Source organism: Artibeus jamaicensis, unplaced genomic scaffold (assembly GCF_021234435.1).
Source record: "Artibeus jamaicensis isolate MK-2021 breed Jamaican fruit bat unplaced genomic scaffold, CSHL_Jam_final contig_464, whole genome shotgun sequence".
Lineage (NCBI taxonomy): Eukaryota > Metazoa > Chordata > Mammalia > Chiroptera > Phyllostomidae > Artibeus > Artibeus jamaicensis.
In genome coordinates this window covers 680,119-802,014 of record NW_026521842.1, presented here as the reverse complement: position 1 = coordinate 802,014, position 121,896 = coordinate 680,119, and the positions used below count along the sequence as shown (strand labels likewise).

Sequence of the window (121,896 nt, the reverse complement as noted above, 5' to 3'; positions counted from 1 at the left end):
GCCCCCGTTCAGTTGGGAAGCCCCCTGCCCTCTGCCCAATCCTGGGCTGGCTGCCAAGCTGGGTGTGAAGCAGACCAGGCTGCTGTGTCTACTGGATTCAGAGCCCCAGGCTGCACCTCTGAGTTCTCTTGGGCTGGCAACCACAGAGTCCTTGGTTGGGGCCCTTTGTCCTCCGCACCCTCTCTGCAAACTCTATCAAACAAGTCTCTCCTGGCCCCCCACCTTGCTTGGCCAGAAAGGGAGGGGGTTGAGGGTCTCAGCTCTTTTCCCAGGACCCCTCAGCTCCAGGGGCTTCCAGATAGTCTGAGGAGGGTGGACTGGAAGCCGGGAGCCGATCTGAGGACTGGGTGCCGACCCAGAAACTCTGTGCGCATGTCGCGGCATGCTGCGTGGTGTGTATCCCTTCTGCTCCTGTGTTTGTCTGGGTCCCCTGGCCAACCTCAGCTGAAAAAACCTAGGGATGGAACAGCACCATGCCAGGTGCTGGACCCAGAACTGTGTGCAGGCTGAAATCTCCTCTGCTCCCCTCTGGTGGGGCCTCTTGGCAGGTCCCGGCCCAAAAATCCTAGGGAGGGAGCTTTCTGCGTGCTGAATGTTGGCCTAGGCACTGTCAGGCACTCACCCGGACACACTGTGCATCCCGGTGACTAGACCCCCAAATTGTGCTCAGGCTGAAATCCCTTCCACACCTCTTTGCCTGGGCCACTTGGCCGGCCCAGATGAAAAACCCCAGGGAGGGAGCTGTCTGGGCGCTGAACCCTGTCCCAGGCGCCGTTGGGCTCTCACCACTGGGCGCTGGTTCCCCAACCATGTGCTGGAGATCCCCGCTGTTTCTGTTTGCTCCATCCCCGAGACTACTGTACCGCTGCTGTCTCCCTACCATCTGGTTCCTCTGTGACTGTGGAGGTTTTTGGTCCCTTATTTTCATATATGCTTGGCAACTGCTGGCTTGCTGGTTTCTCCTCCTCCGATCGGACAGATTTCTCTCCCTTTTGTACTAGGAACTTGTATCTTCTCCGTCCTACTCCATCGCCATCTTCTCTGGTTGTTTTTTGTTTTTAAATTTGTTGTTGTCGGACTTCCGCCAAGATGGAGGTATAGGTGGATGTGCCGTGCCTTCTCACACAACCAAGTTTAGGGACAACTAAATATGAGCATCAGAAAACACAACCAGAACACGGAAAATTGAACTTTTCGGAAGTCCGGTAACAACAAATTCTTCAGCCCGACCGGTAAGGGGCCAAACCGGCGTCTCATGAGGGGTTGCACAGGACTCTGGTCGGATGGACCCAGGCGCGGAATCCAGACGCGAGAATCCAGACGCACGGGTTCCAAACCCAGGATTGGACCTAGTGAGCCACCGAGCAACCCACCGGGTGAGCGACTGCTGAGGAGATGGTGGGGAGGCGGTGCTGCGTGTTGACTGCGGTTGCCTATCTGTGGGCGAGCGGACAGGTGAGGGAGTGGGCGCTTGGACTGGGCCCGGCGGTCCCAGTGGCTTGCGGCAGTAGAGGGCGCCGCCATATCCCCGCTCTGACCACGCCCCCACATACAGCGTCACAACCCAGCGACCTGGGAGTCCAAGGCGCCGCTTCTCACATTTAAAGGGCCAGAACAGACCAAAAATGTCGCAGGAAGACCTCAAAGCCCCAGAGATAAATCTAAGCGACGAAGAAATAGCAAAACTCTCAGACGTACAGTTTAAAACACTGGTCATCAGGTTCCTAACAGATCTGGTTGATTATAGCCACAAATTAGAGAAACATATGAAGGCTAAACTAAGGGAAATGAATGGAATTCCACAGAAAACCCATAGAGATGAAAAGGAAACTGGGACTCAAATCAATGAAGTGGCCCAGAAGAAAGCAAATAATGGCCAAACAGAAAAGAGTCAAGGAGCAAGAATTCAAAGAAATGAGGAGAGTCTTAGGAACCTCCAGGACATCTTTAAACGCTCCAATATCCGAATTATAGAGGTACCAGAAGGGGGAAAGACACAACCACCAGTGGAAAAATTATTTGAACAAATAATAAAAGAAAATTTCCCCAATCTGGCAAAGGAAATAGACTTCCAAGAAATCCAAGAAGCCCAGAGAGTACCAAAAAAGTTGGACTCAAGAAGAAACACACCAAGGCATATCATAATTACATTAGCCAAAATTAAAATGAAGGAGAGAATCCTAGAAGCAGTAAGAGCTAAGGGGACAATCACCTACAAAGGAGTCCCCATCAGACTGTCAGCAGATTTCTCAAAAGAGACCTTACAGGCAAGAAGGGGCTGGAAAGAAATATTCCAAGTCATGAAATCTAAAGACCTACAACCAAGATTGCTCTATCCAGCAAAACTTTCATTTAGAATGGAAGGACAGATAAGGTGCTTCTCAGATAAGATCAAATTCAAGGAGTTCATCATCACCAAGCCCTTATTATATGAAATGTTAAAGGGACTTATCTAAGAAAAAGAAGTTAAAGAAACATGAACAGTGAAAGAACAACAAGCTCACAGTTATTAACAACCACACCTAAAACGAAAGCAAACTAAAAGAACAGCTAGATCAGGAGTGGAAACATAGAAATGAAGATCTCAAGGAGGGTTAGCAACAGGGGAGTGGGAGGAGGAGATGGGGGAGAAGGTACAGAAAATAAGTAGCATAGACAGTAGATAGAAAATAGATGGGGGGGCAAGAATAGCATGGGAAATATAGAACCTAAAGGACTTGGGACACATGGACATAAACTAAAGGGGGGGGTAATGGTGGGGATGGGGGGCAGGGGTGGAGGGGAATGAAGGGGGGAATAGAACAACTGTAACAGCATAATCAATTTTAAAAAATAAATTAAAAAAAAAAGAAAATAAATAAATTTGTTGTTGTCCTTCTTTTGGTTAGGCATGGAGGCACAGTGTGTCTACCTACACCTGCCTCTTGGCTGGAAATGGTTGTTTATTGATTTTAGATTGGTTGTTTTTTTCCTTTTGGTTGTGTGAGGAAGCAAAGGGCTTCTACCTATGCTTCCATCTTGGCCAGAACTCTTTGTTATTTTTAAAATATGAACCCTAGTGAAAATTATACAAAAACATATACTCAGAAAAGTGTCACTCCTCCTATCCTTAGGACTAAAATTCCCTGTATATTTGGGTCTATTTATAGACTGTTGTAATCCACTGGTCTTTTTATGCATGAGTGTTATATCATTTTGATTACCAGGACCTGTTAGTATTTTCAAATACCTGGTAGGTCTAGCATTCCTTTGTGGCTTTTTTTTTTCCAGTGTTAGCCTGGCTATTATTGTGTAAAACCTGTATTGTCCCCACTATGGATGAAATAACTGACTGAATTGTTCCCCTCCAGTAATTTTTCCTTCCAACCATCTTAGCTCTTATCAGTATCTGACATTTTCTTAGTTAGGTACTCACTGGTTGTCTGCTCTCCAGATGCTCCTGGAGATTGGGGATTTTAATATTCACTAGCATATTGTTGAAGGCTAGAGTATCTGTGGCACACTGTAGGTATGCATTATGCATAAGTCCTTTGTACACATTTCTTTCATTAGCTATTCTGATGGGTATATAATGTTATCTATTTTATTGATAATTAATGAACTTGTGCAGCTTTTGACATCTCTTTTGGCCATCTGAATATCCCTTTTAAAAATGGCTATTTGAGATTTTTCTGAATTTCCTATTTGGTTGTCATTTATTGATCTGTAGGTATTGTGGGTAAGTCCTTGGTCAAATATATACATATATATTGTGGATATATTTTCCCACTCTGTGGCTTGGCTTTCCACCTTTTAAATGGTATTTTAAAGTATTTTATTTGTTTTTAGACAGAAGGGAAAGGACAGAGAGAGGGAGAGAAACATTGATGCATGGGTTGCCTCTCACACACCCCCAACCTGGAACCTGAATTGATCTTCTAGTTTGTGGGATGATGGTCAACCCACTTCATCACACCAGTCAAGGCTTAAATGGGGTCTTTTGATGAAAATATATTTTTCCATTTAATATAGTAAAACACCATTTTCCCCCTTATGGTTGGTGCTTTTAGTTCTGTTTAAGAAGTCATTGCTCCTTTCAGGCTAGAAAGATAGTCTGTTTTCTTTTAAAGCCTATATCTTTTATACTTTGATCACTAACATATCTGGAATTTGAGTGTCATGTCAGGTAAGAGCCAAGATTCATTTGTCAATATGCACATGCAACTGACTCAGTGCTAATTATTGAAAAGACCACCATTTTCCAACAACACTGAAGAAGACCTTTTGTCATGAGTCTAATGACCACATACATATAGGTCTACTGCAGGGCTCTTTATTTTTTTTCATATGTCTATCTGTTCACTCTTGCACCAATAACATAATTCCTTAATGACCAATGTATAACTTACTTCATTGGCCTATCTGTTCATTCTTGCACCAATAACATACTTCCTTAATGACCAATGTACAATTTATCACATTAACAAATTCAAGAATGTGCCAGATGGCATCTGACAATATTCAGCAGGCATTTCTGATTAAAAAAAAAAAAAGACAAAGGAAACAACTGAGCCACATAAAGTCTAATTACCTCAACTCTAGAGCAAACATTACACGAAGAGATTTCTATTAAATTGGGGAAAACAATTAGATACCTGTTATTATCACTAACTCTAAATCTTGTGGAAATTTTCTCTATTACAATAAGATTATTAATAATAACTGTATTATTCAGAAAAGAACAAAACTATATCTATTTGCAGTTGATATAACTGATTGCTTAGAAAATGATCTAGTAAAAATAAATTTAAAATATTACTGGGTAATAATTAACACTATGATTGTATTCATATTTTAAATTTTAATGACAATATTACCATAAACACGGATATAAACCAGATCTAGGATAAGGCAAGTTTATCATTTATAATACCAGGTAAATGATTACTAATGAAAAGTTATTTTTAAGAATTCCACAATTCTTAATGAATGTTCTTTATAAAAAATGGACAAAAACCAAGTAATATCACATTACAGTGTTTACCAATAAAAAGATGTAAAAAGATGCTCAAGTCACTATTAACCAAGAACATATTAAGGCACATGCCAGAAGTGAAGTTATAAGGAAATAATTTCACCATGTTGAAGGGGTTGTAAATTAGCACCACAGTAGTATTCACACTTCAGCAGGAATACTTAATGAGGTTGCAGGTAAATATAACCTGTTACTGAACAATCCCACTTTTTGATAGAGAAACTCTTGTTTATGCATAGCAACAAACACAAATATTCAGTAAGATATTTGTCAGTGAGAAATTGTATGTAACTAAAAATTGCCAATAAAGGACCTAAATACTTACAATGTACTTATCTAAATAACAGGGCTAGTGGTTTTTTATTCTATTGAAAGGCACCATTAAAAAAACTTTTTCAAAGAATTAGTGAATTGGATAGCATGTTGACTTGCTTTCCTCACTATAAAAATAACCATACACCTGTCATAAAGCTGACATCTCCATCCTTGAAGCCACCATTTTTGGTTACAGGAACATCTACCAAAGTAGAATCATATCTGCAATAGGTATTGGGAATGGGAGTTCTATATTGAAGTCTGAGATACATTGTGTTAGATAAAATGAAACATTTTTATAGTCTTTTTGATAAACACTTAATGTGAATTTTCCCCCAAGAAATATAGTATACAGAGATTCGATGTTCATTTGACCACCAAATCATTTTCAAGTACCATTAAATACTATTGTTTTGTGGAACATACTTTCAAAAAATTTGAGTTACTGTACTGTTTTCAGAAGACCTCTAACATAAAAATGGAACCATGGAAAAGAAACACAATGACCTATTAGTAAAAGTTAATTTTATTATAGCATTTATAATATTGTTTGGCATTATATTTTTGTATAAACATTGTATACACTGTTTACAAATTTAAACATTTGAAATCCTGCATGGAAAACATGTATTATTCTAGACAGTGAATGATGTATTCAATGACATCTGCCCAATCTGCCCATCCTGAGCAAAATGGACTTGTAGGTGCAAGTTTTAATGTATGTATGACTACAGGAACATTACAGATGTTTCAAAATGAAGTGTGTGGCAACATTCAGTTTTATTTATGGAAAGTTTTTAAAGATTGAATGACTTTTTATGTATATTGTTAATTCCTTTTTTAATGCTGATGAAAATAAGACAAACAATAAAAAGAGAATCTATATGAAATTGGGGCTGGATTATGCCACTTTTCCAATACTGTTACACTGTTTGTTAGAAAACCTAAAATCTGGATACCTAATTAAGTCACAACAGATCAGGCCTCTGGATATTCCTAGTAGATAATTTTATGTTTTATAATCATTTTAATAGACTACTGAGTTTAATTTACTAAACTCATTTTGGAAGGCTTACATTTATTTTAATTGACACTGGCCCAGATATTTTTTTTTAGGAGTTATCCTCATTGATTCAGATACTGCATTATAGAATGATCTGGCAACATTTTGCTAGTGATTATCCTTCTTTAAAATATTTTACTGCTTGCAAAACTATTGATTCTGGTTTTCGAACAACCAAGATCACAACTACATTTAAATTTCTTCCTTTGTTTATAGACCTGTTCAGGATTTTTATAGTATCTTGAGTAAATTTTGATCATTTAGGTTTAAAACAACCACCATTATACTGTTTCTCATGATTTTGTGGGACAGGAATTTGGGGAGGGGCTCAGTTGGACAATCCTTCTGTTTTATATAGCATTAACTGAGGTCATTTAATGGCATTCTGTTTGTGGCTGATTTGGAGGATCCAAAACTATTTCACTCAACTGTATGGTGTCTGGTGGGCATATCTGGAAGACTGGGTACCTCTTCTTCTCCATGTATTCTCAGAACCTCTCTATGTGGTCTCTTCAGCAGAGTAGCCAGATTTTTTTAACATAAGAGTTCAGGATCTGAACTTGAAAGACTATCTCAAGAAAAGTAAAATGCACCAATAAACTCTGGGTCCACAAATGGCACAGCAGTACTACTATATCCTACCGGTCAACGTCAAAGTCTGCCCAGATTAAAGAGGAAAATATGTAAATTCTATCTCTTCATGGGATAAATATTATTGAATTTGCAGCAATTTTACTCTGCCACAGAATTGTAATTTTACAAATGAATAAATTATAACACAGAGCAGTTAAGCATCTTGTTCAATATAATACAAGTATAAAAGTGATGGGATAGAGATAAGTGTCTTTCCCACATTTGTAATATTAATTTTGAGAATGAATGTGAAATTTATCAGGTTTGAGTGATGTTAGAAGACAATAAATTGCCACATTCTTTTAATTATATAAAACCTCTTATACCAAGTCAGTTGCATGTAGGAAGCATCAATTACTGTTGTACATTCATAGAGTGTTCTACAACACAGGACTGAAAAGACTTTGTTATAGTTTCATATTATGAATTTTCAGATGATGGGTAAGGTGTGAGTGTTGTCTAAAGGACTTTTTACATTCCTTGCACTCATAGGGTTTCTCACCAGAATGAATTCTCAGGTGTTGAATAAGGGATGAATTAAGTCTAAAGGCCTTCCTACATTCCTTACATTCAAAGGGCTTTTCACCAGTATGAATGCTCTGATGTAAAGTAAGCTTTTGGCGCAATCTAAAGGACTTCCCACATTCCTTACATGTATAGGGTTTCTCACCAATGTGAATACTCTGATGTTGTGTAAGTTGTGAGAGTAGCCTAAAGGCTTTCCCACATTCCTTACAGTCATAGGGTTTAACACCAATGTGAATACTTTGATGTGAAATAAGTTGTGAATAACGACTAAACGCCTTCCAACATTCTTTACATTCATAAGGTTTCTCACCAGTATGAATTCTGTGATGAAGAATAAGATGATAACCACGACTAAAGGTCTTTCCACATTCCTTACATTCATAGGGTTTCTCACCTGTATGAATTCTCTGGTGGAGTGTTAGTTGTTGTCGCACTCTGAAGGCTTTCCCACATTCCTTACATTCATAAGGTTTCTCACCAGTATGAAGTTTGTGATGTACTCTAAGGCCAGAGCCACACAAAAAGGCCTTCCCACATTCTTTACATTCATAGAGTTTGTCAGCAATATTAAGCTTCTGATGTCGAGTAAGGTGTGCATATTGTCTAAAGGCCTTTCCACATTCTATACACAAATAGGGTTTTTCACCAGTATGAATCCTTTGATGGAGAGTAAGTTGTCCACGTACTCTGAAGGCCTTCCCACATTCCTTACACTCATAGGGCTTCTCACCAATATGAATTTTCTGATGTACTCTAAGGTCTGGGCCACATATGAAAGATTCTCCACATTCCTTACATTCATAAAGTTTTTCGACAGAATGAAGTCTCTGATGTCGAGTAAGATGGGCAGTCTGTCTAAAGGCCATCCCACATTCCTTACATTCATAGGGTTTTTCACCAGTATGAATTCTGTGATGAAAGGTAAGTTGTTGGCGTACTTTGAAAGCCTTCCCACATTCTTTACATTCATAGGGTCTGTCAGTAAAATGAATCCTCTGATGTGGAGTAAGAGATGTGTGTTTTTGGTAAGAGGATATTTTTTGAGATGCAACTTTCACTTGACCAACATATTGTACTTGTCCTTCAAATTTTCTTTTGGACTCCCAATTATTTTTTAAAATAAGGTTGTTAAAGCTGTGGTTGTTATTTTTTTCCATCATCTTCCACTGGAATAAGTTTACTTCATTAATGTCATTTTCTAATGATAATCTCTTAGTCTCACACCTGGTCTTCAAATCTGAAAGAAAACAAGAGAGCAAACATGTAGGTCCTTTTTCTAAAAGTAGTAAAATTTTTAAAGTAGAAATAAAAGCTAACCAAAGTAATGCCCAGTGAATTTCTAGAATTATAAAATTTCAGCAGAAAAAGCATAAGAGCAGGAAAAATAAGTGTTGTTGTAACAAAGTAAGACTGAAGATTAAGTATAGGCATACCTCATTGTGCTTCATGGTTTTTTTGTTTGTTGGTTGTTTTTTTACAAATTAAAGGTTTGTGGCAACCCTGCATTGAGCAAGTCTATCTGTGCCATTTTTCCAACAGTATTTTCTCACTTCGTGTCTCTCTTTCAGATGCTGGTAGTTCTCTGAATATTTCAAAATTTTCCATTATTATTACATTTATTTTATTGATGTGTGATCAGTAGTCTTTGATGTTACCCTCCACCAGCAAAAAGATTATGACATGCTAAATGCTTAAATGATGGTTTGTATATTTTTAACATATGCCAACAGACATATGAGAAAATGTTCAACATCATTAATCATTGGAGAATTGCAAATTAAACCAGAATGAAATATCACCACATCTTTCAGAATGGCCATCATCAATAAATCAACGAAGAACATGTGCTGACAGACCCAGAAAGAAGGAGGCATATGTGGAAACTACACTAAATTTTTCCCAGGACCAAACTGGAATTACAACCAAGTTAAACACAAATTATCCTGAATAATCAGCTGTACACTGGCTGGATAGAAGCATTATAACCAAGGCCATATAGAAGGAACCACTTCACTACAACAAGACTGGTAGGGAGTGAAGAGGCATGAGAGGGCTGGCTGTGTTCCCACAGGAGACAGCTGAAATTCTGGAGGGATATTTCAGAAGCCAGGGTTGTTTCCTCTCAAAGTATGTGGTCAGAACCCTAAGCTGGGATCCCCAGCATAGAGCACCAAAACTAGGAAAGGAATCAAAATAACATCCAGCTGTGAAAAGCAGTGAGGTTTAGGTCCACCAGGGAGAGACAGAGACAACGAGAGACTCGAAAAGGGCCAATGCACAAAATCTCACTTGCAGCCACTTACCCTGGGTCCTGGCTGAGGGAAGGCAGAGTGGACTAGTCTTGTGTATGGGAAGTCTGGGGTTGGGGGCTTGGGATGGAGCTAAAGGATCAACAGCTAGGGTCTCTGTGTTGAATCATGTCCCATATTGCAGAAGCCATCTTTCTTGGGTAGAGTACTCCCAAGTGGCATTAGCCTAAGGGTAGTCAATAACCCTACCTATAGGAATACCTTTCATCCTACCCAGTGGAGCCTAAATTAGGCTACTGAGTACTGCTGGAGGTTATATCAGTGATTAAGATGAAGAGCAAAGGTGGATCTCTGGGACCTCTGAGACTTGAACTGACCCTCCGCTGGACTAGATGCTGGTAAAAGCTAGCCTTGGTATGCAACCCAGGTCTTTCTATACAAACCCAGGCCCAGCATTGGGAGCCACAACCTGTGGATCACTGATAGTTCCAAACAGGTTTCCCAGAGCCAGTCACAGGCAGGGATGACACTGGCCAGCACTAGAGTCTTTGCAGATCTATCTAATCCATAGAAACATATACAAAGAATCAGCCAAAATGAGAAGACAAAGAAACAGGCCCTAAATGAAAGAACAAGCAAATTCTCCAGAAGAACTAAATGAAATGAAGGCAAGCAATTTATCAGATAGGGAGTTTAGCGTAATGATATAATGATACTCAATAGTATGAAAAAACACAAGAAATCATAAAAAAAGACCAGTCAAAAATAATGTACACCTGAAATAAATTCATACACTGGAAGAAACAAATAGCAGATTACATGAGACAGAGGATCGAATCAGTGATTTATAAAAGAAGGTACAAAAAATAGCCAAGCAGAGCAGCAAAAAGAAAAAAGAATTTAAAAAGAACGAGGACAGCTTAAGAAACCTTTGGGACAACATTAAGTATAACAACATCTGCATCATGGGAATGCCAGAAGAGAAGAGAGTGAGCAAGAGATTGAGAACCTATTCAAAGAAATGATTACTGAAAACTTCCCTAATCTGGTGAAGAAAAAAGACCCAGAAGTCCAGGAAGCACAGAGTCCCAAACAAGATGGACCCAAAGAGGCCTACACCAAGATACATCATAATTAAAGTGGGAAAGCTTAAAGACAAGGAGACAATCCTAAACACTGCAAGAGAAAAGCACTTATTTACCTACAAGGGAGCTCCCATTAGACTGTCATCTGATTTCTCAAAAAACATTTTAGGCCAGAAGGGATTGGCATGAAATATTCAAGGTGACAAGAAGCAAGGACCTACAACCAAGGCTACTTTATCCAAAAAGACTATGATTTAAAATTGAAGGAGAAACAAAGAGCTTTCCAGACAAGAAAAAGCTAAAGGAGTTTGTTAACACCAAACCAGTACTGCAACAAATGTTAAAGGGATTACTTTAAGAAGAAAAAGAAACAGAGGAAAATAGTTAAAAAATAATATGGCAATAAATACATACCTATCAATAATCACCTTAAATGTAAATAAATTAAAAGCTTTAGCCAAAAGACATAGGGTAGCTGAGTAGATAAGAAAAGCATATATATATATATATATATATATATATATATACACACACACATATACATGCTGTAGCCAAGAGACCCTCCTCAGATCAAAAGGTACAACAAACTTATGTAAACACTTATGCACCCAACAAAGGAACACCTAAATATGTAAAACAGATCTTGATGGACATAAAGGGAGAGATCAACAGGAATACAGTCACAGTAGGGGATTTCAAAGTTCTGTTGACTTCAATTGATAGATCTTCCAGACAAAAGCAACAAGGAGACAGCAGTCTAGAGCAAACTGATTTAACTGATATCTTCAGAACATTTCACCCCAAAGCAGCAGAATATACATACTTTTCAAGTGCACTTGGAATGTTTTCTAGAATAGACCACATGTTAGGTAACAAAACAAGTCTCAATACATTAAAGACTAAAATTATATCAAGCATCTTCTCTGCCCACAATGCTATGAACCTACAAACCAATCAGAAGATGAAAACTGAAAACTACAAAAAGACATGGGAGCTAAATAATATTATTAAACAATGAATGGGTCAATGACAGGATAAAGGAAAAAATAAAAAAATACCTGGAAACAAATGAAATTGAAAACACGACAACCCCAAATCTGCAGCATATAGAGAAAGCAATCCTACAAAGACAGTTCATAGCATCACAGGACTATCTCAAATAACAACCAAAAAAAGCTGAAAAATAGCTCTGGCTGGTGTGGCTCAGTGGATTGAGCACCTGCCTGCAAAGCAAAAGGTAGCTGGATGGATTCCCAGTCAGGGCACATGCCTGGATTGTTGGCCAGGTCCCCACTGGGGAGCATACGAGAGGCAACCATATATTGATGTTTCTCTCCTTCTGTTTCTCCCTCCCTTCCCCTCTATCTAAAAATAAATAAAATCTTCTTTAAAAAGCTGAAATAAATAATTTAACTTTACACTTAAGGGAACTTGAAAAAGAATAATAAACAAAGTTCAAAGAGAGTAGAAAAAAGGAAATAATAAAGATCAAGCAGAAATATAAGAAATGGAGTGTAAAAAAACAATACAAAAGATCAACGAATCCAAGAGTTGGTTCTCTGAAGAAATAAACAAGACTGACAAACCTTTAATCAGACTTTTCAAAAAAAAAAAAAAGAGAGAGAGAGAGACCCAAATAAATAAAACTAGAAATTAAAGAGGAGAAATAATGACTGCCACCAAGGCAATAACAAGAAATTGTACTAAAATATCATGACAACTATATACCAACAAATTGAACAACTTGGATGAAATGGATAAATTTCTAGAAACATACAATCATCCAAAAATAAATCAATAATAGATTACACCTAGTGAAATAAAAAAGCGGTAATCAAAAACATCCCCACAAACAAAACTCCTGGACTGGGTGGCTTCATAGGTGAATTTTACCAAACATTCTGAGAAGAACTAACACCTTTCCTTCAAAAACTATTTTAAAAAATTCAAGAAGAGGTAAGACTCTCAAGTGCATTTTAAGAGGCCAACATTATCCTTATTCCAAAACCAAATAAAAACACTACAAAGAAAATTATAGGCCAATTATTTCTGAAGAATATAGATGCTAAAGTTCTCTATAAAATATTATCAAACCGAATATAGCAATGCATCACAAAGATCACACATCACAATTTAGTGGGATTTATTCTGGGAATGCGAGCTTAGTACAACATTTACAAGTCAATAAATGTGATTCACCACATCAACAAAGTAAATGACAAAACTGCATGATCACATCGATACAGGAAAATCATTTGATAAAATCCAGTACCCATTTATGACTAAAAAAAAAACTGTCAGCAAAGTGGGAATAGAGGGAACATACGTAAACATAATAAAGGCTGTATGTGACAAACCCACTGCCAACATAATACTAAATGGGCATAAACTACAAGCATTCCCCCTAAGACTGTGAAAAAGACAGGGTTGTCCACTTTCATCTCTTTTATTAATCACAATACTGGAAGTCCTAGCTATTACAATCAGATAAGAAGAAGAAATAAAAGGTAACCATCCTGGAAAGGAATAAGTAAAATTGTCTTTATTGCAGACGACATGATATGGTACATAGAGAACCTCAAAGATTCCACCAACAAAGTACCAGAACAGATAAATGAATTCAGCAAAGTAGCAGGATACAAAATTAATATCTAGAAATCAGTTGCATTTTATATGCCAGTAATGAACTATCATAAAGTGAAATTAAGAAAACAATTGCTTCAAAAAGAATAAAACACCTAGGAATAAATCTAACCAAGGAGGTAAAAGACCTGTACTCAGAAAATTGTAAGACACTGAAAAAATCATCTGAAGAAGATACAAGCAAGTGGAAGCACATACTGTGTTCATTAGGAGGAATTAACATAACTAAAATGTCCATGATACCCAAAGCAATCTATAGATTCAATGAAACTGCTATCAAGATTCCAATGACTCATTTCACAGAACAGAAAAAATATTTCAAAATTTATATGGAACTACAAAAGGCCCTACATAGCAACAGTAATCCTCAGAAAGAAGAATAAAGTTGGAGGAATCATGCTACCTAATATCAAACTGTAGTATAAGGCCATAATAATCAAAACAGTATTGTAATGGCATAAACACAGATACATAGATCAATGGAACAGGATAAAGAGCCCCAAAAATAAACCCACATTTTTTATAATCAATTAATATTTAACAGAGGAAATAAGCAAGTACAATAGGCTAAAGATAGTTTATTCAATAATAGTGTTGAGAGAGTTCTGGCCAAGATGGAGACATAGGTCGGTACACTTTGCCTCCTTACACAACCAAAAGATAGACAATGACAAATTTAAAAACAAAAAACAACCAGGACTGACAAAAAATCAAACTGTATAGAAGTCTGACAACCAAAGAGTAACAGAAGAAACATTCATTCAGATCGGTAGGAAGATCGGAGATAGGCAACCACAGTGGAGAGGCTGCATGGCAAGGCAGCAGTGGGAGAACTAGGTAGGCAAGGCAGGGGCTGGTGAAATGAATGGTCCCATATTTGAATGTGTATAAACCAGGAGGAACACTGGGGAATGAGACAGACCACCCAACGCAGGGTTCCAGCACAAGGAAATAAAGCCTCAAAACTTGGGCTGTAAAAACCTATGAGGGCTCCTATGACGGGAGAAATTCTCGGGCTCACAGTAGAGTTTGTTGGAGAGACTCACAAAATCCTGGAATGTACACAAACCCATCCACCCAAGAATCAGCACCACAAGGGCCCAATTTGCTTTTGGGTAGTGGGAAAGCTGACAAACAGCCGAGCAAGTGGCATTGTCCGCTCTCGGACCTCTCCCCCACATACAGCACCACAAAGCAGTGACGTGGGTTGCTGTGCTCTAGCGAATAACTAAGGCTCCCACCTTTACTACATAACAGGCAAGCTGAGATCTAAAAAAAAATGGCCCAACTGAAAGAACAGATCAAAGCTCCAAAAACACAACTAAGCAACAAAGAGATAGCCAACCTACCAGATGCACAGTTTAAAACATTGGTAATCAGGAAGCTCACAGAAAGGCTTGATTATGGTCACAAAATAGAGGAATCAGTGAAGGCTATACAAGTGAAATAAAGCAAAATATACAGGGAATCAACAGTGAAGAGAAGAAAATTGGGACTCACATCAACAATTTAGAACAAAAGGAAAAAATAATTATTCAACCAGGACAGAAGGAAGAAACAAGAATTCAAAAAAATGAGGAGAGGCTTAGGAACCTCCAGGACATCTTTAAATGTTCCAACATCCAAATCAGAGAGGTGCCAGAAGGCGAAAAGGAAGAACAACAAATTGAAATTTTATCTGAACAAATAGTGAAGGGAAAGTTCCCCAATCTGGCAAAGAAAATACAATTCCAGGAAGTCCAGGAAACCCAGAGAGTACCAAAGAAATTGGACCCAAGTAAGCATACACCAAGACACATCATAATTATATTGCCCAAGATTAAAGATAAGGAGAGACTCTCAAAAGCAACAAGAGAAAAGAAGACAGTTACCTACCAAGGGGTGCCAATAAGACTGTCAGCTGATTTCTCAAAAGAGACCTTGGAGCCAAGAAGGGGCTGGCAAGAAGTATTCCAAGTCATGAAAGGCAAGGACCTACATCCAAGATTACTCTATTCAGCAAAGCTATCATTTTGAATGGAAAGGCAGATAAAGTGCTTCTCAGATAAGGTCAAGTTAAAGGAATTAAACATCACCAAGTCCTTATTATATGAAATATGAAAAGGACTTATATAAAAAAAGAAGAAGACTAAAATTATGAACAATAAAATGACAACAAATCACAATTATCAACAACTGAACCTAAAACAAAAGCAAAAACAAAATAAGCAAACAACTAGAACAGAAACAGAATCACAGAAATGGAGATCACATGGTGAGTTATCAGCAGGGAGAGGGGAGAATGGTAGAAAAGGCACAGGGGAGGGAGAGGGGAGAATGGTAGAAAAGTTTTAGGGGATAAGAAATATAAATGGTAGGTACAAAATAGACATGTGGAGGCTAAGAATAGTATAGGAAATGGAGAAGCCAAAGAAATTTTATGTATGACCCCTGGACATGAAGTAAGGTTGGGGGGAATGCTAGAAAGAATGGGGGTACCAAGTGTGGGGATAAAGGGAAGAAAAAGTGGGGAAACTGTAATAAATAATCAATAAAATGTCTTTTAAAAAATAATGGTGTTGGAAAAATTGTGCATAAAAATGACACTGGACCACCTTCTTACACTACACACAAGAAGAAATTTAAAATGGATTAAGACTTAACTATTAGACCAAAAACAATAAATATCCTAGAAACACACATAGGCAGTAAAACTTTGGACATTGCTCATACCAATATTTTATCTGATATTTGATCTCCTTAGGCAAGGGAATCAAAAGAAAAAATAAACCAATGGGTCTACACAAAATTAAGACATTTTTGGACAGCAAAGGAAACCATCAACAAAATAAAAAGACAACCGATGGAATGAGAAAACATACCTATACATCTGATAAGGGGTTAACATCCAAAATTTATTTAAAAACCTTGCAAAACTCAAAACCAAAAAACCCAAACAATCCAATTAACAAAGGAGCAAAGAACTTGAATACACACTTCTCCAAAGAGGGAATACAGGTGGCCAATAGACATATAAAAAGATGCTCAATGTCACTATTCACTAGAGGAATGCAATTAAAATCACGAGAGAGTTCAGCCAAGATAGAGGTGTAGGTAGAAATGCTTCACTTCCTCACACACCCAAAAGAAGGATAACAACCAACTTAAAAACAATAAACAGGAGTTTGAGAAGATGGCGTCGGAGTAAGAGGGAGCGGATTCTAGCTCCCGCACTCGTGGGTGAAAATCCTGGCAGATCTATAGAAAAGCAGCGCACTAATCCATCAGTTATCCAGCATTTGTGAAATTGAAAGAACAGAGACTCTGTTGGACGCTGAAACACCAGAAAGCGGCAGGTCAGTGGGGCTTTGGGGTCCAGAGTAAAGACAAAGCAGCGGCGGGGGCTGGCGCCCCAGGCCAGGTGGCCCGGGTGCTGCATCTACAGCCGGGGTCCAGAACCATCGGTCTGAGACCAACACCAGAGAGGTCTACCACAGGAGCTTGGGCACCCAGCGGCTCCAGTGGCCACCAGCGTGGGCCATCAGCTCCCCTGCATCCTGTATAAGCAAAACTGGATAATACCAGGCAGAGACCCGTCTGCTTGCCGGCTTGCATTTTTGGGGAGGGGTACAAAGACACAGGGCCCGGTTCAACTGCAGACTCTGTGATTGCAAGCCTGGGAGGAATCCAGAGACGCATTAGCCTCACGGGTTTGGTTGGGGACTGAGCAGGAATGAGAGACAGGATGTCCGGAAAGTTTTGTTTTGTTTTGTTTTTTATTGAAAGTGGACTGAGGTGTTCTGCCAAGGCAGATTGGCTTGTTTCCTATCCGGCCTTGCAGCGAGCCAGGGGGAAAGTGGAGGCTTTTGGGGACTAGCCACATGAATGGGAAGCGCCCTGCCGGTTACTCCGGGTCCCAGAAGGTCTGCTGGAAGCGAAGGCCTCTGAGCCACCACCAGGGGACTGGGAAGCCCGCTGCCGGTTACACCAGTCCCAGAAGGACGAGCTCGCGGGCGCAGAGAGTTCAGAGAGGCGTAGCAGGACACAGACGCTCCCTGACGGTTTCCTGCTAGCACGGACTCTGGCGCGCACTGGCGCAGGGATCTTTGAGCCGGGGCTACTGGTCCTAGAAGCCCCAGACGGTTTCCCGCGCGAGCGGGACGCAGAGAACTCTAGGCTGACGCCACTAGGGTCGGGAAGAGCTGGGGCCGGTGCGGACTTGGAAGTGCTCGGGGGCCGGCGCGGACCGGGAAGCGCTGGTTGCGCAGTCCCGGACAGCCCGGGAGTGTGCCCGAGGTTGGCCAGGGGACCCAGACAAACACAGGAGCAGAAGGGATACACACCACGCAGCAGCCATGACGAGCACACAGAGTTTTTAGGTCTGCGCCCAGTCCTCAGATCGGCTCCCGGCTTCCAGTCTCCCCCCCTCAGACTATCTGGAAGCCCGGGACGCTGAGGGGTCCTGGGAAAAGAGCTGAGACCCTCAACCCCCTCCCTTTCTGGCCAAGCAAGGTGGGGGGCGAGGAGAGACTTGTTTGATAGCGTTTGCAGAGAGGGTGCGGAGGACAAAGGGCCCCAACCAAGGACTCTGTGGTTGCCAGCCCAAGAGAACTCAGAGGTGCAGCCTGGGGCTCTGAATCCAGTAGACTCGGCAGCCTGCTCTGCTTCACACCCAGCTTGGCAGCGAGCCCAGGATTGGGCAGAGGGTCTGGGGCCTCCCAACTGAACGGGGGCAAGCCTGTGCTCAATCCCGAGGGAACCAGGCAACTAGGCCGGTGCAGGTGCCTGCAAACACAGCAAACCAGACTATGGCAGTAACCCCTGGGAGGGGAGCGCTGCGAGAAAGTCCTAGCTCCCCATTGTAGGGAGCTGGGGGAGAGGCGCCAAGTGTCTGGATCCTGAGAGGGGCTGGCTGAAAAAATCACAACAATCGACCCTCAGCCAACTGCAACCAGAAAAACCGGTTCGGCTAGTTTGAAGCCAACAAGTGACATTCCTTTTTCTGCGGTTTTTTTTTTGAGAGATTATTTTGGTGCGTTTTTTGCTTTTTGTTTTTTTTTTACTTTATTTTATTTTTATTCTTTCTTTTTTTTTATTTACCTTTCTCCCCTCTCCATTCCTTTTCTTTATCTTTTTGCTTTTTTAAAGTAATCTGTTATTTCTTTTAAACTTTATTACTGTTTCATCTTTCCATACTTTTGTCCTCTTTTCCCGGATTTCCTGTTTTATTTCTTTTTCTTTTCTTTCTAAACTTATTGCTCTTTCTTACATTCCCCTACCATTTTTTTCTTTCTTCCTTTTATTTCTTTCCTTATCATTTCTTTCTTTTACCCACAAGAGTCACAATCAACTTGAAAATATAAAAAGACCAGAGCTGGACCCATAGAAGAGGCCTCCCAATAGTAGAATCAGAGAGACAAATTGCACATTGTTGTAGGAGAGAAGCCAAAAGTTGCTGCATATTTGAGTAGGTGGAAGCAGAGAACAACAGGATAACCAAAAGAGGCTGCACCATTGAAATTCACAGGCATTCCACCACAAAAGTTCATACCATAAACCCAGGGTGTCAAAACAGATTAATCTAAGAAGCTGAGGCTAACAAGAAGACTCTCACAAACAATGGGAAGACAAAGAAACAATCCCCAAATGAAAGGAAAGGAGGAATCCTCAGAAAGAATGTTAGATGAAACAGAGGCAAGTCAACTATCAGATACTGAATTCAAAGCACTGGTGATCAGGAAGTTCAAAGAGCTCACAATCAGCTACCAAAAACTACAGGGAAGTTACAGTGATCTCACTGTGAACTATATCAACATGAAAAAGGAAATGGAAATTATTAGCAAGGGCCAAGAGGAAATGAAGAATACAATTTCTGAATTAAAAAACACAGTGGAAAGCATTAAAAATAGGGTGGATGAAACAGAAGATCGGATTAGTGAATTGGAGGACAAAGTAGAAAGCATCTCACAGAAAGAACAGGAAAGGGAAAAGAGGCTCAGAAAGAATGAAGAGAGATTAAGAGAAATGCAAGACAATATGAAACGTAATAATATCCGAATAATAGGAATACCAGAAGGAGAAGAAGAAGAACAAGGGATAGAAAACATATTTGAAAGAGTAAAGAGAGAAAATTTCCCTAATTTGACAAAAGAAAAAGTCACACAAATCCAGGAATCTCACAGAGTCCCATTCAAGAGGAATCCAAGGAGGCCCACTTCAAGACACATCATCATTAAAATGGCAAAATTCCAAGACAAAGAGAGAATCTTAAAGGCAGCAAGGGAGAAAAAAGAAATAACATACAAGGGCGTCCCGATAAGGTTAGCCACTGACTTCTCAATGGAAACACTCCAAGCAAGAAGAGATTGGCAAGAAATATTCCAAGTAATGAGAAACAGAGGCCTACAACCAAGACTACTTTACCCAGCAAGGCTCTCAATCAAGATAGAAGGCCAAATAAAGAGCTTCCAAGACAAAAGAAGTCTAAAAGAATTTGCTGCCACCAAGCCAGCTCTACAAGAAATACTAAAAGGTCTGCTTTAAGGAAAGGAAGGAAAAGAGACAGACAGAGAGGAACACAGGTACAAAAATGGCAATGAATAAGTACCTATCAATAATAACCTTAAATGTAAATGGATTAAATGCTCCAATCAAAAGACACAGAATAGCGTCATGGATAAGAAAGCATGACCCACACATATGCTGCCTACAAGAGACCCACCTCAGGACAAAAGACCATCACAGACTAAAAATCAAAGGCTGGAAACAAATTTTCCAAGCAAATGGACAAGAAAAAAAAGCTGGGGTAGCAATTCTCATATCAGACAAAATAGACTTCAAAAAAAGAGCCATAAAGGGTGACCCAAAAGGTCACTTCATAATACTCAAGGGAAGAATCCACCAAGAAGACATTAACATCATAAATATATATGCACCCAACATAGGAGCACCAAAATATATAAGGAAAATCTTAGAGGAATTCAAGAAAGATATAGACAGCAACACAATTATAGTGGGGGATTTTAACACCCCACTATCAAAAATGGACAGATCTCCCAAACAAAATATGAACAAAGACATTGCGGAATTAAACAACACCCTTGATGAAATGGACCTAACTGATATATACAGAGCTCTTCACCCCAAAGAAGCTAAATACACATTCTTTTCAAATGCACATGGAACATTCTCAAAGATAGATCACATGATAGGGCACAAAACAAGCCTCAACAAATTCAAGAATATTGAAATCATACCAAGCATTTTCTCTGACCATACGGGACTGAAACTGGAAACCAACCCCAAAGGGAAAAACCCAAAACACCCAAAATCATGGAGACTGAATGGTATGCTATTAAACAATGAATGGGTCAAGAATGAAATTAGGGAAGAAATCAAAAAGTTTCTGGAAACAAATGAAAATGATCTCACAACAACCCAAAACTTATGGGATACAGCCAAGGCAGTCCTGAGAGGGAAGTTTATAGCAATACAGGCCTACCTAAAGAAAACAGAAACATTTCAAACAAATGAACTTACTCTACGCCTGCAAGAACTCGAGGAACAACAACAAAAACAGCCCAAAGCAAGTAGAAGGAAGGAAATAACTAAGATCAGAGCAGAACTAAATGACATAGAGACTAAAAGTACAATTCTAAAGATCACTGAATCCAGGAATTGGTTCTTTGAAAAAATAAACAAAATAGACAAGCCTTTAAGTAGGCTCATCAAGAAAAGAAGGGAACGGACACAAATAAACACAATCAGAAATGAAAGAGGAGAGATTACAACTGATACCACAGAAATAGAGAGGATTGTAAGAAATTACTATGAAGAACTGTATGCCAAGAAATTTGAGAACCTAGGGGAAATGGACACATTTCTAGAAAAATATAATCTCCCAAAACTCAATGAAAAAGAAGTAGAACACCTGAATAGACCAATAACAGCAAAAGAAATTGAAGCAGTAATCAAAAAACTCCCATCACACAAAAGCCCCAGACCAGATGGATTCACAGGAGAATTCTACAAAGCATTTAAGGAAGAGCTAACCCCCATTCTTCACAGACTATTCCAAAAAATCCAAAAGGATGGAAAACTCCCCTAACTCCTTTTATGAAGCCAGCATCATCCTAATTCCAAAACCAGATAGAGATACAACAAAGAAAGAAAACTTCAGGCCAATATCGCTGATGAACATAGACGCTAAAATCCTCAACAAAATATTAGCAAATCGCATCCAACAATATATCCAAAAGATTATACACCCTGACCAAGTGGGATTCATCCCAGGGATGCAAGGATGGTTCAACATTCGCAAAACAGTAAATGTAATTCATCACATAAACAAAAGCAAAGACAAAAACCACATGATCATATCAATAGACGCAGAAAAAGCTTTCGATAAGGTACAACACCCATTTATGATAAAAACACTCAGCAAAATGGGAATAGAGGGAACATTCCTCAATATAATAAAGGCCATTTATGAGAAACCTACAGCCAATATCATACTCAATGGACAAAAACTAAAAGCTTTTCCACTAAGATCAGGAACAAGACAAGGATGTCCACTTTCACCACTCCTATTCAATATAGTATTAGAAGTTTTGGCCACAGCGATCAGGCAGGAAAAGGAAATAAAAGGCATCCAAATAGGAAAGCAGGAAACAAAATTGTCACTGTTTGCAGATGACATGATAGTGTACGTGGAAAATCCTATAGACTCTACCCCAAAACTGCTCAAACTAATTAATGAATTTGGCAAAACAGCAGGATACAAAGTCAATATCCAGAAATCAAAGGCATTTTTGTATACAAAGAATGAATCAGCAGAAGCGGAAATCAAGGAAAAAATCCCATTCGATATAGCAAAAAGAAAAATAAAATATCTGGGAATAAACCTAACCAAAGAGGTAAAAGACCTGTATGCAGAAAACTACACAGCACTGAAGAAAGAAATCAAGGAAGACAAAACAAATGGAAACATATACCTTGTTCATGGATTGGAAGAATTAACATCATCAAAATGTCCATACTACCCAAAGCAATATACAGATTCAATGCAATACCTATTAAAGTACCAATGGCGTATTTCACAGACATAGAACAAACACTTCAAAAATTTATATGGAATCATAAACGAGCCCGAATAGCTGCTGCAATTTTGAGAAAGAAGAACAAAGTAGGAGGGATCACAATACCTGATATCAAACTGTATTACAAAGCCACTGTAATCAAAACAGCCTGGTACTGGCATAAAAACAGGCACATAGACCAATGGAACAGAACAGAGAGCCCAGAAATCAACCCAACCCTCTACAGTCAATTACTATTCGACAAAGGGGGCAGTAACATAAAATGGAGTAAAGATAGCCTCTTCAGCAAATGGTGTTGGGAGAACTGGACAGCTACGTGCAAAAAAATGAAACTTGAGCACCAACTTACACCATACACCAAAATAAATTCAAGGTGGATAAAAGACTTAAATATAAGCTATGACACCATTAAAGTCCTAGAGGAGAACATTGGCAAGAAAATCTCAGATATTCCACGCAGCAACATTTTTACGGATATGTGCCCTAGAGCAAGGAATATAAAGGAAAGAATAAACAAATGGGATCTGATCAAAATAAAAAGCTTCTGCATGGCTAAAGAAAACAGTATTAAATTAAAAAGACAACCAACTGTATGGGAAAACATATTTGCCAATGATACCTCAGACAAAGGTTTAATCTCCAAAATATACAAAGAACTTACACGACTCCACTCTAGGAAGACATCGAACCCAATTAAAAAATGGGAAAAGGACTTGAACAGACACTTCTCTAAAGAGGACATACAGAATATCCAGAGACACATGAAGAGATGCTCAATATCGTTAGCTATCAGAGAGATGCAAATTAAAACCACAATGAGATACCACTTTACACCAGTCAGGAGGGCTATCATAGACAAAGCAACAAACAACAAATGTTGGAGAGGGTGTGGGGAAAAGGGGACCTTAGTTCACTGTTGGTGGGATTGTAGACTGGTACAACCATTATGGAAAACAGTATGGAATTTTCTCAGAAAAATAAAAATTGACCTGCCTTTTGACCCAGCAATTCCACTGCTAGGATTATACCCCAAGAATCCTAAAACATCAATTTCAAAGAACCTATGCACCACAATGTTCATAGCAGCACAATTTACAATAGCCAAGAGTTGGAAGCAACCTAGGTGCCCATCAGTAAATTACAAAAATTTGGTACATATACACAATGGAATTTTATGCAGGAGAGAGAAAGAAGGAGCTACTACCTTTTGCAACAACATGGATGGAACTGGAAAGCATTATGCTGAGTGAAATAGGCCAGGCATTGAAGGACAAATACCATATGATCTCACCTTTGACAGGAAGCTAAAGAATAAAACAAACAAGCAAACAGAATAAAAACAAAGACGCTGAAATAGAGAACAAGTGGGCAGCTACCAGAGGGGAGAGGGAAGGGAACTTAAGGGGAAAAAGGGGGAGGGATTTTGAGGAACAAGTATGAATGACACAGAGATGAGGACTGGGGGGGGGGGGAATGGGAGGGAGGGGGGAGACCGGGCGGGGGGGGGGGGAAGAGAAAAAAAATGTACTTGAAAAGTAACCAAATAAAATTTAATATTTAAAAAAAAAATAAACATTTGATGGTCTAAGCCAAAAAAAAAAAAAAAAAAAAACAATAAACAACCAGAAGTGGCCAGAAAATTGAACTACATGGAAATCCGACAAGCAAGGAATAAAACATTCACCTAGACCAGTAGGAGGGGTGAAGACAGGAGATGAGCAGTTGAGCAGAAAGGATGCACCAGCAAGGTGGCAGACTGCTTTGGCGAGGCTGCCTGAATGGGAAACTAAAGGCTGTAAACTACTGCAAGGGGGTTGCCACGATCAGAGAAACTTCCAGTCTCACAGGAGAGTTCTTTGGAAAGTGGGGCTAGAGCAGAGCAAGTGAGCAACATTGGCCCCGTTCTGACCCATCCCCCACAGACAGTGCCACAACGCAGCAAAGAGGGTTGCCTTGCCCCGGAGAATACCTAAGGTCCTGGGCCCTTACAACATAACAGGTCATAACATAAAAAGAAATACAGCTCATATAAAAGAACAGGTCAAAACTCCAGAAAAAGAGCTAAGTGGCAAGGATATAGGCAACCTATCTGATGCAGAGTTCAAAACACTGGTAATCAGGATGCTGACAGAACTGATTGAGCTCAGTTGCAAAATGAAGAAAGAAATGAAGGCTTTGCAAAGTGAATTAAAGCAAAATATACAGAAAACTAACAGTGAAGGTAAGAAAATTGGGACTCAGATCAACCATTTAGGACAAAAAGATGAAATAATTATTCAACCAGGACAGAGCAGAGAAACAAGAATTCAATAAAAATGAGGAGAGGCTTAGGAACTTATGGCCTTTTGACCAGTGATCTCATTTCTAGGAATACATCCAGAAGTGTATTCTAATTCAAAAGAACATAAGTACCCTCAAGTTCATTACAGCATTAATTAGAATCACCAATACATGGAAGCAGCCCAAGTTTCATCAGTAGGTGGGTGGATAAAACAACTATGGGGCATTTACACAATAAAATAGGGCTCAGCCATAAAAAAAAAATTTACCCTTTGCAATAGCATGTATGGATCTGGAGAATATTACACTAAGTGAAATAAGCCCATCACAAAAACATAAATACCGTAAGATCTCACTGAACCAACAAGCAACATAAAGACAGACTCATCAATAGAGAACAGGATAGAGAGCAGGATAGAGAGCAATGGGCAGTGGGGAAGACAGTGAAGGATCAACAAAGCAGTAAAAGCACTCCAGGACATGGACAACAGTGTGGTGATCATGTGGGGCGGGGGTTTAAGTGAGATGAATGGTAATAAAAAAACAATACTTTTTTTTAATTAAAAAGAAAAGAACAAGTGCTGCTGAGAAGTGGAGAAAAGGGAATCCTTTTGCATTGCTAATGACAATGTAGATTGGTGCAGCCACTGTAGAAAACAGTATGGAATTTCCTCAAAAAATAAAAAAATAGAACTTACCTATGACCAGCAATTCCACTTTTGGGAACATATCTGAAGAAACCCAAAATACTGATTTAAAAGAATATATGCACTCCTGGCCAAGATGGAGGTGTAGGTGGAAGCACTGTGCCTCCTCCCCCAACCAAGTTTAAAAACAACAAAGTTTTAGCAACAAAAACACAGCCAAAACCACAGAAAAACTGAACTTCATGGAAGTCTGACAACAACGAACCCTTCAGCCAAACTGAAGAAGGGCAGAGCCAGCAGCAGAGCAGGGTCGGGCAGGAAAGATCCACCAGACCAACCCGGGTGCACGACCCAGGCCCGCGCCGGCAGCCATAGGCGGATCCCAGGTGTGGAGAAGTGGGCCAACCCACTGAGGGTGCAAGGCAGTGTACTCACTGAAGGCTGATGAGGGTCACACATTTGCACGCAGATAAACTGGTGAAGGAGGGAGCAGTGAGACAGACCATGCAGGCCCCAGTGGCAGGAGGCGGCAGAAAGCGGCAGAGGGGACCACAGTTGTCCCTCTCTGACCCCACCCCCACATACAGCATCACAAACCAATGACCTGGGTGGCCCCGCCCTGGAGGACAACTAAGGCTCCGCTCCTCATACATAACAGGCACGAACAGATCAAAACATGGCTCAAGAAGAACTTAGAGCCCCAGAGCTGATAAATCTAAGCGATGACGAAATAGCCAAACTTTCAGATGCACAGTTCAAAACACTGGTGATCAGGATGCTCACAGAACTGGTTGATTTTAGTCACAAATTAGAGGAACATGTGAAGGCTAAACTAATTGAAATGAAGGGAAGTGCACAGGAAACCAATAGTAATGGAAAGGAAACGGGACTCAAATCAAAGGAATGGACCAGAAGGAGGAAAAAAATGACCAAACAGAAAAGAATGTAGAAACAAGAATTCAAAAAAATGAGAGGCTTAGGAACCTCCAGGACATCTTTAGACATTCCAACATCAGAATTATAGGGGTGCCAGAAGGGGAAGAGGAACAGCCACGAGTGGAAAACTTATTTGAACAAATAATAAAGGAGAAGTTCCCCAATCTGGCAAAGGAAATAGACTTCTAGGAAATCCAGGAGGCTCAGAGAGTCCCAAAGAAGTTGGACCCAAGAAGGAACACACCAAGGCACATCATAATTACATTAGCCAAGATTAAAATGAAGGAGAGAATTCTACAAGCAGCAAGAGATAAGGGGACAGTCACTTACAAAGGAGTTCCCATCAGACTGTCAGTGGATTTCTCAAAAGAGACCTTACAGGCAAGAAGGGGCTGCAAAGAAGTATTCCAAGTCATGAAATCCAAAGACCTACATCCAAGATTGCTCTATCCAGCAAAGCTGTCATTTAGAATGGAAGGACAGATAAAGTGCTTCTCAGATAAGATCAAATTCAAGGAGTTCATCATCACCAAGCCCTTATTATATGAAATGTTAAAGGGACTTACCTAAGAAAAAGAAGATAAAAAAGATGAACAGTGAAAGGACAACAAACTCACAGTTATTAACAACCACACCTAAAACAAAAGCAAACTAAGAGGATAGCTAGATCAGGAGCAGAACCATAGAAATGAAGATCTCATGGAGGATTAGCAACAGGGGAGTGGGAGGAGGAGAAGGGGGGAGAAGGTCCAGAAAATAAGTAGCATAGACAGTAGGTAGAAATAGATAGGGGGGAGGGCAAGAATAGTAGGGGAGATATAGAATCTAAAGAACTTGAGACATGTGGTCATAAACGAAAGGGGGGAATGGTGGGGGAGGGGTGTGCAGGGTGGAGGGGAACGGAGGGGGGGAATAGAACAACTGTAATGGCATAATCAATAAAATATATTTTAAAAAAGAATATATGCACTCCTATGTTCATTGCTGCATTACTTACTATAGCCAAGATTTGGACTCAGCCCAAATGTCCATCAGGAGATGAGTAGCTAGGAAAGATGTGCTACATTTACACAATGGAATACTACTCTGCCATGAAAAAGAAAATCTTCCATTTTGCAACAGCATGGATGGGCCTGGACAGTATTATGCTAAGAGAAATAAACCAGTCAGAGAAAGACAAATACCATAGGACTTTACCTATATATGGACTATAATGAACAAAATAAAAAAATAAAATAGGAACAGACTAATAGATACAGAAAACACACTGACAGCTGTCATTGAGGTAGGAGGTGGGGTTGGGTAAGAAAAGTAAAAATATTGAGCAAAAACAAAACTCATAGACAGAGTCACCAGTAAAGTGATTATAGGAGGAAAAGGGATTGGGGGCAGGTAGAAGAGGGTAAAGGGGGGACAAATGGGGACAGAATGAGGCTTGACTTTGGAAGGTGAACATACAACACAATATACAAATGAGGTATTATAGAACTGTACTCGTTAAACCTATATAATTTATTAAACAATGTAATCCCCAGTAATTCAATAAAAATTGAAAAAGAGGAACCAAAATATGAATTTTAAAGTATAACTATTTCAGATGATATAATTGTGTAATTGAAAAACTTGAGGTTTAAATAATATAAATAATAACAGAATTAAGAAAAGTAATAAGATATAAAATGAAGATACAAAAATTAATAAGGTCTATATATACATTTAACAATAAAATATAATGGAGAGAAAAAGACCCCAGAAATTATAGTAATGAAAATAGTAAACTTAAAATTTATACCTAACATTAAAAACAAAAAGATGAAACCTTTGGCAATAGATATTCCAAATCACACACCAATTCACAAAAGAGAGGTTACTCTGCATAAGGTAAGAATGTCCTACCAAGGGTGTTCATTCTGTGAAATCAAGCAAGTGTGGACAAATTGCTAACAATAGGTAAATACTGTGGCCAAAATGCCTGGGTATATTGAATCTCCAGATTATTTTCCTTAGTCCAGATAGCAACTACTTTGCCTCCAAACTAGGCAAGACATGGGAGCTAGTGCATGAGACATAGCCACAGTGTCTGTTCATATCCTGGGGACATAGCCATAACAGGCCCAGCTGACAAGGCACTCCTGACTCATAAGAGTTAGTCCAGTTTAACTCTTTTTCCTGAAAGTATCTAATTAAATAATGTATAAACTCATGTGTAACTATGAGAAGAAATTCTATGAAAATGAATGAACACCTGAAAAATTGGTTATAAATATACATTGTCAAAAATCAAGTGTAGGTGCTCATTTAGCTGCCCCCACAACCTCGTTTGCCATTCCTGCACTCTCCTTTCTTCTCGCGTCCTATTGCCAGTAGGATGCCGCTGCCTCTGGGACCATGTCCGCTTGCCCAGCATGATTCCACACAAAAAGGGAGGTGATAGATAAAATCACCCCTAATCGTTAGAAGATTTGGAATCTCCTTGAAAATTGGTATTGTTGGATTAACAAATGTTGGGAAATCTACCTTCTTCAATATATTTACCAATAGTCAGACTCTAACAGAAAACTTCCCATTCTGCACTATTGATACTAATAATAGCAGAGTACCTGTGCCAGATAAAAGGTTTGATTTTACTTTGCCAGTACCACAAACAAGCAAGCAAACTTCCTGCCTTTCTAAATGTAGTGGGTATTGCTGATCTTGTAAAAGGAGCTCACAGTGGAAAAGACCTGGAAAATGCCCTTTTATCTCACGTAAGTTGCTACAATGGAATCTTTCATTTAATATGTGCTTTTAAAAGTGATATCACACAACATGTTGAATTTGACGTATAGAAACAAGATAGAAAGAGTGTCAACTTAAAGATGAGGAAATATTTGGACCAATTATAAATAAACTAGAAAAAGTGGCTCTGAGAGGAGATAAAAAACTAAAACCTGAATATGACATAAGATGCAAAGTCAAATCCTGAGTTTAGATCAAAAGAAACCTGTTAGCTTCTATCATGATTGGAATGACAAGGAAATTGAATTACTGAGTAAACCTTATTTCTGACTTCAACCAATGGTCTACTTGGTTAATCTTTCTGAAAAACATTACATTAGGAAGAAAAACAAATGACTGAAAAAAATTAAAGGGTGGGTGGACAAGTAGGTAACACAGGTGCCTTGGTCATTCCTTTTAGTGGGGCCTTGGAACTCAAGGTGCAAGAATTGAACACTGAGAAGAGACAGAAGTATGTGAAACCAAATATGACAAAATGTGGTTTCCAAAGATCATTAAAGGCTGACTTGTCAGCACTCTAACTAAAATGCTTTTTCACTGCAGGCCCAAATGAAATGTGTCCATGGATCATCAGGAAAGGGACAAATCATCAGGAAAGGGACAAATGCTCCTCAAGCTGCAGTAAAGATTCGCACAGGTTTTGAAAAAGGATTCATTATGGCTGAAGTAATAAAATACAAATATTTTAAAGAGGAAGGTTCTGAAAATGCAGTCTAGGCTGCTGGAAAGTACAGACATCAAGGCAGAAATTATTGTTGAAGATGGAGATATTATATTCTTCAAATTTAATACACCTCAGCAACCTAAAAATAACTAAGTTTTAGTTACTACTTAGCTAAACATACAATTTCCAAAGAGCATATGACTTTTTTAAAAATTAAATTTTCTGAAAACTGAAGATAAACAAAGTTGGGAGAATGAGACTCTTCTATAAATGTGAGAATCAATTATATTTGAATTAAAATATTTTGTGCCTCCAATGAAATGCAAGTTCACTAATGTGAACAGCTTTGCTTTTTACATGATTAAGACCCCACTCCAAATAACAGTTTTTCAGGAACCATACTACTCTCATAATACTTCATTAATCTCCACATCTATGCAAAGCCTGACTCGGCTGACAGTGAGTGCAATGCGGCTTGCTCCTTTTGAAACTACAAATAAGTATGGTTTACAGTACTCCAGATGTCTATACTCAATAAAATATTTGACAAAAAAAAATACGTGTAGCAGTGACAATAGTAAAAGATGGGGGAAAACAACAATCAAGTATTCTTTACTCATAATGTTCTACTTAAAAAAAAAATTAAAACTAGCCCTGGCTGGTGTAGCTCAGTGGATTGAGCACAGGCCTGTGAACCAAAAGATCGCAGTTCGATTCCCAGTCAGGGCACATGCCTGGGTTGCAGGCCAGTTCCCAGCAGGGGATGCATGAGAGGCAACCATACATTAATATTTCCCTCCCTTTCTCCTTCCCTTCCCCTCTAAAGATAAATAAATAAAAAATCTAAAAAAATTTTAAAACTAGAAATAACTATGGATAATGTATGTGGTACAGTTAAAAAATTAAATACAAGGCAAATTGACACACACTTTAATATTGAGAGTATAAATAATACTTTTACAGTAACTCACTTTTATGCATTAATAAGATTAAATACCAGTCCCAATTCTGTTAGATAAAAGAATTTCTGTTCTATTAAAGACTGCTGATGAGAATACAGAAAAATATAAACCCTTTCTTAAAAATTTTTTTATTGATTGATTTTTAGAGGAAGAGAAAGAGAGAAACAATAACCAGCTGCTCCATTCATCTATTCATTCATTGGCTGCCTCTTGTATGTGCTAAGACCAGGGATAGAAACTACTACATTGGCATACTGGGTTGATGCTCTAACCAATGGCGCTACTCAGCCAAGGCTACACCCTTTCTTTAATTAGGTAAGAATACCTAAATACGACAAATCATAAATGCAATTTCCCCTTCACAGAGAACTAGCTGTAATTAAACAGAAAATGTCATGTAAATCACCTGAAGTTATTATTATTTAGTCTGATTGGGCATTTTTTTCAAATTAAAAAAAATTTTATTTAGTTATTTTTCAAGACAGTTTTCTATTTCTCCCATCCCAGCCCACACCGCCCCATGCTCCCCACCTCCCTCCCATTTCCACCCCCCCCTTAGTTCTTGTCCCTGCGTCCTTCATACTTGTTCCTCCAAATCCCCCCCCTTTTTCCCCCTTAAATTCCCTTCCCTCTCCCCTCTGGTCACTGTCCCCTTGTTCTCTATTTCAGTGTCTTTGTTTTTATTCTGCTTGCTTGTTTGTTTTGTTGTTTAGCTTCCTGTTAAAGGTGAGATCATATGGTATTTGTCCTTCAATGCCTGGTCTATTTCACTCAGCATAATGCTTTCCAGTTCCATCCATGTTGTTGCAAAGGGTAGTAGCTCCTTCTTTCTCTCTGCTGCATAGAATTCCATTGTGTATATGTACCACAATTTTTTGATCCATTCATTTACTGATGGGCACCTAGGTTGCTTTCAACTCTTGGTTATTGTAAATTGTGCTGCTATGAACATTGTGGTGCATAGGTTCTTTGAAATTGATGTTTTAGGATTCTTAGGATATAACCCTAGTAGTGGAATTGCTGGGTCAAAAGGCAGGTTGATTTTTATTTTTCTGAGAAAACTCCATACTGTTTTCCACAATGGTTGTACCAGTCTGCAATCCCACCAACAGTGAACTAGGGTCCTCTTTTCCCTACAACCTCTCCAACATTTGTTGTTTGTTGTTTTGTTTATGATAGCCATCCTGACTGGTGTAAAGTGGTATCTCATTGTGGTTTTAATTTGCATCTCTCTGATAGCTAACGATATTGAGCATCTCTTCATGTGTCTCTGAATGTTCTGTATGTCCTGTTTGGAGAAGTGTTTGTTCAAGTCCTTTTCCCATTTTTTAATTGGGTTAGTTGTCTTCTTAGAGTGGAGTCATGTAAGTTCTTTGTATATTTTGGAGATTAAACCTTTGTCTGAGGTATCATTGGCAAATATGTTTTCCCATACAGTTGGTTGTCTTTTTAATTTAATACTGTTTTATTTACCCATGCAGAAGCTTTTTATTTTGATCAGATCCCATTTGTTTATTCTCTCCTTTATATTCCTTGCTCTAGGGGACATATCAGTAAATATTCTGCTGGGTGAAATAGCTGAGATTTTCCTGCCTATGTTTTCCTGCAGGACGTTAATGGTTTCACAGCTTATATTTAAGTCTTTCATCCACCTTGAATTTATTTTGGTGTATGGTGTAAGCCGGTGCTCAAGTTTCATTTTTTTTGCATGTGGCTGTCCAGTTCTCCCAACACCATTTGTTGAAGAGGCTATCTTTATTACATTTTATGTTACTGCCTTGATTGGGCATTTCTTTTAACAGCCTTGCTTTTGTGGACTGAAAAGGGGCAATATAATGAATCTATCAGCTTTGGCTGGTGTGGCTCAGTGGGTTGCATGCCAGCCTTTGAACCAAAGGGTGGCCAGTTTGATTCCCAGTCAGGGTACATGCCTAGGTTGCAGGCCAGGTCCCCAGTAGGGGGCATGCAAAAGGCAACTACGCATTGATGTTTCTCTCCCTCTCTTTCTCCCTCCCTCCCCCTCTCTCTAAAAATAAAGAAAACCTTAAGAAAAAAGAAAGAAAGCTAAGAACATGCAACTAAGAATACTATACCCTGCAAAGCTATAATTTATATCTGAAGACCAAATGAAGACCTTCCCTGACCCCCCCAAAAAAGAGGCTAAAATAAAGAAGTTCATTACCACCAAACCAGCACTGCAAGAAATCTTACAGGGCCTTCTTTAAGAAGAAATAGACAGAAAAACATAAGTACAATAAAAATATGGCAATAAATAAGTACCTATCTGTAGGTACTTATACCTTAAGTATAAGGTATCTATACCTTACATTTAGGATTTAAGGTAGATGGATAAAATGTCCCAATCAAAACATGTATGGTAGCCAAAAGGATTTAAAAAATTACCAATATATATGCTGTCTACAAGGACCCAGCTCGGAACAAAAGACTTCTAAAAGCTGAGAGTAAAGGTATGGAGGAAAATATTCCACACAAGGCCACTGTAATCAAAACAGCCTAGTATTGGCATATGAAAGGCTTCCATAGATCAACGGAACAGAAATAGAAATAAACCCATCTCTTTATGGCCAATTGATATTTCACAAAGGAGGGAAGAGCATACAATGGAGCGAAAAACAGTCTCTTCAATAAATGGTGTTGCAAAAACTGGACTGGTACATGCAAAAATGAAAGTAGACCAACAACTTGCACTATACACAAGAATAAACTCAAAAGAGATAAAAACCTTAAATGTAAGTTACAAAACCATAAAAATTCTAGAAGAAAATGAAGGCAGTAAAAGGTAGGAATGCTGTTGCTAGGAATGCAAACTGACAGCCACTATAAAAAAGAGTATGGAGTATCCTCAAAAAATTATAAATGAAACTTCCTTTTGACCTAGCAGACCCACTTCTGGGACTATATCCTAAGAATCCTAAAACACCAGTACAAAAAAAATACATGCATCCCTACATTCAGAGGAGCATTATTTCCAATAGCCATGATCTAAAAACAGCCTAAGTACCCATCTGTAGATGAGCAAATAAAAAAACTGTGGCACATTTATACAATTGAATACTATGCAGTATGTCACCTTTTGTTACAGCATGGATGGACCTGGAGAATATTATATTAAGTGAAACAAGCAAGTGAAAGACAAATACCACATGACCTCCACTTATTTGTGGAATCTAATGAACAAAATAAACTAATGAATAAAATATAAACAGAAGCATAGATAAAAGGAACATATAGGCAGGTGTTGGAGAGGAGAGGGGGACTGCAAGAGAGATAGTGAAGAGATTAGCCAAAGAACATATATGCATGATCCATGGACATGAAAAACAATATGGGAATTAACTGAGGGAGGGGAGGGCATGGGCCTGAGTGGAGGTGGGCAAAGGTAGAAAAAGGGGGAAAAAACTAACAGCTTGAACAAAGAAAAAAAGGTATGGGATATAGATCTGCTTTGAAGATCTGCTATACACATTTCAATTCTGGGGAGTATACAAAGGTCTGAAAATAACAAAACCTCACATCTGAGGTCTGTGCTTCTGAGAACAAATTTTAATCACATCCTGTATAAGGCAACAATAAACAATCCTCACATTATAGTCCTGATCATCTTTCTTATTTCACTCAGAAAATAGCAACAATAGAAAAATATGCTGTCCTCTCTTCACCACAATAACCTACCTGCATTCATAAAAACATTGTTATTTTTCTTTTATTCTCTTGTTTCCTAGATCCTGTCTTTCATTCATGCCCACCTCAAGGACACTGCACTTACAATTATGCTCTCTATTGTATCAATTTCCCACCTATAGAGTCATTCCCATGAACACACAAACATGCTCTAAAATTTCCTATTATAAAAGCCATTACTTCTGACTCATATTTCCCAGCTTTTCTTCATACATAATTCGTGCAAAGAGTTGTCTTACACTCATTCTTCTCACCACCTCACCTACCCTTCAAACATGAATTTTCATGTTTTCACCCTGACTCCACTAAAATCAATCTTGACAAGGTCACCAGCATTCTCCATCTTACCAGAACCTGGGGTCAATTCTCAGTCTTCATTCTCTATTTCTCTCACATTGAAACATTCTTTTTGTTTTCAATTTATATCAGTGGCTGTTCCTTGTCCATCTCCTTTGCTGCCCCCTCTTTCAAAAATCTAAATGTTGGGAGGGACTTCTGCCAAGATGGAGGTGTGGGTGGAGGCACTGCACCTTCTCGCACGGCCGGGTTTAAGAAGAGCAAAGTTTTAGCAACAGAAGTGCAACCAAACCACAGAAAATTGAACTACACTGAAGTCTGCCAACAACAAACCCTTTGGCCAGGCTGGTGGGAGTGGCGGAGCCAGCAGCGGAGCAGGGTTGGGCAGGAATGATCCACCAGTGTGCCAGCAGCTGTGGGTGGATCCCAGGTGTGGAGAAGCGGGTGGACCCACTGAGGGCGCAAGGCAGTGGACCACTGAGGGCTGATTGAGGTCACACAGTCGCGCGCAGATAAACTGCTGAAGGAGCCAGCAGTGAGACGAATTGTACAGGCCCCAGTAGCAGGAAGAGGCAGAGGGAACCACCATTGTCCCTCTCTGACCCCGCCCCCACATACAGTGTCACAAACCAGCGACCTGGGTAGCCCAGCCCTGGTGGAAAACTATGGCTCCGCTCTTCATACGTAACAGGCATGAACAGATCAAAACATGGCTCAAGAACAACTAAGAGCCCCAGAAGTGATAAATCTAAGTGACCAAGAAATAGCCAAACTTTCAGATGCACAGTTCAAAACACTGGTGATCAGGATGCTCACAGAACTGGTTGATTTTAGTCACAAATTAGAGGAACATATGAAGGCTAAACTAATTGAAATGAACGGAAATGCACAGGAAACCAATAGTAATGGAAAGGAAACTGGGACTCAAATCAATGGAGTGGACCAGAAGGAGGAAAAAAATGACCAAACAGAAAAATATGAAGAAACAAGAATTCAAAAAAATGAGGAGGGGCTTGGGAACGTTCAGGATATCTTTAAATGCTACAACATCCAGATTGTAGGGGTACCAGAAGGGGAGGAGAAAGAGCCACGAGTGGAAAACTTATTTGAACAAATAATAAAGGAGAAGTTCCCCAATCTGACAAAGGAAATAGACTTCTAGGAAATCCAGGAGGCTCAGAGAGTCCCAAAGAAGTTGGACCCAAGAAGGAACACACCAAGGCACATCATAATTACATTAGCCAAGATTAAAATGAAGGAGAGAATTCTACAAGCAGCAAGAGATAAGGGGACAGTCACTTACAAAGGAGTTCCCATCAGACTGTCAGTGGATTTCTCAAAAGAGACCTTACAGGCAAGAAGGGGCTGCAAAGAAGTATTCCAAGTCATGAAATCCAAAGACCTACATCCAAGATTGCTCTATCCAGCAAAGCTGTCATTTAGAATGGAAGGACAGATAAAGTGCTTCTCAGATAAGATCAAATTCAAGGAGTTCATCATCACCAAGCCCTTATTATATGAAATGTTAAAGGGACTTATCTAAGAAAAAGAAGATAAAAAAGATGAACAGTGAAAGGACAGCACACTCACAGTTATTAAGAACCACACCTAAAACAAAAGCAAACTAAGAGGATAGCTAGATCAGGAGCAGAACCATAGAAATGAAGATCACATGGAGGGTTAGCAACAGGGGAGTGGGAGGAGGAGAAGGGGGGAGAGGGTCCAGAAAATAAGTAGCATGAACAGTAGGTAGAAAATAGATATGGGGGAGGGCAAGAATAGTAGGGGAAATATAGAATCTAAAGAACTTGACACACGTGGTCATAAACTAAAGGGGGGAATGGTGGGGTAGGAGGTGTGCAGGGTGGAGAGGAATAAAAGGGGGAAATAGAACTGTAATGGCATAGTTAATGAAATATATTTTAAAAATCTAAATGTTGGAGTGTACCATAAATCAATCCTTAGGCTGCTACTTACGGTTATTTGCTTTCTTATATCTGTGTGCCTTCCTTAGACACATGAATTTAAATTCCAATTATAAAGACACCAGTTGTACATCAGCCCATAATCTCTCCCTGAGCTCCAGGTATACATATTCAGCTGCCTACTCAACATCTCAAACTGGAGGAATAATAGACATTTCAAACTTAAAATATCCAAAACAGAAATTCTTAAATGTCTGTCTTCTAACACATTCTTCCTTTTGTCCCCACCCTGTAAACTGTGCTTCCATTCACCCAGCTGGTCAAGCTAATGCCATTATCTTTTCCTTTGATATCACTCCTTTCCACTTACTCCATTTATAATCTCATCCAAATATTCTTTTTTCTTACTGCCTTCATATGTACCTTGAATCTAACAGCTTCTTTTTTTAATCATCTGTATATTGTATTGTGTATTTACCACCCCAAGTCAAGTCTCCTTTCATCACCACCTCTAACACCTCCTTTAATTTTCTTTTAATTTATTGACTTTAGAGAGAGTGACAGAGAGAAAAACATCAATTTTTGTTATTCCACTTATTTATGCATTAATTGGTTGACTCTTGTATGTGCCCTGACTAGGGATCAAACCCACATCCTTGGTAGATCTGGACAACACTCTAACCAAACTGAGCTACCTGGCCAGGGCTTTTTTTTTTTAATTAACAGCTTCTTACTACCTCCTATTATTGCTTTCTTATCTAAACCACCATTACTTCTAGTCTGAACAGCTGAAATTGCTTCTGAAATGGTCCTTCCTAATTGTCAACCAAAGGGATTCTTTTTAAAATTTTTAAAATATATTTTATTGATTATGTTATTACATTGTCCCATTACATTACAGTTGTCCCATTTTCCTCCTCTTTATTTCCCTCTGCCCTACACCACCCCTCCCACTTGCATTCCCTCCCCCATAGTTCATGTCCATGGGGTCATACATATAAATTCTTCAACCTCTTCATTTGCCATCATACTGTTAACCTCCTCCTGTCTATTTTGTACTTATTCCTAGTACCTTTCTCCCCATTCTGCCCTTTCCCTCTCACCACTGATAACCCTCCATGTGATGTCCATTTCTCTGGTTCTGTTCCTGTTCTAGTTGTTTGCTTAGTTTTTTGTTTTTTTGTTTTTTTTAGGTTCAGTTGTTGAGAGCTGTGAGCTTGTTGTGAGTTTTACTGTTCATACTTTTGATCTTCTTTTTCTCCAATAAGTACCAAAGGGATCACTTTAGAACATAAAGCAGACTACAGCTTTCAATTTCTCTTAATGATTATATTATCTGGCACTTGCCTAATTCTCATCTCATCTCTTTACGTTTTCTTCCCCTCCCCACCGCACTTTCTAACCATAATAGTTTTCTTTTAGTCCTCAAACATATAAAGCTAACTTCTTCCTTAAGCCTTTTCTATCTTCTTGGAGTGTTTTTCCCTTAGAGAGTCACATGGCTTGAGTCTCACTTCATGTCTTTCCTCATGTATTACTTCCTCAAAAAAGCCTTTCCTGCCTTGGCTAGTGTGGCTCAGTGGATTGAGCACCAGCCTGTGACCCAAAGGGTTGTTGCTTCAATTCCCAGTCTAGGGCACATACATAGGTTGTGGGCCAGGTCTCCAGTAGGAGACACGAGAGAGGAACCACACACAGATGTTTCTCTCCCTTTTTCACTCCCTTCACCTATCTTAAAAAGTAAATAAAAATAAAATCCTTAAAAAGCCTTTCCTCATTGTATACTTTCTTGTGTACATTTCATACTTCAATAAAACTTACTTAAAGGAAAAAAAAACAGAAGAAGAAAAAAAAGATTGTTTTTAAGATGTCTATCTTTGAGTCAACAATGGTTATTTTGGCTAAAGATTCCCTAACTAAACTGTATTACCATAATCACTTGGAACCTCTGCCTTTCATCCTTTTTTTTTAGTATTAATAGTTGTAAATGTCATTTAAATACCTAAATGTGAATAAAAAAATAAGTTAGGATTGGGAAAAATGTTTTTTCCTCTGGTAGAAAGCAAGCCAGAAGATGTATTATAAACAGTGTGGGCACCGAAATGGCCCTATGGTTACAAAACAAGAAATTTTTTCCTAAAATGAGACTTCTCAGCCAGCCAAAATGACAACACATATATGTCTCTATTTAAAGGAATTTAAGGATATTTTTTAAACAAGAGTTTCAAAGACAGACGAAAATAGAGGTAGAAGCTAAACCAAGAGATCATTCTCCCTACAGTCTATCACATTCATGTTTCTTCTTGATGTGTGAAGGTCTGTACATATATATGTGTATATACATAGATACATACATATCTCATATATATGTATATGTATGTGTATATACATACATATATGAGGGGGACCCAAAAAACCCCAAAAATTTATTTATAAAAAATTGTGTATTTATTCCTACATGTTTAAACTTCAGTCATCTTCAAAGTACTTTCCATTTGATGCAATACATCTATTGAGACTTTTTAAAATATATTTTATTGATTATGCCATTACAGTTGTTCTATTCCCCCCTTCATTCCCCTCCACCCTGCACACCCCCTACCCCACCATTCCCCCCCTTTAGTTTATGGCCACATGTCTCAAGTTCTTTAGATTCTATATTTCCCCTACTATTCTTGCCCTCCCCCCTATCTATTTTCTACCTACTGTCTATGCTACTTATTTTCTGGACCTTCTCCCCCCTTCTCCTCCTCCCACTCCCCTGTTGCTAACCCTCCATGTGATCTTCATTTCTATGGTTCTGCTCCTGATCTAGCTATCCTCTTAGTTTGCTTTTGTTTTAGGTGTGATTGTTAATAACTGTGAGTTTGCTGTCCTTTCACTGTTCATCTTTTTTATCTTCTTTTTCTTAGGTAAGTCCCTTTAACATTTCATATAATAAGGGCTTGGTGATGATGAATTCCTTGAATTTGATCTTATCTGAGAAGCACTTTATCTGTCCTTCCATTCTAAATGACAGCTTTGCTGGATAGAGCAATCTTGGATGTAGGTCTTTGGATTTCATGACTTGGAATACTTCTTTGCAGCCCCTTCTTGCCTGTAAGGTCTCTTTTGAGAAATCCACTGACAGTCTGATGGGAACTCCTTTGTAAGTGACTGTCCCCTTATCTCTTGCTGCTTGTAGAATTCTCTCCTTCATTTTAATCTTGGCTAATATAATTATGATGTGCCTTGGTGTGTTCCTTCTTGGGTCCACCTTCTTTGGGGCTCTCTGGGCTTCCTGGATTTTCTGGAAGTCTATTTCCTTTGTCAGATTGGGGAACTTCTCCTTTATTATTTGTTCAAATAAGTTTTCCACTCGTGGCTCTTTCTCCTCCCCTTCTGGTACCCCTATAATTCGGATGTTGTAGCATTTAAAGATGTCCCAAACGTTCCTAAGCCTAGGCTAGGGCTACTCTGCTTACTTTTCTTCATAGCACTTTCTTATTACCTGACATTATATTTTCTATTTATTTACAGTTACTATGTTTCTCTTATTACAAGACAAATTCAATGAAGACAGGGGCTCTATTGGTTTTGTACTACTGTATCAATAGCATCTAACAGAGGACACCACTCAGAAGTCAGTCAGTCTGTCTATCTATCTATAAATGCAAGAAAAGAAAGCAACTGAGTCAAAATATAGAGAGAATGGTTGTAAATAGAAAACAAAGAGAGCACCTCTCTACACCTTATCCCCTTTTTTCAAAGGGGAGGAAAACTGAAGAGAACAACATCAACAAAAAAAGTGGTAAATGAGATAAAGAAGTAGTTCTACTATTATCCCCAGCTAAGATGTTAATTTGCTCCCCAGATCTCCCTTTTCTCTTTAGGCCATGGACCTTTAAAAGGAGGACTTTCTAAACAACATCAAAAGGTTCTGCTTCTTCCCTAAGGAGTTGAGCAGATTCCTCTGGTGATGGCTTCCTCTGCACGACTGGTTCTTACTCACCTGAATATAATGTTCTTTCTTTCCTCACAACTTTCCAAGGCTCTTTTCCTTGTTCCAATAAGGAAATCACATCTGGTTTAGCAATGAAGCATCCTAGTTAGAAGAAAAAAATGTAAAGTGACATAAAAATAAAAACTAAATTCAAAATGACTTTGATTTAGTCTTGGTTAAATTTGACTATCAGTCAAATGGTAATTCATAAAGACTTAACAAAAAATATGCACACTAAGGTTACATAATAAACAGAAGGAAAAGGTCTTATTTTAGTTTATATTTCATACCAGTACTTCTTCTTGAGTCTATAATAGTTGAGGGCACAGAATGCCCAGGTTCAAATCCCGCCTCTGCCGCATCCTAATTGGACAAGTTACTTGCTTTATTTTCCTCATCATAAAATAGTGATAATAATAGTACCTGTTTTACATGGTTGTTTCGAAAGTTAAATTAATTTATATCTATATCTACATATTGCCTACATTACATATACTAAATGCTATATGTATTTTATGAGCTATTATTTATTGTTATCACTGTTTTGCCAAAAGAAAAACAAGAAGCTTCCTGGCATATTTATTATTATTTCTTAGGATATTCATACAATATTAAATGCAAAGTTCTTGAATATTTAACTTTCAGTCATAAAAGTAGGTAAAAGTGAATCTGTTTAATACAAAAGCAATGTATTCTCTTGATTTGTAAAAAATATAAATTGATCCAACTTACCACTATAAAAATTATGTTCTTTTGATAGCCAGAAAAAAGCCAAGAATCAAAGTGTAGCTATTTTCCTGAAAGGTATACCAATAAATAACAACATACTTATGGCAATTCTAAGTTCAAACACAAAGTGAAACCTGATTTCTTTGACACTGATGAGGCTATAAATTGCCCAGATTCCAAATCCAGCTCTTTCATGATTAAAAAAGGTCTGAAGCCATTTAAGGATGGGAAAGATGAAACATTTAGTGAAGGTGCTCACTTCCAAATAAGTAAAGCTCAAACCATTCCCTTGAGAATGGGAAGCAAAAACTTGGATTTCTTGAGAAATACCACTGAAATTTTCAGAGAACAAAGCTGACAATAGAGAGAACAGAGTCTGTACTAATACAGACAGATAACCTTACCCAATGAGAGTAAGTTGCTGTAGTTTTCTAACATCACGTCCCTGTACAAGTACTTCTGTTGCAAGTCTAAGTATTCCCACTCTTCCTGAGAGAAGACTATGGACACATCATTGAATATCACTGATTCCTGAAATAACAAACCATATAACACAATTAAAATTAAAGAAAATTTGTTTTAAGATAAAAGGAGGAAAGGATGGAAGAAATACTGGAGGAAATGAACCAGGCAGCAAACCAGCTTGAGCCTATAACATAATGACTTAGAAAATGATTGTGCCAGAAAAAACAGACCTGTGTGTTTTTGAAGGATCCTGCTGCTAAAGATACAACTTCCTATATACTCTGGCTTATCTTAACTATTCAAACAGGTCTGGAACACAAAAAAAGACAACCAGTTTTTCAGTTAAATGAAATGTTGCACATAAGCCTTCTGCCTGCTATATATCCCACTCATGAATTTTCAAGAATGTGAGTCATTCTACTTTTTCTTCCTAAGAACAGAGTTAAAAAAAATTCTCCTATAATACCTGTTAGGAAAGGATCTAAACACAATAACTCATTTCTTCCAAGTTAATTGCTGAATCTGATTACATCATAAGCATTTTGTCACTAATGACAGATTCTTCAATAAACAAAATAAAATTGGCTGTATAATAGTCTGTACAATAGATATATGAAACTAGATTCTTTCCTATTTAAATATTTTTGGCCTATATAAAATATTCAATGTCCTTAATTTTGAGGGTTTACAACTATTTATGTATCTATAGGATCTTCTTACCTCCTATCATTTTCCATCCCTCATTGTACGTATTCTTTGATCCTGAGTTAGAGGACCCTGACAGATTCTGGATACTGGTCATCCAGAATCACAAAGATGTCTTTCTAGATAAGCACATCTTGTTCAACTACGAATTGAATCTTATTCCTGGTACACAAATCTTAGGGATTCCCAGAGAAGATTCCTGATCTCTGCGTGCAAGATCCAACCACATTCCTACCCAGTCATAAATGCCTCACAAAGTATGAGATCTCACCATATACTGAAGCTAAGGCCAACCAACAGCAAATTTTATCTCATAAACATGGAAAACTCAAAGTATAAAAAAGTTCAATTTTCTCATGAGTAGTCAAATGTGCCCATCCTCTCAGCAACTCACTAGACATGGTCAAACATCCCCTTCAAGGGATTTCATTTCCATTCCATTGCATCTCTTAGTAGAAGAATGAGCACATACAGGTGATGGAGAATGTTTGTTCAATGAATACAGGAACAATGACTGGAAAAAAAAGGACTCATACAATAGGCATTGCACTATTTAGCCTCATCCCTCATTGGATTTAGAGGAACTAGGAGAATGGTCTTAGATAGCAGGATTTTTCTGGATAAGGAAATGTTCATAGGACCTTAACATAACAGTATAGCCAGAAGAGAAAAAAAAGTAACTTACATGGGCCATAGTTTAGAAATTCAAGAACTGGTCAGTACTTCTTGGGGTTTACTTGCCTGGAGAACCAGAGTTCACAGAAGTCAGAGCTAGGAGGAGGAAAAGGAAGCCATGAGATCATCCTCAGAACTCTCTAAATGACTCATTAACATGTCTTTTCCCCTTTAATTTCCCCACCATAAACACACATATGCAAGGATTTGAGGGAGTCTGAACAAATCTAATCCCTACATGTAAATTCCAAGGGTGATAAGCGATCACCTCCTCTAAAGCAGAATCTCTTTCAAAGCCTTGCATGCCTGTTTTGCTTCATTTAATACAAAGTGAAATTCTAAGATAGAAGTATGTTTACTACTTGTTGCTGAGTGAAGAATGTTGCTAACAACAGTTGTGGGTAGTGTGATATTGTATGGTAGGACATATATACACATGTACATGCATAGTAATCACTAAAAGCTAACTTTAGAAAATATTCAAGATATGCAGAGTTTTCAGAAAATAAAATGGACATCATGACTACATTTACAGTAGCATACAGTAGCATAAAGAGGCACTAACAGGCATCAACAGATAAGACAAATCTGCAAAAATTGCATATTTCCACATTGTAATTTTTTATTAATTTTAGAGAGAAAGAGGAAGGGGGAGACAGAGAGAGAAAAAGAAACATCAATTTGTCACTCCGTCTATTCATTCATTGGTTGACTCTCGTATGTGCCCTGACAGGGGACTGAACCTTCAGCCTTTGTACTTCAGGACAATGCTCTAATCAACTGAGCTACCTTGCCAAGGCCTCCACACTATAATCTTAATTTTCTTTTTGCTTACATTATGTTTTATATGGCCATATATACTTTTAAAACATATTTTATATGGCCATATATACTCTTAATACATATTTTTACAATTTTGCAAATAGGAAACTTTTCTTCAAATAGGTAAAAAAGACTAATTTTAAAAGTCCCTTGAATTTGGAGGAAAAAAAGCTATGTTTTTATTTCAGCTCCCAATATGTGAACCAACTAATAATTTTTAGGTTTATTCATGTATGTTGGAGTTTTGCCTAGAAAAGAATGTTTGAACATTCCCAGCTAATGCCTTATGTCACTGCTGTTGCCTCTCAAAACCTGTCTTGCTTCTGAACCATCAGTTTTAGCTGTGATGCCTTCCAAAGAGCTACTGAATCTTTTTGTTCTGTGTTGGGAACCACTCTGCCTGGTTTCAGGAGTTGTAACTACCTTCCATGGCTAAGGATGAGTGAGCAACCTCTGGAATGTGAGCCACAAGGAGACAAAGCTTGTCTGTTAGCAAATGCTGCCTCTGCTTCATCCCCCTCCCCCCAAGGCATGGTCAGATAGTCCATGACGGGTAAGACTCCTCACAGAGAGGGGAAACCTAAGCCAGACACAATCGCTTGGGAGGCCATCATGGAAGGACTCAGGGGGCTGAAGCAAAGGGAGTGATGGACCCTTGCCCTTGAGCTATTCTGACACAGCCTGAGTCCCCATGTACTCTGGGAGAAGCGCTTCCTGGCTCTAATTCACTTAAGCCTGAAAACCTGTTGGGGAGGTGGTGCAGCTTCTTACCTTGCTAGGGCGGGATCCGGGGTAACCAGGCATAAGAAAGAATTCCTAAAAGTCCTGTGAAACCTGCTTTGCTAAGAGTGCTTTTATTCATACATTAAGAATCCAAGCAGAAAATCAGTATGTCTCCCAAAGTTTCTGCAACCCCCTTTTCTGACACTGACTCAGACTAAGCCCTTACATTTCTTTGAAACGTTATCTACTGTTTGATCCTTGCCACCTGTATTCCTGTGTATTACAACCCAATAAAAGGCCCTGGAGGAAGGGGCTCCTGGCCTTTTTCCTCTGAGAAATTGGCCACCTCTCCTCCCCAAGCAGATCATGTATTGGTAGTGTTACTTTCATCTATGGCAGATGGGGGGACTTGCTGGCAAAGTCGCCCCCACAGTTCTGTTGGTATCACTTTGCATCAACATTATGAGAAGAAAAACTGTAAGGCATAAAGCTTATCATATAAAATCCATTTACTTCCAAAGAAATCCCATGGGTTTGTTTTTTGGGCTTTTGGGTTTTTTTTGGTAGAAATATTATTACTTTAAAAATTTTTTCAGTTAGAGTTGACATTCAGTATTATTTTACATTAGTTTCAGGTATACAGCATAATAGTTAAATACTATATAATTTAAGAAGTTGTCCCCCTAATAAGTCTAGTACTTACTTGGCACCATACATAGTTATTACATTATTGACTATATTTCCTATGCTGTACTTTACATCCCATGATCATTCTGTGACTGTCAATTTGTACTTCTTAATCCCTTCATCTTTTTCACCCAGACCCCAACATAGGTTTCATATTATTTGGTCAAAATCTGACAGTATATGCCAAAATCAGATGATATCTCCTTTTTAGGAACTCCCGTGCCATGCCATTTGACACTTTTTTATTTGTTTTGTTTTGTTTTGTTTTTCCCCAAGAAGCCAGTACACTGACTGATGCTTGTTCAAGTCCCTCAAGTCCTGAAAGCTTCTTGGTCTTACTTCCTTTGAGGAAAGGAAGCCCAGACAAGGCAATGCAGGCAAGGCAAGGCAAGGCAAGGCAAAGCAAGGCAAGGCAAGGCAAGGCAAGGCAATATCTTCTGTGTCTGGGGGCAGGCTGTAGACAGTGCCCCCAGACACAGTGCCCTGTCAGTACAGTCAGTTCAGGATACTGGTGGTTTCCCCCACCCTTCAAATGCACCAAGAGTTTCTGTTTATCAGCCACTGGATTCTCCAGGCAGTTTCAGCCAACTGAGCTGAAGGAGCAAATCAGTGTCTGGGAAATCCTCTGGGTCTTAAGCTAAAGTCACTTCCCATTTCCCCTGACTTCTTGAATGACCTTTATCTTAGCGGTTTATCTACATTGATAAACAGTTAGCAACTTACGGATAGTAATCATGTCATTTTAGTCTCTGTATTTATCCTAAGTACTAGCACCAGATCTGGTATATTATATGCTACACATGTCTGATAATTCAACCTAGAAATTCCATCTCTAGGAATTTATCTTTAGGAAACATTTGTAAAAGTATACAAAGATATGTAAGGAAGTTTGTCAAAAAATAATTTATAACCAAAAGTCAGAATACCTAATACAGGCAACAAATTTAAATAATGGTCCTCTATATAATGGCATATTACACAATGTTAATAATGATGACACCGGTTCATATTAATGCAAGAAATACATCCAAAATAAATTGCCAAGTACAACAGGCAGACTAGAACTATGAACAATGCTGGGAGGAGGTTGACTCTCATTTGTAAAGAACACAGGCTTTGTTGTCAGGATCCAGGACATGAATCTAAGCTCTGACAATTACCAACTAGGATTTTGGACATTTACTTGATCTTTAATGTCTCTGTTTCCACCTACATAAATTATGGGAAGAATAATAATGGTATCTATCTTACAGGGATGTTGTGGATATTAAGGAATATAATACACATAAAATACATACAGCCCTAGCCAGGTATATCAGTTGGTTAGAGTGTCGTCCTGGTATGCCAAAGTTGTGAGTTGGATCCCTGGTCAAGGCACATACAAGAATCAACCACTGAAAGAGAAACAAAAACAAACAAAAAAAAAGAATGAACCACTGAATACACAAATAAGTAGAACAAATCAGTGTTTCTTTCTCTTTCTCTTCCTCAAATCAATAAATATAAAAAATTAAATAAACTACATATAATATTTAAAATGGCTTATTAGTAGTACTTAATATAAAAAACATTACATGGCCCTCATTTATTAAAGATAATAATTTTTAACTTACAGGTTTAAAAAATTATATAAGTTATCTTTAATAACTTTGTACAGTAATTTTAATATTACGATACCCATCTCTTTTTTCTTATACTAAACTTGTTGAGATTTTCAAGACTGCTTATTTAACACAGTAACTTTTAGAATCAGGCTTAGAATGTGATTTTTCTTAACAATATTAGCAAAATAATGCACAAAAATCAAGAAACAAAGCAAGGCCTCCCTTCCTCTCCATCCCACACAGCTCCAAGAGACACCATTTGGCTTCATTAAACTTAAGAAACTTAATTTGATAAGGTGTCATGCTGAACACAAAAATGTTTGACCAAGTTCTTCTGTATAACATATCTGAATATTTATGACTACTACCACTTTTTCCCATTATTATAAATATGTACTTAGAAGTAACCTTGAACCACTAAAAAAATCTCTAATTCTGAAGGGATATCTTACTTGCTAATCTGTTGTCCTACAGTATAAATTCTTGAAAGACTTTTCAAATAACAGGGGAACGATTGCACTCCCTTTTACTCTGTACAGGCACAGAAATATAATAAGTAGAGTTCCGGCCAAGATGGAGGCATAGTTGGAAACACCATGCCTCCTTGCAAAACCAAGTTTAAAGACAATAAAGTGCTAGTAACAAAAATGCAACCACAACACAGAAAATTGAACTGTACGAAAGTCTAACAACAATGAACCATTCAGCCAGATCAGAAAGAGGAGCGAAGTCAGCAGTGGGGGTGGGGTGGGGTGGGGAGGGTCGCTCAGGAAAAGGTGGCTGGCTGACCCGGGTTGGTGGATCCCAAGTGTGGGGTGTTAACTGGCAGACCCAGTGAGGGATCAAAGCAGCTGGCTGACTGCAGTCACACATTTGCACACAGATAAACCAGGTAGAGGAGCAAGCAGTGAGACAGACCATGCAACCCAGGGCCCCAGTGACAAAAATTAAAGCGTAAAAGCACCAATTGGAAAAACTTTCAGGGGTTGAGGTGCCAGGAGAGGCTCCCAGGCTCACACATACTTCTTTGGAGAGACCCACAGGGTCCTCCCGGGTTCACAGGCCCACACACCTGGGAATCAACACCAGAAGGGCCTAATTGGCTTGCGGGAAGCAGCAGAGGAGACCGAAATCCAACAGAGAGAAGAACAAATGCCATTCCCCTCTCTGACCCTGCCCCCACATACAGGGTCACAACCCAGCAACTGGGGGCCCCGCCCTGGTGAACGCCTAAGGCTATGCCTCTCATACCTAACGGGCACGAACAGACCAAAACATTACAGCTCAAGAAGAACAGCTCAAAGCCCCAGAGCCAATACTTCTAAGCAATAAAGAGATAGCCAATCTATCAGATACACAGTTCAAAACACTGGTGATCAGGATGCTCACAGAACTGGTTGATTTTAGTCCCAAATTAGAGGAACAAATGAAGGCTACACTAAGTAAAATGAAGGAAAATGTACAGGAAACCAATAGTGATGGAAAGGAAACTGGAACTCAAATCAATGGAGTGCACCAGAAGGAAGAAAAAAAAACAACCAAACAGAAAAGAATGAAGAAACAAGAATTCAAAAAAATGAGGAGAGGCTTAGGAACCTCCAGGACAGGTTTAAACATTCCAACATCTGAATTATAGGGGTACCAGAAAGGGAAGAGGAAGACAAACACGTGGAAAACTTATTTGACCAAATAATAAAGAATAACTTCCCCTATCTGGCAAAGGAATTAGACTTCCAGGAAGTCTAGGAAGCACAGAGTCCCAAAATGTTGGACCCAAGAAACAACACACCAAGGCACATCATAATTACAATTCCCAAGATTAAAATGAAGGAGAGAATCCTAGAAGCAGCAAGAGATAAGGGGACAGTCACCTACAAAGGAGTTCCCATCAGACTGCCAGCTGATTTCTCAAAAGAGACCTTACAGGAAAGAAGGGGCTTGAAAGGAGTATTCCAAGTCATGAAATCCGAGGACCTATATCCAAGATTGCTCTATCCAGCAAAAATTTCATTTAGAATGGAAGGGCAGATAAGATCAAATTCAAGGAGTTCATCATCACCAAGCCCTTATGATATAAGGGCTTATCTAAACCCTTATCTAAGAAAAAGAAGATAAAAAAGATGAACAGTGAAAGGACAGCAAACTCACAGTTATTAACAACCACACCTAAAACAAAAGCAAATTTAAGCTAGATCAGGAGTGGAACCACAGAAATGGAAATCACATGGAGGGTTAGGAACAGGGGAGTGGGAGGAGGAGAAGGGGGGAGAAGGTACAGAGAATAAGTAGCATAGATGGTAGGTAGAAAATAGACAGGGGGAGGGCAATAATAGTATGGGAAATATAGAATCTAACGAACTTGTGACACATGGACATAAACTAAAGGGGGGAATGGTTGGGGAGGGGTGTGCAGGGTGGAGGGGAATGAAGGGGAGGAAATGGGACAACTGTAATGGCATAATCAATAAAATATATTTTAAAAAAGAAATATGATAAATTCTATGCACTGGATCCCTTTTTCTAAGTGTTGGATAATCTTTATCTCCTTAAATAATCATTTTTGTGGCTCTATTTTGCAAAGTAAACAAGTACACAAGTCCACAGAAAAATATTTAGAAAGACAAACATCAAAATATTAATATTCATTAACTCTGGATAGTGGGGCTATGGGTAATTTAATTGTTCTTCTTTATTAGTTCTTAGGTCTTTGCAATTTTCTTTATAAAATAAACCTGCACTTATTTTATCATCAAAAACAAATATTAGGAATCTTAAGATGGTGGCAGGGTAGATTGGAGTGGAGTCTACTTCTCCCTGTACATGGGTGAAACACCTAGCCAATCTACTGAAGAAGGAAGAGAACAGCCAACAGTATCCCAGCATATATAAAGATAGGAGACCAAAAATTGTAGAGGACATTGAAATAACAGATGGTAAGGATGTAACAAGGTGGAGCGAAGCCCCCCAATAGGTATTTGTAATGTGGTCCAGAACTCAAGGTGTCCAGGAAATATTAGAAAAAAATATATACAGGATGTCCTCACCCCGACAAATCTGAGCTAGGAGAATGGGACATGTGGAGCAGGGCCATTCAGAGCTATTTTGTATAGCAACATCTTTGCAGCTAACCTCTGGCATGGTCATTTAACATATCTAAAACCTTTAACTGGTTTCATGGGTACGTTAAATAGCTGTGGCCAAGCATTGAGCCAAGGGGATAGAAGTGACTTAAACTCAAGAAGTAACTGGGAGGTAGCTCTTCATGTTTACAGCACCTGCATAACAGCTTGGAGAAGACTGGCTACATGCCATGGGGCCACACCTGCCCAGGCTTACAATGGCAGCCCAGTAAAGCTGGAAAAATACAGGAATGCTAGCAGGTGTAACTGCTTGTAGGAGGACTTGGAAATGGGGCTGCAGAGGAAGATTGGTGTGGAAATTTAAACCCAGGCATGGCAGTCATACTGGAGAACCACATGGCTTCGGCATAGTGGAGACCTCGAGGCTTTGGGGTGCTCCCTTTTGCAATGTGGCTTAGGAAGCAGGAGAGACTTTGCCTGGAAGAAAAGGGGTGAAAGAACTCTTTCTGGTGGGCCATGAGAAGGTGCCACATGGCTTTAGATTAACTGGAGATCATGGGGGCAACACAGCTGATGGTGCTGGGAGCCTGAATCACGAACTTCTACTTTTCCTGAGATTCAGTAACCCAGATTAGGGCAGAGGGAGAATCTGTGGATATTCTAAATGACTTTGGTATTTTAATGAAGACATTAAATCACTACTCTAAGTCTGTATAGCTTTTAAATAAATAATTCCTTTCCTTTTCACAAATCTCTGGCATTGAAAGATGTCTTTCCTCTGGCGGTGGGCATAGTGAACCTAATGGAAGTCCTTTCGGTAATATTATATTATACCCCCTCTTGGGTCTGTTTGTAACAAGGAGAGTACTGCAGGACAATGAGATCCCTGGGACCAGTGGGGGAACAGGGCAGCTGCAGCCCCAGGCCTGGCACCTGCCAGGTCTGCCACAGGGTTCTTGGGAGACAGCTGGGTCTACGGCTCCCTCTCATGCCAAACAAGGGTTGAGCAGCACCGGAAGAGATCTGGTTGCTTGAAGTCACAGAGAGGGGAATAAGAACTAAGTGGCAAACACACAGGGGCTTTGAGCACACATGGAGTCTGTGGATGCTGGCTGGGGAGAGTTGAGAGTTGGGCTGTGAGAGGCCCTGACCCAAATAGTCCCTGGTTGGGCTGGAGAATTGAGCTGTGTGAGAGGCCAGACCTCTGTATGAAGCAGCAGGCTTAAGCAGGAAGTATTTTTCAAAAAAGAAAAAGTGAAAAAAGAGGAACTCCACAGCTGTTTAGGGAATTCTCCTGCAGTAGCCACTATCACCTCCTCCCCACCCAGCAGCATCCCAGGTGACGTGGAAGGCCCTGCACACACTCCCGTAGCCCTGGGAAGAGTGGCAGCCAGAACCTGAGGGACCAGAGGTGGCCCGGCCAAGCCATGCACCCGCAGCTCCGGGGAGAGCGCACACTGCAAAAGGCCCCTGAGTCCCCTTGGAAGATTCTAAGCTCATATCCGAAGCCCTGGGGAGAGTGCATACACCAACCTGAGTGACCAGAAGCTGCTGGAGAATTGGACTGGAGGCTGACCTTGTGCCTATCAGGAAGGGAGAAAAGCAAAACCAATCCCCCCTCAGCCTGCTGCAGCCAGGAAGACCAGCAAAACTGGCTTGCTCAGTCTGAAGCAAGCAGGAGGCTTTTGTGTGTGTGTTTGTGTGTGTGTGTGTGTGTGTGTGTGTGTGCAGAAGTTGACAAACTGTTTTGTTATTTATTTATTTAATATATTTTATTGATTATGCTATTACAGTTGTCCCATTTTCCCACCTTCCACCCTCCACCCTGCACACACCCTCCCACCCACATCCCCTCCCCCTTTAGTTCATGTCCATGGGTCATACATACAAGTTCTACACTTCCGATACTATTCTTACCCTCCACGTCTATTTTCTACCTACCATTTATGCTACTTATTCTCTGTACCTTTTTCCCCTCTCTGCTCCTCCCACTCCCCTGTTGATAACCTTCCATGTAATCTCTATTTCTGTGGTTCTGTTCCTGTTCTAGCTGTTTGCTTAGTCTGTTTTTGTTTTAGGTGTGGTTGTTAATAACTATGAGTTTGCTGTTATTTTACTGTACATGTTTTTTATCTTCTTTTTCCTAGATAAATCCCTTTAATGTTTCATATAATAAGGGTTTGGTGATGATGAACTCCTTCAACTTGACCTTATCTGAGAAGCACTTTATCTGCCCTTCCATTCTAAATGAAAGCTTTGCTGGATAGAGCAATCTTGGATGTAGGTCCTTGCCTTTCATGACTTGGAATACTTCTTTCCAGCCCCTTCTTGCCTACAAGGTCTCTTCTGAGAAATCCGCTGAAAGTCTGATGGGAACTCCTTTGTAGGTGACTCTTCTTATCTCTTGCTGCTTCTAGGATTTTCTCCTTCATTTTCATCTTGGTTAATGTAATTATGATGTGCCTTGGTGTGTTCCTTCTTGGGTCCACCTTCTTTGGGACTCTCTGAGATTCCTGGACTTCCTGAAAGTCTATTTCCTTTCCCAGATGGGGGAACTTCTCCTTCATTGTTCAAATAAGTTTTCAATTTGTTGCTCTTCCTCTTCCCTTTCTGGTACCCATATAGTTCAGATGTTGGAATGTTTAAAGCTGTCCTGGGGTTTTCTAAGCCTCTCCTCATTTTTTTTTTTTTGAATTCTTGTTTCTTCTTTGTTTTCTGGTTGGATGTTTATTTCTTCATTCTGGTCCACTCCATTGATTTGAGTTCCTGTTTCCTTTCCATCAGTATTGGTTTCCTGTACATTTTCCTTCATTTCACTTAGTGTAGCCTTCACTTTTTCATATAATTTCTGACCAATTTCAACCAGTTCTGTGAGCATCTTGATTATCAGTGCTTTGAACTGTGCATCTAATAGGTTGGCTATCTCTTCATCGTTTAGTTGCATTTTTTCTGGATCTTTGATCTGTTCTTTCATTTGGGCCATTTTTTCCCCTTGACCTGCCTGTTATGTACTAAGGGGCAGAAACCTCAGGTATTCACGTGGTAGGGTAACTCATGTCACTCATGTAACTCATGTGTTGTGATGCTGCACATGGGGCAGGCGTCAGAGAGGGAACAATGGCACTTGCTCTGCTCTCTTCCAGATTTCAGTCACTTCCCCCATTACCCACAATCAGATTGGGCCCTTCTGGTGCTGATTCCTCTGTGGGTGAGCTTGTGTATGTTCTAGGGCCATGTGGGTCTTTCCAGTGAACTCTCCTGTGAGGCTGGGAGTTTCTCCCTCTGTCATCTCAACCCCCACAGGTCTTTTCAATCAGAGGTTTGAGGATTTATGTCCCTGTGCTGGGACCCTGGGTTGTTTGGTCTGTCTCACTTCACAACTGTTTCTCTTGGTTTATCTACACTTGAATATGGGAATGGCCACCCCACCAGCTGCAGCCTTCTCAGGTCCGCCAGCTGTGCCTTGCCTGCCCCACTCCACAATCTGCCACCTCACTGGGTTCTCCAGCCACTACCACCTTGCCAACCCCATTCCTCTAGCCACCACCTTGCTGCAAGTCCTCTCCACTTAGCTGTCTGTCTCTGCCCTACTACCTGTCTGGATTAATGTTTTTTAAATCCTTGGCTGTCGGACCTTCATACAGTTCCAGTTTCTGTCAGTTCTGGTTGCTTTTGTTTTGAAATTGTTGTTGTCCTTCCTTTGGTTGTGCAAGGAGGCACAGCGTGTCTACCTATACCTCCACCTTAGCCAGAAGTCCACCCTGCTTTTTTAAAAAGTGATTCTCTATTTTCTTATCTTTTAACACCTTCTCCCTCTCTTTCCTACTTTCTTGTTTTAGTCCTTCTCCCTTTCTTTTCCTTTTTGTATCTTCTTCTTTTTTTTTTTCTTTTTTGTAATTCCCACAAGTGAGACAAAAGAAAACCTGGAACTGTGAAAAGACCAGAGTTGGACCCAGAGGGGGGCATCCCAACAGCTGAGACAGTCAGAAAAATTTCACTTTGATACTACAGAGAAGTTACAAGTTACTGCATATTTGTATTATTATTTTTCTCATTCTTATATCTTTTATTGTATTGCTATTTTTGTACTTCTTCCTGTTTAGTCTTCTTCGCTTGGCTGATTAAACTGCATTGTTTAACTGGTTACCCTTAATATCTCTTTCATAGTTTATTGTAAATTTATTGTCTTTCACTTGTGTTCCATTAGGATACTACCATAGGTCTTATACTTCCTATTCTGGTTTACAGATCACATACATTCTATCATATGATTGTTGCTCCATTATTATTGTAAATAATAGCTGTTCCATATAATTGTAAATACTAGAAAGCACCCCTCCCAGACCCTAGGCCACTTCACGGTTTCCTGAACTTTATTACTGTGGTGGGTACTCTATTCTCTCACATACTAAACCTATTTTCTATCCTTTACTCTCACTTTACCTCATAATCTGACCTCTCACAAGCTCAGTGCTTTCTAGCTCCAATTCACAATCCTTCCCCCCAATAAGAGTCTTATCTTCTTTCCACCCTTCCTAAAAAAAATGGTTAGTTGGGTAAAATATCACAGTTAACACTATACGTGTCCAAAAAATCTCCTATCTCTACTCTATGGGCTGGTACAGCAAATATCATAGAATACACTCTTGCTGTCTTAAACCATTTTGCCTTCCCCCTCCAACTGATCACAATAAAGAGTAGGTGGAAGCGGTGAACACCAGAATACCTGCTGGAAGAGGAAACCCACTAACGAAGGAACTACCAACAGATAACAATGGAAGAAGGTGAAGGAGGGAGTGAAAGCCACACTAACCTCCACCCAGGACCTTTCTGGAAACACAACTAAATGGTAGAGAAATTACGCAGAACAAACAATTGAACAATAGCAAGAGAGAATCCTCAAAACCCTGTACACAAGGAAGAACCAGCTTCAACACACCCTGCCTACACCTGCACAACGCAATAAAGAGGTGGTGGACAGAGTGACCCTCAGTTAACCAGTGGGTAGGAAAGACCCACCAAAGACAGACAAAACAACAATCAAAACTCAAAGACATACACAGAGCCAACTTAAAGGATAGCCCAAGACGAGTGAGCTTGGGAGATCAAGGAGACCACACCACTAAATCTCACAGGTATTCTACCACAGACATTCACACCATAAACCCAGGGAGCTAGAACAAATTAATTTAAGAAACAGAGGCTAACAAGAAGAGTCTCACAAACAATGGGAAGACAAAGAAACAATCTCTAAATGAAAGGAAAAGAGGAAGCCTCAGAAAGCTACTAATTGAAATAGAGGTTAGTCAACTATGAGATATTGAGTTCAAAGCAATGGTTATTAGGAATTTCAATGAGCTCACAGAGAATTACCAGAAATTACAGGGGAATGAGAATGAACTCACTGCAAACTGTACAAATATGAAAAAGAAAACAGAAACTCAACAACGGCCAAAAGGAAATTAACAATACAATTTCTGAACTGAAGAACACAGTAGAAGAAATCAAAAGCAGGCTCAATGAAGCAGAATATTGGATCAGTGAGCTGGGAACAAGGTAGAAAAAAACATCCAGACTTCCGCCAAGATCGAGGCATAGGTGGATGTGCCGTGCCTTCTCACACAACCAAGTTTAGAGACAACTAAATATTAGCAACAGAAAACACAGCCAGAACACGGAAAATTGAACTTTTCGGAAGTCTGTTAACAACAAATTCTTCAGCCTGACCGGTAAGGGGCGAAACCAGTGGCTGGTGAAGCGGGGTTGCACAGGAGGTCTCGGTCAGCCGGACTCAGGCGCGGAATCCAGATGCGCGGAATCCAGACGCGCGGAATCCAGGTGCAGGGTTGGACCTAGTGAGCGACCGAGCGAGCCACCAGGCAAGCGACCGCGGGGGAGACAGCGGGGGAGCAGTGCTGCGTGTTGACTGTGGTCGCGCATTTGTGCGCGGGCGGACAGGCGAGGGAGTGGGCGGTTGGACCGGGCCGGCGGGTCCCCGAGGCAAGAGGCAGTGGAGGGTGCCGCCATTTCCCTGCTCTGACCCCACCTCCACATACAGAGTCATAACCCAGCAACTCTGAGTGGCCCGGCCCAGGTGAACTACCTAAGGCGATGCTCCTCACCCAGCTGTGACAAACAGCAGAGGGAGTCGCCATTTCCCTCTCTGACCATGCCCCCCACATACAGCGTCACAACCCAGTGACCTGGGAGTCCAAGGCACCGCTTCTCACACTTAAACGGCCAGAACAGACCAAAAATGTTGCAAGATCTCAAAGCCCCAGAGCCCATAGTTCTAAGCGATGAAGAAATAGCAAAACTCTCAGACGCACAGTTTAAAACACTGGTCATCAGGATCCTCACAGAACTGGTTGATTATAGCCACAAATTAGACAAATATATGAAGGCTAAACTAATTGAAATGAATGGAATTGCACAGGACACCAATAGCAATGAAAAGGAAACTGGGACTCAAATCAATGGAGAGGGACCAGAAGAAAGCAAATAATGGCCAAACAGAAAAGAGTCAAGAAGCAAGAATTCAAAGAAATGAGGAGAGTCTTAGGAACCTCCAGGACATCTTTAAACGTTCCAACATCCGAATTATAGGGGTACCAGAAGGGGGAAAGGCACAGCCACCAGTGGAAAACTTATTTGAACAAATAATAAAGGAGCATTTCCCCAATCTGGCAAAGGAAATAGACTTCCAGGAAATCCAGGAAGCTTAGAGAGTCCCAAAGAAGTTGGACCCAAGAAGGAACACACCAAGGCACATCATAATTACATTAGCCAAAATTAAAATGAAGGAGAGAATCCTAGAAGCAGCAAGAGCTAAGGGGACAGTCACCTACAAAGGAGTCCCCATCAGACTGTCAGTGGATTTCTCAAAAGAGACCTTACAGGCAAGAAGGGGCTGGAAAGAGGTATTCCAAGTCATGAAATCCAAAGACCTACAACCAAGATTGCTCTATCCAGCAAAACTTTCATTTAGAATGGAAGGATAGATAAGGTGCTTCTCAGATAAGATCAAATTCAAGGAGTTCATCATCACCAAGCCCTTATTATATGAAATGTTAAAGGGACTTATCTAAGAAAAAGAAGTTAAAGAAACATGAACAGTGAAAGGACAACAAACTCACAGTTATTAACAACCACACCTAAAACAAAAGCAAACTAAAAGGACAGCTAGATCAGGAGTGGAAACATAGAAATGAAGATCTCAAGGAGGGTTAGCAACAGGGGAGTGGGAGGAGGAGAAGGGGGGAGAAGGGACAGAAAATAAGTAGCATAGACAGTAGATAGAAAATAGATGGGGGGGCAAGAATAGCATGGGAAATATAGAATCTAAAGGAATTGAGACACATGGTCATAAACTAAAGGGAGGTAATGGTGGGGATGGGGGGGTAGGGTGGAGGGGAATGAAGGGGGGAATAGAACAACTGTAACAGCATAATCAATAAAAAAAATTTTAAAAAAAAGAAAAAAACATCCAGAATGAACAAGATACGGAAAAGAGGTTCAGAAAGAATGCAGCGAGATTAAGGGAAACACAGGACAATACAAAACGTAATAATATTGGTATAATAGGGATACCAGAAGAAGAAGAAGGGCAAGGAATAGAAAATCTGTTTGAAAAAGCAATGATGGAAAACTTCCCTAACTGGATGAGAGAAAAAGTCACACAAATCCAGGAAATATACACAGTCCCAAGCAAGAGGAACCCAAAGAGGCCCACTTCAAGAAACATCATAATTAAAATGGCAAAATTCCAAGACAAAGAGAGAATCCTAAAGACAGCAAGAGAGAAACAGGAAGTAACATACAAGGGAGCCCTGATAAGACTAAGAGCTAACTTCTCAATGGAAACACTCCAAGCCAGATGAGAATAGCAAGAAACATTCCAACTGATGATAACCAGAGGCCTGCAACCAAGGCTACTTTATCGAGCAAGGCTCTCAATTAAAATGGAAAGCAAAATAAGGAGTTTCCTGGACAAAAGAAGCTTCAAAAAATACACCTGCTCCAAACCTGCTCTACAGGAGATGCTAAAGGGTGTGCTTTTTTAAAAAATTATTTATTTATTTATTTATTTATTTATTTATTTATTTATTTATAGATTTATTTATGTATTTATCTTTAGAGGGGAAGGGGGAAGGAGAGAGGGAGAGAAACATCAATGTATGGTTGCCTTTTGTGCGTCCCCTGCTGGGAACTGGCCTTCAGGGAACCGGCCTGCAACCCAGGCATGTGCCCTGACTAGGAATCAAACTGCGATCGTGTGGTTCGCAGGCCCGCGCTCAATCCACTGAGCTACACCAGCCAGGGCAGGGTGTGCTTTTAAAAACAGGAAGAAACACAGTCAAAGACAGAGGAACAGAGGTAGAAAAGGGGGCAATGAATAAGTGCCTATCAATAATAACCTTAAAGGTAAATGGATTAAATGCCCAAATAAAAAGACAAACAATACCTCAATGGATAAGAAATCATGGTCCACACATATGCTGCATACAGGAGACCCAACTCAGAACAAAAGACCTACACAGACTGAAAGTGAAAGGCTGGAAACAAATTTTCCAACCAAATAGACAGGAAAAAAAGCCAGGGTAGCAACACTCATATCAGACATAATAGACTTCAAAAAAAGAACCATAAAAAGAGACCCAGAAGGTCATTTCATAATACTCAAGGGAAGAATCCATCAAGAAAACATAAACATAGTAAATATATATGCACCCAACATAGGAGCACCCAAATACATAAAGAAAATCTTTGAGGACTTCAAGAAAGATATTGACAGCAATACAATTATATTAAGAGATTTTAATACTCCACTGTCAAAAATGGACAGATCTTTCAAACAAAATATCAACAAAGATATTGTGGCACTGAATAATACCCCAAATGAAATGAATTTAACTGATATATACAGAGCCCTTCACTCCAAAGAAGCTAAATACACATTCTTTTCAAATGCACATGGAACATTTTCAAAGATAGACCATATCACAGGACACAGAATGAGCCTCAACAAATTCAAGAAAATTGAAATCATACCAAGCATCTTCTCTGACCACAAGGGACTGAAACTGGAAACCAACCCCAAAGGAAAAAACCCAAAACACCCAAAATCATGGAGACTGAATGGTATGCTATTAAACAATGAATGGGTCAAGAATGAAATTAGGGAAGAAATCAAAATGTTTCTGGAAACAAATGAAAATGATCTCACAACAACCCAAAACTTATGGGACACAGCGAAGGCAGTCCTGAGAGGGAAGTTTATAGCAATACAGGCCTACCTAAAGAAAATAGAAACATTTCAAACAAACAACCTAACCCTACGCCTGCAAGAACTCGAGGAACAACAACAAAAACAGCCCAAAGCAAGTAGAAGGAAGGAAATAACCAAGATCAGAGCAGAACTAAATGACATAGAGACTAAAAGCACAATTCTAAGGATCAATGAATCCAGGAGTTGGTTCTTTGAAAAGATAAAGAAAATAGACAAGCCTTTAAGTAGGCTCATCAAGAAAAGAAGGGAACGGACACACATAAACACAATCAGAAATGAAAGAGGAGAGATTACATCTGATACCACAGAAATACAGAGGATTATAAGAAGATACTATGATGAACTGTATGCCAAGAAATTAAAAACCTAGGTGAAATGGACAAATTTCTAGAAAAATATAATCTTCCAAAACTCAGTGAAGAAGCAGAAAGCCTGAACAGACCTATAACACCTTATAAAATTGAAAGAGTAATTAAAAAGCTGTGACACACAAAAGCCGTGGACCAGATCATTTCACAGAAGAATTTTAAAAAGCATAAGGAATGGCTAACCCTCATCCTCCACTGTTTATTTCAAAAAATTCAAGAAGATGGAAGACTCCCAAACTCTTTTTATGAAGCCAACATCATCCTAATCCCAACACCAGATAAAGACATAACAAAGAAAGAAAACTTCAGGCCAATTCACTGATGAATATAGATGCTAAAATCCTCAACAAAATATTGGTAAACTTCATCCAACAAATCATTAAAAGGATCATACACCATGACCAAGTGGGATTCATCCCAGGGATGCAAGGATGGTAAAATAATCACAAATCAAGAAACATAAAACACCACATAAACAAAACAAAAGACAAAAACCACATGATCATATCAATACATGTGGAAAAAGCATTTGATAAGGTACAGCACCCATTTATGATAAAAACACTCAGCAAAGTGGGAATAGAGGGAGCATTTCTCAACATATGAGAGACCTACTGCCAACATCATACTCAATGGACAAAAACTTAAGAGCTTTCCCACTAAGATCAGGAACAAGACAAGGATGCACACTTTCACCACTCCTATTCAACACAGTACTGGAAGTCCTAGCCATAGTAATCAGGCAAGAAAAAGAAATAAAAGGCATCTAAATTGGACAGGAAGAAGCAAAACTGTCATTGTTTGCAGTTGACATGATAGTGTACATAGAAAATCCTATAGACTCCACCCAAAAACTGCTCAATCTAATAAGTGAATTTGGCAAAATGGTAGGATGCAAAGTCAAAACTCTGAAATCAAAGGCATTTTTGTACACCAGCAATGAAATATCAGAAACAGAAATCAAGAAAAAAACCATTCAATAAAGTAAAAAGAAAAATAAAGTACCTAGAAATAAACTTAACCAAGGATTGAAAAGAACTGTACTCAGAAAACTACACAACACTGACAAAAGAAATTAAGAAAGACAGACAAATGGAAGCATGTACCATGCTCATGGATTGGAAGAATTAACATAATCAAAATGGCCATACTACCCAAAGCAATATACAGATTCAATGCAATACCTATTAAAGTACCAATGGCATATTTCACAGATATAGAACAAATACTTCAAAAATTTATATGAAACCATAAACAACCCAGAATAACCGCAGCAATTTTGAGAAAGAACAAAGCAAGAGGGATCACAATACCTGATATCAAACTGTATTACAAGGCCACTGTAATCAAAACAACCTGGTACTAGCATAAGAACAGATACAGAGACCAATGGAACAGAACAGAAAGCCCAGAAATAAATCCGAGTCTCTTTCATCAATTAATATTTGAAAAAAGGGGAAGAAGCATAAAATGGAGCAAAAATAGCCTCTTCAACAAATGGTGTTGGGAGATCTGGACAGCTACATCCAAAAAAATGAAACTTCATCACCAACTTACACCATACACAAAAATAAATTCAAGGTGGATAAAAGACTTAAATAGAAGTCATAACACCATAAAAGTCCTACAGGAAAACATTGGCAGGAAAGTCTCAGACATTCCATGCAGCAACATCTTCACTGATATGTCCCCTAGAGCAAGGGACATAAAGGAAAGAATAAACAAATGGGATCTCATCAAATTAAAAACCTTCTACATGGTTAAAGAAAACAGCATTAAAATGAAAAGAGAGACAACCATATGGGAAAAAATATTTGCCAATGAGACTTCGGACAAGGGCTTGATATCCAAAATATTTAAACTCCCACAACTCTACAAAGAAAAAAAAAATGGGCAAAAGACTTGAACAGACAATTCTCCAAGGAGGACATACAGAGGTTCAGTGACATATGAAAAACTACTCAGCATCACTAGCCATTAGAGAGATGCAAATTAAAACCACAATAGGATACCACTTCACACCAGTCAGAATGGCCAACATAAACAAATCAACAAACAAGTGTTGGGGAGGATGTGGAGAAAAGGGAACCCTAGTGCACTGTTGGTGGGAATGCAGACTGGTATAGCCACTGTGGAAAACAGTATAAAACTTCTGCAGAAAACTAAAAATGGAAATACCTTTTGACCCAGCCATTCTGCTGCTGGGATTATACCCTAAGAGCCCTGAAACACCAATCCAAAAGAACTTATGCACCCCAATGTTCACAGCAGCACAATTTACAATAGCCAAGTGCTGGAAGCAACCTAAGTACCCACCAGCAAATGAGTGAATCAAAAAACTATGGTACACATACACAATGGAATTCTATGCAGCAGAGAGAAAGAAGGAGCTCCTATCCTTTGCAACAGCATGCATAGAACTAGAGAGCATTATGCTATGTGAAATAAGCCAGGTAGTGAGGGACAAATACCATATGATCTCATCTTTAACTGGAACATAATCAACAAAAGAAAAAAGCAAACAAAATATAACTAGAGTCATTGGAATTATGAACAATATAACAATAGCCAGAGAGGAGGTGGGGAGGGACTGTGGGCAGGTTTTTCAGGAATTAGTATAAGGGACACAGTGAGAAAACCAAGGGGGAGGGTGGAAGCAAGGGAGTAAGGTGGGTTTGGAGGGGGTGGCAGGGAGAGGTGTGGAGAAAATACAGACAACTGTAATTGAACAACAATAAAATAATTTATTCATTTAGAATGGAAGGGCACATAAAGTGCTTCCCAGATGAGGTCAAATTAAAGGAGTTCATCATCATCAAACCTTTATTATATGAAATGCTAAAGGAATTAATTTAACAAAAAGAAGATAAAAATATGAACAGTAAAATGACAGCAAACTCACAATTATTAACAACCATACCTAAAACAAAAACAAACTAAGCAAACAACTAGAACAGGCACAGGACAATTAGAACAACCACAGAAATGGAATCACATGGAGGTGTATCAACAGGGGAGTGGGAGGGGGAGAAAGAAGAAAAAGGTACAGAGAATAAGTAGCATAGATGGTAGGTAGAAAATAGACAGGGGGGAGGGTAAGAATAGTATGGGAAATGTAGAAGCCAAAGAACTTATAAGTATGACCCATGGACATGAACTGAAGGGGAGAAATATGGGTGGGAGGGGGCGTGCAGGGTGGAGGGGTTGATGTGGGTAAATGGGACAACTGTAATAGCATAATCAATAAAATATATTAACAAAACAACAAAATAATTTACATTTAAAAAAAAAGAAACAAGAATTCTATTTCCCTACATTCACCATTTTATAAAATCACCTTGTATAGGGGACTGGTTTGTTTTGGCCTGGCAAATGTGACTCAGCACTGCATGGAAAACCCCTCAGAAGTGAAGTGGTGGGCAGAAGCCAGACCTTCAAACTGATTTTTCCCGTGGGAATCAGGCCTAGAAAATGCATACAGATTGTTATGGCTTGCGCTTGCTAAAACTCCATCACCCTGGTCTAAAACAACAAATGTGTATTGTCTATCTTCAAGGTAATTTCCAAAGCCTGTATGAGTTTTCCCAAGGACAGAGCTAATCAGCTCATCGCCATTCCCCTCTGTGTGTTATTTTCATTTTCTTGATTGTATCCAAAGTGTAGACAATAATATTCTATGTAATAGATAATAAATCTTTCTCTGATGTAAGACCCCAAGAAAACAATAAAAGCCTGTCTAGGCAAGGGTTGGGGCACTCCCCTCTTGAGGGAGTGGCTGAGGCATCCATAGATATTCTCCCCTTGAGAGAGTAGTCATGCTGTTCCCTTTTTCTCCACAGGATTGGTGTCACCTGTGCATTCATTCTCATCGTCAGCCACAAAACGTGGACTCTGCTGGACAGGGTCTGCCACAACTTTGGATTATAATTTTTCTTGCTTATAGTATAAAGAAAAATGAATAAAGGTACTAGTTTTGTGGGGGGAAAAAAGAAAGAAACATTAAACTATTTCCATACAAATAAAATAAAAACAGACTTGGGGAGAAGCAGTACTTTCCAGTTGTTTAAAGAAATGTGAGTCTATATGCCTGTGAGAAGAATGGAGTGTGACTTATTTAATAATTCCCTACCATTAAACACTAATTTATATAAGATTATTTTAAAGAATATTCTAAGATATTATTAGTCTTTGATTCTAGGCCAGTGGATCTGAATCTTTCTGGGTCATGTTTGATGACCTCATTACATTACAGACTTCTTCCCAGAAAAATGACACATTAAAAAATATATAAAACAGCCCTGGCTGGTGTAGCTCAGTGGATTGAGCGCAGGCCTGTGAACCAGAGGATTGCGGTTCGATTCCCAGTCAGGGCACATGCCTGGGTTGCAGGCCAGTTCCCTGCAGGCTATTTCCCAGCAGGGGAAGCACTAGAGGCAACCATACATCGATGTTTCTCTCCCTCTCTCCTTCCCCTCTAAAGATAACTAAATAAAATCTTAAAAAAAAATATATATATATATATATAAAACAATTTAACATACAATTAATTCCAAGGAGTTTCTGGTTCTCTGAAAGCCTCAAACATTTAAATTACCTATCGTTAAGAATTCCTGTTCTAGACCATTTGAACATCTTATTTTTTTTAAATTAGGAAATACCCAACACAATTAACTTGATATTTTCATTTTTCCTGATCCACTGGAGCAGATGGGAAATTGCCCAAAATCACCATATAACAACAAATAGCTAAAGTTTATTAAGTACTTAGGAACAAGTATCAGTCACTGTTCTAAGAGCTTTACACAGAGTTATAAAAAGAAAGTAATGGAATTATCTGTCAAATGAATATGTGCTGATAGGGAGGGGTCCTAGATATCAACTCAAAAGCCATTTAAGCAAATGTTGCCATGCCCTAAACCATAAAAATGCATTTCACAGAACAGGAGAAAATACCCACTGGCCTTGATCTTGACTTTTAAATGGGCAATAGAAATTCATTCTGGCTCGTTCTCCTCAGAGGCCTTTTCTTAGAATTTGATAGGACTGAGGAAGTAAGGAATCTTAAAACAACAGGCTTTTTCTGGCATCCCAGCCCAGCCTGGCTAAATCAGGGCACATCACAACCACACCTAACCCCACCACCCACCATCCACACAAATCCAGACTGAAGTAAGAGAGAGTACTGATGGCCCTTAGAGAAAGGCCAAGTCACGGATGTGCGGGACTGGAAACTTCATAGCAATTGTATGCAGGGAACTCCGAAGTACTGAGACCTGCAGCTGGAACCCTTGGAGCTGAATGTGTGAGCACATGTGGGTCCGCAGGCAACCGAGGATGAAGTGCAGTGGAATTTTGCCCAGGGCCAGCCTGAGAGGCACGTTCAGTTCCAACATTCTTATCCCAAGATGGGGTCTTTTTGCTGGAAATCTTTTATCTGGCACCCCGGTATCTGACTGGGAGCAATTTCTCTGCGGCTGGACTCGTTGAGGCTAGAAGGCAGAGATTCAGCTGTGACGCTGAGGGCCGTAGTCACACAAGTCACTGCCACCTTCCGTCATACAAGTAGCTCCGAACCCAATTCCGTGTCACCAACACCTGCTCCCACTAAACATGGCCTCACAACCGCGCATAGTGCTGATGCTACACCTGCCTCCCCCACTCCCCAGTTACACCACCGCGGTTCTCACGCACACTCGGACCTGAAATGCGGAGCTCCCAACACTGCGGTGGTGCCTCGCCTTTCCCCTCAACATCCTCTGGCCGCAATGTCTTTCCTACGGAAGGTTGGAACCAACGCTCTATGCCAGGACTTCTCACCTTGGCATCCGAACCCATGACATTCCAACACCCAGTAGAAGGGAGGGCGCCAAAGCCCCAAAGGCTTAACAGGCCCCACGCAGGGCTTGCTGGGAGCTTCTGTTACGCACTAAGTGCGCAGGCGTGGCCAGCCTCAGGGGGTGGAGCATCAATCCCGCCCAGGGCTCCAGGGAGCGGGGTAATCCAGTAGCGTTGCAGAGAAGGCAGGGAACCAACCTCTTTGTTCTAAGTATGGGACCATACTGAGATATTTGTTTTTATTTGCATGCTGTGAGTATGAATCCTTTAGTGTGTGCCTGAGAAACAGCCCACCTGATTGTGTGATGAGTATGTGCACTTCTGATATGTTCTTGTGGAACTGTCACAGGTGGCTATCTGGATGATGGATTTGACCCAGAAACTCACTGCCCACAATGCTGAAATAGAGAAAAGAATGTTGCATCTAGACATATAAATGTTATTGAAGGATTTGATGGAAAAACTGATTTTCTGGATAATTATGTATTTGTTTTCTTTTTTTTTAAGATTTTATTTATTTATCTTTAGAGGGGAAGGGGAGGAGGAGAGAGGGAGAGAAACATCAGTGTATGGTTGCCTTTCATGCGTCCCCTGCTGGGAACTGGCCTGCAGGGAACCAGCCTGCAACCCTGGTATGTGCCCTGACTGGGAATCGAACCGCAATTGTTTGGTTCGCAGGCTCGTGCTCAATCCACTGAGCTACCCCAGCCAGGGCTAATTATGTATTTGTTTTACACTTAATCTTAGGTTTATCGTGGAGAAAAATGTAAAAAAGCATAACTTTAAAAATATGTTTTCAAAGAGTATTCCTGCTGTGGAGTACATTAGTTGACTTTCTTCTGCCCCAGATTCCCATGGCTTTCCTTCCTTCTTAGTATTGAGGAGATTTTGTTGGGAAGATTGAAGAAGTCCTAGACTAAGAGAAAATAAAATTTTTTTACGTAAAAAGAAGCAGTATGGCTATGAAACCTGAAAAGTTGGTGTTGGTGCTGCCTGTCACTACCAGAGCCAGATAAACAGAGCCAATAAACAGAGACAGGGATTGAATCTTTAGAGGCACTTCGTTCAGATGGCCAGTGATCTGAGAAGATGGGTTATATACACTAACAGACAGTCTTACTTTTCCTTTCAAGCCAGCTTAAGGAAAAAGTGTAGGTGAGGGATTTGGAATTCAGGGGGAAAAAATGTAGGTAAGGGATTTGAGATTCAGGATATAGGTTAATCAGATAAAAGCTACAGTCTGGCAATTTCCCTAATACCCTATTGTCTGGTGACCAGTGATTTTTCTATTTGGGTCCTCTGTCCTGTGTTGTGGGTGATTTTCTTTATCTGTGTCCTGGGTGGTAGACTGTCTCTCCCTGGAACACAATGGCTTAAGTACTCTCTTGATGCTTATGGTCTCTTCTGGAGCACAAAGTTGACTGGCTTGTGGTCTCCTGGAGTCAGGATGGCCGTACCTTCAGTTTCTGAAACAATAGCTTTTTACATGCATTAACTACTGGGCTTACTAACTATTCCGTGAAACTAAAATTTCCCAACTCAAGTTCCCCCATCAGCTAGAGCAGACACCCCAAGAATAAAAGAGTCAAATATCTTGTGTTGTAAGTCAAGCACTCTTCTTTGTTAAAGGAGAGCAAGAAACTTGTTTAAAGACTCAAAGCATGAGTTCATGCTAACATTACTGGGTTTTATTCTTACTTTTTCTTTTATATTTCTGTCCCTTTAACAATTGTTTCTTTATAAATCCCGGTTCTTAGTAATACTGACATTTATTTATTTGCTTTAATCTAGATTTACCATAAAATAGTTTAAAGTTGCATTGCCAATATTATTACTAACAATAATGCTAGTAAATAACAATTTAGATTGTAGTTCTAAACTGGGGTTGGCAAAGTACAGCCTATAGGCGAGATTTGGCCCACTGCCTGTTATATAGCTAATGTATAGCTAATAAAATAATGGTGCCTCTATTTCTGAATGGTTAAAAAAATCAAACAAAGGATATTTTGTTAGGTGTGGAAATCGTGCATTTCAAATTTCAGTGTCTATAAATAAAGTTTGATTGGAACATAGCCATGCTCACTTATGTATTGTCTATGACTGCATTTTAGTTACAAGGGCAGAATTGAGTAGTTAGTAGATTGAAAGGCCTGTAGAGCCTAAAATACAATTGATTCTCATTATTCACAGTGGTTGTATTTTATAAAGTTGTTGCAGACACTGAGTTAGGGAACCATTGCTCCTATGGGAAATACTGGGTTAGTTTCACGCAAGCATCTACTCACATCATTTTCATCAATCAATACATAATCTCGATTTATGTGTTTCTGTTCATAGATACTTTTCATAGATTGTTGAGTTCTTTAACATTGAACTCATGACCAACAGCACTATAATTCATACCTGCATGAGGTTTATCTAACCCGTATTTTCTCTGTAAGGCATATCACAGCCTTCTTGTATTTAGGAACACTAGACATCACTTTAGCCCTATCCTTGGGAACATTTTAAACAGCAAAACCACAAATAAAAGGCACAAAAAATTAGAAAACATGGTACTAAATAGGCTGTGCAAAAAGATACTTGGTTACGATATAAGAACCTAAATCAGGCAGAGGGTTGTCTTGTTTGTATTCAGCTGAGAACATGTGCATCAAGGGACTCATTTTTCAACTCCCTTCACATGTCCATGAATGACCACAAAAGTGCTGTGAGTATTGACTTTGAGATTACAAATAAATTTTAGCCAGTTCATAAGTTTGAAAATATGGGAATCCTCAAATTATAAGGGTTGACTCTATTTACTATCTGGTCCTTTACAGGAAAAGTTTACCAGCCCTTGTTTTAGAGATTCCTTTAATTATATAGTTAGAATGTTTAAAAACCACTTAAAATAATTATTTTCCCTGTGCCATCAATAATATCTGAAATTAATTATAATCCATTACATAAATGAAAATGCATAAACAAGAGAAAAGGGAGTAAAAAAGGAAAGCTCTCCTTTACGGAATGCCAGCTAGTAAGTTTGATTTTACATGGCCTGTGAACTCTGCTTCAAATACACTTATTATATTTGGTTTTGATGAGGATTTTATACAGTATAGTGTTTTCCTTTAAGTTCAGGTTTATTTTAATTGTCTCCTCTCATGCCAGCTATCACTTGTATTTCAGTAAGAGTGACATTGTTAGAATGAATATATATTCATGGCATGAAGGGTAGCCATTGGTGCAATAGCATAACATAATGTGTCAGACAATACTGAGTTTTCTTTGAAGTCTCAATTTGATTTCATCCATTCTTCATGTTTGGCTTGCCTGCTTGTGACCAGCTCTTCAGCTTCTCTCCAAATTCTCGACACAGTGCCACTCTCATTGGTGGAAACAATGTGCACAGGGGATGACTTTTCTAAATCTGGGCAATCACTGGGCAAATGAGTTCTAATTATGGAAGCAGTGTTGGTAGCTTGTGTGCATCCTCAAGTACATTACTACTGGGGTGCTGGCTTATGTCTATGTGGTTTCTGGGTCCCTGTCCAGAGAGGAAGGGTGTTGCTGCATTGGTCTTTCCTTAAATGTAGTTCCCTGGAATAAAATTCATATTTGCTTACTAAAGGATTCTGTCCCCAATTCCCATATATATTTGTTGGGGGTGCGGTTCCCCACCCCAACAAGCAGTTCTTGAACACTGGCTGGGTATCCTAAAATTCAAATCAATTCTAGCACTACCTACCTCTGGAGATGGTGTCAAATCCCACATGCATACCTCACATGCCAGTTCCTGTGCTTCTAACCAAGCAGCTATAGATTGGAAGTTCCAACAACCCCCAACTTGGGTTTGATTAATTTGCTAGAGCAGCTCACAGAACTCAGGAACATTTGTTCAAAAGAAATAACCGGTCCCAAATAAAGTCACCTGTGCTTAGCTCACATCACCAAAGGCTTAATACCTAACCTAACTGCAGTGACAAGAAAAAAAATTATGAGGTGTTCTAAATTAAAATTACAGTGGCTGGACAGTGAGAGAAGGAGAACGGTTAGCCTATTAATAGCTTCAGGTCAGCTCTGACAAAAGATTGCTCATACTGCTTAATGTGCATTGGAATTTTAAAATTAACTTCTAGTGGCTACTTCTGAGATTACCTAAAAAGAGAGAATATCCAAGCATCATGGAACCCCAGAAGCCTCTGCTTGTTGTTTACACATATGCTTTCTGGGCCATGCTGGACCTATCCTAGAACTAGCCCTACTTAGCCTTCTCCCATCCCCTTTGTCTATAGCTGGTAAATTTTTTGGAATGGTTTACATCTTTCTCCCCTCTATTTGCAAATGTACAAAGACATTTGTACATTTTTCTAGCTAGCCAGGCTGCTAGTGGTTTACATTTCATGTCCTAAACTGGTTTTATTTATTTATTTATTTGTTTGTTTTTGCTTACAATGGCCTATTAAATCCTTTCTTTTGAAAAGATTTTCTGGATTTTTGGCCAAGATGGAGGCATAGGTAAACACATTGTGTCTCCTTGCACAACCAAAATAAGGACAACAATAAAAAAAAACAGTACTTACAGAAAATTGAACTGTATGGAAGTCTGACAACCAAGGAGTTAAAGTAGACACATTCATCCAGACTGGTAGGAGGAACAGAGTCAGGGAGCTGGGACAGAAAGGGCTTGCAGCTGGGCAGCTGGCAGACCCCAGGGGCACAAGGTGGCAGAGGGTGGACCAGGCACGCAAAGCTGTAGTTAGCAGGCGTAGGGTGCATAAAGTGGCCGCTGGTAGACCCAGCAAGGTGGAAGATTGTAGACAGGTGCAGAGCATCGGGTCCCATATTCACACACAGATAAACAAGGCAAAATTGGGGAGCGGGACAGACAACACAACCCAGAGTTCTAGGGCAGGAAAATAAAGCCTCAAAACACCGATCAAAAACACCTGTGGGGGTTGAGGTGCCAGAACAAACTCCCAGCCTCACAGGAGAGTTTGTTGGAGAGACCCACAGGGTCCCAGGACATACATAAACCCACATGGGAATCAGCACCACAAGGGCCCAATTTGCTTGCAAGAAGCAGGGGAAGTGACTGAAATCCAGCAAAGAGTGGAGCAAATGCCATTGTTCCCTCTCCAACCCCTGCCCCACATGCAGCATCACAACACAGTGACATGAGTTACCCTACCACGGTGAATACCTAAGGTTTCTGCCCCTTAGTACATAACAGACAGGTCAAGAGAAAAAAAATGGCCCAAATGAAAGAACAGATCAAAGCTCCAGAAAAAATACAACTAAACGATGAGCTGATAGCTAAACTATCAGATGTGCAGTTCCAAACACTGGTAATCAAGATGCTCACAGAAGGGGTTGAATTTGGTCACAAATTATATGAAAAGGTGAAGGCTACACTTCACTTTTTCTTCACTTTACTTTTTCTTAGTGAAATGAAAGAAAATACACAGGGAGCCAATAGTGATGGGAAGAAAACTAGGACTCAAATCAATGGAGTGGACTAGAAGGAAGAAAAAAACATCCAAACAGAAAAGAATGAAAAAACAAGAATTCAAAAAAAAATGAGGACAGGCTTAGGAACCTCGAGGACAGCTTTAAACATTCCAACATCTGAATTATAGGGGTACCAGAAGGAGAAGAGGAAGAGCAACAAGTGGAAGTCCTACAAAAGAGTTCCCAACAGACTTCCAGCTGATTCTCAAAAGATACCTTGCAGGCAAGGAGGGGATGGAAAGAAGTATTCCAAGTCATGAAATGCAAGGACCTACATCCAAGATTGCTCTATACAGCAAAGATTTCATTTAGAATGGAAGGGCAAATAAAGTGCTTCTCAGATAATGTCAAGTTGAAGGAGTTCATCATCACCAAGCCCTTATTATATGAAACGTTAAAGAGATTTATTTAGGAAAAATAAGATAAAACACATGCACAGAAAAATGAAGGCAAACTCACAATAATTAACAACCACACCTAAAACAGAAACAAAAACAGACTAAGCACAAAACTAGAACAGGAACAGAACCACAGAAATGGATGACACATGGAGAGTTATCAACAGAGGAGTGGGAGGAGCAGAGAGGGGAAAAAGGTATAGAGAATAAGTAGCATAGACAGTAGGTAGAAAATAGACAAGGGGAGGGTAAGAATAGTATGAGAAACGTAGGAGCCAAGAACTTATAAATATGACCCTTGGACATGAACTAAAGAAGGTGAAGTGGGCCGGAAAAGATATGCAGGCTAGAGGGGTAGAAGGGGGAAAAGTGGTACAACTGTAATAGTATAATCAATAAAATACATTAAAAATTTTTCAGCTCTGGAAGTTAAAATTTTTTTAATATATTTTATTGATTATGCCATTACATTGTCCCATTTCCCCCCTTTATTACCCTCCACCCTGCACACCTTCTCCCCACCATTCCCCTCCTTAGTTTATGTCCATGTGTCACAAGTTCTTTAGATTCTATATTTCCCATAGTATTCTTACCCTCCTCCTGTCTATTTTCTCCATTTCTATGGTTTCGCTCCTGATCTAGCTGTCCTCTTAGTTTGCTTTTGTTTTAGGTGTGGTTCTTAATAACTGTGAGTTTGTTGTCCTTTCACTGTTCATCTTTTTTATCTTCTTTTTCCTAGGTAAGTCCCTTTAGCATTTCATATAATAAGGGCTTGGTGATGATGAACTCCTTGAATTTGGTCTTATCTGAGAAGCACTTTATCTGCCCTTCCATTCTAAATGAAAGTTTTGCTGGATAGAGCAATCTTGGATGTAGGTCCTTGCCTTTCATGACTTGGAATACTTCTTTCCATCCCCCTCTTGCCTGGAAGGTCTCTTTTTTTAAAACTTTTTTTAATTGGTTATGCCATTACATTTGTTCTATTTCCCCTCCTCCATTCCCCTCTACCCTGCACACATCTCCCCCACCATTCTCCCCCCTTTAGTTCATGAACACATGTCTCAAGTTCTTTAGACCCTATATTTCCCCTACTATTCTTACCCTCCCCCTATTTTCTATCTACTGTCTATGCTACTTATTTTCTGTACCTTCTCCCCCCTTCTCCTTCTCCCACTCCCCTATTGCTAACCCTCCATGTGATCTTCATTTCTATTGTTCAATCCTGATCTAGCTGTCCTCTTAGTTTGCTTTTGTTTTAGGTGTGGTTGTTAATAACTGTGAGTTTGCTGTCCTTTCACTGTTCATCTTTTTTATCTTCTTTTTCTTAGGTAAGTCCCTTTAACATTTCATATAATAAGGGCTTGGTGATGATGAACTTCTTGAATTCGATCTTATCTGAGAAGCTCTTTATCTGTCCTTCTATTCTAAATGAAAACTTTGCTGGATAGAGCTATCTTGGTTGTAGGTCTTTAATTTTCCTGACTTGGAATACTTCTTTCCAGCCCCTTCTTGTGACTCCTTTGTAGGTGACTGTCCCCTTATCTCTTGCTGCTCCTAAGATTCTCTCCTTCATTTTTATCTTGGGAAATGTAATCATGATGTGCCTTGGTGTGTTCCATTTGGGTCCAACTTCTTTGGGGCTCTCTGGGCTTCCTGGATTTCCTGGAAGTCTATTTCTTTTGTCAGATTGGGGAACTTCTCCTTTATTATTTGGTCAGATAACTTTTCCACTCATGGCTGCTCCTCTTCCCTTTCTGGTACCCCTATGATTTAGATGTTGGAATGTTTAAAGTTGTCCTGGAGGTTCCTAAGCCTCTCCTCATTTTTTTTGAATTCTTGTTTCTTCATATTTTTCTGTTTGGTCGTTTTTTTCTTCCTTCTGATCCACTCCATTGATTTGAGTCCCAGTTTCCTTTCCATCACTATTGGTTTCCTGTGCATTTCCCTTCATTTCACTTAGTGTAGCCTTCATTTGTTCCTCTAATTTGTGACTAAAGTCAACCAGTTCTGTGGGCATCCTGATCACCAGTGTTTTGAACTGTGCATCTGAAAGATTGGCTATCTCTTGGTCACTTAGAAGTATTAGCCCTGGGGCTTTGAGTTGTTCTTGAGCCATAATGTTTTGGTCTGTTCGTGCCTGTTAGGTATGAGGGGCGTAGCCTTAGGTGTTCACCAGGGCGGGGCCACCCAGTTGCTGGGTTGTGACCCTGTATGTGGGGGCAGGGTCAGAGAGGGGCAATGGCATTTGTTCTCTCTGTCACATTTCAGCCTCCTGTGCTGCTTCATGCAAGCCAATTGGGCCCTTCTGGTGCTGGTTCCTGGGTGTGTGGGTGTGTAAACCCTGAAGGTCCCTGTGGGTCTCTCCAAAGAAGTGTGTGTGAGCCTGGAAGCCTCTCTTGGCACCTTTTCCCCTGAAAGTTTTTCCAGTTGGTGCTTTTAGGCTTTAATTCCTGTCACTGGGGCCCTGAGTTGTGCGGTCTGTCTCACTGCTTGCTCCTCTGCCTAGTTTATCTGTGTGCAAAAGTGTGACTGTGGTCAGCCAGTCGCCCTGAGGCCTCACTGGGTCTGCCCATTGCCACCCCACATCTGGGATCCGCCAACTGCTGCCTGTGCACCAAGGTCAGCTGGCCACCTTTTCCTGCATGACCCACCCCCCTCCCCCCACCGCTGCTGACTTTGCCCCTCTTACTGGTCTGGCTGAATGGTTCATTGTTGTCAGACTTCTGTACAGTTCAATTTTCTGTTTTGGTTGCATTTTTGTTACTAAAACTTTATTGTCTTTAAACTTGGTTGTCGGAGGAGGCACAGTGTTTCCACCTACACCTCCATCTTGGCTGGAAGTTGGAAGTTAAAGTTTTTTTAAAGGCTCAGCCTCGTCCAGGAATGTAGTCTTAAACAGTCAGTCTAGAATTTTCTGGTCAGCACCAGTGAAGCAATCTGCCTAAACAGAAGTTTTTGACCCCCAAAGAGAGGTGGCCTTGACTGAAATAATTTCTTTTTTCATTTTTTACTTTCTTGTTCCACCCTCTGCCACCCAATTTTAAAAATTTTCTCCTTTGTACAACTCCCCGGAGCATCTTTCTATTTGGTAGATTTGATGCTGCCCTAACTCATGAATCATTAAATAAAGCCAATTTGACCTCCAAATTTGCTCAGTCAAAATTTTGTTATTTAACACATTTTACTTACTGGATTATTGGTTTATTATAAAAGCATAAAAATCAGGAGCAGCCACATGGAAGAGATATATGGGAAAAGGACATGGAGTTTTCATACCCTCTCCAAGTGTACCACTCTCTCTGAATGTCCACATGTTCACCAACCCAGGAGCCCTCAGACCCTTGTCCTTTTAGGTTTTCATGGAGGTTTCATTACATGGGCATGACTGATCAGATCATTGGCTATTAGCAACTGAACCAACCTCCAGCTGCTCTCCCCTTCCTATAGGTCAGGCAGGCGGGGCTGAAAGTGTCAGACTTCTAATCATGTGGGAGATTTTCCTGGCAACCAGCCCCCATCCACAGGGGTTCCAAAAGTCACCTCATTAAGATAGCAAGGTAAATCTTGGTCATTTTCACAGGAAATGTGAATTGGGGAACTTTCACAGGAAATTCCAAGGGTTTTATGAGCTCTGTGTCAGAAATGATAGGGAAGAAAAATATAAATTTTGTATTAGAAATCACAATATCACATTCTCTATCATTATTACTACCATGAGCAGGTAGGCAGGCTTCTGAGGGTGAAGTGCTCTTTAGGACTTCCAGGTCAAAGCATTCTGTTAGTTACTTCAAAGCCTATGAGAAATTGCAAATGTATTTATTTGTCTCTTTACAACAATGTATTTATATATTATTTAATGCAATGAAAGAAAGCAATACAAATCAGTTGAATATAGCAATCTAAAGAGGATATGAATAGGCAGTTAACAAAAGAAAATGTATTGCTAATAAATATACAAACTTAAATTAGTGAGAAGAAATATCTTAAAAGTGTCAGTTAAAATAAATTCTTTTAAATTAGGCAGGGAAATTTTTAAAAGATGAACACCAGGGTAGGAATGTGTCAAATATTCAAAAATAACACAAGTAAAATCAATGAATTAGTTAAGTACTAATTAGGAAAAGTTTGTTGTGTACACATTTAAAAGACAGTTTGCGGACTTCCGCCAAGATGGATATGTAGGTGGAGGAACCACCTCGCCTCTGTGCACAACCAAATCTAAGAACAACTATTTTTAACAGCAGTCACAACCAAGCCACACGGAAAATCGACAATACGGAGTCCAAAGGACAACTAGATACTCAGCTGGACCGGTATGAGGAGCGAGGCCAGCAGTGGAGCAGGTTAGCAAGAAAAAATTCCCGAGGCGGTGCACGGTGTGCGCAGGCAACCGAGGGCGCTGATCGCGAGCGAGCTGGCTGCCGGAGCGCACAGGGAAGAGGCGCGGTGGGTCTGTCGGTCGCGCGCATTTACGTGCGGAGAAACCAGTGAGAAGGGAAGCCAGCGCGGAGCAGCAGGCTCGCAAGCCCCAGGCAGTGGAGTGACTGGATGCGCTGGGCTAGCGGAGAGGACCGCCATTGCTCCCTCTCTGACCACGCCCCCACACACAGCGTCACAAACCAGCGACCTGGGTCTCCCCGTCCTGGTAAACAAGTAAGGCTTCGCTCTGCTCATGTAACAGCACGAATAGACCAAAAATGGCTCTAGGACAACTCAGCGCCCCAGAACCGATAGACCTAAGTGATGAAGAAATAGCCAGTCTTTCAGATGCACAGTTCAAAACACTGGTTATCAGGATCCTTACAGAACTGGTTGATTTTAGTCACAAATTAGAGAAACATATGGAAGCTAAACTAATTGAAATGAATGGTGATACAAAGGATACCAATAGTAATGGAAAGAAAATTGGGACTCAAATCAAGGGAGTGGACCAGAAGGAAGAAAAAAATGATCAAACAGAAAGGAATGAAGAAATAAGAATTCAGAAAAATGAGGAGAAGCTTAGGAACCTCCAGGACATCTTTAAACGTTCCAACATTCGAATTATAGGGGTACCAGAAGGGGGAAAGGCACAGCCACCAGTGGAAAACTTATTTGAACAAATAATAAAGGAGAATTTCCCCGAGATGGCAAAGGAAATAGACTTCCAAGAAATCCAGGAAGCTCAGAGAGTCCCAAAGAAGTTGGACTCAAGAAGGAACACACCAAGGCACATCATAATTACATTAGCCAAGATTAAAATGAAGGAGAGAATCCTAGAGGCAGCAAGAGATAAGGGGACAGTCACCTACGAAGGAGTTCCCATCAGACTGTCAGCTGATTTCTCAAAAGAGACCTTACAGGCAAGAAGGGGCTGGAAAGAGGTATTCCAAGTCATGAAAACCAAAGATCTACAACCAAGATTGCTCTACCCAGCAAAACTTTCATTTAGAATGGAAGGACAGATAAAGTGCTTCTCAGATAAGACCAAATTCAAGGAGTTCATCATCACCAAGTCCTTATTATATGAAATGTTAAAGGGACTTACCTAAGAAAAAGAAGATAAAAAAGATGAACAGTGAAAGGACAGCAAACTCACAGTTATTAAGAACCACACCTAAAACAAAAGCAAACTAAGAGGACAGCTAGATCAGGAGCAGAACCATAGAAATGAAGATCTCATGGAGGGTTAGCAACAGGGGGAGTGGGAGGAGGGGAAAGGGGGAGAAGGTACAGAAAATAAGTAGCATAGACAGTAGATAGAAAATAGATAGGGGGGAGGGTAAGAATAGTAGGGGAAATACAGAATCTAAAGAATTTGAGACACGTGTTCATGAACTAAAGGGGGAAATGGTGGGGGAGGGGTATGCAGGGTGAAGGGGAATGGAGGGGGGAATAGAGCAAATGTAATGGCATAATCAATAAAAAAAGTTAAAAAAATAAAAGACAGTTTGCAAATTAGGAGTACCCAGACCAAAACATAATGAAGCTCAGTGGTATATTGTTATAAAGAAGATGATATAGGGGCAAGATGGAGGTGGACTAGGAGAGTTTATCTCATACCACCTTTCAGAACCAAGCTGAAAATAAAAATACAGTGGAGAATATCCACAAAAAAATAAACAACTGAGGACTACCTGGGGAGGAGATACTTAAGAATGGGAAGAAACCACCTCATGACTAGTAGAAAGAGCAGGGATGTGAAAGGGCCGACACTGCTTTCATGAGCACAGGTACTAATTTCACGGGCAGTGGCCACAGAAACCGCACAGCTGATGGAACTTCCCCTTATACAGGAGTGAGGCCTGAACCTCAGACTGGGCTTCCAAGCACAGAACACCAGTGCTGGAATCACCTGCCCACATAGCACACAGCAGTGAAAGGCCATGGTTTTTTGTTTTTTGTTTTTGTTTTTTACCTGCTAGAGAAAGATGGAGCCTGCTGGAGAGTAAGCTACCGTTTTTGTTTTCCTTTCTTTTGTTCTAAAGGGTGAACACACAGGTTTCACATTCCCAGCCACTCACCTTTGGCTTGGGAAAAGGCAGAGCAGCATGGTCTGCAGTTGTGGGAAGCTTGGGGGAGAGACCTGGGGGAGCAGCAGCTGGGCTCTGAGTACTGGGACATAATTTCATGCTGCGTCAGCCTTTTTTTTTTTTTTTTGAGAAAAGCAAGCCCATCCCAAAAGAAAAATAATGACCCCGTTCTGTGGGAAAACCACTTGCCCCAGCCTCTGAGAGCCTCCTAACCCTATCCTCTAGAATCCTGCTTGCCACAGCCTTTGAAATCTTGCCCCACCCAGCAACTTTCTTATTTTCCCCCAACCTGCATCTTATCCCCTGTTCAGAAGACAGCAACATAGGCAAACTCAGCAGTGTTAGATGCTGGCTTTAGGGCATAACAATTCCATACACTTTCCCAGAAACCAGACCAGCACTCCCATCTAACCTGAGAGTCTAGGAATGCCATCAGACCCAAACTCTGGGCTCTGGAAGCTTTGTCTGCTTTTCCATTAGGGTCTTTACCCTGCTGAGTTCATGGAAATAATCTAGGACAGACTCAGACATGTGAACACACCCACCATCTTCCCTGAAGTCTGAACATTACCTCCCATAGGAAATACAGGTGTCCCATTCTCCTGATTCTACCAGAAGCACAAAGCACGCTCAGAAACAGATCAGTAGTTAGACTAAGATTAATGGCAAGACTGCAGGCAGAGGAGGGTGGAGGTGGTACATGTGGTGCTTTTGGTCATTCATTGACCCACCCATAAGCCAGTAGTGCAGAGCAGCAAGGATAACCCCAGATGCATCAAGCCTAAAGAAAACAGCCACAAAATGTGGACCACTTGTAGCTTCAGACAGCCTAGAACTATATGGGGAAAGCATCTGACATTGGTTTATCCTAGCTTTAGAACATCAGAGTTGTGTCCAGAAGGATAAGCCAGCAGACAAGCCCTGAACTCTGCTGAGATAAATTCCACCTTGTCCTTTTCATTATTTATTTTTGTTTCCTCTCACATAGTTTTTGACATTTTTCTTTTTTTTTTGAATTTTGTTCCTATTTTTCACTATTTTTACTTAAAATCACACATTCTACTCTTAGCTTTTCTTACTCTACTTTGTCTTCTTCCTTTCCTTTCTTACTGTCCTTTAAATTTTTTCTCTCTTCACCCCCTTTCTATTCCTTATGCTTATTATTTCTACTCTATTCTCTAAAAATCACTTTTTTCCTTTAGTCATCTTATATTCTCTTTTCTTTCTTATATTATTCCCATCCTCTTTCTACCTTTATTAATTTTGCTCATTTGTTACTGATATTGCTGTTTATGTCGGTGGGTATTTTTCCTGGTGTGGATTTGTTCTTATTGTTATTTGTTTTTTTCTGTCAGCACCTATACAATAGCATACAAGATGTGGAGGGGATGGAGACTCTCAGTCAGCCAGCCAGAGGAGAGAAACCACCAACAAATGAGACAACAATCAAAACCAAAATACAACAGGAGCACCAATATAAACTGCATAAAGAGTGTCCCTCAAGCAACCAGCTCAGGAGATCTAGGAGGCTGCACCACTGAGTCACACAGGACTCCTACCACAGAAGACCACCCCATGAAAACAGGGAGTGAAAGCAGATCAACCTAATACCTACAAATGAACCAAAAAAATCACCTAAAATGGAAAGACAAAGAAAAAAATACAAATGAAAGGAGAAATCCTCTAGAATAAGAGCCAAAACAAACTGAGGCAAGCAATTTATCAGACATAGAATTCAAAGTAATGGTTATAGGTGACTGTGACTGTAACCATCACCTACAAAAAAGTTCCCATCAGACTGTCAGCTGATTTCTCAAAAGAGACCTTACAGGAAAGAAGGGGCTACAAAGAAGTGTTACAACTCATGAAATCTAAAGACCTACATCCAAGATTGCTCTATCCAGCAAAGCTTTCATTTAGAATGGAAGGGCAGATAAAGTGCTTCTCAGATAAGATCAAATTCAAGGAGTTCATCATCACCAAGCCCTTATTATATGAAATGTTAAAGGGACTTATCTAAGAAAAAGAAGTTAAAAAAACATGAACAGTGAAAGGACTAAGAGGACGGCTAGATCAGTAGCAGAAACATAGAAATGAAGATCACATGGAGGGTTAGCAATAGGGGAGTGGGAGAAGGAGAAGGGGGGAGAAGGTACAGAAAATAAGTAGCATATATGGTAGGTAGAAAATAGATAGGGGGAGGGCAAGAATAGTATTAGAAATAAAGAATCTAAAGAACTTGAGAGACATGGTCATAAACTAAAGGGGAGAATGGAGGGGGAGGGGTTGTGCAGGGTGGAGGGGAATGAAGGGGGAAATAGAATAACTGTTATGGCATAATTAATAAAATATATTTAAAAAAACAAAGTAATGGTTATAAAGATTGTCAAGGAACTTAGTGAAATAGACAGAAAATGTCCCTAACCTGGTAAAGAAGAATGGTAAAGAAGAATGTCATACAAGTTCAGGAAGCACGAAGGGTCCCAATCAATATGAACCTAAGACACTTCACAATTAAAATGCCAAAATTTAAAGACAAAGAGAGAATCTTAAGGGAAGCAAGATACATTCAGCTAGTAACATGCAATGGAGCTCTCATAAGACTAAGCTAATTTCTCAACAGAATCACTAAAGGCAGAAGACACTGGCACAAAATATAACAAGCAATGAAAGGCAAGGACCTATAGCAAAGACTACTCTGCCCAGGAAAGCTCTCATTTAAAATGGAAGGTGGGATAAAGAGCATACAGACAAAAGAAAAAAAAACTGTGGGAGGGAGACTAAATGAGTACATCTCCACCAAACCAGGTTTGTAAGAGATGGTAAAGGAATAGGTTTAAGAAAAAGTAATAAAGAAAGAGAAACAAAATTACAAAAAGAAAAATGGCAAAAAATATTTATTAAGAGTAACCTTTAGAGCCCTGGCTGGTATAGCCCAATGCATTTAGCAGGGGCCTGCAAAGCAAAGGGTCACTGGTTTGATTTCCAGTCAAGGTACATGCCTGGGTTGCAGACCAGCTCCCCAGTAGGGGACACATGAGAGGCAACAACACATTGATGTTTCTCTCCCTCTCTTTCTCCCTCCCTTCCCTTCTCTCTAAAAATAATTATATAAAATATTATCAAAAATAATAAGTTTTAAATGTACATAGATTAAATGCTCCAATCAAAAGATGAAGGAAAGCTGAATGAATAAGAACACATGACCTCTATATATACTGTCTACAAGAGACCCATCTCAGAACAAAAGATTCACACAGGCTGGAAGTTAAGAGATGGAAAATAATATTCCATGCATGTGGACATAAAAATACCTGGTGTAGCAATATTTATATCAGACAAAATAGACTTCTAAACAAAGGCCATAACAAGAGACAAAGAATGCCACTACATAACACTTAAGGGACTATTCCAACAAGAGGATATAACCATTGTAAACATATGTGCACCCAATATATGAGCACCTAAATATACAAAGAAAACCCTGAAGGACTTCAGGAAAGAAATTGACAGCACTATTATCACTGTAGGGGATTTTAACACCCTACTGTCAACATTGAAGAGACCTTCCAAGCCAAAAATCCACAAGGATATTGTGGCGTTAAATTACACTGAGTCGAATGGACATAATTGATATTTACAGAATATTTCACCCCAAATGAAGCAAAATATACATTCTTTCCTAATGCACATAAATCATGTTCAAAGATAGGCCACATTGTAGGACACAAAACAGGCCTTAACAGATTCAAGAATACTGAAATCATCTTCTTGGGTCACAGTGGCTTGAAACTAGAAACCAACATCAAGCAAAAAACTCAAAATCCATGGAGGCTGAATAACATATTGTTAAATAATGAATGGGTTAACAATGAGATCAAGGAAAAAAATCAAAAAGTACCTGGAAACAGATGAAAATGAACACACAGCAACCCGAAAGCTATGGGACACAGTAAAGGCAGTCCTGAGAGGAAAGTTCATAGCAATGCAGGCCTACGTAGTGAAGAATGGAAATCTTGAATAAACAACCTAAACTTATATCTAAAGAATTAGAGGAACAACAACAAACAAAGGCCAGGGTACATAAAGAAAGGAAATAAAAACAGGACAGTATTAAATGACATAGAGACTAAAAAGACAATTCAAAAAATCAATGAATGCAGAAGTTGATTCTTTGAGGTTAAACAAAATTAAAAAACCTTTAACCAGAATCATCAAGAAAAAAAGGGAAAGGACCCAAATAAATCAAATCATAAATGAAAGAGAAGTAACAACTGATACAAAACAAACACAAAGGATTGTAAGAAATTACTATGAACAGCTATATGCCAAAAATTAAACAACCTGGCCAAAACTGATAAATTCCTAGAAACATACAGTCTTTCAAAACTGAATCAGAAAGAGAAAAAAACCTGAATAGACTAATAACAACTAGGTAGATGGTAGCAGTAATCAAAAAAACTAACAAACAAAAGCCCTGACACAATGGCTTCACAGGCAAATATAACCAAACATTCAAAGAACTAACACCTATCCTTCTCCAATTATTCCAAAAATTTTCAGAAAAGAAAATACTCCAAATTCTTTTTACAAGGCCAGTATTATCCTAATTTCAAAACCAAAACCCCAGTGTTCATAGCAATGCAAATTACAATAGTCAAGTGCTAGAAGCAACCCAAGTGCCCATCAGTAAATGAGTGGATCAAAAACCTGTGGTACACTTACACTATAAAATACTATGCAGCTGAAAAAAAGAAGAAACTCTCACCCTTCATGACGGCATGGATGGAACTGGAGAGTAATATGCTAAGTGAAATAAGCCAAGTGTTGAAAAACAAATTTCATATAATCTCAGCTATAAGTGGAACCTAATTAACAAAACAAATAAGCAAGCAAAATAGTACAAGAGACATGGAAATAAAGAACAAACTGAAAGTAACCAAAGAGGAGGATAAAAGGGGATAATGGAAAAGACGGGGGAGGATCAAGTCAAGGAACATGTATAAAGGACCCAAAAACACAGACAATGGGAGGGGGAGTTGAATGTGGATGGTGTGGGGTGGGCTGGGCAAGGGAGAGTAATGGGAGGGGAAAATGGGGACAACTGTACTGAACAATAAAATTAAAAAAAAACAGAAACTAAGAAAAAAATCCATTTACTATAGCAACAACAACAAAAAATTAAGTACCTAGAAATCTAGGTACTTAAATCTATCCAAGGAGATGAAAGACTAGTACTAAAAAAAACTATACAACACTAAAGAAAGAAACTGAGGAAGGTAGAAATAAATGAAAATATATACCATGTTCATAGGCTGAAAGAATTAACATCATTAAAATGTCTATACTATCCAATGCAATGTATAGATTCAATACAATTTCTATAAAACACAAATGGAATATTTCAAAGATCTAGAACAAATATTCTAAACATTAATATGGAACCAAAAAAGACCCTGAACAGCTTCAGCAATCTTGAGAAAGAAGAACAAAGTTGGAGAGATCACAATAACTAATATCAAATGACATAACAAGTAATCAAAACTGTAGTAATTGAACTGTACTACACTGTAATCAAAACAGTCTGGTACTGTCATTAAACAGACACATAGATTAATGGAACAGAATAAGGAGCCCAGAAAGAAACCCATGTCTCTATGGTCAATTAATATTTGACAAAGGATGGCATGAGAATAATATAGAGTAAAAATAGTCTCTACTCTAAACGGTGTTGGGAGAACTGAACTGGTACATGCCCCCACCCAAAAAATAAAATTAGACCATCAGCTTACACCATACACCAGAATAAAGTCAAAATGGATAAAATACTTAAATATAAGTAATGGTATATAAAAATCCTAGCGAAAAACATGGGCAGTAAAATTTCAGATACCCAAAGTAGCATTATTTTTGCTGATATATCTCCTAGAGCAAAGGAAATAAAGATAAAAATTAAAAAATGGGACTGCATCAAATTAAAAAAGCTTCTGTACTGCTAAAGTAACCATCATCTAAATGAAAAGCAAAATGACCATATGGGAGAACATATTTGCCAATGGTACATTGGACAAGGGTTTATCTCCAGAACATATAAAGAACCATATGACTCAACATCAGAAAGACAAGAAATCCAATTTAAAAAATAGGCAAATGGGATCCGGCCAATATGGAGGCATAGGTAGATAAACTTCACTTCTCTGAGCAACCAAAACAGAACAACCAATTTAAAAACAACAAGAATTACCAGAATATCGAACTGTATGGAAGGATGGCACCAAGGAAATAAAGAAGATTCATCCAGACTGGTAGGAGGGGTGAAGACAGGCAACCGGAGTGGAGAAGACATGCAACAACAAGGTTGCTGGCGGATCGGGAGGTCCCACATTTGTGTGCAGATAAACCAGGAGAAACAACTAGGGAGTGAGACAGACCTCACAACTCAGGGATTAAAAATGTGTGGGAGTTGCAGCAGTGTGAAAAACAGTCCCACAGGAGAGTCTATTGGAGAGACCCAGGTCTTAAAACGTCCACAAACCCCTCCATCTGGAAATCAGGACCAGAAACGTGCAGTTCACTTGTGGGTAGCAGGAGTAGTGACTGAAAGAGGGGTGAGAGCTGAGCAAGTAGCATTGTCCCCTCACTGACTCCTTCCCCACAGACAGTGCCACAATGCAGTGGTGTGGGTTGCCCCTTCATGGCAAATACTTAAGGTTCTGCCCCTTACAACATAACAGGTACCCCAAAACAATACAAAAAAAAGTATGGCCCAAATGAAAGAACAGATCAAAACTTCAGAAAAAGAACTAAGTAACAAGGAGATAGCCAACCTGTCAGATGCAGAGTTCAAAACACTGGTAATTAGGATGCTCACAGAAATGATTGAACATGGTTGCAAAATAAAGGAATAAGTGAAGGCTATACAAAGTGAAATGATGTAAAATACACAGGGAACCAACAGTGAAGGTAAGGAAACTTGGACTCAAATCAACGACTTGGAAAAGAAGAAATAAATATTCAAACAGAACCAAAAGAAGAAACAAGAATTTTTACAAAATGAGGAGAGGCTTAGGAACCTCCTGGACAGCTTTAAATGTTCCAACATCCAAATCATAGGGGTACCAGAAGTAGGAGAGGAAGAGCAACAAATTGAAAACTTATTTGAACAAATAATGAAGAAAAATTTTTCCTATCTGGCAAAGGAAATAGACATACAAGTCCAAGAAGCTCAGAGAGTCCCAAAAAACTTGGAACTCCCTAAGGAGGAACACACCAAGGCACATCATAATTAAATTACCCAAGATTAAAATGAAGGAGAGAACCTTAAAAGCAGCAGCAAGAGAAAAGGAGGCAGTTATTTCCAAAGGAGTTCCCATCAGACTGTCAGCAGATTTCTCAAAAGAGATATTGCAGGCAAGAAGGGGCTGGCAAGAAGTATTCCAAGTCATGAAAGGCAAGGACCTACATCCAAGATTGCTCTATCCAGCAAAGATTTCATTTAGAATGGAAGTACAGATAAAGCGCTTCTCAAATAAGGTCAAGTTAAAGGAGTTCATTATCACCAATCCCTTATTATATGAAACGTTAAAAGGCTTTATCTAAAAAAAGAAGATAAAGAATATGAATTGTAAAATGACAGCAAATTCATAGCTATTAACAACCACACCTAAATAAAAAACAAACTAAGCAAACAACTAGAACAGGAACAGAACCACAGAAATGGAGATCAGGATGCTGGGAAGATGGCGACGGAGTAAGATGGAGCTGATGCTAGCTCCTGTACTCATGGGTGAAAATCCTGGCAGATCTATAGAGAAACAGCACAATAAACCATCGGTTACCCAGCATTTATGAAATTAAAAGACCAGAGATTGTGACCGACACTGAAACGCCAGACAGCAGCAGAGTCAGCTACTGGAGCTGGGTCTCACGCGGCCCCTGTGCTGCCGTCAGAGCAACAGGCCTGGGAGTCGGGGAGTCAGGTACGGGAGCCGGTCACTCCAAGCCCCTGTGACAGTCCTGGGAGACAGAGGAGTCAGGAACCGGAGCAGGGACATTCTTGGCCCTTGTGCCGATGCCATAGCTAGTGGCCAGGGCAACAAAAGGGTCAGTTGCAGGAGCTGGGACACCAAAGGCCCCTGTGACGCCACCATAGAGGCAGGCCTGGGGCCTGAGGAGCCAGCTACAGGAACCGGGACATTCTCAGCGCCTGTGCCGCTGCCATAGCGACTGGACTGGACGCCGGGGAGTCAGGTACGGAGCCAGGACACTCCAAACCCCTGAGATGGCCCTGGGCGGCAGAGGAGCCCGCTACAGAACCGGGACATTCTCAGCCCCTGTGCCGCTGACATAGCGACGGGACTGGACACTGGGGAATCAGGTACGGGAGTTGGGACATTCTAAGCCTCTGTGCCACTGCCATAGAGACAGGACTAGATGCTGGGGAGTGAGGTATGGAAACCGGGACACTCCAAACCCCTGTGGCGGCCCTGGGCGGCAGAGGAGCCCGCTACGGGAGCCCGGACATTCCCAGCCTCTGTGCTGCTGCCATAGTAATGGGCCTGAGTGCTTGAGGAGGCAGCTACTAGAGCCGGGACATTCAGAAGTGGTAGGCGACCAACGCAGGGACCAGCGCGAGGACCAGCGTGAGTGTAGGGGGAGACGAAGAACATCAAGAAACTTGAAGGAGTCTGCACCACTGAACTTCACAAGGATCATACCACAGAAGTTCACACCATAAAACCAGGGTTTCAGAACACATCAATTTTAGAAGCAGAGACTAACAAGAAGAGTCTCAAACAATGGGAAGACAAAGAACAATCCCCAAATGAAAGAAAAAGCAGTAACTTCAGAAAGAATGTTAGATGAAATAGAGGCTAATCAACTATCAGATAGTGAATTCAAAGCACTGGTTATTACAAAGTTCAAAGAGCTCACAGTGAACTACCAGAAACTACAGGGGAACTATAATGATCTCTCTGCAAACTACAGCAACATAAAAAGGAAATGGAAACTATTAGCAAGAGACAAGAGGAAATGAAGAATACAATTTCCGAATTGAAGAACACAATAGAAAGTTTCAAAAGTAGGATAGATGAAGCAGAGGATAGGATTAGTGAGTTGGAGGACAAGGTAGAAAGCATCTCACAGAAAGAGCAAGAAAATGAAAAGAGGCTCAGAAAGAATGAAGAGGGATTAAGAGAAATGCAAGACAATATGAAACGTAATAATATCCGAATAATAGGAATACCAGAAGGAGAAGAAGAAGAACAAGGGATAGAAAACGTATTTGAACGAGTAATGAGAGAAAATTTCCCTAATTTGATAAGAGAAAAAGTCTCACAAATCCAGGAATCACAGAGAGTCCTAATCAAGAGGAACCCAAGCAGGCTCACTTCAAGACATCATCATCAAAATGGCAAAATTCCAAGACAAAGAGAGAATCTTAAAGGCAGCAAGGGAGAAAAAAGAAATAACATACAAGGGAGCCCCAATAAGGTTAGCTACTGACTTCTCAATGGAAACACTTCAAGCAAGAAGAGAATGACAAGAAATATCCCAAGTAATGAGAACCAGAAGCCTACAACCAAGGCTACTTTACCCAGCAAGGCTCTCAATCAAGATAGATGGCCAAATAAAGAGCTTCCAAGACAAAAGAAGTCTAAAAGAATATGCCTCCACCAAACCAGCTCTGCAAGAAATACTAAAAGGACTGCTTTAAGGGAAGGAAGGAAAAGAGGGAGACAGAGAGGAACACAGGTACAAAAGTGGAAATGAATAAGTACCTATCAAAAATAACCTTAAAGGTAAATGGATTAAATGCTCCAATCAAAAGACACAGAATAGCTCAATGGATAAGAAAGCATGACCCACACATATGCTGCCCACAGGAGACCCACCTCAGGACAAAAGACCAACATAGACTTAAAGTGAAAGGCTGGAAACAAGTTTTACAAGCAAACGGACAAGAAAAAAAAAGCTGGTGTAGCAATTCTCATATCGGACAAAATAGACTTCAAAAAAAAGGCCATAAAGAGAGACCCAGAAGGTCACTTCATTATACTCAAGGGAAGAATCCACCAAGAAGACATTAACATTGTAAACATACATGCACCAAACATAGGGGCACCCAAATATATCAAGAAAATCTTAGAGGACTTCAAGAAAGATATTGACAGCAACACAATTATAGTGGGGGATTTTAAAACCCCACTATCAAAAATGGACAGATCTTCCAAACAAAATATCAACAAAGATATTGTGGCATTAAACAACACCCTAGATGAAATGGACTTAACTGATATATATAGAGCCCTTCATCCCAAAGAAGCTAAATACACATTCTTTTCAAATGCACATGGAACATTTTCAACGATAGACCACATGATAGGACACAAAACGAGCCTCAAAAAATTCAAGAAAATTGAAATCATACCAAGCATCTTCTCTGACCACAAGGGACTGAAATTAGAAACCTACCCCAAAGAAAAAAACCCCAAGCACCCAAAATCATGGAGACTGAATGGTATGCTATTAAACAATGAATGGGTCAAGAATGAAATTAGGGAAGAAATCAAAACGTTTCTGGAAACAAATGAAAATGATCTCACAACAACCCAAAACTTATGGGACACAGTGAAAGGCAGTCCTGAGAGGGAAGTTTATAGCAATACAGGCCTACCTAAAGAAGATAGAAACATTTCAAACAAACAACCTAACCCTACGCCTGCAAGTACTCGAGGAACAACAATGAAGACAGCCCAGAGCAAGCAGAAGGAAGGAAATAACCAAGATTAGAGCAGAATTAAATGACATAGAAACTACAAGCACAATTTCAAGGATCAATGAATCCAGGAGTTGGTTCTTTGGGAAGATAAACAAAATAGACAAGCCTTTAAGTAGGCTCATCAAGAAAAGAAGAGAGAGGACACAAATAAACACAATCAGAAATGAAAGGGGAGAGATTACAACTGACACCACAGAAATAGAAGGGATTGTAAGAAATTACTATGAAGAACTGTATGCCAAGAAATTTGAAAACCTAGGGGAAATGGACACATTTCTAGAAAAATACAATCTTCCAAAACTCAATGAAAAAGAAGCAGAAAATCTAAATACACCAATAACAGCAAAAGAAATTGAAGCAGTAATCAAAAAACTCCCATCACACAAAAGCCCTGGACCAGATGGTTTCACAGGAGAATTCTATAAAGCATTTAAGGAAGAGCTAACCCCTATTCTCCACAGACTATTCCAAAAAATCCAGAAGGATGGAAAACTCCCCAATTCTTTTTATGAACCCAGCATCATCTTAATTACAAAACCAGATAGAGACACAACAAAGAAAGAAAACTTCAGGCCAATATCGCTGATGGACATAGATGCTAAAATCCTCAACAAAATATTGGCAAATCGCATCCAACAATATATCAAAAAGATCATACATCATTACCAAGTGGGATTCATCCCTGGGATGCAAGGATGGTTCGACATTTGCAAATCAGTAAATGTAATACATCACATAAACAAAACCAAAGACAAAACTCACATGATCATATCAATAGATGCAGAAAAAGCTTTAGATAAGGTACAACACCCATTTATGATAAAAACACTCAGCAAAGTGGGAATACAGGGAGCATTTCTCAAAATAATAAAGGCCATATATGAGAGACCTACAGCCAATATCATACTCAATGGGAAAAAACTAAAAGCTTTTCCACTAAGATCAGGAACAAGACAAGGTTGTCCACTTTCACTACTTCTATTCAATATAGTATTGGAAGTTTTAGCCACAGTGATCAGGCAAGAAAAGGAAATAAAAGGCATCCAAATAGGAAAGGAAGAAGCAAAACTGTCACTGTTTGCAGATGACATTATAGTGTACATGGAAAATCCTATAGACTCTACCCCAAAACTGCTCGAACTAATTAATGAGTTTGGCAAAACAGCTGGGTACAAATTCAATATCCAGAAATCAAAGGCATTTTTGTATACCAACAGTGAATCAGCAGAAGCAGAAATAAAGAAAAAAATCCCATTGGATATAGCAAAAAGAAAAATAAAATATCTGGGAATAAACCTAACTAAGGAGGTAAAAAACCTGTATGCAGAAAACTACACAGCCCTGAAGAAAGAAATCAAGAAAGACACAAACAAATGGAAACATATACCTTGTTCATGGATTGGAAGAATTAACATCATCAAAATGTCCATACTACCCAAAGCAATATACAGATTCAATGCAATACCTATTAAAGTACCAATGGCATATTTCACAGACATAGAACAAACACTTCGAAAATTTATATGGAACCATAAACGACCCCAAGTAGCAGCTGCTCTTTTGAGAAAGAAGAACAAAGTAGGAGGGATCACAATACCTGATATCAAACTGTATTACAAGGCCACTGTAATCAAAACAGCCTGGTACTGGCATAAAAACAGCCACATAGACCAATGGAACAGAACAGAGAGCCCAGAAATCAACCCAACTCTCTACAGTCAGTTAATATTTGACAAAGGGGGCAGTAACATAAAATGGAGTAAAGGTAGCCTCTTCAACAAATGGTGCTGGGAGAACTGGACAGCTACGTGCAGAAAAAATGAAACTTGAGCACAGACTTACACCATACACCAAAATAAATTCAAGGTGGATAAAAGACTTGAATGTAAGTCGTGACACCATTAAAGTCCTAGAGGAGAACATTGGCAAGAAAATCCCAGATATTTCACGCAGCAACTTCTTTACATATGTCCCCTAGAGCAAGGAATGTAAAGGAAAGAATAAACAAATGGGATCTGATCAAAATAAAAAGCTTCTGCGTGGCTAAAGAAAACAGTATTAAATTAAAAAGACAACCAACTGTATGGGAAAACATATTTGCCAATGATACCTCAGACAAAGGTTTAATCTCCAAAATATATAAAGAGCTTACATGACTCCACTCTAAGAAGACAAGCAACCCAATTAAAAAGTGGGCAAAGGACTTGAACAGACATTTCTCTAAGGAGGACATACGGAAGATCCAGGGACACATGAAAAGATGCTCAATATTGCTAGCTATCAGAGAGATGCAAATTAAAACCACAATGAGATACCAGTTTACACCAGTCAGGATGGCTATCATAAACAAAGCAACAAACAACAAATGTTGGAGAGGGTGTGGGGAAAAGGGGACCCTTGTTCACTGTTGGTGGGATTGCAGACTGGTACAACCATTATGGAAAACAGTATGGAATTTTCTCAGAAAAATAAAAATCGACCTGCCTTTTGACCCAGAAATTCCATTGCTGGGATTATATCCTAAGAATCCTAAAACATCAATATCAAAGAACCTATGCACCACAATGTTCATAGCAGCACAATTTACAATAGCCAAGAGTTGGAAGCAACCTAGGTGCCCATCAGTAAATGAATGGATCACAAAATTGTGGTACATATACACAATGGAATTCTATGCTGCAGAGAGAAAGAAGGAGCTACTACCTTTTGCAAGAACATGGATGGAACTGGAAAGCGTTATGCTGAGTGAAATAGGCCAGGTGCTGAAAGAGAAATACCATACGATATCACCTTTAACAGGAAGCTAAACAACAAAACAAAGAAGCAAGCAGAAAAAAAAAAACAAAGACACTGAAATAGAGAACAAGGGGATAGTGACCAGAGGGGAGAAGGAAGGGAAGTTAAGGGGAAAAAGGGGGAGGGATTTGGAGGAACAAATAGGAAGGACACAGGGACCAGAACTAAGGGGGGTGGAAATGGGAGGGAGGTGGGGAGCAAGGGGCGGGGGAGGCTGGGATGGGAAAAATAGACAAAAAACTGTACTTGAAAAATGACTAAATAAAAAAACCAACTAAAAAAAACAACTCAAGAAAAAAAAAAGAAATGGAGATCACATGTAGGGTTGTCAACAGAGATGGGGTGGGGAAGGGTACAAGGAATAAGAAGCATAATTGGTATGTACAAAATAGTGGAGGTTAAAAATAGTACAGAAAATGGAGAAGCCAAACAACATATATGTATGACCCATGCCATAAACTAAGGGGGTGGGAATACTGGAAGGAGGAGGGCTACAGGGCAGAGTCAGATGGTGAAAGACAAATACCATATGATCTCATCTTTAACAGGAACCTAAATAACAAAACAAACAAGCAAGCAAAATATGACCAAAGACACTGAAATACAGAACAGGCTGACAGGGACCAGAGGGGAGAGGAGAGAGAATTTCAGGGGAAAAGGGGAAGGATTCACAGGAACAAGTATAAAGGACACATGGACAAAAACTAAGGTGGGGGGAATGGGAGGGAGGTGGGGAGCACTGGAGGGGTGGGCTGGGATGGGAGTAAAAGACAGAAAACTGTACTTGAACAATAATTAAATAAATTAAAAAAACACTATGGTACCTTTACACAATGGAATACTATGCAGCAGAAAGAAAGAAGAAACTCCTACCTTTTGCAACAGCATGGATGGAACTGGAGACTATATTGTAAGTGAAATAAACCAGTCAGTGGAATACAAATATCATATAATCTCACCTAAAAGAAGAATCTAACAAACAAAATAAACTCACAAGCAAAATAGAACCGGAGGCGTGGAAACATGGAACAGACTGACAGCTGCCAGAATGATTGAGGCAGGGTGATAATGGTAGAAAGTGGGGGAAGAGACATATCAAAGGATAATACATGATTACGCATGGGCACTGACAATGGTGTGCAGATTATTTGTGGGAGTGTTGGGTAGGCTAGTTGGAGAAGGGAGGAAATTGGAATAACTGTTATTAAATAACAATAAAAAATTTAAAGCAAAAAAATTGTTTTTTTCAAATAGCTGTTATTTATTTAGATTGTATTTATGTTTTAGAGAAACAGTAAGGGAGAAAAAAGAGGAAAAGAAACATCTATGTACAAGAGAAATATCAAGCAGTTGCCTCTCACTTGTCCCAAACGTGTGACCTGGCCCACAACCCAGGATGTACGTTGACTGGGAATTGGACCAGTGACCTTTGAGTTCACAGGCTGGTACTCAACCCACTGAGCCACACCTGCCAGAGCTCAGTGCTTTTTAAATGTGAGGCTTATCTCATAACCTAGCTTAGGTTATCCTGGTAATGTTCATTGTGTACTTGGGGAACATATGGAGATTATGTATTCCAAATTGTTGGATGGTATATTCTATAGGTGTTTCTTAGGTCTCTTAGTTTATAATGTTGTAAAAATCCTCCGTTTCCCTGTTTATTTTCTACCTAGTGTTTTCTATCCAGTATTTGAAAGTGAAGTATTTCACTCTCTAACTGTTATTGTTCTTATTTTTTTTATTCCACATGTAAGAGAAATCATATGGTGTTTGTGTTTCTCTGTTCAACTTATTTCATTCAGCATAACACCCCTTAGGTTCACACTTGTCACAGACAGCAAGATTTCATTCTTTTTATTAATGTATAATATTCCTTTGTGTATAGATACCACATCATCTTTATCTATTCATTTTTAAGTGGACACTGAGTTTCCTTCCATTTCTTGGCTATTGCAAATAATTCTGCAATAAGCATATGGGTTCATATTATTTTCAAATTGGTTTTTGTTTTCTTCATACAAATATCCAGAAGTGAAATTGCTGTGTTGTATGGTAAGATACTATTTTACATAATGGCAGCACTTATTTTTTATCCCACCAACAATGCACAAGGGTTCTCTTTCTCCACATCTTTGCCAGCACTTTCTGTTTGTTGATTAATTCATGATAGTCATTCTGACAGTTGTGAGGTGATGTCTCATTGTGCTTTTAATTTACATTTCCCTTATGACTGGTGATGATGAGTGTCCTTTCATACGTCTATTGGATATCTGTATGTCCTCCTTGGAAAAGGGCCTATTCAGGTACCCTGTACAATTTTTAAATCAGATAGCTTGGTTTTTCGTTGTTCTGTGAATTCCTGATGTATTTTGGTTTTCTTTCTTTATTTTTTTTTAAATTGTTGTACAAGTACAGGTGTCTTCATTTTCCTGCCACTACTTTCATCTGTCCCCCACTGCCCACCCTCAATCCTACCACTCTTTGACTTTGTACATGAGTCTTTTATACATCTTTCTTGACGACACTTGCTCTTTTTCCTCCTGTTAACCTTCTCCCACCCATCTGGTTCCTGTCAGTTGGTCCTTTGTCGCAATGTCTCTGGTTCACTTTTCATTTTGCTGCTGTTATCTTTAGCCATGCAGAAGTTTTTTTTATTTAATGAAGTCCCATTTGTCTATATGTTTTTATAGCCCTTGCTCTAGGGGACATATCAGTGAAAATGTCACTATGTGGAATATCTGAGATTCTCCTGTCTCTAGGACTTTTATGATGAGACTTTCATCACTTATATTTAAGTCTTTTACCCATCCTGAGTTTAATTTTGGGTATGGTGTAATGTGGATATCAAGTTTCCTTCTTTCCTTTTTTTTTCTTTCCTCCCTCCCTCCCTCCCTCCCTCCCTTCCTCCCTTCTTCCTTTCTTCCTTTCTTCCTTTCTTCCTTTCTTCCTTTCTTCCTTTCTTTCATGTAGCTGTCCAGATCTCCCAACACCATTTGTTGAAGAGAATTTTTTAAAAGATTTTATTTATTTATTTTTTGAGGGGAAGGGAAAGAGAGAGGGAGGGAATATTAATACATGGTTGTGTCTCATGGGTCCACTGCTGGGAATGGGACTGCAACCCAGGCATGTGCCCTGACTGGGAATCGAACCACAATCCTCTGGTTTGCAGGTCTGGGATCAATCCACTGAGCTACACCAGCCAAGGCTGAAGAGAATATTTTTAATCCACTTGGTACTTCTGCCCTCTTTGTCAAATACTAATTGACCATAGAAACATGGGTATATTTCTGGTCTTTCTATTCTCTTCCATTGACCTCTGTGTCTGTTATTATCCCAGTACCAGACTGTTTTGAATACAGTGGCCTTGTAATATTGTTTCATATCAGGTATTGTGGTCCCCCCCCTACTTTGTTCTTTCTCAAAATTGCTGTGGCTATTCAGGGTTGTTTTTGGTTCTATATAAATTTTTTAAATATTGGTTCTATATCTGTGAAATACGACATTGGCATTTTAAAAGGGATTTCATTTAATCTATAAGTTGTTTTGGGTAGTATGGAAATTTTGATGATGTTAATTCTTCCAATCCATGAACATGGTATACGCATTCATTTATTTGTGTCTCCCTTCATTTCTTTCTTCGGTGTTGTGTAGTTTTCTGAGTACAGGTCTTTTATCTCCTTTGTTAGATTTATTCCTAGGTACTTTATTTAAAAATCTTGTTGCTGCCCTGGCTGGTGTGGCTCAGTGGATTGAGCACTGTCCTGCGAACCAGGGTCACTGGTTTGATTCCCGGTCGGGGCACATGCCTGGGTTGTGGGCCTGGTCCCCAATGGGAGGTGCACAAAAGGCAACCACATGTTGATGTTTCCCTCTCTCTCTTCCCTTCCCCTCTGTTTAAAAATAAATAAATTTTAAAAATTCTTGTTGCTATATCGAAAGGGATTTTATTCCTGATTTCTGTTTCTGATATTTCATTGTTGGTGTACAAAAATGCATTTGATTTCTGAATATTGACTTTGCATCCCACTGTTTTGCCAAATTTGCTTATTAGGTCGAGTAGTTTTTCAGTGGAGTCTACAGGGTTTTCTATGTACATTATCATGTGATTTGCAAATAGTTACAGCTTTTCTTCCTGCTTTCTGATTTGGATGCCATTTACTTTTTTTTCTTGTCTGATTACTGTGGCTAGAACTTCTAATACTATTTGAATTGAGTGGTCAAAGTGGACACCCTTGTCTTGTTCCTGATCTTAGTGGGAGAGCTCTAAGATTTTTTCCATTGAGTATGATGTTGGCTGTAGGTTCCTCATACATGGCCCTTATAATATTCAGGTGTGCTCTCACTAGTCCCATTTTATTGAGTGTTTTTATCATAATGTGTGCTGTACCTTGTATAATGCTTTTCCACATCTATCAATGTGATCATGTAATTTTTCTCTTTCATTTTGGTTATGTGGTGTGTTATGTTTATTGATTTGAGAAGATTGTACCATCCTTGCATTCCTGGGATTAATTCCAGCTGTATGGGAAAATATATTTGCCAATGATACCTTGGACAAGCATTTGATCTCCAAAATATATGAAGAACTCACATGATTCCACTCCAGGAAGACAAACGATGCAATTGAAAATGGGCAAAGGGTGCCCTGGCTGGTGTAGCTCAGTGACTTGAGCACAGGTCTGCAAACCACACAATTGTGGTTCGATTCCCAGTCAGGGCATATGCCTGGGTTACAGGCCAGTTCCCAGCAGGGGACACACGAGAGGCAACCATATATTGATATTTCTCTCTCTCTCTTTCCCTTCCCCTCTAAAAATAAATAAATAAAATCTTTTAAAAATGGGCAAAGGACATGAACAGACACTTCTCCCAGGCATAGACACAAAGGCCCCAGAGACATATGAAAATGTGCTCAGCATCGTTACCCATGGAAGAGATGCAAATTAAAACCACAATGAGATACCAGTTCACACCAGTCAGAATGGCCATCATAAACAAACTGACAAACAACAAATGTTGGAGAGGATGTGGAGAAAAGGGAACCCTACTGCACTGCTCCTGGGAATGCAGACTGGTGCAGCTACTGTGAAAGACAGTATGGAATTTCCTCAGATAACTAAAAATTGAACTGCCTTTTAACCAGGCAATTTCACTGCTGGGATTATACCCTAAGAACTCTGAAACACCAATTCAAAAGAACCCATGCACCTGAATGTTTATAGCAGCACAATTTACAATAGCCAAGTACTGGAAGCAACCTAAGTGCTCATCAGTAAATGAATGGATAAAAAAACTATGGAATATTTACACAGTGAAATGCTACACAGGAGAAAGAAAGAAAGAAAGAAAGAAAGAAAGAAAGAAAGAAAGAAAGAAAGAAAGAAAGAAAGAAAGGGGGGAGAAAGAAAGGGAAAGAGAGAAGTAACAAGTTCCTACCCTTGCAACAGCATGGAAGGAACTGAAGAGCATTATGCTAAATGAAATAAGCCAGGTGGTGAGGAACAAATACCAAATAATCTCACCTGTAAGTGGAACTTAATCAACAAAAGAAAAAAAACAAGCAAAATATAACCAGAGACATTGAAATGAAGAACAAACCAACTCTAATCAAAGAGGAGGTGGAAGGAGTTAATTAGGAGAAAAGGGGGAACAGTTTTCAGGAACATGTATAAAGGACAAATGAACAAAACCAAAATGGGGTAGGATCAAGGGTGAAAATGGGAATGTCGGGGGTGGGGTGGAGTAGTTGGAAGAAAATGGAGACAACTATACTTTAACAACAATAAAAAATTATTGATTTGAGAAGATTGTACTATGCTTGCATCCCTGGGATGAATCCCACTTGATCATAGTAAATCCTTTTTAATATATTGCTGAATGAAGTTTGCCAATATCTTTTTGAGGATTGTAGTATCTATGTTCATCAGTGATATTGGCCTGTAATTTACTTTCTTTCCTGTGTGTTTATCTGGTTTGTGACTATGATGGTGCTAGCCTCATAAAAAGAGTTTGGGACTCTTCCCTCTTGGGTTTTTTGGAATAGTTTGAAAAAGATATGGGTTAGTTCTTAATTAAAGGCTTGTAAAATTCTCCTGTGAAACCCTCCAGTCCAGGGCTTCTGTATGCGAGGAGTTTTTGATTACTGCCTCAATTTCACCAGTTGTTATCAGTCTGTTCATGCTTTCTGCTTCTTCTTCTTTTTTTTAAAAGTTCATTTTATTTTATTTTTCTAAGATTTTATTTATTTATCTTTAGAGGGGAAGGGGGGAAGGAGAGAGGGAGAGAAACATCAATGTGTAGTTGCCTTTTGTGTCTCCCCTGCTGGGAACTGGCTTGCAGGGAACTGGCCTGCAACCCAGGCATGTGCCCTGACTGGGAATTGAACTGCGATCCTGTGGTTCACAGGCCCGCACTCAATCCACTAGGCTACACCAGCCAGGGCCGCTTTCTGCTTCTTCTTGATTCAGTTTTGAAACATTGTATATTTCTCTAAATTTATTCATTTTAACCAGGTTTTACAATTTACGACACATAATTTTTCATAGTAATTTTTACAATCCTTTGTATTTCTGTTGTATCAGTTTTAATCTCTCCTGTTTCATTTCTGATATTATTTATTTGGGTCCTCTCTTTTTTTCTTGATGAATCTGCTTAAAGGTTTGTCAATTTTGTTGTTTTTGTTTTCATTTTAAATTTTATTTAGTTATTTTTCAAGTACAGTTTTCTGTCTATTTCTCCCATCCCAGCCCACCCTGCCCCATGCTCCCCACTTCCCTGCCATTTCCATCCCCCTTAGTTCTTGTCCCTGTGTCCTTCATACTTGTTTCTCCCAATCCCTCCCTTTTTTCCCCCTTAAATTCTCTTCCCTCTCCCCTCTGGTCACTGTCCCCTTGTTCTCTATTTCAGTGTCTTTGTTTTTATTCTGCTTGCTTGTTTGTTTTGTTGTTTAGCTTCCTGTTAAAGGTGAGATCATATGGTACTTGTTTTTCAACACCTGGCCTATTTCACTCGGCATAATGCTTTCCAGTTCCATCCATGTTGTTGCAAAAGGTAGTAGCTCCTTCTTTTTCTCTGCTGCATAGAATTTCATTGTGTATATGTACCACAATTTTTTGATCCATTCATTTACTGATGGGCACCTAGGTTGCTTCCAACTCTTGGCTATTGTAAATTGTGCTGCTATGAACATTGGCATGCATAGGTTCTTCGAAATTGATGTTTTAGGATTCTTAGGATATAACCCTAGTAATGGAATTGCTGGGTCAAAAGGCAGGTCGATTTTTATTTTTCTGAGAAAATTCCATACTGTTTTCCATAATGGTTGTACCAGTCTGCAATCCCACCAACAGTGAACAAAGGTCCCCTTTTCCCCACACCCTCTCCAACATTTTTTGTTTGTTGCTTTGTTTATGATAGCCATCCTGACCCATGTAAAGTGATATCTCATTGTGGTTTTAATTTGCATCTCTCTGATAGCTAGTGATATTGAGCATCTCTTCATGTGTCTCTGGATATTCTGTATGTCCTCTTTGGAGAAGTGTCTGTTCAAGTCCTTTTCCCATTTTTTTAATTGGGTTGGTTGTCTTCTTAGACTGGAGCTGTGTAAGTTCTTTGTATGTTTTGGAGATTAAGCCTTTGTCTGAGGTATCATTGGCAAATATGTTTTCCCATACAGTTGGTTGTCTTTTTAATTTAATACTGTTTTCTTTAGCCACGCAGAAGCTTTTTATTTTGATCAGATCCTATTTGTTTATTCCTTCCTTTATATTCCTTGCTCTAGGGGAAATATCGGTAAAGAAGTTGCTGCGTGAAATATCTGGTATTTTCTTGCCAATGTTCTCCTCTAGGACTTTAATGGTGTCACGACTTACATTTAAGTCTTTTATCCACCTTGAATTTATTTTTGTGTATGGTGTAAGTCTGTGCTCAAGTTTCATTTTTTCTGCACGTAGCTGTCCAGTTCTCCCAGCACCATTTGTTGAAGAGGCTATCTTTACTCCATTTTATGTTACTGCCCCCTTTGTCAAATATTAACTGACTGTAGAGAGTTGGGTTGATTTCTGGGCTCTCTGTTCTGTTCCATTGGTCTATGTGCCTGTTTTTATGCAAGTACCAGGCTTTTTTCATTACAGTGGCCTTGTAATACAGTTTGATATCAGGTATTGTGATCCCTCCTACTTTGTTCTTCTTTCTCAAAAGAGCAGCTGCTACTTGGGGTCATTTATGGTTCCATATAAATTTTTGAAGTGTTTGTTCTATGTCCGTGAAATATGCCATGGGTACTTTAATAGGTATTGTATTGAATCTGTCTATTGCTTTGGGTAGTATGGACATTTTGATGATGTTAATTCTTCCAATCCATGAAAAAGGTATATGTTTCCATTTGTTTCTTTCTTGCCTGATTTCTTTCTTCAGTGCTGTGTAGTTTTCTGCATACAGGTCTTTTACCTCCTTAGTTAGATTTATTCCCAGATATTTTATTTTTGTTTTTGCTATATCAAATGGGATTTTTCCTTGATTTTGGCTTTTGCTGATTCATTGTTGGTATACAAAAGTGCCTTAAATTTCTGGATATTGACTTTGTAACCCACGGTTTTACCAAAATCAGTAATTAGTTTGAGCAGTTTTTTGGTAGAGTCTATAGGATTTTCCATGTACACTACCATGTCATCTGCAAATAGTGACAGTTTTGCTTTCTCCTTTCAGATTTGGATCCCTTTTATTTCCTTTTCTTCCCTGATCGCTGTGGCTAAAAATTCCAAAACTATATTGAATAGAAGTGGTGAAAGTGGACATCCTTGTCTTGTTCCTGATCTTAGTGGAAAACCTTTTAGTACTTGCCCATTGAGTATGATATTGCCTGTAGGTCTCTCATATATGGCCTTTATTATATTGAGGAATGCTCCCTCTATTCCCACTTGGCTGAGTGTTTTTATCATAAAATCGGTGTTGTACCTTATCAAAAACTTTTTCCTCATCTATTGATATGATCATGTGGTTTTTGTCTTTGCTTTTGTTTATGTGATGAATTACATTTACTGATTTGCAAATGTTGAACCATCCTTGCATCCCTGGGATGAATCCCACTTGGTCATGATGTATGATCTTTTTGATATATTGTTGATTGTGATTTGCCAATATTTTGTTGAGGATTTTAGTGTCTATGTTCATCAGTGATATTGGCCTGAAGTTCTCTTTCTTTGTTGTGTCTCTATCTGGTTTTGGAATTAAGATGATGCTGGCTTCATAAAAAGAATCCGGGAGTTTTCCATCCTTCTGAGTTTTTTGGAATAGTCTGTGAAGAATAGGGGTTAGCTCTTCCTTAAATGCTTTGTAGAATTCTCCTGTGAACCCATCTGGTCCAGGGCTTTTGTGTGATGGGAGTTTTTTTGATTACTGCTTTAATTTCTTTTGCTGTTATTGGTGTGTTCAGATTTTCTGCTTCTCTTTCACTGAGTTTTGGGAGATTATACTTTTCTAGAAATGTGTTCATTTCCCCTAGGTTTTCAAATTTCGTGGGTTACAATTCTTCATAGTAATTTCTTACAATCCCTTCTATTTCTGTGGTATCAGTTGTAATCTCTCCTCTTTCATTTCTGATTGTTTATTTGTGTCCTCTCTCTTCTTTTCTTGATGAGCCTACTTAAAGGCTTGTCTATTTTGTTTATCTTCTCAAAGAACCAACTCCTGGATTCATTGATCCTTAGAATTGTGCTTTTAGTCTCTATGTCATTTAGTTCTGCTCTGATCTTGGTTATTTCCTTTCTTCTGCTTGCTCTGGGCTGTCTTGTTGTTGTTCCTCCAGTTCTTGCGGGTTTAGAGTAAGGTTGTTTGTTTGAAATGTTTCTATCTTCTTTATGTAGGCCTGTATTGCTATAAACTTTTCTGTCAGGACTGCCTTCGATGTGTCCCATAAGTTTTTGGTTTTTTTAGTTCGTTTTCATTTGTTTCCAGAAATGTTTTGATTTCTTCCCTAAGTTCAGTCTTGACCCATTCATTGTTTAATAGCATACCATTCAGTCTCCATGATTTTGGGTGCTTTGGGTTTTTTTTTCATGGTTGGTTTCTAATTTCAGTCCCTTGTGGTCAGAGAAGATGCTTGGTATGATTTCAATTTTCTTGAATTTTTTGAGGCTCGTTTTGTGTCCTATCATGTGGTCTATCGTTGAAAATGTTCCATGTGCATTTGAAAAGAATGTGTATTTAGCTTCTTTGGGATGAAGGGCTCTATATATATCAGTTAAGTCCATTTCATCTAGGGTGTTGTTTAATGCCACAATATCTTTGTTGATATTTTGTTTGGAAGATCTGTCCATTTTTGATAGTGGGGTGTTAAAATCCCCCACTATAATTGTGTTGCTGTCAATATCTTTCTTGAAGTCCTCTAAGATTTTCTTGATATATTTGGGTGCCCCTATGTTTGGTGCATGTATGTTTACAATGTTAATGTCTTCTTGGTGGATTCTTCCCTTGAGTATTATGAAGTGACCTTCTGGGTCTCTCTTTATGGCCTTTTTTTTGAAGTCTATTTTGTCTGATATGAGAATTGCTACCCCAGCTTTTTTTTTCTTTTCTTGTCCGTTTGCTTGTAAAACTTGTTTCCAGCCTTTCACTTTTAGACTGTGATGGTCTTTTGTCCTGAGGTGGATCTCTTGTAGGCAGCATATATGAGGGTCTAGCTTTCTTATCCATTCAGGTATTCTGTGTCTTTTGATTGGAGCATTTAATCCATTTACCTTTAAGGTTATTATTGATAGGTACTTATTCATTTCCATTTTTGTACCTGTGTTCCTTTCTGTCTCCCTCTTTTCCTTCCTTCCCTTAAAACAGTCTTTTTAGTAGCTTCTTGTAGAGCTGCTTTGTTGGAGGCATATGCTTTTAGACTTCTTTTGTCTTGAAAGCTTTTTATTTGGCCATCTATCTTGATTGAGAGCCTTGCTGGGTAAAGTAGCCTTGGTTGTAGGCCTCTGGTTCTCATTACTTGGAATATTTCTTGCCATTCTCTTCTTGCTTGAAGTGTTTCCATTGAGAAGTCAGTAGCTAACCTTATTGGGGCTCCCTTGTATGTTATTTCTTTTTTCTCCCTTGCTGCCTTTAAGATTCTCTCTTTGTCTTGGAATTTTGCCATTTTGATGATGATGTCTTGAAGTGGGCCTGCTTGGGTTCCTCTTGAATGGGACTATCTGTGATTCCTGGACTTGTGTGACTTTTTCTGTCATCAAATTAGGGAAATTTTCTCTCATTACTCTTTCAAATATGTCTTCTATTCCTTGTTTTTCTCCTTCTTCTTCTTCTTCTTCTTCTTCTTCTTCTTCTTCTTCTTCTTCTTCTTCTTCTTCTTCTTCTTCTTCCCTCCCTTCCCTTCCCCTTCCCCTTCCCCTTCCCCTTCCCTTCCTTTCTTCTTCTTCTTCTTCTTCTTCTTCTTCTTCTTCTTCTTCTTCTTCTTCTTCTTCTTCTTCTTCTTCTTCTTCTTCTTCTTCTTCTTCTTCTCATATTTCTATTATTCGGATATTATTACATTTCATATTATCTTGCATTTCTCTTAATCCCTCTTCATTCTTTCTGAGCCTCTTTTCATTTTCTTCCTCTTTCTGTAAGATGCTTTCTACCTTTTCCTCCAACTCACTAATCCTATCCTCTGCTTCATCTATCCTATTTTGAAACTTTCCACTGTGAGATGCTTTCTACTTTGTCCTCCAATTCACTAATTCAATCTTCTGTCTCATCAACCCTATTTTTAATGCTTTTCACTGTGTTTTTTAATTCAGAAATTGTATTCTTCATTTCCTCTTGGCCCTTGCTAATAGTTTCCATTTCCTTTTTCATGTTGATATAGTTGGCGGTGAGATTGTTATAGTTCCCCTGTAGTTTCTGGTAGCTCATTGTGAGCTCTTTGAACTTCCTGATAACCAGTGCTTTGAATTCACTATCTGATAGTTTACTTGCCTCTATTTCATCTAACATTCTTTCTGAATTTACTGCTTTTTCTTCCATTTGAGGATTGTTTCTTTGTCTTCCCATTGTTTGAGACTCTTCTTGTTAGTCTCAGCTTCTAAAATTGATATGTTCTGACACCCTGGATTTTTGGTGTGAACTTCTGTGGTATGATACCTGTGAAGTTCAGTGGTGCAGACTCCTTCAAGTATCTTGATGTTCTCCTTGTCCACCTACTGTCACGCTGGTCCTTGCACTGGTCCCCGCGCTGACCTCCTACCACTGCTGAGTGTCCCGGCTCCAGTAGCCAACTCTTCCAGCGCCCAGGCCCATTGCTACGGCAGTGACACAGGGGCCGAGAGTGTCCCAGCTCCTGTAGCTGACTCCTCTAGCACCCAGGCTCTTCGCAGGAGTTTGGAGTGTCCCGGCTCCCATACCTGACTCCCCCACATCCAGTCCCATCGCTATGGCAGCTGCACAGGGGCCGAGAGTGTACTGGCTCCAGTAGGTGGCTCTGAGGCTGTCTGGTGTTTCAGCATTGGTCACAATCTCTGATCTTTTAATTTCATAAATGCTGGGTAACCAATGGTTTATTGTTCTGTTTCTCTATAGATCTGCCAGGATTTTCACCCATGAGTACAGGAACTAGAATCTGCTCTGTCTTACTCCGTGGCCATCTTCCCAGCATCCTCTTTTGCCCATTTTTTAAAATTATTTTTATTTTTATTTTATTTTTTTATTTTTTATTTTTTATTGATTATGCTGTTACAGTTGTTCTATTCCCCCCTTCATTCCCCTCCACCCTACCCCCCATCCCCACCATTACCCCCCCTTTAGTTTATGACCATGTGTCTCAATTCCTTTAGATTCTATATTTCCCATGCTATTCTTGCCCCCCCATCTATTTTCTATCTACTGTCTATGCTACTTATTTTCTGTACCTTCTCCCCCCTTCTCCTCCTCCCACTCCCCTGTTGCTAACCCTCCTTGAGATCTTCATTTCTATGTTTTCACTCCTGATCTAGCTGTCCTTTTAGTTTGCTTTTGTTTTAGGTGTGGTTGTTCATAACTGTGAGTTTGTTGTCCCTTCACTGTTCATGTTTCTTTAACTTCTTTCTCTTAGATAAGTCCCTTTAACATTTCATATAATAAGGGCTTGGTGATGATGAACTCCTTGAATTTGATCTTATCTGAGAAGCACCTTATCTGTCCTTCCATTCTAAATGAAAGTTTTGCTGGATAGAGCAATCTTGGTTGTAGGCCTTTAGATTTCATGACTTGGAATACCTCTTTCCAGCCCCTTCCTGCCTGTAAGGTCTCTTTTGAGAAATCTGCTGACAGTCTGACGGGGACTCCTTTGTAGGTGACTGTCCCCTTATCTCTTGCTGCTTCTAGGATTCTCTCCTTCATTTTAATTTTGGCTAATGTAATTATGATGTGCCTTGGTGTGTTCCTTCTTGGGTCCAACTTCTTTGGGACTCTCTGAGCTTCCTGGATTTCTTGGAAGTCTATTTCCTTTGCCATCTCGGGGAAATTCTCCTTTATTATTTGTTCAAATAAGTTTTCCACTGGTGGCTGTGCCTTTCCCCCTTCTGGTACCCCTGTAATTCGGATGTTGGAGCGTTTAAAGATGTCCTGGAGGTTCCTAAGACTCTCATTTCTTTGAATTCTTGCTTCTTGACTCTTTTCTGTTTGGCCATTATTTGCTTTCTTCTGGTCCACTCCATTGATTTGAGTCCCAGTTTCCTTTTCATTGCTATTGGTGTCCTGTGCAATTCCATTCATTTCAATTAGTTTCGCTTTCATATATTTGTCTAATTTGTCGGTATAATCAACCAGTTCTGTGAGGATCCTGATGACCAGTGTTTTAAACTGTGCGTCTGAGAGTTTTGCTATTTCTTCATCGCTTAGATCTATAGGTTCTGGGGCTATGAGATCTTGCGACATTTTTGGTCTGTTCTGGCCCTTTAAGTGTGAGAAGCAGTGCCTTGGACTCCCAGGTCGCTGGGTTGTGACGCTGTATGTGGGGACGTGGTCAGAGCGGGGAAATGGCAACCCCCTCTGCTGTTTCTCACAGCTGGGTGAGAATTAGCATCTTAGGTGGTTCACCTGGGCCGGGCCACTCAGAGTCGCTGGGTTATGACGCTGTATGTGGGGGCGTGGTCAGAGCGGGAAATGGCGGCGCCCTCCACTGCCACTTGCCGCGGGGACCGGCCTGGCCCGAGTCCAACCGCCCACTCCCTCGCCTGTCCGCCTGCGCACAAATGTGCGACCACAGTCAACACGCAGCACCGCCCCCGCTGTCTTCCCCGCAGTCCCTCGACTGGTGGCTCGCTAGGTCACTCACTAGGTCCAACCCTGCGCCTGGATTCCGCGTCTGGATTTCGCACCTGAGCCCGTCTGACTGAGTCATCCTGTGCAATCCCTCTTCACCAGCCGCTGGTTTCGCCCCTTACTGGTCAGGCTGAAGAATTTGTTGTTAACGGACTTCCGAAAAGTTCAATTTTCCATGTTCTGGCTGTGTTTTCTGTTGCTAATATTTAGTTGTCTCTAAACTTGGTTGTGTGAGAAGGCACTGCACATCCACCTATGCTTCCATCTTGGCGGAAGTCCCCATTATTTATTTATTTATTTATTTTTGTCTTCCTGGAGTGAAGTTGTATGTGTTCTTTGTATATTTCGGACATCAAACCCTTGTTAGAGGTATTATTGGCAAATATGTTTTCCCATATAGTTTGTTCTCTTTTCATTTTAGTGCTGTTTTCTTTAGCTATGCAGAAGCTTTTATTTTGATGAGGTCTTATTTGTTTAGTCCTTCCTTTATGTCCCTTACTTTAGAGGACATTTCAGTGAAGATGTTGCTGCATGGAATATTTGAAATTTTCCTGCCAATGTTTTCCTCTAGGACTTTTATAGTGTCAAAACTTATATTTTAGTCTTTTCCCACCATAAATATTTTTGTGTGTATGGTGTAAATTGGTGATCAAATTTCAATTCTTGCATGTAGCTCTCCAGATTTTTCAACACCATATGTTTAAGAGGCTATATTTACTCCATTTTATGCTTCTTCCCACTTTCTAAAATATTAATTTACCTTATAGGAACAATTATAAAGGACATATAAACAATAACAAGGGGGGACATGGAAAAGGGGGAGGGATGTAGAGAGGACTGGGATAATGGAAAGAGGTGGTTGGATAAGGCAGAAAACTGTACTTATATAACAATAATAAAATATTTAAAAATATGTCAACTCACCATAGACATTTGGGTTTATTTCTAGTCTGTCTGTTCTGTTCCATTAGTCTGTGTGACTGCTCTTATGTCAGTATCAGGCTGTTTTGATTATAGTGGCCTTGTAATACAGTTTGATATCAGGTATTTGATCGCTCCGACTTTGTTCTTTTCTCAAAATTGCTGTAGTTATTGAGGGATCATTTATAGTCTCCATATAAATTTCTTATATAGTTCCATATAAAGTTCCATATAAATTCAGAAACAAACATTTCTGAAATGTTTGTTTTATGTCTGTGAAATATGTTATTAGTATTTTAATAGGTATTGTATCGAATCTATAAATTGCTTTGGGTGTATGGATATTTTGATTATGTTAATTCTTCTAATCCATGAGCATAGTACATGCTTTCACTTGTTTGTGTCTTCCTTAATTTCTTTCTTCAGTGTTGTATAGTTTTCTGAGTACAGATCTATTCCATCCTTGGTTAGGTTTATTCCTAGGTACTTTATTTTTCTTGATGCTATATCAAATGGAATTTTTTCCTGATTTCTGTTTCTAATATTTTGTTGTTGGTGTACAAAAGTGCCTTTGATTTCAGAGTATTGACTTTGTATCCTGCTATTTTGCCAAATTCACTTATTAGGTCAAGTAGTTCTTTGGTGGAGTCTATAGGATTTTCTATGTACACTATCATGTCAACTGCAAACAATGACAGTTTTGCTTCCTCCTGTCCAATTTAGATGCCTTTTATTTCTTTTTCTCATCTGATTGCTATGTCTAGGACTTCCAATACCATGTTGAATAGGAGTGGTGAAAGTGTGCATCCTTGTCTTGTTCCTGATCTTAGTGGGAAAGCTCTGAAGTTTTTGTCCATTGAGTATGATGTTGGCTATAGGTCTCTCATATATGGCCTTTATTATGTTGAGAAATGCTCCCTCTATTCCCCCAGTGCTAAGTGTTTTTTATCATAAATGAGTGTTGTACCTTCAAAATGCTTTTGCCACATCTTTTAATATGATCATGAGATTTTTGTCTTTTGTTTTGCTTATGTGATGTATTATGTTTATTGATTTGCAAATATTGTAGCAGCCTTGCATCCTGGGATAAATCACACTTGATTATGGTGTATGATTTTTAACACATTGCTGGATGCAGTTTGCCAATATTTTGTTGAGTATTTTAGTATGTATGTCATCAGCTATATTGGCCTGAGTTTTCTTTCTTTGTATGCCTGTCTGGTTTTGGGATTAGGATGATGCTAGCTTCATAAAGAGTTTGGGAGTGTTCCATTTATTTGGAATAATCTTTGAAGGTTAGGGGTTAGCTCTTTCTTGAATGCTTTTTAAAATTCTCCTGTGAAACTGTCTGGTCCAGGTCTTTTGTGCGTCAGAAGTTTTTTGATTACTACTTAAATTTCATCAGCTGTTATTAGTCTGTTCAGGCTTTCTGCTTTTTGTTCACTGAGTTTTGGAAGATTGCATTTTTCTAGAAATTTGCCCATTTCACCTAGGTGTTTAAATTTCTTCGCCTATAGTTTTTCATACTAATTTCTTACAATTCTTTGTATTTCTGTGGCGTCAGTTGTCATCGCTCCTCTTTCATTTCTGATTTTGTTTATTTGGGTCCTGTCTCTTTTTTTCATGACAAGTCTGCTTAAAGGCTTGTCGGTTTTGTTTGTTTTGTCAAAGAAGCAGCCCCTGGATTTATTGAAAATTAGGATTGCATTTTTAATCTCTATGTCATGTAACTCTGCTCTGATGTTGGTTATTTCCTTCCTTCTACTTTCTCTGGGCTGTTTTTGTTGTTGTTCCTAGAGTTCTTGTAGGTTTAGTGTTAGGTTGTTCATTTTAAATGTTTCCATTTTCTTTAGGTAGGCCTGTATTGCTATGAACTTCCATATCAAGATTTCCTTTTCTGTGTCCCACAAGTTTTGCCCTCTGAGCTCTTTATCATTCATTTCCAGAAACTTTTATTTCTTCCTTAATGTCATTCTAAACCCATTCGTTGCTTAATAGCATGCTATTCAAGTTCCATGGGTTTTTTCCCTTGGGTTTCATTTCCAGTTTCAGTCTTATGTGGTCAGAGAAAATGCTCGGGATGATTTCAATTTTCTTGAACTTGTTGAGGCTTCTTTAGTGTCCTATCATGTGGTCTAGCTTTGAAAATGTTCCATGTGCATTTGAAAAGAATGTGTATTTTGCTTCTTTGTGATGAAAGGTTCTATATATATCAGTGAAGTCTGTTTGATCCAGGGCATCATTCAATGTCACATTGTCTTTGTTAATATTTTGTTTGGAAGGTCTATCCATTGTTGGCAGTGGGAAGTTAAAATCACCTGCTGTAATTGTGTTGCTGTCAGTATCATTCTTGAATTCCTCTAAGATTTTCTTGATATATTTTGGTGTTCCTATGTTGGGTGCATATATATTTACGATGTTAATGTCTTCTTGGTGGATTCTTCCCTTGAGTATTATGAAGTGACCTTCTGGGTCTCTCTTTATGGTCCTCTTTTTGAAGTCTACTTTGTCTGATATGAGAATTGCTACCCCAGCTTTTTTTTCTTGTCCGTTTGCTTGGTAAATTTGTTTCCAGCCTTTCACTTTTAGACTGTGTTGGTCTTTTGTCCTGAGGTGGGTCTCCTGTGAGCAGCATATGTGTGGACCATGATTTCTTATCAATTCAGCTATTCTATGTCTTTTGATTGGAGCATTTAATCCATTTACATGTAAGGTTATTGTTGATAGGTACTTATTCATTGTCATTTTTCATACCTGTGTTCCTCTCTCTCTCTCTCTCTCTCTCTCTCTCTCTCTCTCTCTCATTGTTTCTCTTCCTGTTATTAAAGCAGACTCTTTGGAATCTTTTGCAGAGCTGGTTTCTAGGAGGTATATTCTTTGGGGCTTCTTTTGTCCAGGAAGCTTTCTTTATGGCCTTCCATTTGAATTGAGAGCCTAGCTGGATACAGTAGTCTCAGTTACAGGCCCTTGGTTTTCATTACTTGGGATGTTTCTTGACATTCTCTTCTGGCTTGGAGTGTTTCCATTGAGAATTCAGCTGCTAGTCTTATTGGGTTTCCCTTGTATGTTACTTCCTGTTTTTCCCTTGCTGTCTTTATGATTCTCTCTTTGTGTTGGAATTTTGCCATTTTAATTATGATGCTTCTTGTAGTGGGCCTCTTTGGATTCTTTGTGATAGGGACTGTGTGTGTTTTCTTGATTTGTGTGACTTTTTCTCTAATCAAATTAGGGAAGTTTTCCATCATTACTTTTTCAAACAGGGTTTCACTCCCTTCTCTTCTTCTTCTCCTCCTTCTGGTATCCCTATTACTTGGATATTATTATGTTTCATGTTGTCCTGCATTTCCCTTAACCCCTCCTCATTCTTTCTGTGTCTCTTTTCCTTGTCTTGCTCTTTCTAGCTGTTTTTCTCTACCTCTTCCTCCAGCTCCCTGATCCAATCCTCTGCTTCTTCTAGTGTACTTTAGATTCTTCTACTGCGTTCTTCAATTCAGAAATTAAATTAGGAGACTTCCACCAAGATGGAGGTGTAGGTGGAAGCACTGTGCCTTCTCTCACAACCAGTTTTAAAAACAACAAAGTTTTAACAACAAAAACGCAGCCAAACAACAGAAAATTGAACTGTATGAAAGTCTGACAACAACGAACCCTTCAGCCAAACCGGTAAGAGGGGCAGAGCCAGAAGCAGAGTGGGGTCAAGCAGGAAAGATCCACCAGATCAACCCAGGCACGTGACCCAGGCGGACAGGCAGAGGGCAGATCCCAAGTGTGGAGTAGCAGCAGGCAGGCCCACTGAGGGCTGACCACAGTCATACATTCATGCGCAGATAAATGGAGGAGCATGCAGTGAGACTGAGACAGACTGAGCAGGCCCCAGCAGAGAGGGGACCGCCGTTGTCCCTCTCTGACCCCGCCCCCACATACAGCATCACAAACCAATGACCTGGGTGGCCCTGCCCTGGTGAACACCTAAGGCTCCGCTACTCATACCTAACAGGTTCGAACAGAGCAAAACATTATGGCTCAAGAAGAACACCTCAAAGCCCCAGAGCCAATAACTCTAAGCAATGAAGAAAGAGCCAAACTCTCAGGTGCACAGTTCGAAACACTGGTGATCAGGATGCTCACAGAACTGCTTGATTTTAGCCACAAATTAGAGGAACATATGAAGGCTAAAGTAATTGAAATGAAGAAAAACACACAAAAAACCCCAATAATAATGGAAAGGAAACTGGGACTCAAATCAAGGGAGTGGACCAGTAGGAAGAAAAAAATGACCAAACAGAAAAATACAAAGAAACAAGAACTCAAAAAAATGAGGAGAGGCTTAGCAACATTCTAACATCTGAATTATAGGGATACCAGAAGGGGAAGAGGAACAGCCATGAGTGGAAAACTTATTTGAACAAATAATTAAGGAGAACTTCCCCAAACTGGCAAAAGAAACAGACTTCCAGGAAATCCAGGAAGCTCAGAGAGTCCCAAAGAAGTTGGACCCAAGAAGAAACACACCAAGGCACATCATCATTACATTAGCCAAGATTAAAATGAAGGAGAGGATCCTAGAAGCAGCAAGAGATAGGGGGACAGTCACCTACAATGGAGTTCCCATCAGACTGTCAGCAGATTTCTCAAAAGAGACCTTACAGGCAGGAAGGGGCTGGAAAGAGGTATTCCAAGTCATGAAATCTAAAGGCCTACAACCAAGATTGCTCTATCCAGCAAAACTTTCATTTAGAATGGAAGGACAGATAAGGTGCTTCTCAGATAAGATCAAATTCAAGGAGTTCATCATCACCAAGCCCTTATTATATGAAATGTTAAAGGGACTTATCTAAGAAAAAGAAGATAAAAAAGATGAACAGTGAAAGGACAGCAAACTCCCAGTTATTAACAACCACACCTAAAACAAAAGGAAACTAAGAGGATAGCTAGATCAGGAGCAGAACCATAGAAATGAAGATCACATTGAGGGTTAACAACAGGGAGTGAGAGGAGGAGAAGGGGGGAGAAGGTCCAGAATATAAGTAGCATAGACAGTAGGTAGAAAGTAGATATGGGGGAGGGCAAGAATAGTATGGGAAATATAGAATCTAAAGAACTTGAGGCACATGGTCATAAACTAAAAGGGGTGAATGGTGGGGGAGGGGTGTGCAGGGTGGAGGGGAATGAAGGGGGGGAATAGAGCATTTGTAATGGCATAATGAATAAAATATAGTTTTAAAAAGAGAAAAAGAAATTAAGTTATTCATTTCCTCTTGGCTCTTGTTAAAAGTCTCTATCTTCTTTTTCATATTGATATATTTTGCAGTGAGTTCATGAAAGGTTCCCTGTAATTTTTGGTAATTTTTTGCGAACTCTTTGAGCTTCATGGTAACCATTTCTTTGAACTGAAAATCTGATAGTTTATTTACCTCTCTTTCCCTTAGAATTCTTTCTGAGGCTTCCTCCTTTCCTTTAATTTGGGGATTGTTTCTTTGTATTCCTTTTGTTTGTGAGACTCTTCTTGTTAGCCTCTGCTTCTTAAATTTATTTTTTCTGACTCCCTGGGTTTTTGGTGTGAACTTCTATGGTAGAAGACCTGTGAGAGTCAGTCGTGCCATCTCCTTGATCTCCTGAGCTGACTGTTCTTGGGCTGTCATTTATTTCGGCTTTCTGTCTGTCTTTGGGTTTTGACTGTTGTTTGGTCTTTCTTTGGTGGGTCTTTCTCTCCAGCTGGTTAACTGAGAATCACTCCATCCACCACATCTTTTCATATATCCCTGGATATTTTGTATGTCCTCCTTGGAGAAGTGTCTGTTCAAGTCCTTTGCCCATTTTTTTTTAAATTAGAGCTTTTTTTTTAAAAAAAAGAAATTATTTATTTATTTTTAGAGAGAGGATAAGGAAAGGATAAAGAGAGGAAAATGAACTACAGTGTGTAATTGCCTCTCACACACCCCCCACTTGGGAACTGGCCTGCAACCTGGGCATGTGCCCTGACTGGGAGTCAAACTGCAACCCTTTGGTTCTCAGCCCACACTCAATCCAATGAGCTACACTAGCCAGGAATGTCCATTTTTAATTGGATTGTTTGTCAGGTGTGGGGTCAGGTGAGTTTTTTTATATATTTTGGAGATCAAACCCTTGTCTGAGGTGGCATTGGAAAATATATTTTCCTATATGGTGCATTCCCCTCTAATTTTGCTGACTTTTTTTTTTTTTTAGCCATGCAGAAGCTTTTTCATTTGAGATAGTTCCCTTTTCATTTAGAAGATGGTTTCCTTAGCTGTGTTGAAACATTTCAATTTGATGTAGTCCATTTGCTTATTTTTTTCTTTAGTTCCCTGGCACTAAATTTTTTTTTAATTTTTTATTTTTAAATATTTTATTTATTTATTTTTTAGAGAGGAGAAAGGAGGGAAAAAGAGAGAGAGAGAGAAACAACAATGTATGGTTGCCTCTCATGTGCCTCCCCAATGGGAACATGGCCCTCAACCCAGGCATGTGTTCTGACTGAAAATCAAACCAGAAACCTTCTGCTTCCTAGTCCAGTACTCCATTCACTGAGCCACACCAGCCAGGACTATGCTAGAAGGCATTATCAGCAAAAATATTGCTATGTGAGATACCTGAAATTTTACTGCCTAAGTTTTCTGCTAGGATATTTATAGTATCACAACTTATATTTAAGTCTTTTATCTCTTTTGAGCTTTTTTCTGGTGTATGGTGTAAGCTGGTGTTCTAGTTTCATTTTCTTGCATGTACCATTCCATTTCTCTCAACATCACTCATTGAAGAAACTATTTTCACTCCATTGCATGCTTATGCCTTTTTTGTCAATTATTAATTGACCACACAGACATAGGTTTATTTCTGGGCTCTATTCTGTTCCATTGATCTATGTGTCTGTTCCTATGCCAGTACCAGACTGTTTTGATTACAGTGGCCTTGTAGTATAGTTTGCTATAAGGTATTGTGATCTCTCCAACTTTGTACTTCTCAAGATTACTGAGTCTGTTCAGGGTTTTTTTGGTTTCATGTCAATTTTTGGAATATTTGTTCTAGATCATTGAATACTCCATTGGTATTTTTAAAGGAATTGCATTGAATCTGTAGGCTCTTTTGGGTAGTATGGACATTTTAATGATGTTAATTCTTCCAATCTGTGGATATGGTATATTTTTTCATTTATTCATATATTCCTCAATTTCTTTCTTCAGTATTCTATAGTTTTTGGAGTACAGATTTTTATGTCTTTGGTTAGGTTTATTTCTAGGTACTATATTTTTGTTGTTGTTGATATAGTAAATGGTATTCTTTTTTCTTAATTTCTGTTTCAGATATTTCTTTTTTTGGTGCACAAAAATGCCATTGATTTCCGAATATTGACTTTGTATCCTGCTACTTTGCCAAATTCACTTATTAGGTTAAGTAGTTTTTGGTGAAGCCTTAGGGTTTTCCATATGCATTATGATGTTGCTGCAAATAATGTTACTTCTGTAACATGATGTTATTTCTTCTTTTCTAATTTGGATGCCTTTTATTTCTTTTTCTTGTCTGGTCACTGTGTCTAGAAGTTTTAGTTTTATGTTGAATAAGAGTGGTGAAAGCAGGCACCCTTGTCTTTTGTTCACAATGCCTTTGGTTTTTACACGTTGAATATGATGTTGGCAGTAGGTTTTTTGTATATGGCCTTTATTAGGTGGAGATATGCTCCATCTCCACTTCACTCAGTGTTTTAACCTTTAATGGGTGCTGAATTTTATCAAATGATTGTTTAGCATCTATTAATATGATCATGTGATTCTTGCCCTTGATTTTGTTTATGTGATGTATTACATTTATTGATTTAGAATATTGTACTATACTTGCATCCCTGAAAAAAATCCCACTTGATGATGGTGTATGACCTTTGTAATGTATTGCTGCATCCAGTTCCCAATATTTTGTTGAGGATTTTAGCATCTATGTTCTTCAGAGATGTTGGCCTGTAATTTTCTTTTTTATTGTGTCTTTATCTGGTTTTGAAATTATGATAATGCTGGCCTTGTAAACAGAGTGTTTCCTGTTCTTAAAATATTTTGGGAAGGGTTTGCAAAGAATAGGAGTTAGTTCTTCTATGACTATTTGGTCAAATTTACCTGTGAAGTCATCTCGTACAGGGCTTTTGTGTGTTGGGAATTTTTATTACTGCTTCAATTTAGCTAGTTGTTAACAGTCTATTCACATTTTCTGCTTCTTTCTGATTCTGTTTTGAAAGATTGAATGTTTCTAAGAATTTTCTCATATCACCCGGGTTGTCCAATTTCTTCCCATATTATTGGCCATAATAACTTTTTACAATCTTTGTATTTCTGTGGTATCAGTTCATTTTCATTTCTGATTCTATTTATTTGGGTCCTCATTTTTTGATAAGTATTATTATAGTTTTGTCAATTTTGTTTATTTTTTCAGTGAAGCAGCTTCTGTATTCATTGATCTTTTGAATTGTCTTTTTAGTCTCTATGTCATTTAACACTGTTCTGTTATTATTTCCTTTCTTTATGTACCCTGGCCTTTGTTTGTTGTTGTTCCTCTAATTCTTTAGATATAAGTTTAGGTTGTTTATTCAAGATTTCCATTCTTCACTACGTAGGCCTGCATTGCTATGAACTTTCCTCTCAGGACTGCCTTTACTGTGTCCCATAGCTTTTGAGTTGCTGTGTGTTCATTTTCATCTGTTTCCAGGTACTTTTTGATTTTTTTCCTTGATCTCATTGTTAACCCATTCATTACTTAACAATATGTTATTCAGCCTCCATGGATTTTGAGTTTTTCGCTTGATGTTGGTTTCTAGTTTCAAGCCACTGTGACCCAAGAAGATGATTTCAGTATTCTTGAATCTGTTAAGGCCTGTTTTGTGTCCTACAATGTGGCCTATCTTTGAACATGATTTATGCGCATTAGGAAAGAATGTATATTTTGTTTCTTTTGGGGTGAAATATTCTGTAAATATCAATTATGTCCATTTGACTTATAGTGTAATTTAACGCCACAATATCCTTGTGGATTTTTGGCTTGGAAGGTCTCTTCAATGTTGACAGTAGGGTGTTAAAATCCCCTACAGTGATCGTAGTGCTGTCAATTTCTTTCCTGAAGTCCTTCAGGGTTTTCTTTGTATATTTAGGTGCTCATATATTGGGTGCACATATGTTTACAATGGTTATATCCTCTTGTTGGAATAGTCCCTTAAGTGTTATGTAGTGGCATTCTTTGTCTCTTGTTATGGCCTTTGTTTAGAAGTCTATTTTGTCTGATATAAATATTGCTACACCAGGTATTTTTGTGTCCACATGCATGGAATATTATTTTCCATCTCTTAACTTCCAGCCTGTGTGAATCTTTTGTTCTGAGATGGGTCTCTTGTAGACAGTATATATAGAGGTCATGTGTTCTTATTCATTCAGCTTCCCTTTGTCTTTTCATTGGAGCATTTAACCTATTTACATTGCAGGTTATTATTGACAGGTAGTTATTCATTGGTATTTTCTTCTTTGGGCTTTTGTACTCCTCTCTCTATTACTTCTTCTTAAACCAATAACTACAGCATCACTTCCAAAGATGATTTGATAAAGATGAACCCATGTAATCTTTTGTTTGTTTGTTTGTTTGTTATGGGGCTCCTAGTTTCACCTTCCATTTTAAATGAGAGGTTCCTTTGTTGAATCCTTGCTATTCATTACTTGGAATATTTTGTGCCAGTCTCTTCTGATTTGTAGTGTTTCTGTTCAGAAATCCACTTAGCCTTATCAGAGCTCCTTTGTATGTTATTAGCTGTTTCTTTCTTGCTGCCTTTAAGATTCTCTCTTTAGTTTTAAACTTTGCCAAAGTTTTGGTTTTATCTTAGGATAAATAAGTATATTTTGCCATGTATAATGCATCTTTTTTTATCCAAATATGTGAGGGAATAATAAGGATGCAATTATACATGGGTAATACTAATCCTGTATCTATAGAAATGTTTTTAATTTTTAAATTTAATCTTATGCATTAAATGTGTAGCCCTATAAAGCAATAACAATATCTATATACAAAAATAATACCCTGGAATATGATGATCAGTTTTGTTTCTAAATATAAATAAATAAATAATGGAATTAAAAATTTAAAATAAAAGATTTTTGCCCCTGAAAGGCTGGGACAAAAATGTGGGTGTGCGTTACACATGTCAAAATATGGTAAACCCTCAGAAATACATAAAATGCTTATCAAAGAAGAAACGGAAATCTGAATGGATCCATAAAAAATAAAGAGATTGAATTTGTAATTAAAAACCATCTAAAGAGAAAAGATTGGTCCAAGATGTTTTCACTGGTGAATTCTACCTAATTTTTGTAGAATTCCTCAAAAACTTTTCAAAAACATTGAAGAGAAGGTAATACCAGCTTTTCTTTGAACCCAATATTAGGCTAATATCAAACTAGAAGAAGACATTCCAAGGAATGAATTCTACAAACAATTTCTGTTATATAGATGTAAAAATTTTTAACAAAAAAAATACCAAACCAATTCCAGCAATATATAAAAGAATTACATGCTATGACAAAGTAGGATTTATACCAAGAATGCAAAGTTGACCTAAATTGAAAAATAATTTATTCCAAACAACCATGGTTCAATTCCCAGTCAGGACACATGCCTGGGTTGCAGGCCAGTTCCCAGCAGGGGACGCACAAGGGGCAACCACACACTGATATTTCTCTCCCTCTTTCCTTCCCTTCCCCTTTAAAGATAAATGAATAAAAATCTTTTAAAAATTTATAAATATACCATAGAATGGGATAAAATACAAAAACCTCCTGATCATCTCAATAGATGCAGAGAAAACATTTGACATAATCCAATGCCCTCTCATGGTAAAACAAATATTTACAAAAACAAGAATAGAAGTAAACTTTCTCAAATGAAGTTCATCTAAAAAAATCCACAGACAACATAATATTTAATTCCAAAAGACTGGATGCTTTCCTTATAAAATCAAGAACATTTTTAGGAGACCTATTCTTCAATTCTATTTAACATTACACTGGTGCTTCTAGGCACAGAAGTTAGGCAAGAGAAATTTAAATTAAAAATTTTAAGATAACCTCATCTTGTATACATTATAGATCATCCTAAGGAATCTACTAGAGAACTACTAGAGTAAATGAGTTCACTAAGGTTGCAAAATATTTGATCAATACACAAAAATCAGTAGTGCTTCCACAGAGTTGCAATGAACAAACATGAAAATAAGAAAAAATCCATTTACAATAACATCAAAAATATTTAAGAATAATTAGAAGAAAATAAGTGCAAAACTCATATTCTTTAAACTACAAAGCACTGTTAAAAAAATTAAGTAAATCTAAATTAAAGACATTCCATGATCAGAACACTTAATATTGTGAAAGTGGCACTATTTCCAAAATTGATCTACAGATTGAGTGCAGTCCGCTAAAAATTACACCTGGGGTCAGGGGGAAATATGGACAGCTGTAATTGAACAATAAAATGATTTTAAAAAATTATCTACCACCATTTCAAAAAAATTATACCTGGCTTACTTGGTAAATTTACAAGCAGATCTCAGAATTCATATGGGGATTCAAGGGACCTAGAATAGCTAAAATAATATTGAAGAAGAACAAAATGGAGTATCACATTTCAGCCTGTGCTCAATCCACTGAGCTACGCAAGCCAGTAGTATCACATTTCTTAAATCCAAAATTTTCTACAATATAGTAGTAAGACAGTGTGGTAATAGTATAAGGATAGACATAAAGATCAGTGAAATAGAATTGAAAATTCAGAAGTTAACCCTTAAATTTACATCCAACTGATTTTCCAGTAGGGTATCAAAATAATTCAATGTAAGAAGTAAAAGTTGTTCAACAAATCATGTTGGGACAACATATTTACATGTAAATAAATAAAGTTGGACTCCTACCTCACACTATAATATAACTCAAAATTTATCAATACCTAAATATAAGTGCTAAAAAATATAAAACAGCTAAAAGAAAACATTGTTGTTAATCTTTGAGAACTTGAATTAAGCAATAGTTTCTTAGATATGGCATCAAAAGTACAAGTAATAAAAGAAAAAATAAATAATTTGGACTTTATCAGAATTGAAAATAAAAGCCTTTGTACTTCAAATGACATATGAACATGAAAATACATCCCACAGAAAAGAAAACTTTTGCCAAACACATATCTGACAAGAGACTTTTCATCAGACACAGAATTATATTAAAAAAAAAAACAAACAAACCACCACTCAACAGTAAAGCACAGTAAAGACTTCTGACCAAGATGGAGGCATGGGTAGATAAACTTTGCCTCCTCACACAACCAAAAAAAGGACAACAAATTTGAAAACAAAAAATAACCAGAACTGCCAGAAAATTGGAATGTATGGAAGTCTGACAATCAAGGAATTAAAGAAGAAATATTCGTGCAGACTGGTAGGAGAGGCAGAGACAGGCAGCCAGGGTGGAGAGGACTCATGGAAAGGCAGCAGGTGGTGGACCAGGAAAGGCAGCAGCTGGCGGAGGAGGCTGTCCCACATCTGCATACAGATAAACCAGGAGGAACAACTGGGGAGCAAGACAGACCATGCAACCCAGGGTTCCAGTGAGATAAAATAAGCCACAAAACCTGGGACTGAAAAAACCTGTGAAGGCTGAGGTAGCAGGAGAAACTCCCCACAGGGTCCTAAAACATGTACAAAACCATCCACCTGGGAATCAGCGCTACAAGGGCCCAGTTTGATGGGGGTAGTAGAGGAAGTGACTGAAAGCCATCTGAGAGCTGAGCAAATGTCATTGTCCCCTCTCAGACCCCTCCCCCACATTCAGCGCCACAACACAGGATAGGTTGTCCCACCTGGAAAAATACCTAAGGGTCTTCTCCCTAACTATGTAATAGGTGTGCGGAGACCACCTATATACATATTGGTCTCCGCACACCTATTACATAGTTAGGAGATATATATATATATCTATATATATATCTCCTAAATAAAGAAACAGATCAAAGCTCCAGAAAAACTACAACTAAGTGATAAAGAGATAGCCAACCTATCAGATGCACAGTTCAAAACACTGGTAATCAGGATGCTCACAGAATTGGTTGAATATGGTCACAAAGTAAAGGATAAAGCAAAGGTTATACAAAGTGAAATAAAGGAAAATGTTCAGGGAACCAAAAGTGAGAGGAAGGAAACTGGGCCTCAAATCAACAATTTGGACCAGAAAAAAGAAATAAACATTCAATCAGAACTGAATGAAGAAAGAATAATTTTTAAAAATGAGGAGAGGCTTAGGAAACTTGGGGGCAAATTTAAATGTTCCAACATCAGAATCATAGGGGTGCCAGAAGAAAAAGAGGAAGAGCAACAAATTGAAAACTTATTTGAACAAATAATGAAGGAAAACTTCTCTAAACTGGCAAAGGAAATAGACTTCCTGGAAGTCCAGGAAGCTCAGAGAGTCCAAAAAAATTGGACCTGAGGAAGCACACACCATGGCACATCATGATTACATCACTCAAGATTAAAGATAAGGAGAGAATCTTAAAAGCAGCAAGAGAAAAGGAGACAGTTACCTACCAAGGAGTTCCCAAAAGACTATCAGCTGATCTCAAAAGAAACTTTACAGGCAAGAAGGGGCTGGCAAGAAGTATTCCAAGTCATGAAAGGCAAGGATCTACATCCAAGATTACTCTATCCAGCAAAGCTTTCATTTAGAATGGAAGGGCAGATACAGTGCTTCCCAGATAAGGTCTAGTTAAAGGAGTTGATCATCACCAAGCACTTATTATATGAAATGTGAAAGGGAGTTACTAAGAAAAAGAAGATAAAAAATATGAACAGTGAAAACAACAAACTCACAACTATCAACAACCAAACCTGAAAAACAAAAACAAGAATGAACCAAACAAACAACTAGAACAGGAGCAGATTCACAGAACTACAGATCACATGGAGGGTTATCAGTGGAGAGTGGAAGCAGGGAGAATGAGGAAAAGGTACAGGGAATAAGTAGCATAGATGGTAGATACAAAATATACAGGGGGAGGTTAAGAATAGTATGGGAAATGGAGAAGTCCAATAACTTATATGTATGACCCAGGAACTTAAACTAAGGTGGGGAAATGATGGTGGGAGGGGGGACAGGGTGGAGGGGAATAAAGGGGAAAAATAGGACAACTGTAATAGCATAATTAATAAAATATATTTAAAAATAGTAAAGAGACAAACAATCCAGTTAAAAATGAGCAAAGTATCTGAATAGACATTTTTGTAAAGAAGATATATAAGCCCTGGCTAGTGTGGCTCAGTGAGTTGAGTACTAGCCTGTGAACCAAAGGGTCACTGGTTCAATTCCCAGGCAGGACACATGCCTGGGTTGCAGGCCAGGACCCCAGTATGGGGCATGCAAGAGGCAACCACACATTGATGTTTCTCTCCCTCTCCTTCTCTCTTCCTTTCCCCCTATCTAAAAATAAATAAATAAAATCTTTTTAAAAAGATATATAAAAGGCCAATAAATGCATGCTCAACATCACGAATTACCAGGGAGGGAAATGCAAGTCTAAACAGTAATGAGATACCATTACATAACACCCATTAGGATGGTTTAAAAAAAAAGACAAGATAATAACAAGTGTTGACAAGTATGTGAAGCAATCTGAATCTTCATTTACTCTGGTGTATATATAAAATGTTCAGCTACTTAGGAAAGTAGTCTGGGATATCTGCAAACTGTTAGACGTATAACCATATAACCCAACAATTCCACTTATATATAACCAAGAGAAATAAAAAATATATGTTCACAGAGAAATTTCATAAATATTTATATTAGCATTAGAAATCATAGGGAAAAGTTGGAAATAACCTGGATGTCCAGCAACTAAGGGATAGCTATATTAAATGTGGTATACCCATACAACAG

At 39.1% G+C, this 121,896-nt stretch overlaps 1 protein-coding gene and 1 pseudogene across 4 annotated transcripts; one reads left to right on the top strand and one right to left on the bottom strand.

The window, feature by feature from the left end:
* Window positions 1-4,958: 4,958 nt before the first annotated feature.
* Window positions 4,959-65,834, bottom strand: ZFP82 (ZFP82 zinc finger protein). 4 transcript variants are annotated; one of them, XM_053666622.1, is made up of 7 exons: window positions 65,745-65,819; window positions 63,265-63,391; window positions 46,885-46,980; window positions 43,365-43,450; window positions 41,914-42,040; window positions 40,790-40,882; window positions 4,959-8,790 (listed from the first exon to the last, which is right to left on the bottom strand). In XM_053666622.1, the coding sequence occupies exons 4-7, from the start codon at window positions 43,371-43,373 to the stop codon at window positions 7,433-7,435; spliced, it is 1,587 nt and encodes a 528-aa protein (XP_053522597.1). In that variant the 5' UTR covers window positions 43,374-43,450; window positions 46,885-46,980; window positions 63,265-63,391; window positions 65,745-65,819; the 3' UTR covers window positions 4,959-7,432. The 4 variants fall into 4 exon arrangements, with proteins under 4 accessions (XP_053522597.1, XP_053522594.1, XP_053522595.1 ...); XM_053666619.1 differs by having other exon boundaries at window positions 65,627-65,813; XM_053666620.1 differs by lacking the exon at window positions 63,265-63,391 and having other exon boundaries at window positions 65,745-65,834.
* LOC119062548 (obg-like ATPase 1) lies at window positions 28,876-30,065 on the top strand (annotated as a pseudogene).
* Window positions 65,835-121,896: the final 56,062 nt, after the last annotated feature.

What these genes read in the sequence shown, in the direction of transcription:
- ZFP82 (XM_053666620.1), bottom strand. An exon ending in CAGCAACTTACTCTCATTGG is followed by an intron (nt 40,883 to 41,913) that starts GTAAGGTTATCT and finishes TCTTCTAACTAG; the next exon opens with GATGCTTCATTGCTAAACCA. An exon ending in AGAAAGAACATTATATTCAG is followed by an intron (nt 8,791 to 40,789) that starts GTGAGTAAGAAC and finishes GTTTTCTTTCAG; the next exon opens with ATTTGAAGACCAGGTGTGAG.